This window comes from Magnolia sinica, chromosome 14 (genome assembly GCF_029962835.1).
Source record: "Magnolia sinica isolate HGM2019 chromosome 14, MsV1, whole genome shotgun sequence".
Classification (NCBI taxonomy): Eukaryota; Viridiplantae; Streptophyta; class Magnoliopsida; order Magnoliales; family Magnoliaceae; genus Magnolia; species Magnolia sinica.
The window spans coordinates 66,414,820-66,558,998 of record NC_080586.1 but is presented as its reverse complement, the minus strand read 5'-3'; the positions used below and the strand labels follow the sequence as shown (position 1 = coordinate 66,558,998).

At 40.3% G+C, this 144,179-nt stretch overlaps 1 protein-coding gene across 3 annotated transcripts; it reads right to left on the bottom strand.

Annotated features, from left to right (window-relative positions):
• Nucleotides 1-54,603: 54,603 nt before the first annotated feature.
• LOC131226044 (amino acid transporter AVT1C) lies at nt 54,604-123,333 on the bottom strand. 3 transcript variants are annotated; one of them, XM_058221701.1, is made up of 14 exons: nt 123,025-123,333; nt 122,845-122,886; nt 122,354-122,558; nt 96,323-96,660; nt 90,394-90,608; nt 79,303-79,326; nt 67,256-67,436; nt 64,658-64,877; nt 59,547-59,682; nt 58,303-58,322; nt 57,351-57,496; nt 56,258-56,301; nt 56,083-56,145; nt 54,604-54,900 (listed from the first exon to the last, which is right to left on the bottom strand). In XM_058221701.1, exons 3-14 carry the CDS (start codon nt 122,548-122,550, stop codon nt 54,805-54,807), a joined length of 1,680 nt encoding a protein of 559 aa, XP_058077684.1. In that variant the 5' UTR covers nt 122,551-122,558; nt 122,845-122,886; nt 123,025-123,333; the 3' UTR covers nt 54,604-54,804. The 3 variants fall into 3 exon arrangements, with proteins under 3 accessions (XP_058077684.1, XP_058077683.1, XP_058077685.1); XM_058221700.1 differs by having other exon boundaries at nt 122,354-122,561; nt 123,025-123,331; XM_058221702.1 differs by lacking the exon at nt 79,303-79,326 and having other exon boundaries at nt 122,354-122,561; nt 123,025-123,331.
• Between the last annotated feature and the right edge of the window lie 20,846 nt (nt 123,334-144,179).

Genomic DNA, 144,179 nt, shown 5'->3' with positions numbered 1-144,179 from the left:
CCAACTCAGCATAAGAAGATATGCTAGCACAACACATCTTCAATCTGATCTCAGGCCTCAACCCCTCAGAAAAATGTCGCATCCGCATCGGCTAATCACCCAGGAGCAATGGAGCATAGCGACCCAGCTCAGTAAACCGGTTCTCATACTTAGTCACCGACATCCCTCCCTGACGGAGGCGAAGGAACTCACTCTCCTTCTCGTGTCGGTACGTAACCGGAAAGTACTTCTCGTGGAAGCGTGCCTCAAATGCCTGCCACGTCCACTCAAAACCTTCTGCAACAGTGCGGAAAACACTGTCCCACCATAAACTGGCCTCCTTCTCAAACATGAAGGAGGCAAGCTCGACCTGCTCAGCCTCAGAACAGTGCAGCGGCCGCAGCATCTTAGAGATGCGATCAATCCAGTACTCGGCCTCCTCAGGTCTATGTGAACCTGCAAATGTGGGAGGTCATAAGCGCTGGAATCACTCAAATGTGCCACTAGCACTGGGGTTCCCAAATGGGTGCATAGGTGAAGCAGGCGAAGTCGCCCCCATCGACTGAGCAAAGATGCCAGCCATGAAAGATAAAAACTGCTGCTGCTGCTGCTGAATCTGCTGTTGTTGCATTAACAACATCATTTGCTCAAACCTATCAGGAGGCGGAGCGGATGAAGATGCATAAGGCGTCGACGCAGATGTACGGTTCGGCTCAAGAACCGAAGGCATGACTGGTGTAGCCATGGGTGGTATCACAGGAGTCGGCCCAGCAGCGGGGCCAGTAGCTGGCTGAGAGTCCAACCCAGCACCAAAAAGAGACGGGCTCGACTGTGGATCCGTCTGGCTATCGCCTAGGGGAGAAACCCCGGCAAGCGACTCGACCAAAGAGAGACGGGTCGAACTCTTCAAACCCTTAGGAGGCATACCCTACATTCAGCAGAGGATGCAACCTGTGAGATTCAATATCCACATAATCCACCTATACAGCATTTACATCACAACACAAGGAAAAACAACATGTATTTCATTAACAAAATCGTCGCAATACAAGAAGTGCAGCATTACATGGATCGCGACAGAGAAAGCATGTGAGCTAAAACATCTACAGCTTCAAACAACAAACAACTTCCAAACTACTATGCCTATAAAGGCTACACACAAAAATAAATAACAAACAGAGCAAGGGACGAGTACATCAACAACTACTCGTCAGAATCAGGAGATGGAGGAGGGTTTTTGTGGGGTTTTGAGAGAAAGTTCAAGAAAAGGAAAGCTTAAAGGGTGAGTTTGTGAAGAAAATAGGGTTTAGAAGGGGTTAAAATCGAGTAACCATGGAGGAGTGGGCCACACTAGACCCCACATGCATCGGCCCGAGCCAACCCGCCCGGCCTGGCCCGCTGGGCGGCGAGGGCTCGCCGAACCGACGAGGTCATCGCCGGTCTCTGGACATTCCGGCCATGATTCGCTGTTTGGGCGAGGTCCTCCTGGCCTCTAAGCTGAAAAATGGTGTGGGTCCCCCTGGAATTGCCCCGTTCGAGCCCTTAGTCTGATTTGACGCATAATGGGCCACTAGGAATAAAATCTGATACAGATTCGAGTTTACAGACATTTTAAGGGCTGGGATGGGATAATACACCATCTAAACTCATCAATGGATGGTCTAGAAGAAATTTTGGGTGGCTGTGTGTGATTAGGAGTGCGCACAGACTCGATCTCGACGATCGTTTTTAGTAAACTTTCGCTGATAGGAGCAACGAGAAAACTTGCACAAATTCTAAGATAAGCTCGGACCCTTCTACACTAAGGTGGCGACAACGTGCGGTGTGTGACCATAACCCAGGTCTGGTTTAATCCAAATCATGCTCTGATACCAACTTGTAACGCCCTGAAATTCGGGGGTCGAGTATAACTCAGCTCCCGAGTTTCAAAACATCACTTATGCAACATATTGAATGATGGATGTATGTTGTCTATATGAGTGCATAAAACATGGAATAGATTAAGCTAAACTGCAAATATAATTCAGGGATAAGTGAAAGACGCAAGCGGAAGACTTAAAGAAACATATGTGTATATGTGCAAGTCCCTGAAATACGTATACTCTGCCAGGTCATAATTACAGGTGTTGTTTTCAAAATATAAGTATCAAAATGACATCATCTATTACAATTACAAAGAAAACCCAGAATCTCCGCATATCAGGACATGGCTCACATGAACCCGCCTGAGAACTGCATAAAAGAAAACGCGTCCTCATGATCCTCATACTCCGGCTCTGCCTCAGGGTTCGCGTCATCATCTACAACTAAGACAGACTCTGGTTGGTGTTGAAACACCATCCTAGAATGTGAGAGTGAGTGATCAACTCAGTGGAATTATACAGTAAAAGTTAACATGTTATCAAAACAATGAAGCAGAAATGATAAGGCAATACAATCAAACATGTCCTAACTACTCTTGTTAATGCAAGGATGTATGTAGGAATGATGCATGCTCTCGCCTGCACTCCCTCAGCGTCTTCATCTTACGGTACGCATGATAACCTCCCATAGTGCCAACGACTCCTACGCACATGCAATGCGGTGCATGAACATGATTACCCAGTTGTTATTAGTCCTTTTCATATAGCAGGATTGGGAAGCTAAGGTACCTTCCTCATATCACTTTCCAAACAGTGATCCATTCTAGGGTCGTCAGTCCTAGACAATCTCATACGATCATATGGTTTTAGGTCGCTGCAAAGGGCTCGTCACCAATCAATGCATGCCTATCATACCTTAGTTACTACCCTAAGGCTCGTCGCCTTAATGCAGTAGCAAGGTATGCTCGAGGTCACTACAAAGGGCTCGTCACCAATCAATGTAGGCCGACAGCACGAATATAGTGTCCCATACCACCATAATCGGCTCATAAGTTTGGTGTGCTCACTGGTCACTATGGGGAGGCTCGTCACCCCAGCGTAGGCCAACAGCTCGACCACGGTGCCCCATACCACCATGTCCGGCTCATGAGTCTTAGCGGATCAAGGTACAATAGTTAACGGAATTGTATTAGTAAGTTTGGTACCCTAGATTCAAGCAATAGCGTCCATACATGGTGTACATCCACCGGGATAATCGGGTTACTTGACGAACTCGACTAGCACGAGCGCACGTTGAGTTGAACGACATAGAGTGCGCAAACACTCCGTTTGGCCAAACTACTGCCGACAACCCTAATACGACTCAGTTTCGTCAAACACATCTTACGTGGCGAAAACAACCTCGGCCACAAACTCAAGGATTGTTATCGATTTCCTAGACTATTTCATAGTCCCAAACATATTCAATTATAACAGATATTTATAATAACAATTTAGAACAGTAATGGAACAACCATGCTAATCATACAGTATGTGAGCACTTGAAAAATATCAACTTAACATGAATTACACATAAGTAGTGCTTGAAGTTAAACAACAAAGAATGTAAATAGTATGTAGAAAATCATACACATCAATAGGGTAGTTGAGAATCTCTTCTCAACATCCACAAATAGGTTAATAGAATACACACTTAACTATTCAGACATTTCTACAAACACTTAGACTACGTAGTCCAACATACATGATGTATGTTGGTGATAACACACATTTGGACAATTCCTTTCGCCAAGGAGTTGACACACATACAACTAGCATAAGTATATGACAATTAATCATGGCAAACACATGTTCATATTTTATACGTATACGATACTTCCTACATATACATAGAATACACTAATCTTAATATAACTCATATATATCAGGAACGGAAAATAAACATCACAGTTGGCATGTGAAATTGCATCCACAACAATAATAAACCATTGCCCAACATTAAAAACCTTGAAAACCATAACTTATATGAATATAGTCCGCACCTTAAACCAGAAAACCACAATAGATTTGATTCAGACGATAAATCTTCGTCAACGGCGACTAGAAAACCTAAGGCAAGAATAGAAATGAGCTACATCAACACTTAGACAAGTCTAAGCTTCAAAACAGACTAGGGTTTGATTGACTTACCCAAGAATGAACTTAGAATCGCCGGAATAACGATTCACAAGTGATGGTTTAGGGATACAGAGTAACAGAAAAGAATCTCAAGTTGATTCACCAGCTTCTCTCTCACTTTCTCTCTCTTTTCTTCTCTCTTTCTTAGCTAGGGTTAGAAAATTCGTATGGAATAGAGAGTGGGGGATTTAAGGTCTTTATATAGGCCTAAAATAGATGAAAACAGCCCCAGGGCTAAGGTATACTTAGGTTATAACCAAATCAGGCCTATTCCGATCCAACGGAACACTTCTGGTGGTCCTTTCTCCACGTGCGGTCGGACTTAAGCTCACTGACCATGGATCTAGGTCAGGCTGAGTTTTTGTACCGATCGGATTTACAGATCAGCCGTGGCGGACCACTCTCAATTCAACGGTCATCGAAACTCGATCAGGTCCATCGGCACTTGGACATGTCTGGGCCATCTTCCCTGATCCGAGGGTGAAATTGGGTCAGAATCTAATGGTCAGAAAGCTTAGAATCGGCGTGCAAGTGATACGACTTAGATTTCATAAATTACATTTAATTTCTCAGCTTTCTCACACTCTTTACTCCGAACTCAAGCAAATCGATCCAGGACATCATCTGGACTTGATTTTTGAGGTGATAGTCAAGCCCAACAAGATGACCAAAATTGTCTAAGATTGACGTTATCGGACTTTCGACGCGTGGTCCAGGTCCGATACAAAGTTTCCAAGTACTCCCGAGAGCAATTAGCTTTAGCGTTGAATCCTAGATTTCAAGGTAATATAGCGCTAACGATTCTACAGGTTTTGAGTCCTGCAGATCAAATTTAAAGTGATTGATACAAATTCCACAAGCAATTGAGTTTAACGCTAAATAACCCACACATAACTTCTAAGGAAAAAATAGAGGTAGTACTTGGGTCTTGGCACGAAATTTTTTGGGTCATTACATTGCTGCTACGAGCTACCAGAGGGGGACATCCTCTTCTTGTCTCCTCTCTGGTTGTGAATTCGGTGTGAATCAGTCCACTCTGCCTCATAGATCTGGTCCCGCTCCACAACCTCCTCAAACGTCGAAAGCTTGTGCCCAGTGACATGACTCCGGAGGCCAAGGGGTAAGCTATTCTAGAAACGATGGGCCTTTCGCCCCTCATTATCCATGAGATATGATGTGAATCTCGATAGCTCAACGAATTGAGCCTCGTACTGAGACAGTCATATTTCCCTGGACTAGAGTCTCGAAGTCTAACGCGCGTTGCTGTCAAACATGCTCGAGGAAGAACTTCTAGTCATACTGGTCCACAAAGTCCTTCTTGGTCCACTCAAAATTGGCTCATGTTACTTGGGTGACCGATACCCACCAATGCTCGGCCTCCCCCTGCAAAAAGAATACTGTTAAAGGGACCCACTATTGCATCGTGCATCTCATCGTGTCGAAGATCTTCTCTACCTCCGATCTCCATCGCTCTGCTGCTGTCGGATCAGGCTCTCCCTAGAAATGTAGGGGATCGGGCCACCTAAAGTCACGAAAAAGGGAGGTCACGCATTTCTGCTCGGTCTGGACTGGTGCATCAGTGGGTCACCTACCCTGCCTCTATAGTATACCGGTCATCGCCTGCAACATTTGCTAAAGGTGGTCTACACTCACTGATACAGTTGGGGCTACATCTATCTGGAATGTGTGAGCCCCTCTGCTCGCCCTTTTAGGTGCCAAGTCTTATAGGAAGGAACAAAGGACCTATTAGCCTTGAGTACTCTTGAATACACACATGTTAGGGAGCTACATCAGGAAGTTTCTAAGTTATTCAAATTTGGAGACCTAATCATTTTAAGTTCACAACAAACATATAGTGAAGGGTAGTTATTCTAAGTTGATGTTGTCCTCAGGTATTCCCAAGTTATGCTCTGATACCAACAACTTTCACGCCCCAAAATCAAAAATCAGGCTCACAAAAATCTCGACTAATGAATCCAGTGCTAACAGCCTTTGTGATACCCCATTCTCGGCTCCCAGCTCCCATGCGCCAGGTTTCGATTCTAGGATCCTACAAGAAGGATTTTCGGTATGATTTTTTTTTATAAAGGAGCATAATCATAAGTGTACCCAAATCACAAAAACATCATCACCACACATCCACTAATAAAATATTGAGTACAATGCTGAAAGGGAAAATATGTCATATAAAAAAATTCTAAAAGATTGGCCACCTGCTCCTGCCTCAATGCTGCAGCAGCCTAGCTTAGAGGGTGCGTGCGTGTGTGCATGTGTGCGCAATGCATGTGCGTGTGTATGTGCGCAATGCATGTGCCAAGCATACAAATGTCAGAGTAAGCAGAAATAATAGGAGGCTAAACTGACAACTCCATGAATGATGTTAGTCATACCAAGGCTATGCGATGCAAGGCCTATGTGGATGAATATCATATGCTAAAGATGCAATGCAAACATGTCAATCCTCCATATATCAGTACGGTTCATCTTTGGAATATCACCGAGGTCTAGTACACTCTAACACAGGCTGCCGCCCCATCACGCGCATGACCAAGTGAGTGAAAAATACCTCACTATCCGCTTGGCCAATAATATGCTAATGCCTACCTGGCTCATCGATAGCAAACTCATTTATGAGCTGGTCCAACTCAACAAGCATACTGCCGCCTACCCTTGGGCGGATAAGGTCACACCCCTTTTCAACCGACCACAACACATTGGCAGACATGGCCTATTGGTATTCGACACTCGGGCACTTATATATCCATTCGGTCTCTACGTTGAAGCATCCTACTAGTACCACAGGATTTAGGGACTTTCACCTAAGGACATCTATAGCGCCCTAATGCTAAAATAGACATCTTTGGTATCCAATCTGGCCATTCACGATAAGCCTGTGGAAGCCATAGCCCTGATGTCACTAAGGCGTGAAGTGAGCATAACATTTAAGATGTAAAATTTATGAGTCATACCATCCAGTCATGCATCAAACTTGCACGTACCGCACGATCATGTGGGGCAACTCTATCTCATAAGGAGTCCCCTAAATATCTCAGCCCAATGGCATATGTTATGATCAATCATTCCCCACAACATGCATACAAATGATGCGCATGGGCATATGTCCTGATGTCATTATACTAAGCATGTCCTCAGTGTGTTCTACTAGACTAAGTACACTAGCATGTTATCAGATATAGCAGACAATAATCAGCCTTAACCGGTATATCATATATAAAGAGTGGGGACTGAACGACATGCCCCACTAGAAATATAGAAGTCTATATGGTATGGCCCATGTTAGACTAACATTAGCTTCTCATGTAACTTGCAAGGCATGAATAGAACATATGTCACAAGGCGGGGTCCACTGGGAGTGACCCGAATAGTGATACATGAATGATAGGGTAGTCTCAAGGTAGATGGACAACATGATGGGGTCCACAGAAGGACGGCAGATCCAACCCATACATCAAGATAGGCTCCATAAAGTGAATGGCCTAGATGTCATACTAACGTCAAGGATGAACCTCACACTTGTCCCCAAAAGGTAAGTGGACAGTGTGGATGATATATACATGACACTGTGGTCCTAGCAACTGGGTACAAGGGTAGGACACACCTCAGAGGGTGAGCTAAGTGGGTATACAATAAGGTGAGTTCATAGGGTGAGTTAATAAGGTGAATCTATGTACAACAAGTGGGCTTCCTCAACCTCTTTTTCATGTAATAAACTGGGTTTTCCTATGAGAGCCCCGATACGTACACAAGATGGGCTCCAAGATTCTGGCTAAGCTGTATTAGGTGGAGTCCATACATCTAGGACTATGTGTTCTTTCAAATGGATTGGGTAGTTAGGTCAACATCTAAGTGGGCCGTTGGGTGTGGTCACTAAGCTTGGATCTAATTCACGTGGGGTGAACACATGTATCTAGGTGGGCCATGTTTTCCTATGGGAGGCTCAATATTTACACAAGGCGGGCCCCAAGATTCTGGATGATCCTACGAGGTATGGTGGAAGACACCATCATCAATGGGGGCCCAACGATTTGAGATAGCCCAATATTGGTATTTTCCCTCTAAACAGATGGGATGATAACCCAACGTCATGGTGTGGTCTGTACACTACACCTGTGGGACCCTACCCATGGCTGGGTGAACATAAAAAGGATAGGGAGATGGGCACTACAATGCTTTCCAATGGTGGGTGTTCAATAACTACTATTCCCATGGTGTGGTCCACTTGGGATTTGGATCTGCCTCATAATGGGGCCCACGACCATATGGTGGCTGGAAAAATGGATGAACGCTATGTGTACAACACACATATCATGGTGGGCCTCACAAGACAGCCCCATAGTGGGTGCCCCAGTCCCAACTATTTCCTGCTGGGAGTCCACCTGAAATTTGCTTCATTTAATTTAGGCCCCCACCCTAAAGTGGGCCCAGGAGAAACTGGTGGGGGTGTGGGGGCCCCACACATCACCAATGGGCCCCACAAAAGATGGCCAACATGAATATACAATACATACAACAAGGTGGGCCAACGGCTGGACGTCCAGCCCACTAGCGTTGCTGGATCTGCTGGGTGTCCCACAAATGGCAAACCTGGATGAAACACATAATCATGGTGTGTCCCTCCTGCAGACAGCCCACTAGGGGGTGTGGGACCTCTCCAGGCAACCCTGAGATGAATGGGCACGTGGATATAATATAAACATCATAGCAGGCCCATAGTTGCTGGATGCCAGTCCAGCAGATGGTGGGTCTACCTGAGATTTAAGCCAGCCCCATGGGCAGCGTGGGTGGAAGCTCTGCATCACAATGGGTCCCACTTGGACCTGGGTCACCCAGGAGGTGGGCCGACCCCCAAACACTCACCCAATCTGCTAGGCCGAGCGAGTAAAATAGATATATCATAGTGGGCCTGCAGTCGACAATTCCCCATTGTTGGATCTATCCTCTCTTGGACTCATGTCCAAAATGATCTCTCATAGATGGTGTGGATACAGTACACATACATTAATGTGGGATCCACGTATGTGGGCTACCCCACTCAAAATCAAGCTGATATTTGCACTTTCCCTTCGAACAAGCCTACATGACCGACTGGTCATGCAGGCCCCATAACGGGTAGCAAGGTGGGCCCATTTAGTGGATGGCATGGATAAAATACATACATATAGGTGGGGTCCACGTGGGTGGGCCACCCAGCTTGGAATCAAGCTGATCTTTGTGTTTTCCCCTTCAATCGGGCCTGTGTGACCGATCAGTCATGTAGGCCTGAAACGGGCAGCAAAGTGGACCCACTGGTGGACGGCATGGATAAAAATACATTCATCATGGTGGCCTGCAAATAGGGAAAAGAGAGAGAGAGAGAGAGAGAGAGAGAGAGAGAGAGATGGGAAGGCTCCACCACTATGAGCCCTGTTAGGGACAATATGCAACACATACAACAAGTTGGGTCCCATCTACATGTGGGCCCTCAAATAAAGAAAAATCAAGGTGTGAATACCATTCCCACCAAAAATCAAGATCTACATGACCTTCTACAAGTTAGATAAAATATTATGGCAGGGTCCATGGTGAATGGCCCCTCATGGATGACAAATACATCATGGTGGGCCATTGGCCACACCTTGGGTCCCAAATAGGATCCATACCATCAATCGGTAGGCCCCACTTGAGCCATAGCTCAAAACTAACATCTAATCCTATGTACACCCACCTTTACTTCTCTTCTTTGGCTCCTTAGACTCCTTGCCTCCTAAGCTACCTCTTTAAGGTAGGATGATGAGGTTTTGGGTGGTGGGAAGATAGCCCTTCATCTTAGCTTCTTTTCTCTACTTAGGCTCTCTCTGTTTTTTTCTTCTTCTTTTTTTTTTTTTGCTACAGAAATCGAGGGAGAATGAGATGGAATGAGAGAGGGATGGGAGTTGTAAGGATGGTAAGCATGGACTGTATGGGTGAGGGATGGTGCTTGTTAACTTTTAGGGCATGAGGTGGCATTGGGTATGGGTAGCCTTGCTTGTTGGCATGAAAGGTATGGGAAGGGTATGGGCTTGGTTAACTTGGTGGAAAGAGAGGGTATGGGTATAGATTCCTTTCTCTCAACCAGGAATCTTCCTGGAATCGGCGTACACGTTGTACACGGCGTTTTCTCGATTTATTCTCGGGCCTACAACTCCTATTATAGGTATCTCATTGGGGTGCATGACGCGGCGTTGGAACTGCGGCGACGGTGCGGTCGTGAAGGTATAGCTTTCGAGTTGAGTCGATTCGAGTTTTCAGGGTGTGCACTAGGGTCACGCGCATTCACTTTCTTCATATCATGGGTCATCGGAATTCAATGGTGAGGTTCGTTGGAATTCGATGAAAGGGTACTGTACAAGGATACGGGTTTTACACTTACCTTGTAAACCCACCACCTCAGAGATATCCAAGCTACACCTAGGAGTAGAAATGGGTCATGTTGGCCCACTGGTCAACTGGCCTCACTTGATTTTGAGGTAGGTTTAGGCTTAGGCTAGAAATATGACCCATTTAGGTAAATGAGCTAGACTTGGGTTGAACCTCGCCCTACCTGCATTGCTCCTTTAGGTTATTAATGGGTTGGGCCAGATGAGCAGACATGACATGACCTATATAGTCCAAGACAAAATAAAGAAGAAAAGTATAGATAAGATTTTTATGCATATGCTCACCCATTGTTTGAGTTAGGTTGTACATAGCTTTGTTGTTCTATTCCCTTCTTAGACTTGTGTTAGGTGACGGTGGGTTGGGTCAGGTTAGTCAAGCTCGAACTATTTAGTAAATGGGTTGTGATGAGCTTGATGAATTTTTAAGTGGGTTAGATTGAGTCATAGGGTAATGGGTCCTTGGTCAAGTTTGGATAAGAATTGTTGGCCTGTTTAGGGAATAGGTCAGGCATGCATGATCCAACCTGATCTAAACCTGACCCATTGTCAACCTCTAAACCTACTAAATAATAATGATGATGATGATGATGATGAGGTGGGCTGCATTGCATGTAATGATAGGTAGTAGGTATTATTTAGGGATTCTTTGGATTTGGTGTATTTGAATGCCCTAGATATTTCAATTACTAGGTATTACAATGCCTGAATATTTTATCAGCAGGCAATTATAATGTTTGTGTTTAGATTGAATTTTGCTCATGTATCCACAATATCTAGAGAAATGAATGGCCCATATGTTGATCATAATTGTGATCATTGATCCAGACCGTGCATCATGTGGTTTTCAACCTTGATCGACCATCCTATAAAAAAATCACTTCTATTGGAAAGTCCTAACTGCCCAATCAATGGTTAGTGAAATGGACACCCATATTTATCACACTACAAATGGCCTCACTATTGATTTAAACCATCCATCATATGGTCCACCTTTATTGCCAATCACTTTTGTCAATTGATCTTATCCATCCATGTAATGGTTATGGAAATTGCACATTGATCATATCGCAAATGGCTTGATCATTGGCTTAGATTACCCATCATGTGGGTCTCACCCTTGGTCGCCCATCCCTCTAAAAATATCTCTTGCTGGACAATTCTAATAGTCCATTCATGTATAAGGAAATGGTTGGTCTATGTTGATAATACTAGAAATGGTCCAATAATTTCTAGAATAACCATAATTTGGCTCAACTCTTGATTGTCAGCCTTTTTTACAAAATTACTTTGGTTAATCCCAATCTTCGAATCAATGGCTAGGAAAATTAGAAGTCCATATTGATCATGTTACAAATGTTCCAATCATTGATCTTATGACATCCTTCACATGAGTCTAACCCCACCCTTAAGTGTCCATCCCTCTACAAAACTACTTCGATTGGATAATCTAATCTTCCAATTAATGCCTAGGAAAATTGATGGTCCATATTAGTCATGCCACAATGATTAAGTTGTTGATTTATGACATTCATCATGTGGGCCCCACTTTTGATTGCCTCGTCCTTCTCTAAAACTGACTTTGGTTAGATGATCATAGTCTCCAATCAATGCCTAGGAAAATGAATGGCCCATATTAATCCTACTAAAAATGGTTCAATATTTGATCTAGAATGTCATTTGAGTCCCACCCTTGATCGCCCACCTCTCTCGAAAAGTCACTTTAGTTGAATGATCCTAATCTTCCATTAAATGTCTAAGAAAATTGATGGTCTGTATTAACCATGCTACTAATATTTTGATCATTGATCTATGACATCAACCATAAAGGCCCCACACTTGATTGTCAATCCCTCTCGAATATCACTTTGATCAACACTACAAGAAATTGGCCTTTTACCAACGAACTTATTTCCAACGAAATCAATTACGTCAGTAAACATAACTTTCCCTGACAAAATAAATATTTCATTGGTAAAAGATACATATCCTTCCCACCACGACCACATATGTTCCCGCCACCATTTACAATGATGGCCTAGAAACTTTTCCCAACGATATTATATGTCATCGGTGAAAACTATTTTTCCAATGATTATTTCGCTGGTAAATTTAATTTTTACCGACGAACCAAATAATTCATCAGCGAAAGGTCCCTTGATGTCCTTTGCAAAGACGGAGAGGCTATTTGTACCGATGTTATACAATATCGTTGGTAAAAAATCTTTTGCCAACTAAAAAAATCGTTGGTAAAGAAACTTTTTACCAACGAAATAGATACATCGTCAGACAAAATGAACAGTGGACATATTATTTCACTTTGTGTGGTTGATCATGGATGTTGATTTGTAATTTTTATTTTTGGTGTAGCTAATAAGTATATTTAAAAACATATGTATGGAGTGGATGGGGCTGATAGAGCACAGGTGGGCTCAAATATTTTTAAATCTTTTTACCAACGAGTTGTAAAAACTATCACCAATGAAAATTTTCGTCGGTAATAATGTTATGTTTTAAGTTGAAACGACTCTAGCGCCCATCCATCTCTCTCTCTCTCTCTCTCTCTCTCTCTCTCTCGCCATTACCGCCGTTCGGCCGTCACTGCCTTATGCTATCCGGCCGCCACCCAAGTTAAGTCCAGCCATCACTGCCTTACGGCGCATGCCGCACACCGCACGCCACACGTCCAGCCATCATCACCTCTAGTAACCCTCCTTTCTCTCTCTCTCTTCCTTCTCCCTCTATTCTCTCTCTCTCTCTCGTTATCCATTGCTTGTGGGGCCCACCACCGAAATCCATTACCTGTGTGTCCCACCATCACTGTCCATTGCTTGTAGGACCCATCGTCGATATCCAGTGCTTGTGGGGCCCACTGTTGATATACAGTGCTAGTGGGGTCATTGTCGATATACAGTGCTAGTGGGGCCTGCCATAGCTGTCCACGTTTGGTGGGGCCAGCCGTAGCTATCCACTATTTGGTGGGGCCTACTAATTTAGGAAATCGCTAATTAGGTATTTCAAACTTAAAATCATTAGGGATTTTAATTTTGAAATACCTAATATGGGATTTTCAATTTAAAGGGCTAAAATACCTAATTGTGGGGCCCACCGTCACTATCCACTGCTTGTGGGACTCACCGTTGATGTCCACTACTTGTGAGGCCCACCGTCGCTGTCCACATTTTCCATTAAAATCCCTAATTCTGGGGCCCACCGTCGATGTGCACTGCTTGTGAGGCCCCCCATCTCTATCCAATGTTTGGTAGGGCCCAATGTTTTGTAAATCCCTAATTAAGGGTTTCTAATTTTTTGAAATTAAATTCCCTAATTTCAGATTTTCAATTAAAATCACTAATTGTGAGGCCCACTGTCACTGTCCACTGTGTGTGGGGCCCACCAATGTTCACTGCTTGTGGGGTCCATGTCGATGTCCACTGTTTGGTGGGGCCCACTATTTTAGTTAATTTGTAGGTCGTACAATGATGTATGTATGTGTTGTACACCTTCCATTCACTTTACCATCTCGTTACAGGGCATGAGCCATGATGGGGTGCACAAAACAACCCGAATTCGTCCATCCATTTTTACAGATCATTTTAGGTCATGGTCCCAAAACTTAAAGAGATCCATATCTTAGGTAGTGTACCATACCACAAAAAATAGAGGTTATCTAACTTAAACACATCATGTACATGTTACCAGAGATGGCTTCCTTGACACCATGCAAGAATTGGATGAGGGCAGGAAGGTTAACTGTTGAATACATGGAAGGTGTTGTAACATTTCTAAAGTACGTGAAACAAAATTCAAATGGGGATGACTGGCAGAGCTGTCCTTGTGCTAAGTGTTGTAATATACGTGGGAAGATGACATTAGAAACCATTTTCGAACACTTGGTTTGTAATGGCAAAGATCAAACATACACGGCATGGTTTCTCCATAGGGAACAACGTCTCGAAACAGGTGCAAGTATATCTATCGATAATTATAACGAGGATGTGTTACCCAGAATGGTCGATTTGGTGAATGATGCTTTCGGTCGTTTTCAACCCGATGAGTTAGATGCATGTATGGATGAGGTTAATAATGAAGATAATATTGAACCACATGATGACTTAGGCAATGAGGCTCGGTATAGGAATTAATGTCATCCATTTACATGCACCCTTTTTTTTTTTCTCTTTTTTTTTTTCTTTTTTTTTTGTGTCCGATGTAACAATCTATAAATTTAAAATGGGTGTATGTAAATCAATGAGAGTGTGCATAAACATCAATTCCCTAGATAGAACGATCCATCTAAACTGCACTGTTTGATTTGAACTACTTGTATGTTATATATGCAATTTCATAGTAATTTCTCAGTATTAAACACTAATTCCCTAGATAGAATGATCCATCTGAACTAGATTGTTTGATTTGAATAACTTATATGTAGCCAATGCAATTTCTAAGTAACTGAAATGTGTGTTGGACTTACTTGAAAATCTAGACAAATAGACTGTTGAAGTGTACCACTGCAACTTAGAGCATTGAAACTTATAGTGATCTAAAAGCACTGAAGCATCTCCCAATAATCTGTTTGACAAATGCTTTAAGGATAAAATTACTGTCAATGTGCCGTGTTCGAGCCCGTCAAAAGAAAAATTTTGAATAGGACTGGCCCATCAGGTCCAGCTCAAACAATTCAAAATCCATGAAGAAGCCAACCCCAAGCCCATAAATTAGACATCCAAATCCCAACAACTGTATAATTAACTAATTGTATTACATTACTTTTTCGCTTTTCTCATTATTGTGCATTGTTTATAGTTAGCTTAATATGTATTACATTTTTTTTCTTAAATTATTATTGTGACTTGTTAGTTTATAGTTGTGACTTGTGAGGCAGTTTTTTCTCAAAAGTCGGGCAATTTTACTCCTCGGTGGGCCATAATATGCAAAGTGAACTGACAATCAAATGGATGCTTTCTATCCATCCACTTGATCTATATGCTTTAGCCCACCTAAGTTTTGAAAGAGCATGACCCACCTGATGGAGCATACCCGGATGTGCATTGAAACTATCCGGATGTTGAACGGGGGTCCCTGGAAGGTGAGAACCGCTGTTATGACCATGATGAAGCTGTCCATTTCCTATGGACAGCAACATGGGTGGCCTGGCCATTTGAACAGACCCATGTTTATGTATTAGCTCAGAATTGATGAAGCAGACCCGGATGTGTGTCGGAGCTATCCAGATGTTGAGCGGGGGTCCCTGGAAGGTGAGAACCACTGTTATGACCATGATTAAGCTGTCCATTTTCTATGGACAGAAATATGAGTGGCCTGGCCATTTGGACAGACCCGTGTTTATGTATTAGCTCAAAATTAATGGAGTAGACCCTACTATAACCTTAAACCTAAACCTATACCTAAACCTATTCTCAAATCCCTAAACCTAAACCTAAAACTATGACTCTAATCTAAACCTAAACCTAAACTCGAAAACCTAAGCCGAAACCTGATCCCAAACCTGTACCCGAATTTGAATCCCTAAACCCTAAACCTAAACCTAAACCTATTCTCAAATCCCTAAACCTAAACCTACACCTAAACCTATAACTTATAACCTTAACTTAAACCTAAACTTAAACTTAATTCACTTAACTTAAACCTACACGAACCCAAATCGATAACCCTAACCTAAACCTATATGTATTTGTGCGTGGATGAATGGCTAAAGGAAACAATTTCCTCCCTTAATTTGCCTCTCTTTCTGCAATGGCCTACTAAAGTTTTGAATCAAGTTGAAAGTTGGGTCTCAGGGGTTTCATGGGTGCCACATCACATGGACCAGATTTTGGGCCTATGACACACACACACACACACACACACACACACACACACACATATATATATATATATATATATATATATATATATATATATATATATATATATATATATATATATATAAGTAATGCTCACACACAACTAGTTGGACATTACATTTTCGTCTAACTAGTTGTGCATTTAATGAAAACTTTCATCCTAATTAATGTAAATACTTCCATTGCATGCTAATTAATGTAAACTTAAACCTATTCTTAAATCCCTAAACCTAAACCTAGACCTAAACCTAAACCCGATCCCGACCATGATGAAGCTATCCATTTCCTATGAAAAGCAATATGGGTGGCCTGGCCATTTGGACAGGCCCGTGTTTGTATGTAGCAGACCCGGATGTGCGTCGGAGCTGTCCATGAGTTAGTTGAGTCTCCAAGACTTAAATCCTAAACCCTAAACCTAAAACTAAACATCATGGTGGGGACATTGCCCCCCGACCGTTGATTCCTTCTTGGGACCCACCATGATGGTTATTTGAGATCCAACTTGTTGGTAAGTTCACACAGAACTAGACCGGAAGAAGGGATAACACAAATATCAGCTTGATCGAAAACTTTTGTAGCCCCAATTAGTTTCAAGGTCCACTTGAACTTTGGATCTACCTCATTCTTCTGCTCATGACCTAAAATGATCTCTCCAAATGGATGGATGGTTGGATGTAACATATACATCATGGTGGGATCCAAATCTTAGGTGGACCATAATACAGTAAACAATGGTCCATCATGATTTATGTATTTCATCCACTCTGTTCATCCATTTTAACAGATAATTTTATGTCTTGAGACAATAAATGAAGTATATATATAAAAATCTTAAATGGACCACACATACAGGAAAGAATGTGAATTGAACTTGTTTCGTTCAAAAATTCTTGGGGGACCGCGGAAGTTTTAGATCAGGCTGATATTTATTTTTTCCCTTCATTAATGTCTGCATGATCTTGTGAACAGGTTGGATGATAAATAAACATCACTACAGGCCTTAGAAAGGTTTCAATGATGGAAATCATTATACCCACTGTTTCTTGTGGTATGGTCCACCTAAGTTTTGGATATGATTCAATTTTGGTTTCAACTCCTTAAATGATCTGGAAAAGTAGATGGACGATGTAGATAAACTACATATATTTACAATAGGCCCAACTGAGCATACTGAGTAACTTAGGACGCAATCCGATTTTAGGCATAACTAGCTTAGTGGGTTAGGCCTTGACTATGAGACCCAACTCAATCTATGTGTTGTACATCTACGTCGTCCATCTGCATTTACAGCAGCTCATTTTAGAGGATGTCCCAAATTGAGGCACATCCAAAGATCAAGTGTGGATCACACCACAGGAAAATAAGGGTGATTGAATGCCCAGTGTTAAAAAACTTCGTAGGGCCCACTAGAATGTTTATTTGGCATCAAACATGTTGATAAGGTGAAACAGATCCTAAACCTAAGAAGGGAAAACACAAATATCTAATTAATCGAAAACTTTTGTGGCCCTAAGAAGTTTTTAATGGTAGGAGATCAATCCTCACTGTTTTATTTGGTGAAGTCCACTTCAGCTTTAGATCTGTCTCATTCTTTAGCTCATGCCTTAAAATGATCTCTCCAAATGGATGGATGGTGTGGATACAACACATACATCACGGTGGGGCCTGCATAAGTTGGTGACGTCACATCAATAGCTAATAGCCACTCAACTTGTCAATAGCTAATCCACGTTCGGATACAACCAGTTGCGACCCTGACCTACACCTTAACCTAAACCTAAACCTACACCTTAACCTAACCTAAACCTACACTTTAACCTAACCCTAAACCTACACATTAACCTAAACCTTTAACCTTATTCTCAAATCCCTAAACCTAAACCTACATCTTAATCTAAACCTGTAACCTAACCTAAACCTAAACCTAAACCCGATCCTGAACCCAAACCCGAACCTGAATTCCTAACCCTAAACCTAAACATATAACCCTAACCTAAATTTAAAAACCTAAACCTATACCCGATCCGGAACCCGAACCCGAATCCGAATCCCTAAAACCTAAGCCTAAACCTAAACCAAAACCTATTCTCAAATCCCTAAACCTAAACCTACACCTAAACCTAAACCTATAACCCTAACCTAAACCTAAACCTAAACTCAAAAACCTAAACTTAAACCCAATCCCAAACCCGAATTCCTAAACCTAAACTCAAAAACCTAAACCTAAACCCGATCCTGAACCTGAACCCGAACCCGAATTCCTAAACCTAAACCTAAACCGAAACTCAAATCCCTAAACCTAAACCTACACCTAATCTTAATCTCAACTCCCTAACCTAAACCTAAACCTAAACCCGATCCCGAACCCAAAACCGAACCCAAATTCCTAAACCTAAATTTAAACCTAAACCTAAACTCAAATCTCTAAACCTAAACCTACACCTAATCCTAAACCTATAACCCTAACCTAAACCTAAACCTAAACTTGAAAACCTAATCCTAAACCCGATCCCGAACCCGAACCCGAATTCCTAAACCTAAACCTAAACTGAAACTCAAATCCCTAAACTTAAACCTACACCTAATCCTAATCTCAACTCCCTAACCTAAACCTATAACCTAAACCCGAATCTGAATCTGAATCCCTAAACCTACACCTAAACCTAAACCTATAACCTAAACTCGAAAACCTAAACCTAAACCCGATCCCGAACCCAAACCCAAACCCGAATTCCTAAACCTAAACCTAAACCTAATCTCAAATCCCTAAACCTAAACCTACACCTAAACCTAAACCTATAACCCTAACCTAAACCTAAGCCTAAACCTAAACCTATAACCTAAACCTAAACCTAAACTCGAAAACCAAAACCTAAAACCGATCCCGAACCCGAACCCGAACCCAAATTCCTAAAACTAAACCTAAACCTACTCTCAAATCCCTAAACCTAAACGTATACCTAAACCTAAATCTATAATCTTAACCTAAACCTAAACCTATTCTCAAATCCCTAAACCTAAACATAAACCTAAACCTTAACCTTAACCTAAACCTAAACTTAATTCACTTAACTTAAACCTACACCTAAACCCAAACCTATAACCCTAACCTAAACCTAAACCTAAACTTGAAAACCTAAACCTAAACCCGATCCCGAACCTGAATTCCTAAACCTAAATTTAAACATAAACATAAACTCAAATCTCTAAACCTAAACCTACACCTAATCCTAAACCTATAACCCTAACCTAAACCTAAGCCTAAACATGAAAACCTAATCCTAAACTCGATCCCAAACCTGAAACCGAACCTAAATCCCTAAACCTAAACTTAAACCTAAACCTAAACCTACACCTAATCCTAAAACTATAACCCTAACCTAATCTTAAACCTATTTCCATAAACTGATTCTAATCTTTTCATTATAGAGATGGATAAGAGTTGGATACGAGCTAAGAACAGGTTTGGCCCATAGTATAAATAAGGGGTTCAAGAGTTCATGAAATTTGCGCGATATCGGGCAGATTCAGGTAATAGGATTAGGTGTCCATGTCGAAAATGCAAGAACATGGTTCATAAAACTTTAGACAAAGTAGAAGATGATTTGTTCATAGTTAGGATTGACTAGGGTTACACTTGGTGGATCCATCATGGTGAAGAGTTCTACTAAAGAGTTTAGGCTACTGAAGTCCTTGCTTACCCAATTGTGCCAGATGACGAGGATGAACACGTTGACGAAATGTAAGATATCATAAGGAATGTGTTTAGGCGAATAATTGCGAATACTAATTTTGCAATAACAGGTAGTAGCCAAGATATTCCTCCTAAAGGTGATGTCGAATCAGAAAAGTTTAGTAGATTATTGAGGGATGCGCAACGTCCACTTTACCTGCAGTGTGAGAACTTCTTTAAGTTGAATTTTCATACAAGGTTACTTCATTTAAAGACAATAAATCGTTGGAGTAACAAATTGTTCGACATGTTGCTTGACTTGTTGAAAGAAGCATTACAGGACGGTGAGACATTGCCTAAGTCTCATTACGAGGCAAAATCCTTGATGCGAGACTTGGGCCTTGGTTTCATTCCCATACATGCATGTATAAATGATTGTGTATTATATTAGAAAGAGCATGAAAATGTTGAAGAGTATCCAGAATGTGGAGAGTCTAGGTGTACCAAAATGTTCAAAATTGTTGAATGTAGAGGTTATTAAACGATTAGAGAGGGATATTGTCGTAATCCTTTGCAAACTTGAAAAAATATTCCCACCTACATTTTTTGATATCATGGTACACCTAGCGATTCACTTACCACACGAGGTGAAGCTTGTAGGCCCAATACATTATCGTTGGATGTATCCGATTGAAATGTGGTGGAACCTATTAAAATTTTTATTCATTCCATAAACTACATATATCCATGTTTTCATACATATAACATAGTGGTTTTGTGTACAGATACCTTCACACACTAAAACAATTTGTAAGGAATAAGGCACGTCCAGAAGGATCCATTGCTAAGATATATATTAATAATGAGTGCCTGACATTTTGCTCCATGTATCTTCATGGCATAGAGACTAGATTCAACTGAGAAGATCAGAATGCCGATGAAGGGCAGGAGCATGAATAAGGATTCATATCTGTATTCGCACATAACGTCCGTCCTTTAGGATCCTCGATGTTTCAGGATATGGACCTTGGGGATCAAGCAAAGGCGTAGTGGTATGTGTTGTATAATTGTGAAGAAATAAAGTCATACTTAGAGTAAGTCTTCCATCGATAATTGTATCTCTACATACGATGATCTTAATGTTTCTTGCCGATGACGTGCCAATTATGTGTAGCGAATACATCGAGGAGATGAAGTCTCAATACCCGACAAATTATAATCGAATGCATCAAGATCAGTTTCCAGAATGGTTCGCAAAACGTGTAAGATTTTTCCTTGTATCTCACCATACTTAGAATTTTGTTGTATTGCACAATTTTTAAACCCAAAAAATCCCTAAACAATTTACATTATGTACGTGATAATAGATGAAGACGTTGTGCGCTAGCAACTCTGCAGATGCGTCTGATGCACTCTACTCACTGGCGTGTGGCCCTTATAGATGTGTATATAGATGTACAGGTTGTATTGTAAATGGGATTCGGTTTCACACTGAAGAGCGTGAGAAGGATAGGACCACACAAAATAGTGGCGTGGTTGTGAAGGGAACGCATGAGGAGGTAGAAATTGACTTTTATGGTATTTTGATGGATATTATTGAGCTAAGTTATTATATAAGAAAGCAGGTGTACTTATTTAAATGTGATTGGTGGGACATTAGAAATAAGATATTAGGAATATAGACTGACGACTACTTTACGAGCATAAATTTATCTCGGAAGTGGTTTAAGGACGATAGATTTGTCATCGCCAGTCAATCCGAACAAGTATTTTACCTCGTTGACACCAAGTTAGGCGGCTCTTGGCACGTGATGCAAAAAATAAAGTCTAAGAATGTATTTGACGTTCCTGAACCAAACGTTGAAGATAACGAGGATGAAGAAATGAAATGTCTAGGGTTGAACAAGCATATTAAGAAGACATACCATCTAGGGATAAAGGGATTGATCCAAATGTTGATATTGATGTAGTGCAATTGGACAGAGATGATGTGCCACCTGATCATGTTAATGCCTCAATAATATATGACATAGTTATAGATGATAGCGGTTTCATTGATGACAACGTTGTAGACGATGAAGATGAAATACATATCAACAGTAGTGATGATGAAGAAGAAATAGTCTTAAGCGATAGTAATACAGACGACGATTATTAAATATACATATGATTTACATGTCAATTTTCAATTCGAATAATTTGATTATTACATATATACATGTTTTATAAGTCATGATTTATTCCTTTAATTGACTTGCTTTTAATCCACATTTACAGTTAAGTCAATTTCTGATCACGTCCTTCTCAAACCAGAGCGTAGCGGAAGCATGGAACATACTTTATTAGCTGTTGCGAATGGACTTTCCAGCCCTATCTTCTTCTAGTAGGGCCAAAAAGATACCCGGTCTGGTCGATGAGTATAGGGAGGAATATATCGACGATGACTCAGATGAAAGATTATACAATCTCAAAGAAATTTCGGACCTAATGGAGAGATATAACCATGGAAAACTTTGTATGAAAGATGTAGTTTTGTCACTTGCACATCTGAATGGAATCCCAAGAGACTAGATTTCTCCTATTGTAACTTGCATGTTGTGTACTTCACATAACTTGACATATACTTCTGCAGTGTACAATAACTTATGCAAGGAGTACTTTGGATAGTTGATCCGAAGTTGTTTCGTATTACAATAAAATACATGTATTTAATATAGAATGATAATATGTAATGGAATTTCTAATTTTTACTAGAATGTTTATAGTTTTATTATATTCTACTTGCATTATAGTGTAATGGTCTAATCATATTTTCATCATCTCTCTAAGTATAAGTACAAATTCATTCTACCATCAACACTACTTGTATAATGTTTTAGTATATTCCACTTGCACTGTAAAGTTTAATATGTTTATTATATTGATGTTCATACACTTGTACTGACATTGTTTAAATTTATAAGTTAGTAGTTCGCACATATTCAGTCATGGCACCAGGTGAGAGATCAGGTCGTTCGCACACTGGATCTACCCCTTTCACTCGTGATGTGATAAAGACAGCATCAACATTACATGCTGCATCATAGGTGTCTGATCCCTTGATTGCGCATACACCGAGCACTACATGTAAGTCTAGACATATTTTTTTAGTGACTTCTATTTATGTTTATACTTAAATATTTCTTTTGTGATAGCATCGTCTACCAACCGACGAGGACATGGACCCACGTGTGGGTTAGTTTTAGATCGACTTATGCATGAGGGTAGGGTGACGGTAAAGTTCCCAAAGAATTGCCTTAGACCTATTGGGGACAATGTCAGGTTGTTTACGTTGGAGGTCAGTGTCCTATGCCAATCTCTGATCCCCACCACTACCCCCCATTGGGCAGACGTAACAGATGATGTGCGGCAGCTTATCCATCAGCACCTTACGATAAATTTTAGTAAATTAAATTTTCTTTTGTGAAAGTTCATTTATGATTAAGTTATTTTCTTAATAAGTTTATTGCTTTAATCTATTATTTATGAAATTACAGGATAAATTTGTCTTAGATTTGAGTGTTAACAATTTGTCTTAGATTTGAGTGTTAACAACATTTTTCATGCTGTCGATGACATGGTCAGGGAGCAATTCAAGGAGTACCGCGGAGAGTTACACCAGTGGTACAAGCGGTGCAAGACCCACAATGAGGCCGTACTGTCCGCACCACCACACGTGACTATAAACGACTAGTGGATACTCTGCGAGAGATTTTCGTCTGAGGCTTTTCAAGTAATATTTACATATTTACGATATCTTTAAGTAATAATTAAATTCATAATTAATAACAATGTATTATGAATAATGTGTTTAGAAGAGGAGCAGAATAAATTCTATAAATAGGGAAAAGTTACAAGTGAACCACGTAGCTGGTTCAAAGTCATTTGTACGACATCGTTACGATATGGTAAGAAATTATTGGTGATTATTAAGGTGATATATTCTTTCTATGCATTTATATTAACTCTATTGTCCTTTTGATTGCGTAGCGAGATTCCGTCACCGGCCAGGAGCCTGGACCAGTAGACCTCTACAGAGGGACTCACATCGGCAGGTGATGGGATCTTAGGTTCATCCTAGAGCCAGCAAGAATTGTGTAAAAATTCTTACATTGTAAAATTCAATTGCATTGATTTATAATAATATCATTCGTTATAAAAATTCATATGTTTTCATTACAAGTGGCGATGGACACTATACGCAGTCAACCTACTCCCGATGGTAGTCAGTGAAGTGAGCCAAATATCCTGAGCGAGGTGCTTAACACCCATCTGGATATGTGCGTGGGCTTGGCCATGGTGCCAAGCTTATGGCACCCGCTTGAGCTGCCTCCAGAGAGAGAGGTTCAGCAACTACGGGTTGTTGTCGATGAGATCAAAGAGCAGTGGGAGAGGCAGAGGGAGGAAGAGGAGAGGTGACGGGAGGATCAGGAGAGGAGGATCGAGGAGATGAGGGTGGAGCATGAGCGACAGATGTAGGAGATATTTCAGGCTCTCGTTGCACGCTTTGCCACCAAGTATAGGGTTGTGATATAGTAATAAACTCGGTAAGACCGAGGTCGAATCCACAGGGACTGAAACTTGTACGTTTCCTGAAACCAAGTAGAACTAGAGCTAGACTAAGATGTGATCTAAACAAAATAGAATTTTAAGGAATAATTGGGGAATAATTATCTAAAACTTTAAGGAATTTAGAGGAAGGAAACTAGGGATTCAGAGGATCCACTTGTAGAGATTAGGGAGATCTTATGCCTGCATCAAGGATTATGGAATCCAAACTAAACTTACTTGATCTGGTTTTTAAGAGATGAAAGGTATATGAATTAGAATGGATTCCATCACCACACCATGCCCAGGAGACAAAGTTAACAAAAGAATTAAACTAATTACCAATTAATCAACATGCCATGAAGGTCAAGAAGGGTACCATCATCCAACCATGCCCAGGAGACGATGGTGGACAATAGGGCCTCCTGACGTCATAAACATCAAAGAGAAAAAGAAATATTCAAAGCCATTGAAAACTCATTGTAATTTCAGTCACAACAGACCATTAAAGACTGAAACGAATATTCTTTTAATAATCAACTTAAAACCAAGTTCAGTTCAGAAATTTTAACTTAAACGCATGAAACAGTATCTCCCATCTCGTTACAGGCTTCACCTCTTAGCCCTAGCTAAGAGGATTAGCTACACATGAATGGGCTGATTAAAACATAATAATAAAAAGAAAAAGAAAGAAAAGAACAAGAAGGAAAGAGAGAAAAAAAACCCGCTACACGCTTCTTCCTTTCTTCCTTCAATGCTAAGCCCCCACCCTGCTCGTTTTCCCTTTAAGCTCCATAAAACTCCCTAACGTGCAGCAGCAACCCACCTTCCACGTTCCTCTCCTCACGGCTGCACTCCTGACGTCCAGCCAAAAAAGCCTCCACGGCAGCTCTGAATCCCCATGTCCCTGCCAAGCTCTCCCTTTCACGTTTCAGCCACCGCTCCTGTCCCAAACTCTCCTTTTTCTCCTCCTTTCTCTGTGTTTCCTTTATATCCTGGTCCCCTGCGAATCAAAGACTTCATGCCCAAGTCTGAGTTGTAGCGTCGGGAGAGAAGGATAGTTATTTACGCAGCCGCGTTCGCGTTCGCAGTGAAAACGCAAAATATCTTGCGTTTGGGTTGTATTTATGGCGCGATATCAAATTATCCGTCATTTCTGAGATCTTGGCTAGAATATTGGCCTTCTTGTGGACACATTGGACGGTATGGATCACTCAAATTATTGATGACCGTGGCCCACTATCCCCCGCAAATCTCGGACCCAACCGGACGCGGAAACAGGGCCTGCGGACGCTGGCTCGCTGTCGAAGTTGGTGGGGCCCACATAGATTTTGTTTTGGGAAATCCACTCCGTCCACTGTATTCTGCTCGAAAAACCAGGCGGAAATCACTATTTTTGGATCCAAATCGGTGTGGTCCATGGAAGAAATCAGCTGCAATAGTTGTAGGGCAGTCCATTTGTGACCATTGAAACCAACACGTGTGCGTGCATGAGTGCATAAAGTCAACATGGGTTTGGCTAAATCGAGCCCCTCTGCATGATGGACGGCTCGGATTGAGCATTTGGACCATGATGATGGCCCACTGAGATCATCCGAAGTCTCTGTTTCATGAAAGAAACAGAGTTCTTCAAAATACGTCCCACGTCCCTGTGTTGCCATGCACTCTTAGTGCAAAAAGTGTACTATGTACACTGTATGATTATTATGAGAAATCCACACCAACCATCTTGTTCCTCATTTCATTTAAGCCGTGGGGGTCGAAGTTAAAGCGTATCTGGACAACGGGTGGGCCCCAAATCAGAATTTTATAGACTGATCTGTTAGTTCAGCCACTTTCACGAGGATCCAATGGCTGAAATTTGACGTGTACAGTTAGTTTTTGGTCTTCGAGCCATGTATAAAGTTTCGAGCCAAACAGATGATGGAAACCCAGTGATCTTGCATTCTGGCTGACTTTCAGGCCGCTTGAGCTTCAGTTTCTCAATTTTCGCGGATCCCTGGTGTGTAATTCCGTCGATCTTAGTCCCTTGGAGTCCGTCCCTTGCCTTGGTGCATTCTGAACGTTAAATCCGTGCTTTTAGCATCCTTTTTCAGTCCATGCTCGTAAATACACCTTGCATCACAAACACGATTAAACTGGTGCATTAAATAGTATCATGTCCATAAATTCAGGTAATAATTGGGTCTGATATGCAAATTTGACCCTCAACACAACCCTCAACCAGCATTTTGCTAGTCCCGAGCAAAATATGCGAAAAGTAAGTTGAGAATTACAGAACAATTTCCATAAACTCGAGTGATTTTTGCAGAATAATCCAGATATGAGAATTCTCAGATTCATGAATGTTGGCATTACTTTATCCTGAAATCAAGCTCAAATATCAATCCATTAATTAGAACAATTCTAAATATTGCGTTCCATGAGTGTATAGTGTAATCTTAGCTTAACACTATTAAAATTCACTTCTCTATTTCAGGATATCATTGGTAACCACAATAGAATTTATGATAACCAACATCTAAACCAAAACTTGATTCATTCTTCCAGCTTTTGATGATTTTCACACTATGTTAACTTTTTTTTTTTTTTTTAAGAAAATCCAAGGAGGAGAATCGAATCTACACCTATAGGGAGCAAACCTATGGTAAAGACTGGTCGCCAAAAAGTTTATGAATGTCAACCTTGGGGAATCAAACCTTCACCTGTAGGGAGCAAACCTATGGTGAAAACCATTCGCCCAATCTTTTCAATTTCTCAGGTTGGTTCCTTTCAAGCTTAGTGATCACCAAATTAATCCTTCAATATCGAATGAAACCTTAATGTGTAAGTGAGATGTGACATGTGAAATTATGATTCAATCAATGTTTAAAACTTCTAATCATGGATTAATAATTCAAACTTAGCTGTGAAATTTAATAGATAATTGAATCCAAGAGTCATAAAGTACCAACATCCCGCATCTTGAAATTCTAAGTGCCCTAGATGGCCGTCAAAATCACTTCGAATTCATCAGAAAGCCTGAAAAATTAAAAATTTTCACCACTTTGCTCAAGACCAAGAAACACTGATTAGGAAACCTAATCTCCCACCCCCAACCAAAAATCTACATTGTCCTCAATGTAAAAGAAATAAACATGTAATGCACATGGGACAAATAAGTAAATGAGAAGTGATAGGAAGATAATACCTGAAAGAATCAAGAGGCTTTCCATAGCTATTTACGTAAAAGGGGGTCAGTACAAGAGAGAAACCAACAAAAGTAAAGACAAAATCCTACCTATACTACTTTCGCAGGTGCTCTCGATTGCATTTAGCATATGCAACAAGCCTTTAAACCCCTAGGTTGCCCCTAGTGAACGAGTTGTAGTCTCGTGAGGGTTTGCAGTAATGTTACTCACAAACATTGAACTAACTAATGATAAAAACGAAATGAAATGAAGAGCTAGGTTGCCTCCCAGGAGCGCTAAGTTTACCGTCTTCAGCCAGACAAATAAAGCAACTACCCTAGTCCTAAGAAAGCAAGGAAAAACTACTAAATCAAGCCGCAAGGTTCCTCTTTCGGCCAGTATCTTGATAAGTTTCTCAGTAAGTTCCTCAACAGGATCATCCAAAAGCCCTTTTTGCAATAGGCTTGGACGCCTTGGAGCATGACCTTCCATAGAAACTTATGTACCTCATAAGAAATTTTCCGTTGAAGTGCTTGAGGTATCCATAGTATATACGATTCACCTGTGACAGAAGAAGTTTTAACGTTAGTATCCCATAGTGAATCAGAAACTACAGGTAGATAAAGTTTAGAAAACTTCGCAAGAAGTAATGTAGTCTCAACACATTCCGAAGTGTCAGACTTCGGTTCAATTTTCAGCTCCTCCTCCCTTAATGGTAAACATTCAGGATCTGTGGAAGAAGGGCCTTCAAAGTAAGGGTTCTCTCGGTCAGTGATGACTACCGAGATGTTGTCTTGCAAGGCATTTACTATGTCTCTTATCATGGGATCATTTGAATCTGCAAAGTGTGCCAAACAATCATCAAAAGAGTTGGGACATTCAGCTGAGGGTGACTCATTTTCCACATTAAAGCATGTGATGATCTGCCTAAGGAATCCATTGTCTTTAAAGGTAAACGGAGGTGTGCTCTCTTGCTCCAGCCCTACACAGATAGATTGAAAATCAATAGGGGAAGCATCGATGTGATCACTTTGTTCATTGAAACTACTCAATCGAGGTGTTGAATTGTCAAATGTGTATAGCTCAGATGGTGGCCTCAACTTAGTGGTTTCAATTTCCAAGGTCGTAGCGAGCAACTCATCCTTCTCCCGAATCACATCATCATTTAATTCAGAGGAGTGGTCCAAACATGTTTCACAAGAGTTAGAAGGGTCGATTGTAAGGGGCTCATCCTCTACCTTAAAATCAGATATGTCAGGTGAGGGGAGTGGCTCATTATGACCGACCACTTTATGTACATCTTGATTATTGACCTGGACCAAACTTGAGATTGATTCTAGGGGACTTTGGGCTGTATATTCATGATCGTCATCCCAATAAGCATCATCATCTAATTCCGTGCAGTACACACTTGGGATGGGGTCGCTCTCCTCACATTCTACACCTAAGTTCGGTTGAGGTTTGAAAAAACTAACCTCTACGTCATCATTGAGATCCTGTGTGTCATGTGAGGAAAGTGTGTCATCATCACTGTATTTGAAAGATACCCACGCATCTTGACCATTCCTTTGAACAGTCATTGAGATCAACTTATCGGGAAATTGAACCATATGCTCATTGATAGAATCCAACTCCTCATTTGTAATTCCAGAGTTCTTCCAAAGCGAGTTAGGATCACTTTTCTCGCATTGTATTTCTGGAATGAATTGTGGTTGAGATAACCGAGCCTCCTCTATCTTATCAAGGCGCGAATTAAGCGCTTCCAACGATTTTCTCATTTCCGTGAGATAGGTCAGGCTACGCTGAACTTCTTGGATTGTTTCTGGTTGGATATCAATGGTAGGGTATCCAAGAGGATAATCATTATAACATATAGTTGGTTCATCTTCCAAATTTTGATGTTTCCCCTGGTAATAGTCATACTGATCATACATGGGAGAATATGATGGTTGATAATAATCCTCGTTTCCATAATTACGATCATATACGGCCCTATTAACAGATGGAACATAACGTTTTAGTCGGTTCTCAATGTCTGTACTTGATGGAAAAGAATCTTGAGGTATACGTTGAATTCCACAACCCTCAGGCATTCCCCAATATCTCTTATCCATCTCGGCATATGCACGTACCCACGCTTCCATGGTAGAACCCTAACTCTGAGTATAATCCTAGAAAAAAAAAAAATCCTACAACAATACATAAAGTAAGAGGAGAAGTTAGAAAGATGTTACCAGACTAGAGATTCTTATATTAAGATCCTGCAAAAGAAAACAACAGAAATTAGTTTCTAAATTTAAAAATTCTAAAGTAATGTTAGTTTTTAAACAAAAAGTCTACAAATAGAAATTTCTAAAAATAAATTAGGAAACAAAGTTAGATTCTAAAAGAGTTAGAATTAGAAAGTTAATAAAAATAGAAAGTTAGTTTCTAAAAAGGAAAGATGAGTTAGTTTCTAAAATTAGAAAGAAACTCTAAAAAAAAAAAATTAAAAAAAAATAACTAACCAAGTTTCTAAAAACAAAAGAGGAAAGTTTCTAAAAATAAACTATTCAAATAATAATAATAATAATAATAATAATAATAATAATAATAATAAAAAATAAATAAATAAATAAATAAGGAAAATACTAAAATTAGAAAATTTCTAAAATTCAAACCCTAATCCTAAAAATAGAAAAAGTAGAGGAATTAGAAAAGGATTACCAATTTAGAAGTTTATGTCAGGGTCCTACAAAACAGGAAACAAGTTAGTTCTAAAAATCAAATAGAAATAAAAATCTAAAACTAAAGTTAGTAAAATCCTAATCTCAAACTAATTCTAAAACTAATTAATTTCAAAGAATCGTAACCGTCAGTCCCCGGCAAAAACTTGTTCACTCCCCAAGTATAGGGTTATGATATAGTAATAAACTCGGTAAGACCGAGGTCGAATCCACAGGGACTGAAACTTGTACGTTTCCTGAAACCAAGTAGAACTAGAGCTAGACTAAGATGTGATCTAAACAAAATAGAATTTTAAGGAATAATTGGGGAATAATTATCTAAAACTTTAAGGAATTCAGAGGAAGGAAACTAGGGATTCAGAGGATCCACTTGTAGAGATTAGGGAGATCTTATGCCTGCATCAAGGATTATGGAATCCAAACTGAACTTACTTGATCTGGTTTTTAAGAGATGAAAGGTATATGAATTAGAATGGATTCCATCACCACACCATGCCCAGGAGACAAAGTTAACAAAAGAATTAAACTAATTACCAACTAATCAACATGCCATGAAGGTCAAGAAGGGTACCATCATCCAACCATGCCCAGGAGACGATGGTGGACAATAGGGCCTCCTGACGTCATAAACATCAAAGAGAAAAAGAAATATTCAAAGCCATTGCAAACTCATTGTAATTTCAGTCACAACAGACCATTAAAGACTGAAACGAATATTCTTTTAATAATCAACTTAAAACCAAGTTCAGTTCAGAAATTTTAACTTAAACGCATGAAACAGTATCTCCCATCTCGTTACAGGCTTCACCTCTTAGCCCTAGCTAAGAGGATTAGCTACACATGAATGGGCTGATTAAAACAGCAAAATAAAAATAAAACAGGAAAAGAAAAGAACAAGAAGGAAAGAGAGAAAAAAAACCCGCTACACGCTTCTTCCTTTCTTCCTTCAATGCTAAGCCCCCACCCTGCTCGTTTTCCCTTTAAGCTCCATAAAACTCCCTAACGTGCAGCAGCAACCCACCTTCCACGTTCCTCTCCTCACGGCTGCACTCCTGACGTCCAGCCAAAAAGCCTCCACGGCAGCTCTGAATCCCCAGGTCCCTGCCAAGCTCTCCCTTTCACGTTTCAGCCACCGCTCCTGTCCCAAACTCTCCTTTTTCTCCTCCTTTCTCTGTGTTTACTTTATATCCTGGTCCCCTGCGAATCAAAGACTTCATGCCCAAGTCTGAGTTGTAGCGTCGGGAGAGAAGGATAATTATTTACGCAGCCGCGTTCGCGTTCGCAGTGAAAACGCAAAATATCTTGCGTTTGGGTTGTATTTATGGCGCGATATCAAATTATCCGTCATTTCTGAGATCTTGGCTAGAATATTGGCCTTCTTGTGGACACATTGGATGGTATGGATCACTCAAATTATTGATGACCGTGGCCCACTATCCCCCGCAAATCTCGGACCCAACCGGACGCGGAAACAGGGCCTGCGGACGCTGGCTCGCTGTCGAAGTTGGTGGGGCCCACATAGATTTTGTTTTGGGAAATCCACTCCGTCCACTGTATTCTGCTCGAAAAACCAGGAGGAAATCACTATTTTTGGATCCAAATCGGTGTGGTCCATGGAAGAAATCAGCTGCAATAGTTGTAGGGCAGTCCATTTGTGACCATTGAAACCAACACGTGTGCGTGTATGAGTGCATAAAGTCAACATGGGTTTGGCTAAATCGAGCCCCTCTGCATGATGGACGGCTCGGATTGAGCATTTGGACCATGATGATGGCCCACTGAGATCATCCGAAGTCTCTGTTTCATGAAAGAAACAGAGTTCTTCAAAATACGTCCCACGTCCCTATGTTGCCATGCACTCTTAGTGCAAAAAGTGTACTATGTACACTGTATGATTATTATGAGAAATCCACACCAACCATCTTGTTCCTCATTTCATTTAAGCCGTGGGGGCCGAAGTTAAAGCGTATCTGGACAACGGGTGGGCCCCAAATCAGAATTTTATGGACTGATCTGTTAGTTCAGCCACTTTCACGAGGATCCAATGGCTGAAATTTGACGTGTACAGTTAGTTTTTGGTCCTCGAGCCATGTATAAAGTTTTAAGCTGAACAGATGATGGAAACCCAGTGATCTTGCATTCTGGCTGACTTTCAGGCCGCTTGAGCTTCAGTTTCTCGATTTTCACGGATCCCTGGCGTGTAATTCCGTCGATCTTAGTCCCTTGGAGTCCGTCCCTTGCCTTGGTGCATTCTGAACGTTAAATCCGTGCTTTTAGCATCCTTTTTCAGTCCATGCTCGTAAATACACCTTGCATCACAAACACGATTAAACTGGTGCATTAAATAGTATCATGTCCATAAATTCAGGTAATAATTGGGTCTGATATGCAAATTTGACCCTCAACACAACCCTCAACCAGCATTTTGCTAGTCCCGAGCAAAATATGCGAAAAGTAAGTTGAGAATTACAGAACAATTTCCATAAACTCGAGTGATTTTTGCAGAATAATCCAGATATGAGAATTCTCAGATTCATGAATGTTGGCATTACTTTATCCTGAAATCAAGCTCAAATATCAATCCATTAATTAGAACAATTCTAAATATTGCGTTCCATGAGTGTATAGTGTAATCTTAGCTTAACACTATTAAAATTCACTTCTCTATTTCAGGATATCATTGGTAACCACAATAGAATTTATGATAACCAACATCTAAACCAAAACTTGATTCATTCTTCCAGCTTTTGATGATTTTCACACTATGTTAACTTCTTTTTTTTTTTTTTTAAAGAAAATCCAAGGAGGAGAATCGAATCTACACCTATAGGGAGCAAACCTATGGTAAAGACCGGTCGCCAAAAAGTTTATGAATGTCAACCTTGGGGAATCAAACCTTCAACCGTAGGGAGCAAACCTATGGTGAAAACCATTCGCCCAATCTTTTCAATTTCTCAGGTTGGTTCCTTTCAAGCTTAGTGATCACCAAATTAATCCTTCAATATCGAATGAAACCTTAATGTGTAAGTGAGATGTGACATGTGAAATTATGATTCAATCAATGTTTAAAACTTCTAATCATGGATTAATAATTCAAACTTAGCTGTGAAATTTAATAGATAATTGAATCCAAGAGTCATAAAGTACCAACATCCCGCATCTTGAAATTCTAAGTGCCCTAGATGGCCGTCAAAATCACTTCGAATTTATCAGAAATCCTGAAAAATTAAAAATTTTCACACCTTTTGCTCCAGACCACGAAAACACTGATTAGGAAACCTAATCTCCCACCCCCAACCAAAAATCTACATTGTCCTCAATGTAAAAGAAATAAACATGTAATGCACATGGGACAAATAAGTAAATGAGAAGTGATAGGAAGATAATACCTGAAAGAATCAAGAGGCTTTCCATAGCTATTTACGTAAAAGGGGGTCAGTACAAGAGAGAAACCAACAAAAGTAAAGACAAAATCCTACCTATACCACTTTCGCAGGTGCTCTCGATTGCATTTAGCATATGCAACAAGCCTTTAAACCCCTAGGTTACCCCTAGTGGACGAGTTGTAGTCTCGTGAGGGTTTGCAGTAATGTTACTCACAAACATTGAACTAACTAATGATAAAAACGAAATGAAATGAAGAGCTAGGTTGCCTCCCAGGAGCGCTAAGTTTACCGTCTTCAGCCAGACAAATAAAGCAACTATAGTCCTAAGAAAGCAAGGAAAAACTACTAAATCAAGCCGCAAGGTTCCTCTTTCGGCCAGTATCTTGATAAGTTTCTCAGTAAGTTCCTCAACAGGATCATCCAAAAGCCCTTTTTGCAATAGGCTTGGACGCCTTGGAGCATGACCTTCCATAGAAACTTATGTACCTCATAAGAAATTTTCCGTTGAAGTGCTTGAGGTATCCATAGTATATACGATTCACCTGTGACAGAAGAAGTTTTAACGTTAGTATCCCATAGTGAATCAGAAACTACAGGTAGATAAAGTTTAGAAAACTTCGCAAGAAGTAATGTAGTCTCAACACATTCCGAAGTGTCAGACTTCGGTTCAATTTTCAGCTCCTCCTCCCTTAATGGTAAACATTCAGGATCTGTGGAAGAAGGGCCTTCAAAGTAAGGGTTCTCTCGGTCAGTGATGACTACCGAGATGTTGTCTTGCAAGGCATTTACTATGTCTCTTATCATGGGATCATTTGAATCTGCAAAGTGTGCCAAACAATCATCAAAAGAGTTGGGACATGCGGCTGAGGGTAACTCATTTTCCACATTAAAACTTGTGATGATCTGCCTAAGGAATCCATTGTCTTTAAAGGTAAACGGAGGTGTGCTCTCTTGCTCCAGCCCTACACAGATAGATTGAAAATCAATAGGGGAAGCATCGATGTGATCACTTTGTTCATTGAAACTACTCAATCGAGGTGTTGAATTGTCAAATGTGTATAGCTCAGATGGTGGCCTCAACTTAGTGGTTTCAATTTCCAAGGTCGTAGCGAGCAACTCATCCTTCTCCCGAATCACATCATCATTTAATTCAGAGGAGTGGTCCAAACATGTTTCACAAGAGTTAGAAGGGTCGATTGTAAGGGGCTCATCCTCTACCTTAAAATCAGATATGTCAGGTGAGGGGAGTGGCTCATTATGACCGACCACTTTATGTACATCTTGATTATTGACCTGGACCAAACTTGAGATTGATTCTAGGGGACTTTGGGCTGTATATTCATGATCGTCATCCCAATAAGCATCATCATCTAATTCCGTGCAGTACACACTTGGGATGGGGTTGCTCTCCTCACATTCTACACCTAAGTTCGGTTGAGGTTTGAAAAAACTAACCTCTACGTCATCATTGAGATCCTGTGTGTCATGTGAGGAAAGTGTGTCATCATCACTGTATTTGAAAGATACCCACGCATCTTGACCATTCCTTTGAACAGTCATTGAGATCAACTTATCGGGAAATTGAACCATATGCTCATTGATAGAATCCAACTCCTCATTTGTAATTCCAGAGTTCTTCCAAAGCGAGTTAGGATCACTTTTCTCGCATTGTATTTCTGGAATGAATTGTGGTTGAGATAACCGAGCCTCCTCTATCTTATCAAGGCGCGAATTAAGCGCTTCCAACGATTTTCTCATTTCCGTGAGATAGGTCAGGCTACGCTGAACTGAATCCTCTTGGATTGTTTCTGGTTGGATATCAATGGTAGGGTATCCAAGAGGATAATCATTATAACATATAGTTGGTTCATCTTCCAAATTTTGATGTTTCCCCTGGTAATAGTTATACCGATCATACATGGGAGAATATGATGGTTGATAATAATCCTCGTTTCCATAATTACGATCATATACGGCCCTATTAACAGATGGAACATAACGTTTTAGTCGGTTCTCAATGTCTGTACTTGATGGAAAAGAATCTTGAGGTATACGTTGAATTCCACAACCCTCAGGCATTCCCCAATATCTCTTATCCATCTCGGCATATGCACGTACCCACGCTTCCATGGTAGAACCCTAACTCTGAGTCTAATCCTAGAAAAAAGAAGAATCCTACAGCAATACATAAAGTAAGAGGAGAAGTTAGAAAAATGTTACCAGACTAGAGATTCTTATATTAAGATCCTGCAAAAGAAAACAACAGAAATTAGTTTCTAAATTTAAAAATTCTAAAGTAATGTTAGTTTTTAAACAAAAAGTCTACAAATAGAAATTTCTAAAAATAAATTAGGAAACAAAGTTAGATTCTAAAAGAGTTAGAATTAGAAAGTTAATAAAAATAGAAAGTTAGTATCTAAAATGGAAAGTTCCAGAATTAGAAAGAAACTCTAAAAAAAAAAAATTAAAAAAAAATAACTAACCAAGTTTCTAAAAACAAAAGAGGAAAGTTTCTAAAAATAAACTATTCAAATAATAATAATAATAATAATAATAATAATAATAATAATAATAAAAAATAAATAAATAAATAAATAAATAAGGAAAATACTAAAATTAGAAAATTTCTAAAATTCAAACCCTAATCCTAAAAATAGAAAAAGTAGAGGAATTAGAAAAGGATTACCAATTTAGAAGTTTATGTCAGGGTCCTACAAAACAGGAAACAAGTTAGTTCTAAAAATCAAATAGAAATAAAAATCTAAAACTAAAGTTAGTAAAATCCTAATCTCAAACTAATTCTAAAACTAATTAATTTCAAAGAATCGTAACCGTCAGTCCCCGGCAACGGCGCCAAAAACTTGTTCACTCCCCAAGTATAGGGTTGTGATATAGTAATAAACTCGGTAAGACCGAGGTCGAATCCACAGGGACTGAAACTTGTACGTTTCCTGAAACCAAGTAGAACTAGAGCTAGACTAAGATGTGATCTAAACAAAATAGAATTTTAAGGAATAATTGGGGAATAATTATCTAAAACTTTAAGGAATTCAGAGGAAGGAAACTAGGGATTCAGAGGATCCACTTGTAGAGATTAGGGAGATCTTATGCCTGCATCAAGGATTATGGAATCCAAACTGAACTTACTTGATCTGGTTTTTAAGAGATGAAAGGTATATGAATTAGAATGGATTCCATCACCACACCATGCCCAGGAGACAAAGTTAACAAAAGAATTAAACTAATTACCAACCAATCAACATGCCATGAAGGTCAAGAAGGGTACCATCATCCAACCATGCCCAGGAGACGATGGTGGACAACAGGGCCTCCTGACGTCATAAACATCAAAGAGAAAAAGAAATATTCAAAGCCATTGCAAACCCATTGTAATTTCAGTCACAACAGACCATTAAAGACTGAAACGAATATTCTTTTAATAATCAACTTAAAACCAAGTTCAGTTCAGAAATTTTAACTTAAACGCATGAAACAGTATCTCCCATCTCGCTACAGGCTTCACCTCTTAGCCCTAGCTAAGAGGATTAGCTACACATGAATGGGCTGATTAAAACAGCAAAATAAAAATAAAACAGGAAAAGAAAAGAACAAGAAGGAAAGAGAGAAAAAAACCCGCTACACGCTTCTTCCTTTCTTCCTTCAATGCTAAGCCCCCACCCTGCTCGTTTTCCCTTTAAGCTCCATAAAACTCCCTGACGTGCAGCAGCAACCCACCTTCCACGTTCCTCTCCTCACGGCTGCACTCCTGACGTCCAGCCAAAAAGCCTCCACGGCAGCTCTGAATCCCCAAGTCCCTGCCAAGCTCTCCCTTTCACGTTTCAGCCACCGCTCCTGTCCCAAACTCTCCTTTTTCTCCTCCTTTCTCTGTGTTTCCTTTATATCCTGGTCCCCTGCGAATCAAAGACTTCATGCCCAAGTCTGAGTTGTAGCGTCGGGAGAGAAGGATAGTTATTTACGCAGTCGCGTTCGCGTTCGCAGTGAAAACGCAAAATATCTTGCGTTTGGGTTGTATTTATGGCGCGATATCAAATTATCCGTCATTTCTGAGATCTTGGCTAGAATATTGGCCTTCTTGTGGACACATTGGATGGTATGGATCACTCAAATTATTGATGACCGTGGCCCACTATCCCCCGCAAATCTCGGACCCAACCGGACGCGGAAACAGGGCCTGCGGACGCTGGCTCGCTGTCGAAGTTGGTGGGGCCCACATAGATTTTGTTTTGGGAAATCCACTCCGTCCACTGTATTCTGCTCGAAAAACCAGGCGGAAATCACTATTTTTGGATCCAAATCGGTGTGGTCCATGGAAGAAATCAGCTGCAATAGTTGTAGGGCAGTCCATTTGTGACCATTGAAACCAACACGTGTGCGTGTATGAGTGCATAAAGTCAACATGGGTTTGGCTAAATCGAGCCCCTCTGCATGATGGACGGCTCGGATTGAGCATTTGGACCATGATGATGGCCCACTGAGATCATCCGAAGTCTCTGTTTCATGAAAGAAACAGAGTTCTTCAAAATACGTCCCACGTCCCTATGTTGCCATGCACTCTTAGTGCAAAAAGTGTACTATGTACACTGTATGATTATTATGAGAAATCCACACCAACCATCTTGTTCCTCATTTCATTTAAGCCGTGGGGGCCGAAGTTAAAGCGTATCTGGACAACGGGTGGGCCCCAAATCAGAATTTTATGGACTGATCTGTTAGTTCAGCCACTTTCACGAGGATCCAATCGCTGAAATTTTACGTGTACGGTTAGTTTTTGGTTCTTGAGCCATGTATAAAGTTTCGAGCCAAACAGATGATGGAAACCCAGTGATCTTGCATTCTGGCTGACTTTCAGGCCGCTTGAGCTTCAGTTTCTCAATTTTCGCGGATCCCTGGTGTGTAATTCCGTCGATCTTAGTCCCTTGGAGTCCGTCCCTTGCCTTGGTGCATTCTGAACGTTAAATCCGTGCTTTTAGCATCCTTTTTCAGTCCATGCTCGTAAATACACCTTGCATCACAAACACGATTAAACTGGTGCATTAAATAGTATCATGTCCATAAATTCAGGTAATAATTGGGTCTGATATGCAATATTTGACCCTCAACAGCAACGGTCTTACTGTGACGATCTTTCTGACGACAGATTTCATCGGTAATAATAATTACTAATGAAAAAAGATAAAATAATGATGAAATATGTCGTCGGTAAAAGAGCAATTTTTCGGTAGTGCAAGTGATCCTTGCCTACAATCAACACCTAAGAAAATAAACACTTTATATTGACCATACTAAAAATGGTCCATTATTGATCTAAACACCTATCATGTGGGTGCCACCTTTAATTGTCCATTCCTAATAATAAAAAATAAATAAAATCACTTGGATGAATTATCATAACCTACAAATCAATTAAAAGAAAAATGAATGGCTTATATTGCCCATAGTACAAATAGTGTCATCAGTGATTTAAACCTTTCATCATGTGTGCTCCACACTTTTCATTGCCTACTTCTTAATATATAATAATAATAATAATAATAATAATAATAATAATAATAATAATAAATCTTGACAAGATTCGAGATTCGTGGGTATCCGAGTGAAATTCTATCATCTTTTTAAAAATCAAGAGTACTTATTTTTTAGTCATTGCAATACCCAATGTGCATTTAAATTAATAGTGTGATTTTCCATGAGTAATCAATATTACATTGGCATTTGAATTCCCACAATTCAAGTGACACTTAACATTGTTACTTATGTTGTGGCCCACTTAAGTTTTGAATCGGCCCAATTTGCTATATGGTTGGGTAGATTGAAGGAGTGGATGTCACACTTACATCATAGTGGGCTCCATAGAATGTGTTATGCAACAAAAGAAGGAAAAAAAAGAAGGAAAAATCTTTAAATATTATTCTTGGAGGGGAGAGAGTGGCATCCTGATGAGATTTCCTCCTCCAATTGGTCGAGGGTAGTGCTCGAACAGTCGAGTTGCGCTTGACTCAAAGTCCAGCGAGCTTTTAGTTTGGAAATTCTGAGGTCCTCGACCAGTTGAGAGCTTGGCTCGACCAGTTGAGGCCCTGGCTCGACTAGTTGAGGGTTACACAGATTTGCACAGATTTTGTGCGGACTGCATAAATTGGAAGCGGTTTTGTAGAGGTGCAAAAGGGAAGTTGCATAAACTATAAATAGGGGTCCCTAAGGCTTTTCTAAGGTATAGAGAAGGCCTTCTAAAGCTATTGTGTTAAGGGTTTTTACGACCAAGGTGAGAGCGAGAGAGAGAGAAAGGGAGAGAGGGGAAGCTTGTGGAAGGGAGAATTCGCAGTCGACGTCTCAGCGTTTCTACGTCCTCGTGATCAGTGAGATCTTTCTGTTTTTTCTTTAATTCTCTTATTGTTCATCCGCTTCTGTGTGAGTGAAGAAGGTTTGATGCAAGCGAGGTGTGCTTGTGATCGGTTGTAACGTTCTACTTCATAGTGGATTGTTCTCAGGATTAGGTCCAGTGGTTTTTACCTCTTTGAGGGTTTTCCATGTAAAAATCTCTTGTGTCGTATGGTTTGTGCTTTGATTTATTTCATTGCTTTATTATCCCATAATTCTGGTGTTTTTGGGAGGCTAGATCCTAAAGTTTTGTGCAAAGGCCTCCAACAAAGTGGTATCAAAGCATTCAGGTTGGTTGAACGGGGTGAGATCGGTTCTAAATTATGGAAGGTGGCTTATCAAGGATGATCAGTCTTAATGGTTCTAACTAGACCATATGGAAAGTTAAGATGGAGGACTTGCTTTATTGCAAGGACTTGTATTCTCCAATTCAAGGCATATCAATAAAGTCAAAGGATATGACAAATGATTATTGGAAGCAATTGGACAAGAAGGCGGTGGGGTTTATTAAACAATAGTTGGATGATTTCATATTCCACCATGTGTCTGTGGAGATCTCAGCCGCTAGCCTATGACTGAAATTGCAAGGGCTATATGAGAGGAAGACAGCCGGCAATAAGATTTTCCTTATACGATGACTTGTGAATCTCAAGTTCAAAGATGATAGTTTTGTGGCTGCACATATGAATCAAGTCAGCAATATATTGAACCAGCTCTCCACTATGAAGATGGTCCTGGATGATGAATTACAGGTTCTGTTATTGCTTAGCTCATTGCCTGATAGTTGGGAGACAATGGTGGTATCTCTAAGTAACTCCACGCTAGACAAAAAGGTATCCATGTAACAGGTAACTAGTTGTCTCTTCAATGAGGAGACAAGGAGGAAGTCTCAGGGGTCTACTCAGCAAGAGGCCCTTGTGACACAAGAGCGGAGGAGAGGAAAGATCAGAAAAAGTGGGAAGGCCCGAGATAAATCAAGAGGCAAGTCGGGTACCAGAAAGGATGTTGAATGCTGGAATTGTGGCAAAAAGGGCCACTATAAGTATGAATATCGTAAAAATAAGAACGACAAGAAAGGAAAAGGAGAGGAGAAGGAAGATGAATCAAATTTCACTACGGTCGCTTCAGATGGCGACGTTATAGTTATTCTTTTTGTAAATCATGATGTTTGTTTCACGACTACGAGTCAGGACACCGACTGGGTGATAGACTCAGGAGCCTCATTTCATGCGACTCCACGTAGGGATTTCTTCACAAGTTACAAGTCAAGTGACTATGGGACTGTAAAGATGGGAAATTCTGGCATATCGAATATCATAGGGGTCAGTGATATTTGTCTGAAGACCGATGTAGGCTGCACATTGATTCTTAGGGATGTGAGGCATATCCTAGACCTTCGCCTCAACTTGATGTTGACGGGAAGGTTGGATGATGATGGTTATGAAAGCCAATTTGTTGGTGGGCGTTGGAAGCTTATCAAGGGTTCATCGATCGCGGCCAGAGGAAAGAAGTGTTGCACCCTTTACAAGGCAAGTGTCAGTATATGCAAGGGTAGGTTGAACGCAGCGGAAGATTCAATTATTAACATGTGGCAAAAGCGTCTAGGCTACATGAGTGGAAAAGGGCTTCAAGTATTAGCAAGGAAGCGGCTCCTTCAAGACGTGACAGATATACCTCTCAAAACCTGTATTAATTGTTTATCAAGGAAACAACATAGAGTTTCATTTGTTAAATCTGCTTCTCATGTTAATAAAGTGCATGCATTAGATTTGGTTTATTCTGATGTTTGTGGTCCTATGAGGATAAAAACCTTAGGTGGGGGATTGTATTTTGTTACTTTTATAGATGATGCATCTAGGAGGGTTTGGGTTTATACTTTGAAATCCAAGGACGAGGTCTTTTGTGTGTTTAAATTGTTTCATACTATGGTCGAGAGAGAGACAAGTAGATCATTGAAGTGCATCCGCACTGACAATGATGGTAAATACATCGGTGACTTTCATGAGTATTGTAAGTCCCTGGGTATATGGCATGAACAGACGGTTCCCAAGACCCCCCAGCATAATGGTGTGGCTGAGCGAATGAATCGCACCGTTGTAAAGAGAATCAAATGCATGTTATCCCATGGAAGTTGCCCGAGACATTTTGGGGAGAGAATGGAGAAGTACCCGAGAAGGTGTGGACTGGACAGGATCCATCGTACAGTCATCTCAAGGTGTTTGGATGCAGGGCATCCGTTCACGTACTAAAGAACGAGTGGTCTAAGCTTGATATGAAGATTAGGCAGTGTGTGTTCTTGGGGTATGATGATGAAAAGTTCGGTTACAGATTGTGGGATCTGACCAGAAGAAACTCGTCAGGAGCAGAGATGTGGTTTTCTTTGAAGATCAATGTATAAAAGACATTGGTAAGCCAGAGAAGAACCAGCCTAGTTCAGGTAAGCTAGAGGACATGGATCCGGTTATCCTCCCGTGGTGCCTGATAATGGAGGAGTACAGTAAGGTGCAGAGGACGAGGGAGTTCCTACAGAAGATGAACCGAGGGAGCAACCTCCACTTGATCCACCTGTTGAGCCACAGGTGAGGAGGTCATTTAAGGATTGATAGTCGTCCAAGAGGTACTCGACGCATGAGTACATTATGCTTACTGATGGGGGAAAGTCAGAAGATTATTCTGAAGCCCTAGCTGATGAGCATAAGGGGGAGTGGTTGAAAGCTCTGCAAGAGGAGATGGAATCCTTGCATAAGAACCGCACCTATGATATGATAAAACTGCCTAAGGGCAAGAAAACTTTGAGCAACAAGTGGGTATTCAGAAAGAAGATTAAGCAGAAGAATTCACAGACGAGGTTCAAGGCTAGATTTGTAGTGAAAGGGTTCGGTCAAAGGAAATGTATAGACTTCGAGGAAATATTCTCACCAGTGGTGAAGATGACATCCATACGGGTGTTCCTTGGGTTGGCAGCTAGCATGGATCTGAAGATAGAGCAGTTAGATGTTAAAACTGCATTTCTCTATGGTGACTTGGACGAAGAGATCTACATGCATCAACCAAAGGGGTTCGAAGTCAAAGGCAAAGAGCATATGGTGTGTAGGTTGAGGAAGAGCTTGTATGGGTTGAAACAAGCTCCAAGGTAATGGTACAAGAAGTTCGACTCGTTCATGTTAAAGTATGGGTATGACAGAACGGAGTCGGACCACTATATGTTCACTCGCAAGTTCTTAGATGGTGATTTCTTAGTTCTGCTATTATACGTTGATGACATGCTCATCATGGGAAAAGACACCTAGAAGATTGATAGGCTGAAACAGGAGTTGGGCAAGTCGTTTACGATGAAAGACTTGGGTCCAACTAAGCAGATCCTAGGAATGGAGATAACCGGTGACAGAAGCGGCGGGAAGCTTTGGTTGTCACAAGAGTGGTATATTGAGAAAGTCTTAGAGTGGTTCAATATGAATGCAACGAAGCTGGTTAGTACTCCACTTGATGGTCACTTCAAATTAAGCGACAGACAGTATCCCAAGACGAAGGCAGAGGTGGATGAGATATAGAAGATACCCTACGCATCAACAATACGAAGTTTGATGTATGTTATAGTGTGTACACGCCTAGACATAGCATATGCGATTGATATTGTCAGCTAATATCTTGTCAATCCTGGCAAAGAGCATTGGGCAGCGGTGAAGTGGATACTATGGTATCTAAGAGGCTCATCCAGGTTGAGCATATGCTATGGTGACAGAAAACCTGTGTTAGAGGGCTACACAAATGCATATATGGTAGGTGACATAGACTCCAGGAAGTCTACATCGAGGTTCATATTCACGTTTGCAGAGGAAGCGATCACTTGGTAGAGTAAGCTACAGAAAGTCATAGCATTGTCGACGATAGAGGCCGAATAGTAGATTGCGGTCACAAAGACATGTAAAGAGATGCTTTGAATGAAAAGGTTCCTACAGGAACTTAGCCTGAAGTAGAAGCAGCACGTAGTCTATTACGATAGTCAAAGTGATATATACTTGAGCAAGAATCCAAGTAAATGCTTCAAGTCGAAGCACATAGAGATTCGGTATCATTGGATCAGGGATACTTTGGAACATAAGGTATTATAGCTTGAGAAAGTTCACACGGACGATAATGGGTTAGACATGATGACCAAGGCACTGCTTAAGGGCAAGTTTAAAGTTTGTAGAAACCTGGTTGGTTTGAAGATGGCGGATTTCTCCTGAGTTAGAAAGGGGGAGATTTGATAGGAGTTCCTCCTCATGGCAACCGGTCGAGTGCCTTGCTCGACTAGTTGAGGGTGGTGCTCAACCAGTCAAGTGGCGCTCGACTCGAAGTCCAGCGAGCTTTTGGTTTGAAAATTCCGAGGTCCTCGACCAGTCGAGTGAACAGTGCTCAACTAGTCGAGGCTCTGGCTTGACTAGTCGAGGGTTACGCAGATTTGTGCGGATTTTGTGCAGACTGCGTAAATTAGAAGTGATTTCGCAGAGGTGCGAAAGAGAAGTTGTCTAAACTATAAATAGGAGTCCCTAGGGCTTTTCTAGGGTATGGAGAAGGCTTTTTAAAGCTATTGTGTTAAGGGTTTTCACGATCAAGGTGAGAGAGAGAAAGAGAGAGAAAGGGAGAGAGGGGAAGCTTGTGAAAGGGAGAATTCACAGTCGACATCTCAGCGCTTCTACGTCCTCATGATCGGTGAGATCTTTCCATTTTTCTTTTATTCTCGTATTGTTCATCCTCTCCTACGTGAGTGAAGAAGGTTTGATCCAAGCGAGGTGTACTTGTGATCGGTTGTAACGTTCTACTTCATAGTGGATTGTTGCTTTGGATTAGGTCCCGTGGTTTTTACCTCTTTGAGGGTTTTCCATGTAAAAATCTCTTGTGTCGTGTGGTTTGTGTTTCGATTTATTTCATTGCTTTATTATCCCATAATTCTAATGGTTTTGGGAGGCTAGATCCTAAGATTTTGTACAAAAGCCCCCAACACATTCCATATCATAAAACTCAGTTCCCTTCTGGTATCAGATGGGATCTTTTTGGCTATCAATTTTGTAGGGTCGAAAATAGAAATAGTTACAATATTCATGATCATGATTTTTGGGTGGTCTTGTTTTTTAACGGATTTAATGCACACACCACAAACCCAAAGGTCTAAGTCCATCAATTTTCAGGAAAATTAATGGATTAAGGATATTGTCATTTCACTAAAAATAAATAAAATGAAAACATTCATTTGAACATTCACATGGTTCAACCCTCTACTCTTCAATAATGATCCCATCAGTGCTGAGCTCGGTACTGTAAAAGTTCTGTGGGTCCATCACAATGTACGTGCTTTATTCAAGCCGTTCATTCATGTTGTGAGCTCATTTTAGAATTTAAGCTAAAAATTGAGTAGATATAAAGCTTAAGTGAACCACACCACAGGAAGCAGTGGGGATTGAACACCCACCATTGAAACCTTCCTAGGGCCCACTGCGAGGTTTATATCATAAGGTCACACGTACCTGGATGAAGGGAAAAACATAAAAATCAGCTTGATCCAAAACTTCTGTGGCTCACAAGAATTTAATCCCCACTGTGCCCGTGGTGAAATCCACTTGAGATGTGGATCTGCCTCAATTTTTGGGATGATGCCTTAAAATGAGCTGGAAAATTAAATGGGCGGCGTTGATAAAACACGTACATCATCATGTGGCCCACAGAGCTTTGACCAGTACCAAGTCGGTACTGGAGGGGTCACTACCGAATCGACTCCGGCTACATGTAACATGTACCATTGATCATCTTTCAACCGTCCATTGCTTTTTTTACTGAAAAGAAATGCTATTATGTCGACCGTTAAATATTTTCAAATATTTTGCCTGATTATGGGAAAAAATATATATATTCCAAAATGCACTACGGAGAATTTTGATACATAGACTATTAATTCGGCATTGGATCACAAGTCCCTGGTGAGACGATGATGCATGTTAATTGATGTTTATGAAAACCAATGTCTAGAATATAGATTCTACCAACGATCTAGATTCTAGAGCTAAATACAAGTATCTACATTGATTATCAAGCATTTATTGTCCATGCATGTGGTGAGGCTCATATTGTTCCTGATTTGGGCCTTTAATGGATGGGCCATAATAATTTTAAAAAATAAAAATAAAAAATCACACTATTCAGATGATCCCATCCACCAATCGGAGGTCTTCTGCCGTGGATCATTGGTTGGGAGTTTTTTTTTTCTTTCTAACCACTCATTTGTAATCCTGAAAAAATTGTCCAATCAGTGGTTAGGATCATTGCACTGATCTAATTTTCAGGCTAGACCGCATGCACATCAGGACCCAATTGATGAACGGTCCAAATTTAGTATTTGTTTGCTACTTGTAAAGAAATTGACTGCTAGATCACATTTATCACCGGATCATTTCTTTGTAGATAATGATTCTTTTTAAGCAAGCCCAAGAAAAGTATGGTTAGGGCATTAAATGGGCTGTTCGTTCAAGCCCATCTGGCAAAACAAACCCATCTGGCCGTTCCTTATGCCTGGCCCACCACCTAATTTGTGCAAGATCTTGGCTTGGGCTGGGCTTATGGAGATGTAGCGGAATTTCCTATAATACACACAGTGCACAAAACCCTAAGCTCTTTGGGGCCCACCATGTTGTATGTATGACATTCGACTGCATCCGTTAGGTTAGAATACTTATTTTCACCACGAATGCAAAATAATAACCCCAAAAAAAGCTCAGATTGGTCGCACCAATAGGAACAATTGAAATTTAAGATTAAAACATCTAAGTTCAAATGTTGTTTCTTATTTTTGTTATCTTCCCTTCATCCTGAAGAGTCACACTTTTGGAATTGTAGGCCATGTATGGCATAATTTCACCTGGCGGCGACTATTAGAGTGGGATTAAGGGTGTGCACAAGTTTATGGGCATGAAGTACCATACAACTCTGGATAGAATTGTCTCGGAGGATGGCTTCTCTCATGGGAAGGAGATTGAGGAGTCGAGGGCATGGAAGAGTCCAATGATGGGTGGGATTCTTCACATAACCACTATATTGTATAGTGCATTCGGTCTCGAACTCAGTACACTAACACACACAAGTTCTTCTCCCGTTAGAGACTGTAAAGCCGTGGGTTTACAACAGAAGGAAGACCGATGTGCAACCACCTTCTTTAGGGTTTTCAACAGTAAGAACAATGGCTGATCAAGATATGCAGTCCGGATGCTTGAATATCCTAGATTGATGTTAGTGCAGATCTGGGAATCCATTGCGGTTTATCGAATATATGGTATCAGAGCAATACTATGCATCGATCTTGGGCATTGTTATGAATTTTAAGAGATTAATTCCAGACTTGATCAGATGTTTTCGGATCCCAACGACAAATAGACAATTCCGTCTTTTACATTGATTCACAGTTAAAAAAATTCGGTCTAAAATGTCATGATGTTGCCGGAATCCTATCAGGAAGCCCTTGAGCTAAAGCTGTACAAGAGCCAAACCGAGTTGAGCTTGGCCTAGCTCGGTTTGGCTCGGCTCGGCTCGGCCAGTAGGCAACCTCAGCTCAAACTCGTCTCGGCTCGGTCAGCAGCTCAGGCCAGCTCGAGCGAGTTTAAGTCGAGTTCGAGTTTAAATTTTAGGATTTTTAATGTATATAATATATAATATATTATTTATTTAAATATAAATATTTATATTAAGCTAACCTGATTCGAGTCGAATCGATTTGAACTGAGTCAAGTTCCAAGTCAAGGCGAGTTAAGTTCAGTCTAGCTCAGACTTGGCTCTAAAAATTTTCGAGCTAAAAAAATCAGCTCAACTCGGTTTGAACCTAGTTTCGAGTCGAGTCAAATCGAGCTTTTCTGAGTTGAGTCGAGCGAGTTAACTGAGCTAACTTGGTTCGTGTACAGCTCTACCTAGTGCTGGTATAGGATAAAAAACTCAACAACAGGAGCGGTTCAAAATCAGATGGCCAAGCCCCAATCATTTGAGATTCATTGATCTCAAGCCCTATTTTGTAAACCCTAGCTTATAAAAAAATATATAACCAACCTGCTGCGCCAGAATTAGGGAAGATCCACCTCTGTCAGTGGCTGTTCTTGGAAGTCAGATTGGGGGTGATGGACAATAACATTGATGGTAAGCCCCACATGATGGGTGACTAACATCAAAGGTGGGCCCTACCTAATGAATTGTGTACATTAAAGGTCAGCCCCTAATGATGAATGGCCCAAAACCAAGGTAGCCTTGCATGATGGACAACCCACATCAAAGGTGAGGCCCACACAATGAGCAATCGATATCAAAGGTTGGCCCCACACGATGGATGGTGGTGGATGTGAGGGGGGACTAAACAAGACTTGTAATAATTAATTATTATGTTAAAAATCAAATATGAATTTCTACTTTTTGGATGATAAGTATATTGTTTTTCAAATATACCTATCAATTGATTAAGTAGAAACTAAAATAAGCTACTTATGCCATAAGTAACTTATCTAAAGTAACTTATAATCCTAACGCCCCCTCACGGACAGCTCGAGCCTAGCTTGACTAATAAACTGGCAAAAATTTTAGGCCAGGCCAGCCCTTGAGCCTAATATTCCAGCCAAGATGGGCCTGAATTAAGTCAGACCCAAGTGTTATGCCATGCATGGCATGGTCTGTGACTGACCATAGTGGGTGAGCTTTGGTCCTGTCTTTTGGGGCGTGGATATAATGTTACTCGAGAAGTTTCTACTAACGAGTAGTAGCCCATTGATTTCCCACATGGACTAAGGTCATTTGATGGAAGAAGTGATTGGCTGAGCAAGTGGTACAAATGCAAGAGACCACTGCCCGAATGGGGTCCAAGGACATTCTCATCTCCAAAATTGGGATGGTCCACAAATCAGGTAGGCTACACATCTATAAGAAATATGCATAATTAGGAAATTAAGGGTAAAAAACATGATGACGTTTATAATCAATCTATTGGTGTTTGGATGGATGTGAACTAATCAGAAAAGAAAGCCTTTTTAAGAAGTTGAGTATCTAAAATGATATTCTCTTTATCATGTTTGGGATGTAATTCTAATTTTGAATGGTGAAGTTATATTTGCCGGGAATTAAGGAAAAATGGTTGGTTAGCTAAGAGTACTTTTTAAAATTTTCTTAAAGAAAAAGAAAAGAAAGAAAACAGAAAAGTAGTGATGATGAAGGAAAGAAAATCATGCAAATAGCCAACTAACCTTTTGAAGAAATACATTCCAGGCAAAAACAGTTTCTTGGCCAGTAAACGCATTCAAACATGGAAAATGAGCTGATATCAAGAAAAGATTTTTGGCCCAAAAGGAGCATCATTTACTATGGTGGAGATTGTAAGCATACTAGTATCACATATCTTCCATTTTCATTACTAAGGCTAGAGCCGGGCATCAAGTCGAGTCGGATTGAGTTAGGGCTGACTCGACTCGGTTTGAGTTCGGATTGGGCGCTGCCTACTCGGTTTGGACCGACTCACCCATTCAGTTCGGATCGAGTCGGACTAGTCGAGTTAGCCGGATCGAGTCATATGGTGCCCACCTAAAGCTAAGGCCCTTACTTTGATCATTTCAGATTGTCAGTTTTCATCACAAACACATTTCAAGTATAAATTTCAGGGGTTAATAATCTATTAGGAGCTTATTTAATTAACTATAAATCCATGTAAAGTAGTGGTAATAAGTAATAATGTTTTATTTTTATATTTACTGTTGTTGAAGGAGAGAGAGTTGATTGTGCAACTTTTGTGGGGCCCACCATGGTGTATGTGTTTCATCCACATCATCCGTTTATTTTGTCAGATCATTTTTGGGCATGAGCCAAAAACTGAGGCAGATCTAACACTTCTATAGCCCTTAGAATAGCTTTCAATGGTAGGAGTTCAATCCCCAATTTTCTCTATAATGTGGCCCACTTGGGCTTTGGATTTACCTCTTCTTTGGATTTTGCCCTAAAATAATTTGATAAAATGAATGGATGGTATGGATGAAACACATACACCATGGTGGGCCCACAGAGGTTGCTTTTCAAGAATCGTACTGTCGACATCAGTAAATAAAACATCATTGTTTATTTACCATTGCTTTACATGCTTTTATAAGTTAACCAAAGAAGCCTTACGAAAACATTACCGTTTTGGTAGCTTAGAAAATAAAATGAGAGGAAGTAACGTTTTCTTTAAAAGTTATTTCCCAATAAAGGGAACTCCAATTTCACAAAATAATACATTCTTGACTTAAATTGCCAAGCAGTACTTTCTGAAGGAGAGAAGTATCAAAATGACCCTGATTAAATTTTTTTCTTTAAAAATCAATAAAGTGACATCCAACCTGTCTAACGTCTACACCCGAACATGATTTCACCAAAACAAAAAAAATTAGTCTACTAAATCATTGTATGCTTTACAAGTGAATTTGAATGTTTTTGGGTGGTGTAAATGGTTTTTTATGGTGTGGATCAACTAATGATTGGATCAACCACATTTTTCTGCTCACCTGATCATCATGGTGAGGTGCACCTTTTAGATGCCTTGGATGTTGATGTCGCAACTCCAAAAGCACAGTTAGTAGTTTCTCAATCATGAAGACATTATTTAATAAAATCCAAATTAGCAAGGAATTATGCAGTTAAAATTCTATAGTTTTATAAGCCTTTATTTGGAAAATAAATTAACTCATGGTCTGGAAAATGGCATTTTCTTGGAAAGCTTTTACATACAAATTTTACTCTCCAAGCTCCAAAACAGTCCGAATGGAAACTTCATCAAATCTCATACCCTCAAAATAACTACGGTTGCTAGCGATTGAGCTTAGTTTGATCATGAATTGGATGGGCCTGATCATTTTAAAAATCTTTAGTTAGTTTGGTCTACGGCTGGCCCATTAACAACCCTACCCACAGTCTGGTTAAAATGCTACCTACAATTTGGATTTCTATCTATTTATCTCTTGCACATCTTAGTCTAACAAAAATAATCAAACCATGGAGAAGACCCATCATATTTTCAAACTTAGGGTCCACTAGAAAATGGGAGGTCCACCAACTTCTCCAACATTACATTGAAGGTGAATCCATTGAACCTTGCAAGCCACACAAGGATACCTTACAATTATCTCCACTTGTGAGACCATACTACTTACTATGTTCCAAGCCACTCTTCATGGGCAACCATGGAAATATCAAAGCAAAGATATGATTATAACCGTCCAATCAATAGTATGGAAAATGGGTGATTGATGTCATTTACCACCAAAAGAAAGTCATGATCACTACTATGGATAGTATAGTTTTGCTAAGCCCTTACAGGTGGACAAGTTAGGTAATGCACAGGCCACCGCATGTGCCATGGAGACATGTGAAATATGTAAGTTGTCTATCAAGTTTACCATATCCTAGTTGATGATAATACATGAGTTGATGGTCATGATGATGATATGTATATGATAATCATACTTTACTTGATATTGGTAACATAGATGATGATAATGCACACAAGGGAAAATGGAATGCATGATGATGGACATACACCCAATGCCTAGGACATGTATGATAATAGTGTTGAATGATAGCTATGACAATGATGATGTATGTGAATCCTTGTATGCTATGCACCCCATGCACATGCTCGTTGAAAAAACAAACAGACTCCTGTTGATTCAGTTAATAGTGATGAACTAAATGTTAGTTGATGGCTATGATAATGATGATGCATGTTATTATTGAATGGTGCTACCTTGGCAAAAGTCCTCATTGTTATTATTGAATCTATAAAAAACTATACATAAAATCCTTATAACAATGGCATAAACCACACAAGAGGCCTTCATTTTTCTTCCTCGGATTCGCGGTTGCTATATCTGTGAGCCAGTCACAACATTAGTTGATATGGCTCAGGTTAATTTATGCTATAACAGTAAAGGCCCCTAACATAGCCATGACCCACTCAATAGCCAAGGCCACCCCCAAGGTCTGCGCTACCACAACGGCGTGACCTGCCGCTGAGGCAACACCTAATGCCAAGACTGCCACAATCGTTAACGCCTCCCATAGGGCTAACATTGCCACAACACCAAGGACCCTACTCCAGTCAAAGCTCGCTCGATGGCTAAGGCTGTCCTAAGACTAGTGATGCCAAAATGCCACAACTTGTTGCCAAGGTAGCACCATCGACCAAGACTGCCATAACCATCAAGGTCCCTATGCGGGTCACTGCAACAAGACCTACAAGGGCTCTCATATGGGCCCCGATCGCATAAAAAACCTCCATTGCCTTCATCGAACCCATGCCTACTTCTTTAGACTTGCAATCCGCTGGCCTCAGGAGGCACACATTCATTACATCCAGCAATGCCTCAAGTAGATCCACTTCTACTCTTACTTGGCGACCTGCACACCCTCAGTCACTCCTTTCATGCATCAAGGGCTCGTCACAGGAGAATTGATTCACGCTTTGCTAAGAAGGCACCTCTATCAATCTCCTAATAATTGGCTGTTCAACCAAAGCCATGATTTATGTTGATAGTGTAGGAATTCCCTCCTTGCCCAAGAACTCCTCATCTATGCCACAGTTCCTCAGGAACTCAATTGTTCAAGTCAAGCCGTGTGGCATCACCTGCTAAACAACATTGACCTGGTCGGCTCGCATTGCTAGCCCGCCGACCGACTCTTTCACTCCCTTATATGCCACATCCATTATGATGGCTGAGGCAAAAGGATCTAATCCTCCTCAAGATCAGATAAATCCGCTTTCTCTAACAGAACACAAACATACAGGCAAAGCTGGACTCAATAATGGCACTATGGGACACACCTCTGCAAGCTCTGACTTACATAGCTATGCCAGCCTTGGGACTGTGATAGCTAGCATTATCCACTTCATAACTTACTGATAATGGCACTCACATGGAAACTTACTCAAGCTCCGATAGCGAAGAAGCACAATAGAAGAAAACAAGTATAATTTAAATCATAAATCAGGATTTGAATCATAAATCATAGGATTCAAATCATAAAATCATAAGACTCATTTAAAAAGAGATTTAAGCGTGAGACTCAAATTGTTTTGCATAAGATTCAATTAAAATAGTAAATCGCAAATCATAAATCATTGAATTTTGATAAAACTGCCATGTGAGAATATATTCTCGTAGGTTAACGGGGTATCGCAGATCCTGTTCAAGGATATTGTCGGGATTGATAGCGTTCTTATTCTATTTCACAGCCTTTCGACACTGTGTAGCAGTGTGGTCAGGTAAAAACTGTGGTAGTACGCATGAAGGTGCCTCAGATAAGAAGCATGATCTACGAGGCATTACCAATTGCGAGCATGCTTAATGCTAGCTGTTAGGGCTCAACCTTGTCCTTACCTTTCATCCTCCACCTCTGGTTCCATAACTTCTGGAGGGAGGACTGGGAGTGACTAAAAGGTAGACGCTGGCAAAGAGGAAATCGAGTTAGCCATTGCCGGGTTTTTCTTAAATTGCTCCTTATCAAAAGTATTGTTGTTGTTGCCTTCTTTTTTTTTCTAAATTAACTTCTTGAGGATGTAGCAAGCATGTCTCATTAACTTCTTGAGGATGTAGCAAGCATGTCTCTGTGGTAAAGACAACTTGGGATGTTTTGTCTTGTTAATTTCAGACGATTGCTGCAATTTTGATAAGGTAATGGTTCAACAGGTTGCTTAAAAATAGGAATAAGATCCTCGATTGGGAATTTCTACTCCCATTGTGGTATCTCGCACTTTTATCTTTTATCATAGGTGGATGCCTTAGCATCCTCTCTCATAGAGCAGCACATTAACAGATTTATTGAGGAACTGAAAACCAGTGCATTTCCTCCAAGGCTAGAGAATTTTGGCATACATCAACTGAAACTTGCATCAAGGTTCGTTTTACAGTACTGACGTCACAAAGCTAAGTTGGTTTCACAAAATGATTATTAATGCGGAGGGCGTTGGAAGAGGAGAAGCAAATCTCTACATAGATTTTCCATTAACTGCGCTCTCAAGGTCATCTAAAGATAGCTCATGCGGTAGACTGGGTGAAGATAACCTTGTTTCAACACTAAGGCCTTAGCATATCGATTCCCAAGTGGGGTGTGGCTAACAGTGGGGTGTGTGTACTAACATACTAACCAATAAAAAAAAGGTCATATAAAGATAGAATTATTGTTCCCCTCTCAATTTGTGAGGCAAAGTACATAATAGCCACGGCTTGTGCCTGTAAAACCTACCAGCTTCGAAATAAATAAATAAACAATCAAGTTTCTGCACCAACCATCGAGTTCTCAAAAGGACATCTAGTCAAAATCATTTCATCAAAGAGAAATAAGGGACAATACCAATTTCATTATATTTCCCAATACTTGTACCGATAATCTTTGATTGGGAGTGATTGTGATTAGGGTGTAAGCACTATCATTCCCAATGTAGTCAAAAAGGAAAAATAAAAATAAAAAAGAATGAAAATTTGAAGATATTTAAGGTTTTTACATTTCTTCTAGAGAGAGAGAGAGAGAGAGAGAGAGTATTAACGCAAGCTCTCTATAATTCTAGAGATGGCAGAGATCGTGCCAATCGTGGAGGAAATAACCCCTAGTACAATAATCAAAATACATAATGATCCCTGCAGGAGCAAGCAATTTAAAATCACTAAAAGGCAACATTAAAAGATGAAGATGGTTAATAAGGCAACAAGTAATAACCCGGTGCACTCATTTGAGCCAAATCTTCCATGTAAATGTACTTAATAATTGTTTGATCTTTGATCATGCTAGGTTGGTGGACCAATGCCTGATTCATTTCTTGTCAAGATCCAATGTTTTAATAAGCATTTACAACTAACTCAGCTCAACTAATTACACCAGATTACGTCATTAACCTAAGAGGGCTGCTCGAATACATCCCAACCATGTTACTTGGATCGTGAGTCACTTTGGTACGTGGTACAGGAACAAGTATGTCATACACTACCTCCTCCATTACATGGTACCCTTGGGGTAGAGTTATGTGCATTGCTCCAATATATACACTGTGTATGCAGTATAGTTTTATATATAAACTTATATTGCAATTTATATATGAAATGATGAATGTTATTGTTATAAACCCCGCATAGTCAGTGTTATGTTATAACTAAATAAATAAAGGTATAAATCTCTAAACTGTAAATATAAATTTGCATTAATTTAATCAGTTGTAGGAACAAAGAGCAATAATTCAGGTTGTTAAAAAAATAGCGATCTAGATTGCAAATGATCCATTATCCAGAATGCTCTATCTGGAACAGAAAATGCGGGGGGTTCGCATTTTAGGTAACATTGATCCTAATGTATTGCAATGTGATACATCGGGACTTTAGCCTTTGAATATGAATTATCTTTCAATAAATGAACCATTTATATATTGGGGCTGTTTATATGACGGGTCTTAATGTGTATGGTAGATACACAATAAATAAAATCTCTTAAATTGGATTATTTCAACCATTTGAAATTTGGCTTTTGAAAATGGACGATCACCAGAACCTATGTAATCTGATGCATCTTTCGTGGGGAGACCTATCACATAAATGGCTATTGTCATGGAAGAAAGGCCAATTTCCAATGATTTAAGTCCCAATATATCATATTGCAATATGGTATGTATTCAAGTGAACCTCTAATTTTCATGATCCTTACTTTTAAGGGAAGTAATTCACATATGCTAGTGAAGAAAATCCAAAATATGGGAATTGACCAGCATATTCATGGTGAAGAAATGACAACTAGCTTAAATCATAGGCCCATCTAGTTCATATCCAAATTACCTGAATCCGAGTCACTTTGCCCTTAAGGATGCTCAAAAAGCAAGCACAAGGAAGAATCATTGTCTGTGACCCAACATAGAATACAAAAGCTTACATTTTAGTTAAGGTCTTCTAATTCCAATCTTAACTGCCAAACAGAACAAATGAAAAAGGAAATGCTGAAGGGGCTACTTACTACAAGCATGGTGAGCAAAGAACCAATCAACGCCATCACCAAACCTGAGAGATGACAACATTCAAAGGAAGGTTTGACTAAGTATGCTTTTGTTTTAGGCATTGCCTCTAAGAGTGATGATGATTAAGAATGGGTTTTTGCATTAAAAGAAAAAGAAAATTGCCAAGGCTGGTGCTTTATGGGGTTTCCTATTAATCCTTCAAGTAATTGATGAAGCATATAAACTGTACAAATCGAATATTCACAGTATAAATCACCATTAATGTCCATTTAGTGCTCAGGCCCATTGAACTATCAAAAAGATCAAATGACTCGTAGATGGGCCCAACAACCACACTATTGAATGATCTAAACGTCATCTCATTTCAATTTTTATGGACAGTAAACAAAAAGTTGTATGTAACCATCCACGAAAAGTGTATTGACCTGATGATCATTTGATTAATGCAACTTTTGGTCGATGGCCCATTGATCGGATCGTCCTGATTGATAGGAAAATAGAGACGGTTTACACAATGAGCTCTTTTGACAGATTATACAGCAGATCACTTTCCCCAGCCTGTCAGTCTCATTAACTACCAAAGTGCCCTGCTAAGGGCATTTGAGTTAGCTAAACTCCTGTGATTAGTCCACCTAATGTGGTGAGCGATCATGTGCCAGGTTTAATGGTTTTTTTTCCATGACTTCTTAAATTGGGCACATGATGAGCGCACACTGTTTAAGCAGACAATCATAGAGAAAGAACCTTGTCAATGGGGCCCATGGTTCGGGAATCCAGACTATTAATCTAATGAACAGTCTTATGGGTGGAGGATGCCCAAAAACCTCATGCTCTGAAAGACCCTAGCCTTTCAACCAATGGCTACATGTAGATGGTCAACAAAAAAAGGCTAAAGATTGCATGGTCATAAACTTGTAATCTGGAATAATTTTGGGGCATACCCCATCCACTGTCTGGACATGAGATCAATGGTCCGCATGACCAAAATACATGCACCGTTTGTTATCAGGATAAAATTTTGGTCCAGATACATCTAGACCCTGAGATTTTTCCTCATTGCCATTGGGTGTGGTTGAGATAAAAGAGACATACCAAAGAATGGGACGGAGAGACCTACAACCAAGGTAGAAATTACCAAGGCTGTTCTGATGAGGATAGCATAAATGTGGGATCTGAGATGGTTTGATGGTATCAACTCCTCCAGACTCAGTGCAACAGGAGTCATGGTCAAAGCATATGTGAATTCCAGTTAAGAAAATATCATACTTACATAAAAACAAATACACCAAAAGATTTCTAAAGCATAGAAAACTTGAAAATGTGCATCAAATATCGAATTCATTCTATTACTTAAGGAAAAATATCTAAATTCATTCTAAGGATTGCTTCCATTGAAATTAGAAAGGAAATTAATGCATATGAGAGGAATGGTAAGTATAGTCATGCACTTGGGTGTTCCACCAAAGAAATGTGCCTCTTGCAGTATTTTGTTCAATAAAAATCAGAGACAACATTGCTTCCCTGGACCATTCAGTGTGAGAGCTGGTTAGGCCCATTAGGAAAAGCTTGGCCATAACTCATACAACTTGCTCAATGAGAATGGCGAAGAATTAGGTATCCCTTCTCCCGCCCCCATCAATTCATTCTATTAGGTGAAAGCGAAAGCTCTCTCTTCACTTTAGTACTTAGGGCGAGTGGTGGTCCCCACCCCCAATATGAACCGGATGAGAGAATGTGAGATATTAGCTGGGATTGAATTCCGGTAAGGATAGTTTCATCTGGCAGATCCTACCATGAAAGAACCACAGTCAGAACGATCTCATCCCTCAAAGAGTCCTGACATCTAGAGTTCAGTGGACTTTTTACTGAAATTTGGACTGCTGACCATATTCTTATCTCACGATTGGGATTTTTTCCCACTCCTTCAATCTTTGGGCCATCAGAAATGCAAAGTGCGGCCCAACAGAGAAAATTGTTGTTTACTGGACCATTGTGCCTCAATTCATTCTATTTATTTCATATCAGAAAAATATGAAAAGGATATTTTGTAAATGGGTTTACTATCTGCAAAAGAACAAACCAAAGTCAGCAATAAATCAGTTGCTCAATATGGTATAATAAATTTTTTATCTTTAAATTTGGATTATTGAACATTTTCGTAAACCTTCCATTTTCTAGACACAAATTGGAGGGTCGGGACGATGAGCTATAATTAGTCTTGACCCATAATCAGGTGGTGGTGACAAGAGCATACACAGATTACTCAGTATATCTACTGTACACCAGTTGGTTTCACAGCACTAGTATCATTCAGTCTTTCAAGCTGATGTCTAAATTATGTGAATTATAGAATGACTACCACAGCTTGTCATCAACCAATCAACATTCCAACATGATTCAATGGTGTTATTGAGAGCATAATCCGACCAATCATGTATACCCTCCCATTCCTAATGTGACACAAAACAGCCCAACAGATGTTTTAGGGTCAGTTTTGAGGGAGAGGATTAGGTGAGACCCAGGATTCACCCAAGACGGTGAGATCCTTACCGTGGGACCCTCCTTGATGTATGTATTTTGTATCCACGTCATCCATCTGTTTTTCCATATCATTTTAGGGCATTATTCCAAAAATTAAACAAATCCAATTATCAGGTGGACCATACCGTAGGAAATAGTGGTGATTGAATCCCTACCATTAAAAATGACTTAGGCATGCTTTAATGTTTCCGTAGTGTTTATTTTCCATCCAATATGTTGATAAGGTCACGTAAGCCTTGATGAACTGAAAAAACAAATATCAGCTTGATCCAAAACTTTTGTGGCCCATTAATGGTCAATCACCACTGTTTTCTATTTATGGTCCACCTGATAATAGGATCTACTTTATTTTTGGCATAATGCCCTAAAAATGATATGGAAAAAGGGATGGATGGCGTGGATACAGAATACATACATCAAGGTGGACCACACGGTAAGCGCAGCACCGTCTTGGGCGAGTATGGAATCTCACCTAATCCACTCCCCGGTCTTGAACTTCTTGTAAATTGAGATAACAAAAGCAGACCAGCCGACCTTGTATTCAGGATTACTTGGTAAACAGAACAACCTTTACATATACCTTTTCTTCTCTCTTTTTTTTCCCCCTTCTTGGTCCAAACTGCATGCTAGATACCGACTTGGGAGAGCCATTCTTATCTCTCTTTTTGGTATGCAGATACGCATCCCTTTCTACTACCAATTGGTAAATTTATAGACAAGCCCATGTCATAGTTATAAATGACATACCGTAGTCCAAACTGCAATCTTCGAAGCAACCATATTTTGAGGCATGTTGAGAGTGAATTGTGACTTTGTGGACTCCCCAAACATTTTGTACCCCATCACTGCGACTCCAGCATACATCGCTGTACAAATTATAAAGCTGAAAGAAATTCAAAAAGAAAGTTTTGAATCAGAAAGTTAACTTCAAGAGTATGAAGTCCTAAGGAAACTAATAAGAATCTCTGCCATTTGTTATATTTAACAGAAATTAACTAACAACTCTTCTAGTAGAATCATCCATGAGTGGAGGACTACAACCCACATTGTTGAAGTCAAAGAATCTTCCAACAAATCAAGAGGCTTACCTAGGCAAATGCTAAAATCATCAATAGAAAATAGCAAAAGGTCTCTTTCTTTAAAAAAAAGAAGAAAATCACAATTTCAAAAGGAAGCAGAAAAGTACAAAAAGAGCTAATTGCATAAGAAAATAAGTCAACAACAATTACCATAAAATAGATAATGGCCTGTGCCGTGCTCTAATTAAGAAAGCCAAGTCACTTTGCAGTTTGCGCAAAATTATAGAGTGAAAGTTTCCCAAGGAAATGTTGAGTTTCCATAAGACAGATCACAAATAATGATGTGATATAGGTGTCAAAAGCCCGATCACTTTGTATGAAATTCTGGAATGAAAGTTTCCCAAGGAAATAAGAAGTAATATGTGTTACAGGTGGAAAGTTAGGTAAGTTTACATGTGATTGCAAAAGGAGGTTTCCAATGAAACTTTGCAGAGGTCAGCTCTCATGCTAAGAAAGAAAAGAAGACAATAACAAGACTAGAATGCAGATACTTTGTTTATAGGTATCTCGTCTACTAAGGACACGAAGCATGTCGCCTTGCCAATTGTGGCAAGGCATTCCCATAGTACAAGAGAAAGTCGGTGATTGTAGCATCTAGCAAAAAGAAATAGAAGTTCATTATAATGAAGATTGGATAGTCAGTTTAAGGTGCTCACATCACCTTATTATACAAGTTCATGAAACTGTAAATGTAAGAGGTGATGCAGTTGCTACGACAAACAACTCTACATCCATGAAGAAAGTAAATGACCTCACAATGTGTCCAATGAAAGGGAGTTCAAAAACATTGAAGAATGTATATCACGGCACAGGAGTGAAAAAGAAGCTAATGTTAGTGCCATAGATTAGGACTGCTAGGCACTTCATTCTATTTGGGCCTTCAGATATTGAAGTCCTTGCAAATGAAGATGACTATGGTTGCATACTTCATGGAAAGATAGAAGTTTTAAGATTTTCCTTCAGAGATGCAAATGGAGATGCAGTGTGGAAGAAGGTGATGTAAGAGAGATATCTATCCATATGAAGAACAAGGCAAAAGTAGGATGTCCAATTACCACAAAAGGTGAAGTTGATTTCCTCCAAGTGGTGTATAGGAATGATGTATTAGTTGATAAGTTTAAGGGATGGCTATTTTCTCGTGATCCTCCTAACAGTATGAGATTGGTATGATGAAACATTCAGTCTTATGTCCAAGATTACTACAATTTGGGTGCTTCCAAGTTCCATCTCATTGTGCATTTCTTCAAGGTTATCTATAGATAATAATAAAAAATATTGTATGTAATAGTTAAACAGATCAATAACCAGAACACATACATGCAAATATCTAGAAAAGCTTTATATGACCTAAAGAAGGCTGCAAGAGCGTGGTACAGGTGTCAAATTTCTATTCTTCTTTAGTTAAAATGGGTGTATAATCAATTCTATTATGTCCGGAGAGAAATTATGCATAATCCGAATTTGTGTGGATGATGTCAGCATCATTAGATAATAATTTGGAGAGGTGTAGTTCATGAACATTTTTCTATTTGATTCAAGAAGAAGAAAAAAAGTAAATCAAAACCACATCCTGGGTTTGTAAGTGAAAAAAGAAGAAAAGAATCTTCCTATGTCAGTAAAGATATGCTAAAGACATGTTATGCAAATTTGGCCCAACGTATTACAAACCTGTTGCTTCACTGATGGGACCAAGTTTGAGGATGCACATATGTATCAGCTAAGCATGAGATATAGTACCATTAACAAATAAAAACATCATACTGAATTTGATGTCATCCACTAGTAGACACAAAATCCAAGAAAGCTCCATTTAGAGGTGTTTTATTGAATTTTGAGATATGAGTTGACTATAATACACTATGGAGCCTATACAATGCTGGAGTTGCTCCTACATTATTTGGATATTTTATGTGAATTGGAAAGAGCTCCTTTTACTTGTAGATCAATTACTAGATTACATGTTCAATTTGGAATCATGCAATTTCTTGATCTAGTAAGAAACAACTCTCATCTTGTCATAAACAAGGGCAGAGTATCAAGCAATAGAGATGGCAGCACAAGAGCATCCATATCTAATGAACCTAATCAAGGAAGTCGGCAGGGATGGAAAGCCACCAAGATAACTATTCATCTCGCAGCAAGTATCATATTCATGAAAGAACAAATCACATTGAAGAACATTTACATAACATAAAAGAGAAGCTACTGAGTAAAAATATTGACCTTTTGCCCATCTAAACCTGAATGGATTGTAACGCAACATCCGCCTTGTGTACAGATGTCAAATGTTCTGGGTCGATAGCAAACCTGTGCCAACTAAAAGTTGGTGCCACCATAAAAGTTGCATGCCACAAGGATTAGGCCAATGCACTCCTTGGTGGGCCATCCATCTATGCTGAATTAGAACAGTAGATGTCCATTACTTTGTACAATAATATAATGTATCCCAAATGATGAGTTGCTCAGCTTGACTCTTGTACTTGATAACCTTAATGGTGTGACCAACCTTTTAACAACTTGAATATATGAACACTAAACATGTTGACATAAGACCACACCTAGTTGCATTCTAGAACAAGGTATTCCGTAATGGTAACTGCGGCCATAACGGGCACCACCATTATCTTTACGATACGGGTTGTAACGACTATTACAACTCCCGTAACGTCTGTTACGGTCTCTTTTTTTCTTTTTCTTTTTTTTGAAAGGAAAAAAAAAAAAAAAAAACATGTATTTGCCCCGTAACGTTGTAGAAAAATTCAAAAAACCTGTATTTGCCCCATAACAGACCATTATGGGGCTGTTGCGGCCTTTATAGGGGGCGTAACGGGCCGTTAATAGTGGTTACAGGTCATTCTTCCCATAACAGCTTTTACGACCGTTACGACCCCATAACGTGTAACGGTTGCCATTGTTACCTTTATGCAACGGCCTTTACGGTCCTGTAATTGCCTTTACAGCACACCATGTTCTAGAAACATAGGCAATACTTTAAATTGTTATGAACTATCCATTCAGCCCTACCCACTATTTTATAGGTCGCCGTGGAGAAAAATGCTAATCAGATGATTGACATTTACCACAGCGAAAGTTTTATAAATGTCCTTGTAGTTTATTTTTTCATCTTATTCATCGGATGGTTAGGATCATCAAATTTGTGTGATATTTTTAAGTTGCTCTAGGAGAGTCTCTCCTACCCAATGAGTGAATCAGCTCGTGGGGCCAATCTTTTAGATTGGTTGGATGTCATATAAACATGAATCGTTGACACTTATGCTCTTGTTTGTCGATAACTAACCCTGCAACTAGTTGCATTTGACTATTCCTTGTCTATGTGCATATCAAAAATGTAGTGATCATGTATGGGAATTTCACATACAAAGCCATCTCTCAAGCCGTGTCATTTATTTTGCATATCCAAGCGGGGCAACAGTGGGTCGTGAAGAACACATGGCATGAAAATTACATTGATCTACTCATTACAATGACCACACCAATACAGAAAAATACTGTGATACTCTGCTAGAGTGTGATGGATGAAACACAACCATTTAGAAATTATTCAGAAATGCTTATGTGGCATACAAATAATTCAAATAACTAGGGGTGTACATCGAGTTGAACCGAGTCAAGCTGGCCTCAGCTCGACTCGGCTCGGCCACTAGCTGACCTCAGCTCGAACTCGGCTCGGCTCGATCCTCGAGCCTGACTAGCCAGCTCGGCTCGGTTCGGTCAGCAGCTCGGGCCAGCTCGGGCCGAGTTCGCCATTGCGGCATTTTCACAAACACCTAGACTGCACCTTCAAAATCTCACTGTATTTGAGATAGCAGAAATGGTTTTACAGGTATTTTATCAAACACCTTCTAAGCAACATAAAAAGCAAGAAAAAAAAAGGGTGTTGGTTTCATATGCATACCTTCCTTGCCACCAGCCACACTTCTTTGAGTCATTTCATCAAACACTTGGTGAGCAACATCAATATCAAAGCAACCGAGTCACTGAACTGGTTCGATCCGAGTTTGATTCAAGCTGGGTTCGATCCGAGTCGAGTCGAGCAGGGGCCAGCTCGAACTCATTTTCGAGCTAAAAAAATCAGCTCGACTCGGCTCGAACTCAGCTTCAAACCGAGTCGAATCGAGCTTTTTCAAGTCAAGTTGAGCGAGCTAACCGAGCTAGCTCAGTTCATGTACACCCCTACAAATAACTCTCCCAAATTGTGAGCCCCAGTTTAGATGTATCACGAACCAAAAATCACTCTTATTTGGTTAGAAATATTAGATTCAAGGACATTTATTTAACAGTTAGGAATTTTTTTAAAAAAAATCCAATGGTCTTATTTCAAAAAACAGGTGTCTATGAATCACGAGAATAGGATTGTTCAACTAACTTGATTTTTATAGTTTAACGACAATCAGTTACAGAATTTAATCAGTTTAATTTGGGTTAATATATACCACGCATACCATTTCCATGTTCCCGGTGTATCAAGTCTCCCCTTTAAATCATGAATTGTCAATTTGATGATGTAAACCAGACAGTAAGTGAACCAACCTGATTTTCGCACCAAGAGATCTCCATCGCGTGGCCACCTTGAATTTTAAAATGGTAATAAACTACTGCCTACTATATTTAAATGGGGCATTAAGGGGGACACAACTCTCCATGATCCATTGGCACATTGAAGTTGTGCTCCTAATATAAAAATCCACAATAAAAGCAAATGCACAATAGAAAACTTGGAAGATGGATGGTTAGTAGGGAGCCCATTTTCTCACTTACCTTGTGAAAAGAACTGATGGGAATTGGCTAGGTTTCTTCATTGAAGTGTAGATGTTTGGGAAGACAGCATGGCCTGAATAACAGTATCCATAGAGTCCAATGGCAACTGGAAGACCTGTTAGGTCCAGTGCAGTTCCTTTGTTTTGAAAACCCACTTTGTCAACCAGCCCAACCCAAAACAAGCAGAAAACAACCAATATAGATGCGATAACTCCCCCGGCTGAAAGCACAAAGTCAATATCAGAGAGAAGATAGATTAAGTTAGAAAATTGGTATAATATTTTCCATTGGTAGCCAAAGAAATAAGCTAACACAATCTGTCTAAGACACATAATTTTGAAATTTTACCAAAAGAGAATATTTTTGGAAAATATCCTCAAAAGAATCATGAAAATGAAACACCATTAACCTACAGGGATTACTTTCTAACATTATTTTCTTTTCAACCATTGCTCTACACTAAGGGCATGTTTGGATTTGGGCATAGTTGTTGTGTCACAACTAACAATCCATGATATTCTATCAAGGCTAGCTAGTTGTTGCTGATTAATTATTTTGTCCCTTGTTTGTCAAACATTTTGGATCATGGCATGGATAGATTGTGGAACATGTGTGAAAATTAATATTTTGTTGGTGGGACATACATGTGTGTATGCACACTTGACACCTGTGGACTTTTACACACATGCAACATTTTTCAGTTCTTGAAGATTGATGGTGGCACATATGTATATGTGGGATTCTTGACTTTGACGGTCCCACACATGACACATTGAAACATGTAATGCAAATGCATGGATACATATGATCCTCATGTGCACAAAAGTTATAAAGTGTCATGGACAAGTAGTTCCACCTCTGCAGCAAAGGCACCCAATCCATGGTCTAATGGTCACATATCCATGACTGGTTGTCCAAATGTGCATTAGTTCCCATGCACAAGGGTGTTGACTAACTATGGACATGTACAATTGTCCATGACTAGTAGTCAAGATACAGCTTTGCCCAATTCCAAACAGCCCCTATATCCAACCCAAGGCTTATGTTTGACAAAAGTGCCATTTAGTTAGCTCGTAAAAATTGTATTGGCTGAGTATATTCATTTTATATGTTATTTTAAGTATAATTAGGCTATACCATACCATTATGTGTTAGGGTCAAGTGAAGATAAATAAACTCTTAAGAGAGGGATGATTAACTCTCTCATTTCTTCTCTAACCCCTTTCTTTTCTTCTCTCCGTCACTCTTCTCTCTCTCCTACAATGGATTTATTCATGGTATCAAAGCACTAGTTCATTTGAGTTCCCATCTTCTTCTATCTCTTCCCTTTTCTTTTCCTTTCTTTTCTATTTTTCTTCCTCTTCACCATCGGCAACCATCAGGGCCACCAGTTGCACTAAACATAGCCACTGGTGGAATTCCCAGCAGCTCCCTACTGTAACATTAAGAGTTTTTTTGCTTTACTTCCCTGATGACCATATTTCTTCGATGCAAAGGTTTCAATCGAATCTAACCATCATGTGGGCCCACATGAATTGGCATTTTTGGGTGGTTGTCCATTGTTTTCTATGGTGTGGCCCACCTGATGGGTGAATCATTCATATTTTTAAGGCCTCGTCTTCATGATGGGGCCCCTAATCAGCTGGTTGGATGCTAGAAACACAGTGGGGGCCAGTACGACTATGGAAAGCAGCAGTATGGGCCAATATGACTAGCAGTATGGTCCATCTGGAGGACCTACCATGCAACAGGAGTGTGGAGCATGTTCTCATTCTCAGTCTCAATCACAAGGTCAAGATAGGAGCAGTAGCAGACCTTCAGATATGGAGAAAGGATGACGGTATCATTCTTCATATCATAGAGAATCTAGAGATAGGGATGTCTTTCAACAACCACACAACTCCTTTTAGTATTGATTAACATAGAAATACACAATGCAAGTATGCAACTAAGCTTAGTGAAGTTGTCTATATATTGGAATTTAAATTTTTGTACATAATGTTAGATTGCTTTTGATTATCTAAACTTTGCAACTTTTATGCTTATAAGTTCCAGTTTGGACATATGTTGCTATATTTTTTCTCCATATCATTTTGTTACACATGATTTTCGGCGGTGTTGGGGGTTGTTGATGTTTGTGGTTTTGCTTGAATCGGCAACTAGTTTTGGGAAACAGTGCTCGTAGCAAAACCAATCATCCCAACTTTGGTTTCCAATATAGGTTCCTCTAGATATGAGGGATTTAAAAGCCCCAACAAGAAAGATATTTTTGGGAATGAGAATCTGTGAAACATACAAAATATGCTTGGGTGGTACAACCAAAGACTAGTCAACAAGTATATCACATTCCCAGGAGAGGGATTTCAAGAATGTGAGAGTTGGGCTTGGAATTTGCAAACACTCCTCCCATCGAATTTCAAAACGTTTCTTTTGGTACAAATCGATTTTGGGGCCCAAAATGTAAGAAATTTTAAATGGATTCCATTTCCATATAGGCTATTATTTTATTAGGCATCCAAACAACAGTGAAGTTTAATATAAACCAACAATGAGTAGGATGGGAAGAAGAGAAATGGGGAAATTAGAGCAGAAACAGACCTGAGATGTAGCTGAGAATAGTGAGGTCTCGAAGCCAAACAGTAGGAAGAACAGCAAGGGTTGTCATCAATGCGAAAAGATAATGAGAGTTCAAATGAAGACCGCCTAAACTCAAATGCGCATTTGGGAACAGAGATGATAAGTTATCACTCTCCAGAATTATATATTCCACGCAACATGCCTGATACCCAACACAAAAAAATAAATAAATATGTTGAATATTTTTTTCATTCCACACACGTGTGAGAGATCTGGGCTGTTCATTGGTTAGTCGGTCTACTTATCAAAGTAAATTAATGAGAGTAATATGATACATGGGCATTTAAAAATTGTACAAGTGGCATTAATTAACTCAAATTACACTGACAAAATTGTGAAACATGTTTTTGCTAAGTCATTAGATTGATCGACCAATCTCAACCTCTGATTTGTGGACACTTGTTTGTTGATATCGGACCATTGGATAGTTTTCATTTTGACCATCCAAGCATGTAACCACGTGCATGATTTTGGAGGTAGGGTATGTTCTCTCTGATAAACAATTGGGATTTTTTTTTCAAGGGCATGCTTGGATGCACTAAATATTCTCATCATGCAATTTTATAAACGCCTTGAATTGAAGCAAAGCATCCGACTGGATGGTCTCTTCCAGCTTTTTTTTTTAATCATCTATCTAGGAAAAAAACACTTGAGCCATCAGACGGGAAGCCTTTTCAAGGATCTAAACCGTTAATTTGATGGGACTTGCCATGGATTGGTAATACCCGAAGAAAACTTTTAGGCCAAAATTCTTTAATAGCTTAATTATGCAAAGAAAAGAGTCAAGTGATCCAACAAGGGTTGAAATATCATAATTTGAGAGACTTTATTCTCTAGATATCCTCCATCAATGGTGAGGCCCATCATATAAATAGTTTGGATGATTAAAAGATGATCCCAAATCCAAAAGACAAAAGTCCCAACGTATGTTGACCTTCTCTCCATTGTACATGGTCACAGGTACCCTAATAAATTGCAATTGTTGGCTCTCATAGGTCACACAGCAAGGATAGCAAATGAGTTGAGACTAGTGCAAATGGATGACCCAATGGGAGCAAGTGATGGGCAGTCCCAATTGGGTGTAGAGGTGGGTGAGACCTCTGACTGTGGGGCTCACAGTGATGTATGTGCCTTAAATCGACACTGTCCAACCATTTTGACAGCTCGTTTTAGGGCATGATCCCAAAAATAAAGCTGACCCAAATCTTAGGTGGACCACACCACAAAACACAGTCATGATTGAATCCCCACCATTAAAAACTTCATGGATTCCAAAGGAATGTTTATTTTCCATCCAACCTGTTGATAAGCTCTTGATAAGGTCACAAAGACCTATGAAGAGACCACACAAATATCATCTTGATCCAAAGCTTTTGTGGTGCATAAGAAGTTTTTAATGGTCCATCTGAGATTTGGATTTGCTTCATTTTTTTTTATCATACACTAAAATGAGCTTTCAATACGGATGGATGGCATGGATGTAATCACATATGTTATCGCTCGAATCTAGATGAGTAGGGACTGTACCTATAGACATACGAGTGCCTACACCAGAGGAATACAAAGGGCAATGGGGGCGCTAGCGTTGGCCAGGGACCCTCCGATGCCTAAGTTAGTTAGGTCAGATTATAGTAAAAACGAGGCTTGAGTTAGGGATTTTTCGCTTACCCTCTTTAGTAGGCATGAGAGTTATTTATAGGATGCTTAGGCGGCTTCTAAGCTTGCATATCTTAATAGGATCTATCGGATACGCTAAAGGGTCTGAATTCAAATGGGGATCTGCCTTCGAGAATATTGACAAGCCCGCCTCGGTCAATGTAATCTTCGGCTAGGATCTCATCAAATTTATCCTTTCTTGGCACGATGTAGGATTCTCTTCGGATATCCCTCTTCCTAGGTCCATGTCATTCTAATCAGCTCGGCACCGAGCTCTATCTTTGAACAGCTAAGCTCAGCAAATGGGCCACTCCTCAAAGCTTGATTCTCGGGCCTACGCTTGGTATTGAACCATTGGGTCGGCTGATCTTGCATGATTGATACGTTGATACTTGAGGAGCTTGTTCGGACGATTCTTAGTCAATGTCATTTTGAGATTCCCCCCTTTGTGGCCCATTATTCCTTGTAATAAGCCAGTTCGGTATTGCCCCTATGGCTCTTGCTGGCGTGTGCCTGAGGTCTCTCCTGATGTTGGTTCTACTAAGCCCTCGATAGAGAGGCCGGCAGCTGAGGTCACACCCGAGGTCCTCCCTCCTACCATGCAGGTGAGGGTGGGGAGAGATGTCACATAGAGGCAGATGCTGCAGCAGTCCCCATGGAATGCCAAGAGCACCTCCAGTTGTAGGCACATAGGGCTCACCTCCATCAAGCATGCCCCCAAGGGAGGTTGTTGAGTTAAAGTCTTCCCCTATAGCCCTACCCACGTTGAGGAGGACCGGGCTGAGGTTGCCCATGCTTTGGAGGGTGAGTCTAAGCACTAAACTTCGGCCACCGAGGGGGCTGCTGCTACATGGGTATTGTCGTATGCATCCCTCCCAAGACATATGGCCGTGCTGGCCAACTAAGGACGAGGTCATATCCTCAAGGAGGAATTTATGTTCTCGTTGCATCCTAACCTCCTCCTCAATACCCTTACGTCCATGCATATCAAGGTAAGGACGTCGTCACTTTATCTCTCTCCCTTTCATTTATATACTTATATATGCACTGACCTCCGTCCCTCTATTTTTTTATAAGGCTCTCTTGGGGCTCTCGCCCTCTGCTACCTTTCGGTTGATCTTAAGGCCCGCTTGGAGGAAGCCAACCGGAGGCTTAGGTTTGCTGGGACCAAGCTGTGGGCTAAGGCTGCGGAGGCCTAGGCAGCGGCTTGTGCCAAGGTTGAGGTCCTTTGGGAGGCCCTAAGGATATCCATGGAGGATCGCATAACTAGCGTGTCCATACTAGCCACCGAGTAATGGGAGAAAGCCGACCTGGTGGCCTAGGTTGCTGATGTGGAGGCAACAGCCTCGGAAGTAGAGTCCCACCTGGTTGAGGCAGGAGTTCAAGCGGCTGAGGCGGTGGCGCGCTCCACGAATGCTGAAGCCAAGCTGGTGAACCTCAAGGTTGCGATACGTGAGAGGGAGGCAGGCGTGGTAGAAGCCTTCAAGGCATCTAAAGGGCATGTGGTTGAACTAGAGGAGACATTCAGTGTTGGCTTTCAGCGTTGCTAAGAAAACGTTCAACACAGATATCCCGAGCTTGACTTGGGGTGTCTCAATGAGGATGCTGCTGAAGCCCCCGAGGTCGTTGGTGCTAATGCAGAGGAACCCGCATAGTTGGCGATTATTTTTGTATCTGTTTAAGAAGCTTTTTGTAACAGTTCCCTTTTTTTTAATTATTAAAAGGAGCATTTACTCAACTTTCTGTTTTGGTGTGTGGTTATATATTTTTATTGATTGGCAGTCGAGCACGTCGACTTAATGAACTTAGTAGATAAACTTGATAAATTAATGGTCGAGCACGTAAACTTGGTGGGTCGATTGTCGAGCACGTAGACTTAGTTTAGTAGAAAAAAAAAATTCCTTTTATTCATAAAGGGAATCTTTTACATGTAGCAATCAATTGTCGGTCAATAGCTTGCACCTGAGGTGGATAGTTAGTTCAGCAAACTAAGATGTAGGTTTCCTCGGGTCCATTCTTACTGATAGCAGATCTTTAGGTGCTCGGCATTCCATAGATGGCGTAAGGGTTGCCCTTACATGTCTTTCAATCAGTACGTCCCTAGGCGGACCACACCAGTGACCTTGTATGGTCATTCCCAGCTCGGAACTAAGGCTCCCGAGTCGAGCTCCTTGGTGCTTTAAAAGATTTCTCGGAATACCAAGTCTCCTGCTCGGAATCTCCATACTTTAACACTCGTGTTGTAATGTCAAGCAACCCTATGTTGGTAGGCCACGATCCTCAGTTGTGCCTTTTCCCTTAGCTCTTCAAGAAAATCGAGATTTAACATCAACTATGCATTGTTTTCCTCCATATCAAACAACTCGATTCATCCTGAGGGCATTCCTATCTCGACTGGAACCACAGCTTCTACGCCAAAGGCTAGGAAGAATGGAGTTTCCCCAGTTGTCGAACAAGCAGTGGTTCGGTATGCCCATAGGACATGCGACAGCTCATCCACCCAGGCTCCCTTGAACTTCTCGAGCTTGGTCTTTAGGTGGGTTTTTATGATCTTGTTGACGACCTCTACTTGTCTGTTGGCCTAGGGGTGTGGAGGTGAGGCAAAAGCATTACGAATGTCGAGCTTCTCGCACAATCCTCGAAAACGAGCGTTGTCGAACTGTCTACCGTTGTCGGTAACAATGGTGTGAGGGATGCCAAATCTGCATACGATATTTTTCTAAATGAAGTCAGTTGTCTTCTGTTCAGTGTTCCTTGTTAAGGGCTCAGCCTGTGCCCATTTAGTGAAGTAATCGATGGCAACAATAGCAAATTTGGTTTGTCGCCTACCCATTGGCAGAGGCCTATGATATCGACTCCCCACTGTGCAAGGGGGCAGGTGCCACTCATTGGGGTCATTTTCTCAGGTGGCTACCATGGCACTATCGCGAAGTGTTGACACTTGTTGCATTTCCTCATGAATTGCTTCACATCTTCATGGATTGTGGGCCAATAGTATCCTTGTCGGATTACTTTACGGGCTAGGGCCCTTCCACCTGAATGATTTCCTCAGACACCTTCGTAGACCTCCCTTAGTACATATTTGGCTTCATCCAGTCATAAGCATCTCCGATATGGTAGTGAGAATCCTTTATATATATATATATATATATATATATATATATATATATATAGGACATCCCCTAGTATCATGTATCGAGAGGCTCGGTAATTGATCTTCCGAGCTTCCATCTTGTGCTCAGGTAGCTCGCCCTATTGTAAATAGCTCGGTGCTCTATCTATCAGGAGAGTTTCTTTCTGGTCGGGCCAGTTGATGCTTGGCTCGGGTAAGAACTCAATTGGTACGGTCCTGGTGATGTCATCATCAATGACCGAGGCCGATTTTGCTAGAGCGTCAGCTTTGGAATTCTCCAACCTAGGGACTAGCGCGACTTCGTACTTATCGAATTCGACAAGCAAGTTCCGAGCTTTCTGCAAGTAGGTGATTATTTTGTCTCCTTTGGCCTGATATTCTGTAGTGATTTGATTTACTACCAACTGGGAATCACTGTAGATTCTCAATGTCCTAGCCCTCATTACTTTGGCTAGTCTTAATCTAGTAAGGAGCGCTCATATTTAGCTTCATTGTTGGAAGCCAGGAACCCAAATCTTAGAGCATATTCCAATTTGGCCTGGTTGGGTGAGACGAGGATCAGCCCTACTCCGCTTCCTCTGGAATTTGATGACCCATCTACATGGAGGGTCCATACCTATGATCCAACATTCTGTTCAACTTCGATTTGCTGCTGAGGGGCAAGGTAAGTGAATTCGGTGATAAAATCAATGGTAGCATGTCCTTTAATCGTCGCTCTTGGTCGGTATGTGATGTCAAACTCACCTAGCTCAGTCGCCCATTTGGTCAGTCGCCCTGACAACTCCGGTTCCTAAAGTACTTGCTGAAGTGGCTGATATGTTGGGACTACAATCGTATGGGCCTGGAAGTAAGGTCGGAGACGTCAAGATGATACGATTAGTGCCAGCGCTAGCTTCTCTATTTCTAGGTATCGCGTCTTTGACCATGGCTTTGCTTACGTAATAGACCAATTGCTGCTTGCTTTTCTCTTCTTGTATTAAGGTCAAGCAGACCGATGTAGTTGATACCGCTAAATACAGTAGCAGCTACTCCCCGGGCTTTGACTTGGAGAGCAATGGTGGAGACCCTAGGTACGTTTTGAGTTGTTGAAATGCTTGCTCACATTCTTCTATCCATGTCGGCTTCTTATTTCTTTTCATCCGCTTAAAAAATGGAAAGCATTTGTCTGTGGCCCGAGAGATGAACCTGTTTAAAGTTGTCACTCTACCCGTTCGGCATTGGATTTCTTTCGTCGTATAGGGGAGCTCATTTCCAGGACAGCTCAGATCTTGTCATGATTCGCTTTTATTCTCCTTTGATTGACACAGAAGCCTAGGAACTTTCCCGAGCTGACGCCTAAGGTGCATTTGTTTGGGTTCAACTTCATTCGATACTTTCTCAAAATTACAGACATCTCCTTCATGTCTATCACATGGTCGCTTGCCTTAGAACTCTTGACGAGCATGTCGTCAACATATACTTTCATTGTATTCCCGATCTGTTTGGCAAACATTTTGTTCACCAGGCGCTGGTATGTTGCTCCAACATTCTTCAGCCTGAAAGGCATTACCCGGTAGTAGTACAACCCTTTGTCGGTTACGAAGGATGTTTTATGCTTGTCGTGTCTGTGCATTGCTATTTAATTGTACCTCGAATATGCGTCCATGAAGCTAAGGAGTCCATGCCTAGCAGTAGCATCTACCAACTGGTTAATCCTTGGGAGGGAAAAATTGTCCTTCGGAAAAGCTTTATTTAGGTCAATATAATCTTTTTTTTTCTTTTTTCTTTTTTTACACACGCACACACACACCCACACACTCATGTCGTAGTGGGATTTCACCACCTATGGATACTCAAACCCTTAACCGGGTGTTGAAACTCCTGAGAATCTACCACCGGAGCAAGAGTAAGGAGGATCTTAGGTCGGTATAATCTATGCAGACCCACCATTTCCCAATGGCTTTCTTTACCAGCACGACATTGGCCAACCAGTCGAGGTAGTGTATTTCCACAATGAACCTGGCCTCGAGGAGCTTGCTAACCTCCTTGTCGATGGCAACATATCTTTCGGGGTCTAACGCTTGCCTTTTTTGCCTTACAGGTTTATCGTCGGGGTTTGCGTTTAGTCGATGGACCATGACGATCAAATAGATACCAGGCATATCCTGGTGAGACCAGGCAAATACATCAACATGTTATCTTAGTAGGTCGGCTATCTCCTCCTGAAGTTGTAGCTCGAGTGGCAACCCGACCTAAATAGTGTGGTATGGGTCGGCTTCGGAGAGTGTATCACAATGTGCTCTTCCACCGTTGACCCTCTTTCGACAATTCAAGAGAGGTAATTTGCATCGCTTGTTGTTCTTGTGTTTGTGCTCGGAGCGCTGTCAAATAGCATTGTTGAGCTTCATGCTGGTGGCCCCTGACCTGGCCGGCTCCATGCTCGGTTAGGAACTTCATAACGAGGTAATAAGTAGATATCACAGCTCACATGGTGTTTAAAGACGGTCTCCCCAAGATCACGTTATACACCGATGGGCAGTTTACCACAAGAAAGTCGACAATAATGGTAACTTGGTTAGCACCTTCGTCGCCAGTTATGAGCAGGAGAACACTTCCTTCTGAGTCACCTTTTTCCCTGTAAAGCCAAGTAAGGGGGTTTGGACGGTTCATAATCTTGACCTCCCAACTCCCATTTTATCGAACGATGTTGTGAACAGGATGTCGACCGAGCTCCTGGTGTAGACCAATATTCGATGCACCTTGTGGTTAACAACGATCATGGTGACTAATAGGGTGTCATAATGCAGATGTTAAAGCCCTCGTGCGTCGTCCTCGGTGAAGGTGAGATTGCATAAATTCATCCTAGGTTCCTTGATGGGTTGCCCAGTAAGGTAAACCTGATGTCCTCTTTCACTACTGGTCATACTTTGAGCATGAGCTCGGCGCACCCGATTTGAGTCTCCACCTTCGGCGGGACCTCAGAAGATAGTGTGTATTTCACATGTGGCTTCATTGTCGACCTACTCGTCTTGTCACTCTTGCTGCATGTGGGTCGATCTTCCCTTCCTTTATCGACAAACTCACGCAAGTGCCCCTTCCCAATTAGGGATTCAATTTTCTCCTTGAGATGAAAACATTCAGTCGTGTTATGGCCGTGATCCCTGTGAAAGTGACAATATTTCTTCTTGTCTCTCTTCTTAGGGTCAGCTCTCATCTTGTTCAGCCACCTCAAGATTCTTTTGTCTCTGACCTCCATGAGTACCTGTTCTGGTGCGGTATTCAAGGGGGTGTATCTGCGGAACCGGCTTTCCAGAGGCTGACTAGATTGGGAGCCACTACTCTGATCATCACCCTTTTCCTCTTGAAATCCGTGTCGAACGTCTCTTTCCCTTCCTCTCATTTCCTATCTCTTGCTGTGCTACTTTCATTTTGAGTGGCACTACATGCGCTAAACAACTCTTCCGCGTTTAAATACTTTTGAGCTCGGTTAAAGAGATTAGCTAGAGTTGTCGGAGGGTTCTTCCCAGTCAAGAAAAAGGAACTTCCCTTGCTTAAGTTCGGCCATCATCGTTGTGAGGGCAAGCTGATCAGAATAATTGTCAACCTGGACAGCCTCAGCACTGAACCTTATAATATAGTCTTTCAGAATTTCATCCTCTCTATGTTATTGTGAGCAGGTGAGTTGTGGGTTTCCTAATGTCCTTTCTCCCAATGAATTGGGTGGCAAACGCCCTATTGAGCTGAGCAAATGAGCCAATGGACTTTGGCTTCAGGTGCCTATACCATTTCCGAGCAGCCCCAGCCAGTGTTAGGGAGAATGCCTATTACAAGTCTGGAAGCACCATGGAGCTCCATCCATGCTCTAAAAGATTCCAAATGCTCCATTGGATCCCCCAAACCCGGATAGGGAGTTACTTGGGGCATTCAGAATCCATATGGTAATTGGGCCTACATAATGTCGTCGGTGAACGGAGGTTCAATCTACTCAAGTAGGGCTCGGGGCCTTGGATCGACATACTTGTTGGATGTCCCCAAGCTGATCTCGGATTTCTTTCATCTCTGCTCCCAAGGGAATCTTATTCTTAGTCATGACCTCCGGGGCCTTTCCCCGAGCTCTCCTCATTTTCTGTAGCGTATGCCGCAGGTCCGACTCGCTGAGGTTGGTGGTTCCTAGAGTTTGTGTTAGGGCATGCATATTGTCTCCTAGTCAAGCCTTTGGGGCATACAGCTTGGGGGGTACAGGTACTAGGCAAGATTGCTCAGACACTGCCCCCAACTCCGCGTTTTAATCGGCGAGGAGTGTATGATGCCTTTCCAGCAACCTCATGATGCAATCGATGTTACCGGTCAAAGCTCCTACTTGGTTTTCTAGAGAGACAAGTTGGTTGCCCCTGTTTTGGGATCTCTATGCGATTACTGACGAGGGTGGCTGAGATAGAAGGCCTAATTGTGAGGCCTAAGCATTCTCATGGTGCTCCTCTTGCATAGGCTCACAGCAGCCAGTGCTCTGCCCTTCTTCTTGACCATTGAGGTAAGAGAGGGGAAAGATGGTAGGCCGCGTCGATGTTAAGAACTTTACTGACTTTCCTATTGTTCCCACAGGTGGCGACAAAATGTTATCACTTGAATCTGAATGAGCAGGGACTGTATGTATAGACATATGAGTGCCTGCACCAGAGGAATGCAAAGGGCAATGTGGGCGGCGGTGTTGGACAGGGACCCTCCGAAGCCCAAGTTAGGTAGGTCAAATTATAGTAGAAATGAGGCTTGAGTTAGAGATTTTTCGCTTACCCTCTTTAGTAGGCGTGGGAGTTATTTATAGGATGCCTAGGAGGCTTCTGAGCTTACGTATCTAAATTGGATCTGTTAGATAAGCTGAAGGGTCCGAATTTGAACGGGGATCTGCCTTCGAGAATATTGTCTAGCTTGCCTTAGTCAACTTGATCTTCAGTTAGAATCTTGTCACATTTATCCTTTCTTGGTACAATGTGAGATTCTCTCTGGATATCCCTCTTCCTAGGTCGAAGTTGGTCTGATCAGCTCAGGAGGTAAGTCCTATCACCGAGCTCTGTCTTTAAACAGTTCAGCTTGGCAGATAGGCCACTCCTTATAACTCGATTCTCGGGCCTGAGCTCGGTATTAACCCCTTGGGTTGACTGATATTGCATGATTGATACGATGATAACTTGAGGAGCCCGTTCGAGCGATTCCCCCCCCCTTCTTTGTGGCCCATTGTTCCTTGTAACAGGTCAGTTCAATTTTTCCCATAACATACATCACGGTTGGAACCAAAGTTAGCGGTCCCACCCACCTTGGTGGATCCATGCTCGTCCAAATTGGAGTCCTACCCCGACACATGTAGAATGGAGAGATGGAGTGTGATGTTTCCACTCGACTATACCATATCCCTCATATGAAAGTCAAAATAAAGATATAGTTGAGGCTCTGGGACAGTACGTGGAATGCACCCAAAATCTAAAATGCCTTACTAGGATCTTATCATGCTCAGCTGCCATTTTTAGGTTATGACACCATCCAATTTGGATGGTTCGGGTTTCATGAAATAGACGTCGTATACACGATGGAACCTCAGATTTATCCAAGTTACAACAAATTTGAGGTGTTGTATTAAAAAATAACTTCAAGTGAACTTGCCCACTGTCTTGGAAGTGTACTTGCACCACCCACACCTTGAAATAAGGCAAGCATGCAAATTCTTAGACCCTTGATGTTTTTTCGTTAAGGCACTCACACAGTGTAAACGGTCTGTTTATATGCTCCAATCATGCACCATCATGCCTTGCTTCTAAGGGAGCAGATTAGGTATGGCCCTTACCATGGGCCCACCTTGATGTATGTATTCTATATCTACGCCGTCCATCCATTTTTCCAGATCATTTTGGCATATGAACCCAAAATTGAAGCATATCCAAATCTCAGGTGGACCATACTGAAGGAAATAGTGGTGATTGACCCACCGTTAAAAACTTCTTAAGGCCCAACATAATGTTTCCATAATGTTTATTTTCCATCCACAAGAAGTTTTTAATGGTCAATCACCACTGTTTCCTATGATATGGTTCACCTGAGATTTGGATCTATTTCATTTTTAGACTCATGCTCTAAAATGATCTGACAAAAGAGATGGACATGGTGGATGTAGAATACATACATCAAGGTGGCCCCCAAGGTAAAGGCCGCATCATCTTGGGTGAGGCCGGGGAGCCTCAGCTAATCTGCTCCCATGTGAGGCGCATTTACCAAGTTCACTAGATTTAGGGCCTGTTTGATTTTCCAAATTCAGGGTAAATACCCTGTAAATACCCCCTTATTACAATTTCACCTGTTTGAAAATACTAGGGTATTCCTTCCTTGAAAAACAGTCCAAAATGACTGGCATAAATTTGTGGACCCCACCGTCATTTAAATGACATATCCGCATCGTCCATCTGTTTTACCGTAACATTTTGAGGCATGTGCCGAAAAATGAGAAAAATCCAACATTCAAGTGGCCCACACTAAAGTAAACAGTGGCCCCAAGAAGTTTTTAATGGTAAGTGTTCGATTACATTTTTACTGTGGTGTGGTCCACTTGAACTTTGAATCTGCCTCATTTTTTGGCTCATGCCCTAAAATCAGTTGCCATGATGGATGGACGGTGTGGATAATCCACATACATCATGGTGGGCCCCATATATTTGGCAGCCTCCTCGATTTTTGCGTTGGAAAAAGTAAGAGTCAAATCAACATAGGTAACGATGAAGGTATTTACCCAAGAAAATAATTATTGCCCATTTCCACTGCATTTACATTTCCCTGAGAAAATCAAACATGCCCTAAGCATCTCAACCCTTCTGTAAGAGTTTTAAGTAGCATATGTGGACCAGATCTTTGCATGGGAAAGCCAAACCCTTGGTTCAGTGATCCAATACATTGGTCTGTTGAGACTCACTACCGATGGAGCACTTGAGAAGACCTATTAAATTAGAAGATCCCCACAACCAATATTGATGCTGTTTTTTAATTGAGTATGGATAGTTGTTGCATTTCTATTCCTGAACCCTGTAGAGCACAAGGTTGAAAGGCTGATTGAGGACATTTTCAAGGTGTGGTGCATCCATAGTTGGACAGCATCATCACACCGTGGCCCCCACTTATCCACGTTAAAAACCACAAAGATGAAGGCAAGGTATTATATAAAAATTGCTCCAAATTAAAGGATACAGGCAGGAGTACTTACATACAATTCCACATACAATATGATCTGCATACAAACAAGGAAAGAGCAGAGTTAGTTATGGCCACCTTGTTGGATGTTCTTAGGCTCATTAACAAGGTTTTTTAGTCCCCATGTAACATGTCACAACCTACGTGAATAAATCATTGTTTGTAAATGGGTTCTTGACAAGGTGTCGAGTCATCATATCATCCGTGTTGGACTGTTTTGGTCTGATAAAACCATATCGTAGAAGATATATTTGTTTGTATCTGGAGCACATGTAACGATATAATATGATACATCAGTCCTTGGGATAAATCCATTGTGTCTCATTTTATTATTTAAACATATACTTGAAAGAATATTAGTATTACAAACTGAGAAATGTCACCATGTATCAACCATGTGCCTCTATCAATTGATATTTTAGAACCATATTAGATATGTATGCATGTGTACACATAGATGCACATCATGATATTGCTCATCCCTCTCCCTCCCCTCATTTTACCAGTTTCTATCCATGCACACACATAACCACACCAAAAAAAAAAAAAACCTCATTTGCATCAAAGCTTTTCCTTATTTGATTATCATCATTTTATCTTTTATGCCCTTAGTTTTTCAAGGCTATGTGCTAAAGTGCTTCATTAGGTGAGTCTATAACCTCAGCTGATGGGCCTTGAATTTTATTTTTTTTTCAAAAATTTCGTATCACAGTAAATAGAAATATCTGACTTTTGAGTACATTAATTGGAATGTGCACAATCCAAATCGCCTATGCATGCTTAGGGGGCTCGTCTAAGCCATGCATGCCCTACACATGCACATGGGCAGCATTTAAGGCACATTCCAACTAGGAAAAGTTCCAATAAGGGGCTCATCTAATGCACTCATTAGGAGCTACATGGGGTCACCACTTTGCCCAGTTCGATGTATTACATCGATCATATTGTTAAGATGCACCACTTGCTAAAGGGCTGAGAAAACATGCAGGTCAAATTGAAAACTATATGTACCATCAAATCGAACTGAATTGAGGTGGGTGCATGTAGGGGTTGTACCCCATAAAACTAATGCGAATCTTACCCACTGATGACATTGATAGTATCCAGTGAAATTGATGATCTCTTACCATATATCATGATGACTATGATCCTAGATGCATGTGTGATTACACCATACTTAATATGTGGTGTACACCAAATCCATATGAACATGGATTAAAAGAAAGGGATTCCTTTAGCTGTCATTAGAAACTTAAGAGTGGACACAACGGTCACTGAGTGCCCTGTTATATCATGTCCACCTAGTAGGTTACATGACAGAACTATGGCTATTACCTTGTATGTGGTCATCTTGTGTGAGGTGACTACTGACAAGTCAGGATGGAACGTCTCTAACATCAAGCATGACGACAACTAGGTTTGGCTTTTCCCATCCCACATTGGAGTGTAAGTGAGCTATGAATATATGTTCCTGATTTGGACCTATTGGGCACTTGCATTGGTGGAATGAGGTTAAGTCTCTAAACTGGGAGACCCATCATGCCTAGACTCTGATTGATTAGAGAATGTTTTCGCTTTGATTAATCTTTAAACTTGATGATGTGTGAGGAATTAAGCTCTTGATTACATGTGCTTTAGCTTACTTTACGAGGTCATCAATTGGCCAACAAAAAGTGGGTGTTTTGGATGCATCCATCAAGGTTTGTGGTGACTCACAGGGGCAACAAGAGATCCACTCTTTTGCTAAAAATTCATTTATGGCTTAAATCTTGAAGATTGGATGTTTATAAGTAGTTTTTCTACTAGGCCCAATACTTAAATAGTTTTCAAAAGTTTTACAAATATTTTTAATCGTTAAACTTAGTTTAACCATTAAAATAGTTTTGATCGTACTTGATGATGATCTAATGGTTTAGATCTAGTATGATCCACTACATGATCTGTACATGTGGTATCAGGTCAGTGGTGGATGGCCATGACAATGGAAGGATTTGATTAATTTGAGTGCATGGGATAAGAAAGGATTACAAACTTCCAATGTAGTGAGGCATGTAAAAGACTATAGGTGTAGAGTACCATAAACAATCTCCCTAAAATCTTAATTCCTCCTTATATATGATCTTATCCTAGCGGGAGAAGAGCTCAAAACTAAAGAAAGAAAGATCCTTGGATGCCACCTTAGAGATTGAGCATTGCTCGGAGAGAGACGGGGGGAGAGAGAGAGAGAGAGAGAGAGAGAGAGAGAGAGAGATTCCCATCTCTCTTCCTTCCATCCACAACACGTTTTATATGAGTGGGGTCTACTTGTTTAAACAACTCTAATGTTTCTTTTGGTCTTACTTTAGGGGCTAGCCTCTTTCTCTCATCCTCTCCTTCATCTGAAATAGATTGGGGAGAGACCTTCTAGTTGAAGGCATTGACAAAAAGATGGTTTCTTGGTGACATCGATCAAGCAATCATAATCATAAGTTACATGTTTTTCTCTTTTTTAGAAATTTTTGAATATCTAAACATGGATCCACGGGGTTATAAAAAATGAGATTGAATCTTGATTTATTTTATTTTATTTTTCACTGCGTTTTAAATTTCTCAATAGAAGTGGTATCAAAGCAGTTTCATTTTTAGATATTCTTTGATTTTTATTTTTTATTGTGCTAATGGGTGTCTGATTTATGCTTTGATATACTAAATGGTAGAAACCTTCAAAAAGATTTTTTTTTTTCTTCTGAAATTCGAACGCAAATAAATGCATGGACTAATAGATCTAAATGATTCAAGTTGTTGTACGGTGGACAATCGACATTAAATCCTTGGTTAATTATGGCACATGGTGGCTGTTTTACATGTTCATTTTCTTGTGGATGACATTATATAGTGATGAATTCATGGGTTTAGATGTTTTTAATACTCTGGATTTGATGTTTAATCAGAAAATAACATGTATGTATAATTGTGAATAAATCAATGTATATGATGGTCGTGGACAATATGTTGGTTGTAATTTTTCTATTTTCTTTTAGATCTCATAATGTATAGTATCTTAACTAGTTCGAATTAATAAAGATCTCAATGTATATTAATAGACCTAAGGTCATCAAATCTTATTGTCGATGAAGATACAAGGACACACGACATACCAATCGCAAAAAGGAGTATATAGATAGACCACACTCGTGAAGAGAAGTTAGACGGAAGGAGTAGATCTTAAAGGTAAGGTGGAATCTCATATTAGACCTTTCCCACCATCAATTTACCACCAAATTTTGTCCAATTATTTTCCTATCATGACTATGCGTTTCATTCAATTCTCAACCTCGATCATCAGTCATGGACCCTTAATCAAGATCAAGTCCGTTTTGGCCCACTTGGGTGTCCTATGATCAAACCGAGATATATGCCTTGAAGATCTCTTAAATCTCGTTGTTTCTGTAGTTTTATATCCTTAATCGACAGCTCCAAGAAGGCCCAAAAGTAGAAATACATATATTAGCCCCATCAACCATTAATTAAGAACTTGACCCATAGGCCAATGGGAATGTCCAATTGAAAAACTAATCTATACACGCGTGAGGGAAAAATCAACCACTATCAATCAATTACTCTCTATATAATGAATGTTGATCTCAAAGATCATGGGCCAAATGAGAGATCTTATTATCCAAGTTAAAATAAGCGTAAGAGAGGTAACTAGTTTCCAACCTAAAGAGAGATAAACCTAATATTAAGCTTACTTTCAATGGAGTGGACCCCAAGTTAACTATGTTCCCTCCATCCATCAAGGATGAAACTTTAAGTGATGAATTAACTAGTGAGACTGCAAGTTTTGGTAGCAAGAGTGGACCCAATCAATGGACCACCTAGAAAATTAAATATTTTGACTATATTTTTTACAAAATCAGGTGAGTGGAGTGGATTTCCTTATATAAAAACTCCTTTACATGAAAGGCGGACCACCCCTCTTACTTTTCCAACTATGTACGCCCAAACCCATATACAAAGTGTGCACCCCATTTTTCCTCTCTTTTCCTTATACCTTCATAATCTCTCATGTCCCGACACTACTCCAACCTACTCCAGCCCTAGACGTTTAAGAGAGAGAGAGAGAGAGAGAGAGAGAGAGAGAGAGAGAGAGGGAGAAGGAGAAGAAGAAGAAGAAGAGAGAGAGAAGAGAAGAGAGAGTGGACGCCCCACCATTAACTTCTAAACTCCCTTGAGTGTCTCTATTTTCTTCCCAATAGACGGGTGTTCTCCTCAAGCCCTAGGATGTGCACACGCATCTTCTCCCCTTCTAATTCATCTAGGTTTCATCTTAGGCAAATGTGAGGAATTTATTTATGCTTATTTTCAATAATAACATGATTCCTCTTGAAACTATGCAATGTTTTCATTGTTTGTTAATATGTATGTTTAGATCTATAAAATCTATGACTAATTGTTGCTTTATTGTGATTATACGTTGTGAATATTGTGTTGAATAATCAATTACATGGTAGTTATGGTTTGAGATTGAATTGGAAATTTGGAACAAGGTTAGGTTTAAACCTAGACTACATGCAGTAAGGTTCATGAATTTTGTTAATATGATGATGGAAACCACACCACTAGTGGGCGTGTGGATCTATGGTGGTTAGAATGATGTCCTACAATGGTGGATTATGTGGGAACATATAGATTAGCGAGCTAATCCGTTGTGACAAGTTGACCCACCGAGTTTACAAGGTGCACCCGCTAAACTAGCCTATATGAACCCTATGTGTTGTAATTTGGGTTGGCCTAATTGATGGAGTGTTTATAGCTTGTTTGAAAATGTTTAATGTGATGTTTATCCAAGGTTTCATTGCTGTACTTTTTGAATATTATGAGATTCATGTGCATAAACATGTGGACATTGATTTTAGAATAGATTCATGATTAAGATGAACTCATGTTGAGACTATGGATGTTTCATTATGAATGACCTATGTTTATGGACATGATGCACACATGTGACGGTGTGATCATGTAAGTTATGTATTTTGAATGCCACATCTCAAGAAATCCACCCATTCCATGGTTTATGGAAATATAATGAGGATTATGTAAAACCCATGTGGTTTAGATGGTTGATTGGTTATGAAAAATCCATTTGGATGGATTGATGTGAATTATGAAAGATCCACATGGTTGGATTATTATGGATTGTGGACCCATGTGTGGGTGATGAATGGTTAGATTCGTGTGTAGCGTCATGGCTAAGGTATGATCGCTCCTCCATGAATGGCGTCATGAGAAGGATAACGACTATCTTAGGGTTTGGTGGGCCATGAGAGTGGGATGTGGTGGTAACTTGGAGAATGTGGGCATTACTAAATGGTTGGATGTTAATCGGATTAATTGAAGGATGGAATTATTCTCATGCATTCACTAGGATTCAAGAGTTGGATCAACCCATCTGGGCATTACAATATAGAAAGTGGTGGGTTCATCGTTTCTATAGTTGTACACTATCTAGTAAAAGTAGTGGGTTCACCGTTTCATCGTTTCTGTAGTTTTTAAACCATGTGACAGTGGTAGGCTCTTCGTCTCACAAGGATTTGGGCTCGGTAAACTCTCATGACTAGTGGCTAATGAGAGTGGCGAGCTCACTGTCTCATTTAGTCAGGGTGCCTTCATCAGAGCATGCATATCATACATCACATTAATCAAGATTTTTTATGAATGTTTTGTATGGATATGGACATGAATTGATTATGTTATATTGAGATAATCTTGGAGGGATGCCCTCATGGAGTTGAACCTAGGCAATTGATTCCTCTTGTTGGAAAAACAACGGTAGACTATTTAAGTGACAATCCAGTAAGTGGTTTAGAACTTCAAGGCGAGGAGTACGAAGGTTCGTGGCAACAAAAGGCGGATGGTGAAGCCAATGCGGCCTAAATAAGAAATTATTTACTCCATTTACGATATTTTCTTAGGATTAATTTATTTGAATTAGAAGTAGTAACAAGTCCTCAATGGGAGGGTAAAAACTTGGATTATATTATTTGGTTTGATTGAACTTTTGGTGAATGGAACTTAGACTAGTGAACTTATTGGAATAAGATTTATTTTTTCATCATTTATGCTATGAACGATACAAAATTGTGAAAAGTTTGAGAATGTAAGAAATATGTGGGTTTATACACTTGACATATTCAAACTAACAACCGGGAACTCAGCCTTTCGTGTAGTCCACGATAGTCGAAAGTTCAAGGCATTACAGTTCCATTGACCTAATAGTAAGGATGATTGCGATGAGATATTCGAGAGGGGTCCCTTGACCTATATGGCAATGATGATTACGATGGGATATTTTGAGGGGTTCCCTTGACCAATATTGCAAGGATGATTGTAATGGGATATTCAAGAGGGGGCTCCCTTGACTTATATGGCAAAGATGATTACGGTGGGATATTTGAGAGGGGGTTCGCTCAACCTATATGGCAAAGATGATTTGTTTCGGTGGGATATTCCAGAGGGGGTTCCTTGAAGGATTATCTCCAGGGTGACTTGTTTTGCATGCATTGGATGATTTATGCACCATAACATCATGCTTATGCTGTGAACGTTATATCATGATATTGCATCTTGTTATCTATCTTACTTACCTCTATTGTGCTTGTTTTTTAATACATGACATTCTTGTATCTTATCTCGATTCAAGTTAAGTTGTGTTTTGCTTGCCTCCATTGAGTCTATAACAAACTCGTGGTGAATATGATCTCATTAGGCTTTTAGCTCACCCAATTTAACATCTTACAGGTTTACAGGATCAGAGAGAAGCTAAAGATGTTGAATGCCTAGATAGCTACTTAAATTAGGACTAGAGTTTAGCTTATCCTTTTATTTGAAAGCTTGTAATGAAATTAAAGTAGAAAGTTATGTGAGAAACTTAGAAACGATACTAGGTTAACAGTAGTGGATTTGAATTTTGGATTTATAAAGTTTAATTTAAAAGCTCAAGTTAATTTTATTATGGTTTGGTTTGGATGATTGATGATTTGAACGGTAATATGATGAGTTGAATAAAAATATGGTTAATGAATGCATGAATATAGTTCACACCTTAAAACTAGGGATCATGGTCACCATACTTGGGTTCTGAATTTTCAAGGCATGATATTAATGCTCTCTTTCTTTGAAAAAAAAAATGTATGCATCATTAAATGGGTGTTTATGAAATATAAATCCACAATGGTGAATGGTCATATTTCAACGACTGAATGTCATTAGCACAACACTCGAAGCCTTGGTGAAGCGTCAAGTGGATGATTCCATAATGATGCATCTAAGGCAGCCGAGAAGTAATTGGTAACCATGTTGATGACCTAGCAAGTGAATTCGATCACTAACTTGCCAATCTCAAGTATGATAGTGATCGCAAAATGAAGGAAGCCAACGAGATGGTTGTAGATAATCAAGAAGCATTTATCCTTGTTAAATCAAATATTATTTTAACAATACTAATGCATGGTGTGTTCATTTTGATACCTATCCGATTCCATGCAGAGGTTCAGGGAGATATGAAATGATGATGATATTATTAGGCCACATGATGGAACTACTGCGAAGGTGAGAGTTCTTGGAATTGGGTCATACTATTGGTCTTAGAGAATGGAAATAATATATAACAAGAGGATTGTATCCATGCTCCTGATATGAGACGATGCCTTAGTCTTGTTTATAAGATGGTGAAATATGGTTATAGTTTTGTATTCATAGTGATATGACTATTAGTTTTAAGGGTGTGCATATTCGAACTACCAGACTAGTAGATAATCTCTATATTTTGAAATGTTCTACTTTTAGTATGATGCATGGTGATTTGACGTGTACTAAGCATGATGAATCTTTTCCACGAAAGAGGAAGAATTCGGTATAGTACCTACTATTTATGGCACATGTGACAATGACACATTAACATAGAAAGAATCCCTATTTTTATTAAGAATGGGCAACTAAGTGATTTCTCACCACATATATTTAGATGCATGTTACTCTTGCTTGAAGGATAAAATGACCAAGTTTCCCTTTCCCAAGGATTACGCACATAGGCTTTAGAATGTCTAGAATTGATCACTTTGACATCTATGAGTGCTTAAACATGAAAACTGGGAAAGAATATTTATACCTTGTCACATTTATAAATGACTTCTTCAAATATGAGATTATTTATAGGTTTCATTGTAAAGAAAAATTTATTGATACTGAGGTTATGAAGAACCAATCGGGCAAACGTATAAAGGCTTTTAGGTCAAAGGAGAAGAATAGGATGTTTTTCTTATAACCATCTGAAGGTAAATCCAATTGTATATCTATTGATGACTCTTGGCACTCTACAACATAACAAAGTATTTGAAAGGAGGAATACAATGTTAAAGATATGGTCATATCCATGATGGCTATTTACTGCCTTTTTAAGGGTATGCCTTAAACATAATATTGTATACCTTGAATAAAGTACCTACTAAATCCACACCTAAAACTTCCCACAAAGTATGCTATGGTCGTAAGCCATATTATGGCCATATGCGCATGTGGGGATATAGAGCTCATGTGAAGCAGATTGATATTGAAAATTTGAGGTTTCCATTATTTCATAGGATTTAGATAAGGGACTATTATTATGACCTTGTGGATTAAAGGGTCATAATAAATAGACATGATGTGTTTCTATAAGAAGAATTCACGGATAATGAGATGATGAAGGATAACATTATCTTAGAAGAAAATAAGGAACCTGTGGCATCTTCACTAATTAATTTTGTATTGATAAAAACAACAGAAGAGATGATGAGTTCCTGAGGCATTAAGAGTGAAAGAACATGGGTAGCACCTCGTTTCTTCATATATCAAGATGAAGTGTCCATGATGGAATATAATATAAGGAGACATATTCTGTGTCACATCAGGAGACTGTTATCTTCTAATGCGAACGAATAGATGAAGGCCAAGCAATTGAAGATCAATTTAATGTTTTCTTACTAATTCTAATAGTTGATAAACCCTCCCTCCCATGTAAAACCTATTGGATATAAATGGGTCTATAAGTACAAAAGAGACTTGAATGAAAAGCTACAATGTTCAAGGCTCGGCTAGTGACAAGGGGTTATACTCAGAGAGAGGGAATCAACTATGATGAAATCTTATCATTCATGGGAATGTTGAAGTCCATTTAGATTCTATAGGGTGTAGTTGTGCACTACAATGATGAAATATTGCATATGAATGTGACAACTACCTTATTAAATGATCTCTTGAAGAAAATATCTATATAGAACAATCCACAAAGTTCATCCCTTTAGGGTGAGATTCAAAAATGTGTAGTATAAAATGATAATTATATGGTCTTAAATAGGCATGTTGAAATTGGAATGTAAGTTTTGATTGTGCCACCAGTTTATTAAAATTTGTTCAAATCCATGAAGAACTATATATATATATATATATATATATATATATATATATATATATATATATATATATATGCAAAGTTGAGTAGAAGCCAAATTGTATTCATTGTAGTCTATGTTGATGATATCCTCCTTATAGACAATCAGGTGGGAATATTATTGTTGACTAAGGCTCGACTTTCTAAAAACTTCGATATGAAGGATCATGGTAATGCACCATGCATATTGGGCTTAAGTTTCATATGAATGGGTAACACAAGACTCTTAGCCTAGGTTAGTATAGGTACATTAAAAATGTGTTGATTAATTTACCATGCAAGAATTAGAGAGGTCGCATGCCTTTTAGGCATGAGATTATTTTCATAAAAGAGTGTCCTACAATGATGAAAATAGTAATACAAAGAGGATTACCCTACCTTAAGCCTCTTGAAGATTTAAAGAAACAAATGAATCCCCATTTATGACAATTGACAACCAACAATCACTTGAAAACTTTCCAATTAAATAAACCCATGCAATGTAAAAAACCAAATTGAGCCAATTCCTAGTAAGAGGTACATTTTGAACTTATAGTCCCTATTTGAAATAATGTCTATTTTAAGCGTTTATGCTTGTAGATGCAGCCCTTTATGATGATCATCTATATCGTATATTCTTCCGGTGGATTGTTATATGTCTTGTTGGCTTCCTGAGTTGTACATGTTTTAACTAACTCGGCAGGTAATAAAACAAAATATCTAGTGTTGGGTATTTGGTTTGAGATAATAAGATCGGAAATAAGTAATTGGCTTTAGTGGTTAAAGAAAAATGCTTTATGGGTGGAAGTTCTAATAATATTATTTACAAGGAGCAAGTAGAAGGGAAAATGTATTAGTATTTCATTTACAAATCTCACATGCGTCACCCCCTTTATCCTTCTTATAAGTTTGATTTCAATATCTTTTGAACTGGAGTTTTTCATGCGTCACCCATTCTATTTACTTTCTCTTAATTTTTTAAGTAAAAACAAAATTTTAAAAGGGTATAAACATCAGTTCTCTAGTGAAGAAGAATTATAACTAGATTATATTAGATAAATCGCCATAAATTGATCCATACACTAGATTAGATGTTTTAGTAGCCACTGCAAGGAACATCTATGGAGTTAAAGACCCATGAAAAATGTGTACGACTTTAGTAGGTTGTAGGACCCACATTAGTTATGCAATGCATAGGTTTATTCATTGCATATACTAAATTGAACTAGCAACACACGCTTGAGTGCACTTTCAAAGAGCATTTTCCAGGCAAGTGCACAAATGGCACACTTATTTGAGATTAGAGCCTCTCATTAGACAATTCCAATAATCTAAATGTCATGTTTGAAAAACAAGATTTATTTCATTATCAAGTTGACGACAAACTATATAAAATGAATGAGCTATTAAAATAATTTGTGACTGGTTCAAATTATGTAAATATTTGTCCCACTTGATTTTCATATTTTCCAGATTTTACAGATAGAATCTAGAAAATTGAGGATTTCTTAATGAATCATCTAATCCCACACGTGTCATTCATTTTCATGTCTAAGGTGAGTGAACATTCAAAGTGAACTTGAGTGCATGCAAGTAGCATTTCTTAATACGAACAAAAGCATGCAGCATAGAGTGGGAACAAACGAAAAGACTTACAGATATGGCAAAGCGGCCAAAACGGCCAAAAGCAGCTTGACCAATGTCTGGGTAGGTCTCAAGTCCTGGTTCACTGTCAAGACAATGGCGTAAGAGAACTCCCGTGTACCACGAGAGCACTGCAAACACAAGCAATATAGAGAGGCCCCACCAACCTCCTTCCTTGGCCGCATAAGGAGTGGAGAGTATCCCAACTCCACAAAGCACATTAATGCCTATACGAGTAGTATTAATAGTGTAGTCAGTATGGTAAAAATGGAGTAAAAATCACATTCTTCTTCTAATAAGATAATTTGAATCCACAAGGAACCTTAAATCTATAAGGTAAACATTAGCTAAAAAAGGAATATAATTATTTATAAATGAATTCTTCCTTTATGATGCAATTAATGTGGCTCATAAGCCTAGAATCCTAAACTAACATAGAATACACAAGTCATTTAAAATAGTAATTATGTATAGTAAAAATGTCTAAAATGACTCAAAACTCTATTAGATGGCTTAAATAAGGACTTTAAGCAACCACATGACTTTCTTAACTCTTAAGTACAAAAAATAGTAGCATTGTAACTTACCAAAAACTAATAAAATTTAACTTCAAAGTAAAATTTGACCTCTAGAACGTCCCTAGTTTGAAAAATTATATGGCTGCCAATAAACATTACTCATTGGCTAAGACTTGGGGCTTAATCAATAACTTTTCATCCCTTTATTATATACTCAATTTCCATAATCGGTCATAAAACTATGGCCATTTAAAGTTATAGTGCATTTTAGGCACCTTTTTATTAGTCATAAATTGAATTTCTATATGATTTCTCTTGATCTGGGCGCTCCATGCAGTCATCCATGATCTGTCCTACGTTAGTTAATATAGTGATATGGGCTCTCGATGAAGTCACCCATGATCTCTCTTTTATTAGTTAATATGGTGATATGCTTTACAAAAATAAATGTTGTTGTAAAAGTAATATAAGGAAAAAATTATTTAAATTAGAACAAGCATCACCTACCAATCATTGCATATAAGTTTCCCACGCAATCACACTTATTTGTCGATGTGTTATGTTAAAGTGATAAAGTCCCTTGATATACATTGATACACCACACTCTAACAGCTTAAGCTTTTGGAGTAAATGGTTGTTTGACATGGTATCAGAGCAGAAGGTCCTATGTTCGAATCTCGAGAGCAGCAAATATGCCTCGCTAGTATTTTATTCTCCCACAGGGGGTCAAGAAAAATCAGGTCCGGCCCAAAAACCGGGAAATCAAGCCCGGCCTATTTATGGTGTGAGTGTCCCTCCACCCTTCTCAGTATGTTCCCGTGCGGAGTTCCCACCCCACACGTGTGGGGGGGTGTTAAAGTGATAAAGTCCCTTGATATACATTGATACACCACACTCTGACAGCTTAAGCTTTTGGAGTAAATGGTTGTTTGACATGTTATGCATGTAGGGTATTTGAGCCACACATAATGTGGACCCACCATGGAGATCATCAAGCTTTAATATCAGGTCCTCATCAAGTAGGGATTCTTCTACCAAAAATAATACCGTTGGTAAATTTAATTGAAATTGTATATTGTTTTTGTACAATGTGACCAACTTAATGAGTGGCATGACTTGATTTTTGTACGTAGTGATATTTCTGGTGGGGCAGACATTATGCATTGTCACATATCCCATAACTCCTTGAAGTGAGTGAGATTTATCTAGAATACATAATGGGATGAAAGTGGCCATTCCCCTTTAAGATACGTAGAAGAAATCAACAAACACAAATGTATAGGTATCATTATACTCAGAGGCTCATTTGGCATTGCAAGGTGTAAAAGATAACAATTAGAAATTTTTTATTTTTGAGTAGTGCGCAGTGGTTACATTATGTTTCATCTTAGGGTATGATCATATTGGTTTGTGAGAGGTGTCAGAAATTATATATTGTGCTATTTTATGCAACAAATTACTCAGTATGGCCCTTCAACTATTAAGGTGATTTCTGCTTAGCAATTTCCCTAACAATTGCCCCTCCATGACTCTGTTGGCTTAGTTGCTGGAGGTTGTATGTAGTAGTTGGTCTGTGTATCAATATAAGGTGGGATCGCAACGGTATATTATCAATGTCAGTGTAAGCAACTACCCATGGTTGTTTGAAGAGATTGAGTAAAAGAGGAAGCTCAATGTCTAATAAGTAGTTGATCACAAAGTTATGTCAATCTACCATTCCAAAGTCAACACAAAACCATTGGGAGTAAGGCTAAAATGATCAACATTTGAAGAAGCTAGAAGGAATCTAGTAAGCATTCTAATTTTTGACTTTTCACAAGCCCCTTTTGATGTAACAACAGCATGCACGCACATAGTAAACACACACATTTAAGAATGATTTCATAGAGTAGACTTCATGTATGTAACTCGTGAGATCCACCATTCATTGGTTTTTACATCAAATCTATGAATCAAAATGCTCGAAAACAATATAACAACCTTATATATGATCCTTAAGAAATTTCCGACGAACTTATAGGTTCTTATTTTCCACCAAGATCAATTTAGGATAAGTTCTAGAACATCACACGCACTAAAAATTAAAATTTTATAGTAGTCGTGCGTGTATTCCACGCCATAAATCTCCACACCTTTCAAACACAATCCAACTATTATTTTGGAAGACTACTCATACCTAAGCACCCAAATACCCATAAAACCCCGTAAGATGAGTAATTTCAATTTTTAAGAAGACCAGACTATCAGATTGTAGGATCAACTGTTGAAACTTTAAAGAACTATCGCATTTCATGATTTAAATCAAAATGTAGTAATCGGAACTGATTGTTGGTGGGTCACAACACATCTCAGTGTTAGATCAATCAAACTAACCTAGTTGGTTATGTACATGTGATCAAACGCTACAAGACAAATCACATGTGTAGGCATGTACATTATAGCAACATAAAACCGAACCCAATTTTAGGAGCGCATGATCAGGTCCCGTTAAATAAATAAATAAATAACAGAAGTTCCATTTTTCTCTACCACTATCAAAACGGGATTGCTTCTAAATCAAAGAGAGGTGTTCTCTGGTGAATCCTAATTGTCCTTATGGAATGATTGTAGCTGTTCAGGGTGTATCACACGGATCGGACTGTAACGACGTGCAAACCTGATTAAAGAGTAAATCTCGTTCGGTTGCACTGCTGGGGTGGAATCCTCCCTGAATATGCGTAAGAACCTTTCCAAATGATCCAAACCATTCCAAATCCTAGCATCAAATACTTTTGACATCCAGGAATGTACAAGCAAACACATTGTTGAGGGCACGATTGCGTTCGTCGCTAGTTCCATGATTTCTTCTCTGTCAATTTCGACACCAACCATTTTAACAGTGATTCCATGAACTAACGAATCTCAATCATCCATTTATATTTGATCATGTGCTACGAATAGAAAGAAATCATTTCTTTCGCATTCAGCGCTGAAAAATCAAGCCACACGCGCAAAAGCTGACAATTCAAGTGAAGATATCAGAGATGTTCGATCCATCGATAGATGATTTCGATCAATTGAGAGATATTCAATTGATATCAATCGATTGGAAGAAGAATCGAGAAAATCAAATTTTCAAAAGAAACTCTCTAAACATTGTTGACACTTTCGATTGATCGAAGGTGGAGTTCGATTGATCGAGAAAATGCCTGATTTTTTAATTTACTCACTAGATAGTTTTGGACACGGTTGATTCAATCAACCAAGAGGTTTCAATCAATCAAAGACTTTCGATCATAGTGGATCGACAGTTTTGGATATTAGGATAGGTAAAGAGGGATAGATCACCTTAGAAAGTTTATGTGGGTTTAATAGTTAAATCTAAGAATCTCGGCCTCATTTTTAAGGGTATAGGAAAATTTAAAATTTCTAGCCCCATTATATGAGCTTATAGGTAAATCAAAGGATTTTAGCCTCATTATCTTCTTAATAATTTAAACTTTAAAGATGTTTAATTTTGGTATCACATTTTATTGCTAGACTATTATTGATCACTGTTTGCTTGATAGGTTTATCTTTTGGATGACCATAATATGCATGCTCCATGTTTTTAATGTTTATATGCACCATTACATTCCCTAGTCAATATATGCTTATAGAAAAATGTGTGACTTATAGAACTTTTCATATTCTGTGCTTGTTGGTATATATTTGTTGGAGCACAAAAAATATAACCATCCACATAAGATTGCTCTATTGTGCAACCGCACAACAGAGATGTGTTGCGCAGCTATGCAATACAAAGAATGTAGCTAGGATGTTGGCTTGGGGGTAGATTGCCCAGTTCAGGCAAAAACCCCGTTGCGCGACCACACAACAGGGGTATGATGCGCGACCATGCAATGATGCTTTGTTGTTTGAATTTGGCAATTTACACATGTCGAGGCCTAAAAATACCCATCTCCTCTCTCATTCGATTCATTCACAAGTGAAGAGCTACAGAAATATCAGAGGAATCTTCGAGAGTTCAGAGTTACGATATTTAGGTATCCTACGGTGCAAGAGAAGAGAAGAGGAGAGGAGGAAGAAGATGCAACGAGAAGAGCAAAAGCCCAATTTTCAGCCTGATACAAAACTCTAGTGGGCCATGGCAAAAGGAAATAGTTTCCTCCCTTGATTTGCATATCTTTGCTATGGCCCACTAGAGTTCTGGATCAGGCTGAAAATTAGGCCCATATAGTTTCAAGGGGTGCCGAATCACGTGGACTATTCAGATTCTATGCACATGACATGTGCAAAGGTGCACACAGGTGCTTAGGTAAGAAAGTGCACAGGTGAGCATTCCTCTCTCTCACTCTCTCTCTCTCTCTCTCTCTCTCTCTATATATATATATATATATATATATATATATATATATAGAGAGAGAGAGAGAGAGAGAGAGAGAGAGAGGAATGCTCACCTGCACACCTTCTTACCTAAGCACCTGTGTGCACCTTTACACACGTGTCATGCGCATAGAATCTGAACGGTCCACGTGATGCGGCACCCCTTGGAACCTCACAAGTCCAACTTTCAGCCAGATACAAAAATCTAGTGGGCCATAGCATAAGGAAACAATTTCCTCCCTTGATTTGCATTTCTCTTTGCTATGGCCCACTAGAGTTTTGGATTAGGCTGAAAATTGGGCCCGCAGAGTTTCAAGGAGTGCTGCATCAAGTGGACCATTCAGATTTTATGCCCACGACACATGTACAAAGGTGTGCACGTAAGAAGGTGCGTAGGTGAGCATTCTTTCATATATATGAACCATTAAGTCGAGCCATGTGGGCCCCATCGTGATGTGTATCAAACATCAACACCGTGCATTTGATGGGTCCCCTCTATGTTATAGGATATCCCAAAAATCAGTCGTATATGGAACTCAAGTGGGCCATACCATCTAAAACTATGTGAAGATATGCCTAAAACATATAAAAGCACTTGGTGGGGCCCATCTAAGTTTTGGATGCAGCTGAAACTTGGTTTGACCCCTCATCCAAGTGGGACAAACACAACGAATGGGCTGGATTTGTGAACCACATCTCGGTGGGCCTAATAAATGATTATGAATGTTTTAATGGGAGGGTAACCCCTCTCAACTATTGTATGTGGTATGGCCCACCCAAGTCATGGATTGACTTGATTTTTAAGCTTGTGTTCCACCATGGAATGGTGCATCTAACAGATGGGGTAGATGTTCGACACACATCACGGTGGGGCCCACACAGCTTGACCTCATGGGAAGTTCCCATGAGGTCGACCTCATAGTACCATTTCCATATGTGTGTGTGTGTGTGTGTGTGTGTGTGTGTGTGTGTGGTAGTTTGTGAAGTTAGTTGCATGATATTGCAGGTGATCAGTTCTCTAATTTGAATAAAATAAGCATATCTCAAACTAATCTTACCATTTAAAACAGCCTGACCATATGAGCTTTGGCGAGAGAGAGGGATTTCATGTGATGGTTGGGAGGGCTTTTTATCATGGACTAACTTCTTTAAGGAAGGCTTCCTTGAAGGGATAGGAGGGAGAAGAGAATGAGAGCTTTTCCGATGTTGTGGCTGTTGTTCTTGTTGATCTGCTACTGTGGGTAACAAAGGCTTAATCAATGAGGAAAGTATTTCAGGAGTGTGTCTCCTTTGTAGAGAAGAGGAAAGAAAGGAACTGCTCAATCTGGACAATGTTGGAGTGCCCAAAAACCCAATGTTCGGCGATTGTACGCTACTGTACATGTCAATGGATTGCCTGCAAGATATTCAAAAGAAAAGAGAGAGAGAGAGAGAGAGAGAGAGAGAGAGAGAGAGTCAAGAATTAGAAAAGCTAATCATCCAACTTTAATAAGGCAGTCATGAATATAGATGTCATAAAGTTAAACTGATGTTGTTGATACTGATTCTAGGAGAGGCCCATCTATGAGGCCCACATGTATTCTTTCCCAACTTCAACATTTGAATTGTGGGGTGGTGGACCACAACACAGTGGACCTAGACATTCTTATTTCACATCAAGTGAGCTACGTGGGGTGGTGGACCTTTGGCATGATAAGGACCAAGCTACATTCATGTGGACTTACAAATGCATGGCATTAAATGGACCATCTCTACTATATATTACGTAAGTAGGCAAGGGAGTTTTTACCTGCAATTAATTTTTAGAGCATCATGTATCATGGATTTTGGATATTTAGCACATGAGAATGGACTTGAACAGAGAGAGCTAACTCACGGATCTTTTCATCTTTAGAGACTAAAAGTTTGTATAAATTTTACCGGCTAAGCTAAAGATTGAAGAAGTTTTGTCATTTTAAAATTTTGATGTTAGTAGCTTGCATCCTCTCTCTGTACCTGGCACCATTATTGGCGCGCACACTCTCTTCCTGTCTTTCAAACTGTTATGGAAAAAAACTGAACTGACCTGTTACATGAGATGTACAACCAGCCATAGAGGGGGAATCTCGAAATGACGCTGACGAAGGGTTACCCGGATGGACTCCTTAAGCATCAATTGTGAGATGGGTCGACCTTGAAGGGCCAACACCGCGCTGAGGCCCAAGGGCAGAGCTTAGACGCCTGACTCACCAGCCGAGCTGACCTGACCAAGGTCAGCCTTTGAAGTGGGATCTCCGGAGAGAATCTCACCCCGTGCCGAGAAAGGAAAGGCCTCAGAACATTATGCCTGAAGATCATGCTAGCCGAGGTTAACTCGGCTATATATCTGAAGTCAGATCCCCATTCAAATACAGGCTCCTTAGAATATATAGCATATCCTACCAGAATATGAATATCTGGCATATTTCAGCAAGATACGCCATCTAAGAAGCCACCCATGCATCTTATAAATACGCCCACTGCTATTGAAGAAGGTAAGCACAAAAAGCCTAACTAAAGTCCCGTTTCTACTATAATTGGACTCACCTGATTTAGGCATCAGAGGGTCCCTGGCCATAACTGGCGCCCTCATTGTCCTTTACACACTACTCATGCAGGTACTCGTATGCCTACCGGTGTAGCCCTCGCTCATCCAGATTTGAGCAACAACACAAACCACTTCCTCGCATGTGCCATACACATAAGTTTGTACATATACAACAAGAATTTAAGATTGCTAGAAGAGAACATTTATATTCAATGCACTTATCACAAGAAGAGTGGACTGGACCAACTTCTCAGCCATGACATACCTAAGGTGTGTTGAAGAATATCTTTAGGACTCTATCTACGTTTCACTACTTCTTTAAGACTCTCTTTCTCATTGCTTGTAATAGTTGTACCGTATACAACTACTTCTAACTCTTCTCAAAATTCTGTACATTCTTCTTTATGTATTTAGAAAAAAAAAAATAAAAATTATTCTTTATGTATTTGAGCCACATCACATCCTGTGTTTGAGTCACAAAAGGGGCAACCTATGGAAAGGCAAACATGGACCAAAGTGAAAGTTATCATGGTGTGGAAAGGGATACCAAAGCAACAAAGTGCAACTGCCAAGTGGAAAGGCTATATGAATAACCAGAGTGCCAGCTACCACACCCTGGAAAGGGCTACCTAGAATAGAGGCTAAAGTAAGTGCCACCATAAAGTGAGACACCGTGGACATTAGCTGCGAAGCATGGTAAAATGTTACGATTCCAAGGGTTTAATAGCCTAATTTTACACGTTCTACAAGTCTTGTGGCTTTTGGCACATTGGTTAGGTTCTTAGCAATTCGTATCAGACTCTTTATTTGGCTTCAAGTACTTTGTAAGCTTTATTGATGAGATCAACCCTAATTGCTTTTGGATATAAATAAAGTGGAGTTGATTACACAATATTTGTCAACCAGAAAGCTTTTAAAAGAGTGATTATTTTAGTGTACGTTGATGATATTATAATAATAGGTGACGATAATCAAGCCATTCGGCAGTTGAAGCATGATCTTAAGACATGATTCGACATAAAAGATCTTGGTAAATTGAAGTACCTTTTTCAAAAAAGAGAATTTTCTCATCACAAAGGAAATACGTATTACACCTACTCAAGGAGACAAGAAAGTTGGTTGTAAAGCCTGTCGATATGCTAGTTGATTATAATGTTTGACTTTCTGAAGAAATGTGAAAGCCTATATAAGACATTGGGCAATATCAACGACTAGTTGGATGACTCATATACCTCATTATTACCCATTCGGACATTGCTCAAGCCGCTTCTTTGGAATCAATTCATTCACAAGCCATCATCCATCCACATGGAAGCTATAAGTTAAATTCTTTGGTATGTAAAGAGCTCTATTAGAAAGGACTCCTAATAAACTGTAATAAGAATCTAAAGATTACGGGCTACTCAGATGTTGATTGGGTGGGTTGTCCTCTTCATAGTATGTGTACCTTTTGTTGGTGGTAATTTAGTTACATGGGAAAGAAAAAATAAAATGTTGCTACTCGATCCAGCGCAGAAGCAGAGTATAAAGCAATGGCCTTAACCACATTTGAACTTATCTGGATTAGAGCTCTTCTTAAAGACATAGGCTTATTGATTTGATTTGTGACAATTAGGTGACCATTTATATTGCCATTAATCTTTTGTTTTATGAGCATACAAAACACCTTGAAATAGATTGTCACTTTGTCAGGGAGAAGGTTTCGGGTAAGGTGACATCTACTCTGTTTGTATGAACTAAGGACCAACTAGTCAATTATTTCACAAAAGTTGTTGGAAAATTAAGGTTTCAAAGTTCGTTGCGCACATTGGGCATTATTGATATCTCAACCCCAACTTGAGGGGGAGTGTTGAAGAATATTTTTAAGACACTACGACCCCAAGCACCAAGATAGGCAGATATGTCGGAAATCGACCGTATGTGACCGAGATCAAATAAGATCGGTAACTTATTCAACCACCTGCAAAGCATTGCTTAAGATGATCAAGCGATTACCAGAGGGTGAGGTTTGTCCTCTGAAAATGGGTTACACCTCTACCTTGCATATGAAAGGACTTTTTTTTCAATATAGATAAGATAAAAAGGAAATTCTTATAGTCGGTCACAGAGAACAACTTCAGAGTGCCTTTCTGGATGGAGAATTTGCTTAATACTCAAACTGAATCCAGCGTATGGGCATAGACTCGAATTATAGCTAAAGTTAACAACTACTTGGTTACTACTACGAATTACACTAAGGAATGTAAATGGTAGATAATGCTAAGGAGGATAAAGTAATTGAAATATAGATTTGATTTGGTTCTGTTGTTATGAGATGCCTCCTTATGCTAAATTCCATTGCTATTTATATCCTTAAACTGACTATCCGGATGATTCCCACGTTATGACGGCTGCTATAACCGTTTCAATCATTACTGACCTTTTGGAATGCTCCTTCTAAGCCTGTCATCTGTCCTATAACCGCTCCAAGCTTCCTTATCGACTCGACCATGTTCCACTCGGCCACCCATGCTTTATGGATGATGTGGCATTGCTCGATAGATGCCAACTGTATCACTGCAAAATCCCTTTCGAATATCTCTGTAGATTTCAAATACATCACGCAACTATCATAAAATATTACATGTCCCTCTCTTATTGGCTCTCTAGGAATGGACAAAAATAGGGTACAACATTGCTCCCCATGCCGCTTCGCCTTTGGTAAAAGGTGAAAGCGACGTCTGACCCCTCATAAATGTGGTTGTTCTTTAGGCTACATGGCGATGCTTCATTTACTACGCATGACCTAGATAATTCTGAATGATTGTCGTGTTTTCCTTCAATAAAATTGCCTTTTGTCATATTCTATGCATCACACATATTACTACTCACTTGGCCATATTATTCCCCACATAGAACAATATCATTATTATAGTGATATCGGCATTCGTAATTTCAGAACAAAAAAAATACCAAACAATGGTATTACCATTGTGATCGACTGCATTCAATCTATGATATTTCGCCAATGAGAATCGTCCGGCTGTATGCACCATCAAATGAATGTGAAAAAGGACTAAGGTCACTATGCTCATCAAAATTTACCTTATTGGTTGGTTCTATGTAGATGAATGTTATCATTGATTGGGTTGTTGATGATTTTCCACTTAATTAAATTGACCGATGTAGCGCCACGTTCCGAGCTTGATCACCGTCAACACTTAGTAATTTCCTTTTTCTTTTTGTCATAACTGTCTGGCAGACGGGGTACAGGAAAATGGGGAGATGTGCGTGCCATTTTTTAAGGAGTCGGCATTTATCGCGGCTACATGTTCCAACTTCCTAGAAATACGATTCGGTGCTGCAAGCCTTAATTCAGTTATTCTAACTACCACGTCTATCGAATGTGGTCATTAAATGGCTCCAATGTCGCTTATAAAAGCTTCATTCCTTTATATTTTGTATCCTACACCTCTCTATTGCTTCCTTTACCTCTGAACTGTTTATAGACTCAACCTCATGTCTTCCTCCATCTTCTACACACAATCCCTAGCCTTTCTGAAGGAGATTCTTGCTGCGAGGATTGAATATCTCTCAATCTGCTCTCTTCCACAATGTTTATCCTTTCGTCAGGGATGCTACAGAGGCTTCTCAAACTAACCCACATCTTAAGGAAATTTTAGAGGTTTTGACCAAACTGCAGCATCTTGGGGATGTTTACTTCAAAGCAGGCTTGGAGGTACAAAAGTACATTAACTTGATGAGGGAGCGCTCTGTTGTTCATGCGGAGTCCAAACCCTTTCTGTGTCGTTATGACATGGTATAAAACCATCGCCTACACTGGAGCTCTGTTGTTCATGTGGAGTCCAAACCCTTTGTGTCGTTGTGACATGGTATAAAACCATCGCCTACACTGGAACTGTCAACATCACTTCAACAAGATAATACTATGAACGTTCTAAGTCCAACGCCAACAACTAGCAGATGATCTTAATGAGACCGAACGTCTCTATCCTAGGAGGGTTCACCCTAACTCTCGAGATCTCATGGCCTTTGTGGAATCTCAAATCAACCTTTACCAGGTTCAATCGCAAGAGAGCACTGCCTGGAAGAAGGAAGCTAAAAGCGAGGTCACTGTAATCGGTCGTCGAACCGATGAAGTCTTGGCTTTCCTCGACCATATTACGGTTGGGCAGCAAGCTTGGAGGAGTCAAAAGAAGCAGGTTGAGGAGGCTAGAGAAACTACATTGAAGGAGTTCGAGGAGATTAAGATAGCATATACATGAGTTGCTTGAAGCCCTTACTTTTCCTTATCACATTTATGTTTTTTTATGGCCGATGGCCTAAATTCCTTCCTGCAGCAACAAAATCCTTTTTCTTTTCATGATTACCAGTAGGACGTTTATTGGTTACCCTTTTTTTATTACTCAACCTGACCCTGCACTACCTCGCATAAAGAGGGGTAGTAAGTTTTTAAGAATTGACCGTTAATTAGAATTCTTGCAACTTTTCCATTCTTAGATAGTAGAATGCTCGCTCTTTCCGATCATTGTATTCTTGGGCTAGTAGTGCTCCAACCAACTCTGCCGATGCCGCGACATACAGCTTCAGCGAACGACCTTTGACTAGTGTCACTAGCATTGGCGGCTTCATCAAATACTCTTTAATCTTTCTAAAAGCCAGCTAATGTTCTGCCTCCCATTTGAACTCAACTCCATGCTTCAATTTTATCAATGGAGAAAACATGTTAGTTTTTCATGCACACTTAGAGATAAATCTTCACACATAAAATTGACCCGGCCGAGGAAACGTTGCAATTTCAATATGTTCCTTGGCGGGTGAGCATTTATAATTGCTCGAGCCTTATTTTGCTCCACATCGATCCCTCGCTAATGTACAAGGAATCTCAAAAAATTACCGACCAACACCTCAAAGGCGTACTAAAGGGGGTTCATTTTTAACTTGTGAAGCCTCACTCGCTCAAACGACTTGCGTAAATAAGAGAAATGGTCCCCTACATTGGTTAACTCAACTACTATGTTATCGATGTAAACTTTCATGAATTGGTCAATCATATCATGGACTATAGCATTCATTGCCCTTCAATAAGTAGCCCCCGCATTCTTGAGACCAAACAACATAATAACCCAGCAATAGGTTCCCAAAGGCCTAGGGCACCTAAATGCCATTTTTAACACATAGTCGAGCATAATGTATATTTTCTTATACCCAGAATGGCCATCCATGAAGGAAACGATCTGGTGTCCAGCTGCTCGGTCGATCAATTGATCGGCTACGAGCATCAAATATTCATCATTGGATGTGGCCAAATTTAAATTTCTAAAATCAATGCATGCCCATAACTTACTGTTCTTTTTTATCACTGTGACTACGTTAGAGATCCATTCAACATACTTAATAGGCCTGATGAAACTGGTCTTTAGTAACCATTCGATCTCTTCTTTTATTTTCTAAGTGACCTCTGTTGTCATCTCCTAGGTGGCTGCTTGTATGGTTGATACCCTTCTTTTATTGGCAACCCGTGCTCAACTAGGCTTCATTCTAGTCCTGGCATCTCATGATAGTACCACGCAAAGCAATTAACAAACTCTCTTAGCAAACCAATGAGTTCGGCTTTATTTTGTGGCTTTAACAATCCACTGATAAAGGTTAGCTTATGGTCTTGCTTGGTCCCTAGGTTCACCTCGACCAAGGGATCCTAAACCTGAGCCTAAGAATCTTTCAACTTATCAGGGGCTTCTTTTAAGTCCAGGTCTATTTCATCTCCATTTACTTCATCAAGCAAAACAATTGTATCGGCCAAATTTACAAAGCAATCGTTGTTAACATATTTTAGACTTTCTTTGAGCCTCTTTATTCTACTCGTGAAGTCGGCCATTCGTTTCTCGTCTATCGGTGTACTAGTCATGTGATTTCTTCAATGGTGCAACGTAAAACCAGCCGAGAAGGTACAATGTCCATCGGCAGGTTATTAACTAGACGAATTACAACAATAATATCTCACACAATATTGTCTGGATTCCTCTTAACAGATATCCCAATCAAACGCCCATGCTTGTTTCTTCCAGTGAAGCGAATCGATCCTACTTCATCTCCATAGTAGTAAGCCTCATTTGCATTTGATATAGCTAAAAATGACATATTATCAACCAATACCAATTCGACTTTATCCTGATTCCAAATATATTATAAATTGATGCAAAGACGATGGGATACACACAAAAGAGTGGATCCAATCTCTTCCTAGTAGCGCATTGTAACTGGACGAAGTATCGACCATGAAGAAGGGAGCAAATACTCTTTTAGTTCCTATGGTCAAGTCAACTGGTAACACACCGTGTGTATTCGTGACATGCCCAACAAAGTTACTAACTGTAACCTCGGATGGGATCAAATCATCCAGAGTCCCAATTTTGGTATCATTCTGGCTAGGAGAAGATTAACGGCGTCCCCATTGTTGACCAAGATTTTGGTGACTGGGCAGCCCTCGAGGTAGGCGGATATGTATAACGGTTTAAGATGGTGAGTCATATCATGAGTGGGCCTTTTTATGACTACTCTTTCAAGCGATGCCCTTGACTCCACGGTAACAGTATTTAACTATGGTGTTTCACTCGCTCTCAATGCTCCTTCAATTGCATCTTTGATGCAGAGAGGGTCACGGTTAGTTTCATGGCCAAGATGGATCAGAAAAGGCCTAGTCGACAACAAAAGTCATCAAGACCGTCAAAACCTTAAAACAGGCATATCTCGCAAACTGGAATGAGTTACTCGACATACCATATATGATTTTGGGGTAGGACGAGCTACTTTATCCAACCAACCTAGCATATCGGGGTTGCCCATGGCGAATTTGCGAGATTCCATCAGATCGACGGTCAAATTCCATGTTTATTTCCGTTTTTACTATTTTTAGTAAGTTTTAGTTTGATTATAACTCTTCATCCGTTGGGCTTTAGGAGTAGTGTCCAACATGAAAAGTGTTTAGAAAAATCAGGAGAATAACGTGGTTAAGCCACATAGGACACTTACTATAAATAGAAATTTACTATTTATAGTAAGTTACAAATTTTAGGGAGTTTTAGTTGTAGTTTAATTCCTAAACTTATTCCAAGTCTTTGGTTTCCCTATTTAAAGGGTTGTAGATTCATTTATTTCATCTATCAATCAATTTACAAATTTTCATGAATACTATTTCTATTTTCTTACTTTTTCCTCGTGGATTTGAGAAGTCTCTGTGAGGAGTGCAGAGAAGCTTCGTGGATTCGAAGTAATTATCCTTGAGGAAGACGGTGATCAACCTCATCACGTTCATCCCAGCGTCAATTGGTATCAGAGCGAGGATTCCCCTCGGGCCGATGGCAAACAACGAAGGTATGATCTAAAATCCTGTGTACAGTGATCCAGGGATTCATTATCTTGCGGGAAGAATAGAAGCTTTCCACTGGGAGAGTCAGTTGACCATGCAAGAGCTGTAAGAAACCCTCGACCGTCTTGCGGATGCACTACTTCCGCCCTAAGCCATAGGCGATGCTCCACCATCTATGGTTGCTCCACCACCCATGGTTTCTGTACGGCACAACCCCGATTTCCGTAAAGCACTACCAGTGGCAAACCGTAGGGCTACACCAAATGATTCAAGTTTTGGCAACGAGAACCTTAATAAAGGCTTTTCCTGACGACCAATCCATGGAAGCGATCATCTAGATCGTGCTGAAAGAGACTATCGAGATAAAGCTGAACTTCCTAGTTTTAATGGTTTATTATGCATAGAAGATTTCCTCGATTGGCTAGCCGAGGTAGAGAGATATTTTGATTACATGGATGTGTCAAATCATAAAAAAGTAAAATTGGTAGCATTTAAATTAAAATCTGGTACTTCTACATGGTGGGAGCAATTACAACTCTCATATACCCGCTAGAACAAGGCGCCCATCTCATCATGGCCACGGATGAGACGTCTTCTTCGATCACGATTCCTCCCCAGTGATTTCGAGTAGATATTATTCCAACAATATCAGAATTGCCGACAAGGAAATCGAACCGTCACAGATTACATTGAAGAATTCCAGCGGTTGGCAACACGAAACGATCTGTCAAAATCTAAGTCACAAAAGGTGGCACGATTTATAAGAGGGTTACGATCGACAATTCAGGATCGAGTATAGATGCACCCAGTCGGGACCGTGGATGAAGTGATTCAGTTGGTAGGTAGGGTAGAAATGCAACTTGCAAAAGTCTCAAATCGACCTTATCCTTCAACTCGACCCCCCATAACAGGTCCTGCGTAGGATCCAGTGCTAGCACGAGGAAAAAAGCTAGTAGGAGAAATGTCCTCAACCTCCTGTGACCGCAAACCATGATACGGGAAGCGGCTCATCTATGCTTCAACGCCCAGCAACCCACTTGACCATTAACAAAGGGAGCACTGAAGGTGAGGCCATAGAAGAAGACCCTAGCTTTAATGAAGATGAACAAGCTACTGAGGAAGGAGCACATGATGAAGAATGAATGGGCGAGGATCGTGGCGAATCTCTAGTCGTGAGGCGATTAATGTACACCCCACAGAAAGAATTACATCCACAACGACATAATATATTCCGTACGCAGTGCACTGTCAACGGCAAGGTCTGTAATATGATCATAGATAGTGGTAGCAGCGAGAACATCATGTCGAAAGTGATGGTGGATAAGTTGCAACTACCTATGACAAAACATCCTTCCCCTTACTCAATTGGCTGGATTAAAAGGGTGAATGAGACCAAGGTAACTGAACAATGCACTGTCTCATTTTCAATTAGAAAAAATTATAAGGATCAAATACTTTGTGACGTGGTCGACATGGAAGCATGCCATATATTACTCGGTCGACCATGACAATTAGACCATGAAGCAACCCACAAGAGACGAGACAATGTTTACGTCTTTGTCAAGAATAATCGAAAAATAATCCTTGCCCCTGTGGCACCAAAGAACCACCCTGAAGCCTCTAAAGTGGAGGGGAGTTCCCTCCTGACCATTCGGGATTTCATAGAGGAATTCAAGGAAACAGGCGAGGTATACGCCGTAGTGATAATGGACAAGGAATCGAAACTCTTAGGCATTCCTCCAAGTTTAAGGCCTTTCCTGAACGAATTTAAAGAAATCTAGCCTGAAGATTCACTCAATGGATTGCCCCCCATGAGAGATATCCAACATCACATAGCCTTGTCCCTGGGGCTAGCTTGTCCAACTGCCCTCACTGTCAGGTGAGTTAGAAAGAATGTCAGATCTTGAAGGCAGGAGTGAAGAAACTAATCGATACTAGTCAAGTCAAGGAAAGCATGAGTACATGTATTGTGTCAGCCCAAGAGCCTAGTGTCAAGTACAAGAAGATGGCTAATAAACATCAGCATCAAAAGTTATCTCAGAATCATGAACCAAGTCCCTTGAGTAACTCGAGGACAAGTTTTTTCCAAGCAGAGGGGTCTGATGTAGAACGTGTCACAGATACATTCCTAGCATGGTTGGACCAAAAGAAGGTGAACCGTAAATTGATCATAACTTTTGATCCGGGTATCGTTACGACGCACCAGATCAAGTATCATGAACCGAAGCAGCACGAGAACTTGAGGACGAGTCCTTTTGAAGTGGAGGGGACTGATGTAGAGCAGCTTGCGGACAGTCTCATGGCCAATATGGATCAGAAAAGGCCTGGTCGACGACAAAAGACATCAAGACCATCAAAACCTTAAAACAGGCATATCTCGCAAATCGAAATGAGTTACTCGACGTACCATAACTGATTTTGGGGTAGGGCGAGCTACTTTATCAAACCAACCTGACATATCCGGGTTACTCGTGCTGAATTTGCGAGATTCGATCAGATCGACGATCAAATTCCATGTTTATTTCCGTTTTTACTATTTTTAGTAAGTTTTAGTTTGATTATATCTCTTCATCCGTTGGGCTCTAAGAGTTGTGTCCAACATGAAAAGTGTTTAGAAAAATCTTTAAGAGTTGTGTCCAACATGAAAAGTGTTTAAAAAAATTAGGAGAATAACATGGTTAAGCCATATAGGACACTTACTATAAATAGAAATTTACTATTTACAGTAAGTTACGAATTTTAGAGAGTTGTAGTTGTAGTTTAATTCATAAACTTATTCCAAGTCTTTGGTATCACTATCTAAAGGGTTGTGGATTCATTTATTTCATCTATCAATCAATTTACAAATTTTCATGAATACTATTTCTATTTTCTTATTTTTTCCTCGTGGATTCGAGAAGTCTCTGTGAGGAGTCCAAAGAAGCTTCGTGGATTCGAAGTAGTTATCCTTGAGGAAGACGGTGATAGACCTCATCATGTTTATCCCTACGTCTATTTTCTGGGGGAAAAGAAGCGTGTTGTATCACTGTAGGAGGATTGAGCTCCTCTACGTCACCTACTATCTTACTGGGCTGAAATGGCTTGGCCTAAAAACTGGATGGGAGAGTAAGTATCATGTTGCAACTAAACACCATGGGTGACAATGATCCAAAAACAATCTTTAAACTCAAATATTTCCCCCAAGTGTTTCTAAACCGTGTTGCTCATCAGAACCTATACCAGAATATCTGGCATTCTTATCAGTCATCGAAGTTGCCCTTATCTGCTTGAAAGTAGGTGAAGACACTTCTAATGCTTCGGCTGTCGCCATTAGTTCTTCAATCAGCATATCATCACCTGAGAACCACTCGTCGCTTAGATAATCGGACAAGTCATCGCAATTGTCAATGTTGCCCAATTATGTTATATTGTTAGGCAGGGTACCATCTTTCATGACCTAATCATGCATGATGGGTTTCAGAATTGCCTTAAACGTGTTTACGATCAATTGTTCCTCTGGTTGAGGAATTCTCCAAAATGGACGTGGTTGCATGGCTCCCGACCGAGATGCATTCTTGGTCTCTATCAATTCTCTTATTCTACTTTCTTGACGCTATTGCGAATGGCATTTATGGGTTCGAATCATTACTTCAGGGGCTGCAAGAAATTTGGGATGCCTTGCCCTTTCTAGACTTCCTCCTGAGTTGGTGGTGACTTAACCATTCTTTGACTCAGAGTCCTCCACCGAGGGTGCGGTCATGAGGTGAGAACACTTTTCGTGGTCGATAGGACTCTCTTTTGTCGGTTCCTCTTGGAGTTGCATGTCCAACCCATATCGTTGGTTGAAGCGGAGCTTCTAAGTCTTGAACCATTCTGGCAAATTGACTGCATAGTTGCGAGTCTCGACTGTTATGCTCTCTCAATTGTTCTGCGAAATCTGCAGTCATTGCATAGGATTGATATCGCTCTAACCTCTGTTGTCGTGATGCGCCATGGTAATTACCAGGACCAAGATCAACCCTTTGCCTTGGTCGATCCAATTTTCGTAGATTCACCGTGGCCTTATTAACGTCCAGATTAAGAGGGAATGGATCAATATCAATCAACATTACTTCTTCGCCCTTATCAGGGAATTTCAACAATCCGCGATCAATGTTATCCTGGATGATGTTCCTGAACATAATGCACTTGTTAGTGGAATGAGAACGCGTGTCATGCCATTTGCAATACTCAACCTTTTTTAATTCATCGGTTGTGGGTATTTTGTGATTACTGGAAACTTTAATAAACTTCTCTGCTAGTAGTATCTCGAATATCTCATTGGCCCGGGTGATATCAAAAGTATATATCTCCTGAGCTTTTTGCGTGATTGGCACAGTTGTTTCCGCCTTGACCAGCGCTAAGCATATGGGTGGCTTTTTTGTCACTGCCTCGGCAATCGCAATTTCATAGTTAGGGCCATGATAATGTCCCGATTGTCAAGTTCTTTTACTTGGCTCCTTTCTGAAAAAGCTCCTCATATCTGGAAACTTTCCTAGTTAGTTCATACAAATCCACAAACTTTGTTCCAATGAATTTCTTTCGGAGTTTGTATTCTAGGTCGTCATGTGCAAGTTGCACAAATTCGGCCTCGGTTGTGACAACCTTGTACTGGCTTTTTGCTCTTTTGAACCGCGTAATGTAATTCTCGCAATATTCCCCTGGCAATTGTCAGAAGCATACAAGATCGACCATGATCATCTCCATGTCCTTAGAAAAGAACTGAGCATGGAATTTTTCCTCCATCCCCTGGCAGGTATGGATTGAATTTGGCAATAATTGGAGTACCACGTGAAGGACGCTGCTGTCAGTGAATGACCGAATAATTGCAACTTGTGATAGTCATTGTTAGCCAGTTCACCACACTCCATAGTGAATGACCTACGTGTTCAATGGTCGATTGACCCGGATCGCCTGAGAATAGGGCAAAATCCGGTCGATAGTTCCTTGGCAATGGGTGTTGTCGGTCAATCCATTTGGGATATGGCTTATGGAAGGCCGGGATAATATTGTGGCCAAGGACTTGGCCAACTACCTCTTGGAGCATTTGCATGATCTAGTCACGATCCACCCGTTGAGGTTTAACCATCGGTGGTGAATCAGGACCTATCAGGTTCTGTCCCTCACGGAACAATAGAGTTTTGAAAAAATGTTGGAAATGTTGTCCTCCCGGCATACCCTGATTCTGAACTTCGGGGATAAAAACTTCGGGGATAAAATTCCTGATCTCCGGCTCTGGTCGCATGAACTCGGCGGGCAGTAGAGCACTTCACCTATCCTAGATCCGAATGGGAGGGGTGTTCCGTTGTAGGGGAGGTATCGATGGCGGCCAAAACATGTTACCGACGGAACTTCCTTCGACATTAAACTGCATTACCATAGGTGCTCTTTTGGTGACGATGGCCATTAATCGATGCATGGCTTCGGTCAAGTTAGCTATCTATCTATTAACAATCTCAGTAGAAACACAGAATTGCTCGACTTAGACATGTACCACCCATGCCTGAGCTCTCCTATATTCCTTAAATTGACTATATGGATGTTTCATATGTTCTAACGGTTACTATAACTATTTCAAGCATTATTGACCCTATGGAGCCTTCCTTCTAAGCCTGCCATTTGTCTTGTAACCACTTCTAGCTTCCTTATTGACTCAACCACATTCCACTCAACTAGGGGTGTACACGAACCGAGCTAGCTCGGTTAGCTCGCTCGACTCGACTGGAAAAAGCTCAATTCGACTCGGCTCGAACTTAGCTTCGAACCGAGTCGAGCTAATTTTTTTAGCTCGAAAATGAGTTCGAGCCAAGTTCGAGCAGGCCCCAACTCAACTCAACTCAATTCGGATCGAATCCAGCTCGAATTGAACTCGGATCAAACCAGTTCGGTGACTTGGTTACTTTGCCATTGATGTTGCTCACCAAGTGTTTGATAAAATGACTCAACGAAGTGTGGCCGGTGGCAAGGAAGGTATGTACATGAAACAAATACCCTTTTTTTCTGGGGTTTTCTTGGTTTTTATGTTGTTTAGAAGGTGTTTGATAAAATACCTGTAAAACCATTGCTTTTGTTTCACATACAGAGGTATTTTGAAGGTGCAGTCCAGGTGTTTGTGGAAATGCCTCAATGGCGAACTCAGCTTGATCTTGGCTCGAACTCGGCCCGAGCTACTGACCGAACCGAGCCAAGCTGGCCAGGCAGGCTCGAGGACCGAGATGAGGTCAGCCAGTGGCCGAGACGTAGCATCGCTCTATAGACACCAACCTTATCACCGCAAAATCCCGAAACAAATATCTCTGCATATATCAATACATCACGCAACTCTCGTAATATTACACGTCCCTCTCTGATTGGCTCTTGTAGAACCGACAGGAACAGGGTAATAATAAGAAATTTGAAAGTCATCTCTCACTTGTTTTTCATAATGTGGGCCCAACATAGTGAGTGACCCAGATCTTGAACATATGTGCCTCTAGTTTTGATACACACAAATCTTGTTAGCATCTATTCTCACCAACGTTGTAAAAAATGATTTTTGAGTTTGATCATAACTAAATCCATGTGGCTATATGAGCCCAATATGTAGCGACCCTAGGATGAGCATTCACGTGCCCAAGTTTAACAGAACAGTTGAGATGATGAGTGGCATTCAAATGGACGGTTGAAACCAGAAATCAACAAGTACAAGTTTAACGGAAACATTGATGGCCAAGATCCTGTTCAGCAGAAATTTCAGACCAAGGCTCATCCCATCCATGATTGACGGCGGCACACGGACGCGTCAGATCATCTGACTGGAAGGCGTGCGGTCATCACCCAGCCACACGCGCATGCTGGATAGTATAGGCGATGGAAGTCGAGAAGGCAATCATTAACGACAAGACTGAGAAAAATAAAGAATTCCTACTTGCATTTGAGTGCGCCGTAGACGTGGGCTGCGTGGTGTGTGGTGCCGCTATCGACAACGGGTCTCTGCGGTGACCCCACATGGGACGCGGACTAGCGACGCGGATTGGATACTGACAGGTTGAGTAGCGAGTCGGCTACTGAAATGACGACACAAAGTTTTGTGGGCCCACTATAATATATGTGTTGTATTCCGGACGCGGATTTCCTGCGAAAGTCTTTCGCAAGTTCCTGCGCTGGCACCCAGGTGGGGCGACTGTGATGTTTGTGAGAAATCCTCACCTTCCATCCGTTTTGTGAGTTAATTTCAGGACATGATGTGAAAAATGAACAGTATCCAAAGCTCAAGTGGGCCGTACAAAGGAAAATGTGGTTAGGGAAATTCCTACCGTTGAAACCTACCTGGGTTAGACGGTGATGTTTACATGACATACATACCATCCATGCCGTTAATAACTTCATTCCTACTGGGATGAATTGAAGTCACAAATATTAGCATGATTCAAAACAGTTGTGGCCCATGAATATTTCAACTGTGGACGTTCAATTATTACGTTTTCGGCTCATTTGAGCTTTGGAAACGGTTCATTTTTGGCATCATGTCCTAAAATGAACTTACAAAATGGATAGATGGGGAGGATTTCTCACAAACATCACAGTGGGCCCCACCTGAGTTCCCAGCGCAGGAACTTCCTGCCACCTGCTAATGGCTGGTAGTCAGTGCTCCGTGGGCCCCACCATGATGTATGTGTTTTCATCCATGCTGTCCTTTTTAGATCATTTTATTATATGGGACCAAAACTGAGGTATATCCTAGTCTCAAGTGGACCACGTTACACGAAACAGTGTTGAATGAGCTGCAACCATTAAAAACTTTTTGAGGGAAATAAAAGTTTTGGATGAAGCTTATCTTTGTTTTTACCCTTCACGTGGGTCTGTATGACCTAGTCAACAGATTAGATGTCAAATAAACAGTACAGCAATCCTTAGGAGAATTTTAATTGTGGACATCCAATCACTATTATTTTCCTGTGGTGTGGTGCACCTAAGATTTAGGTTCCTATCATTTTTGGTATAAAGCCCTAAAATAATCTATAAAAATGGATGACAGGCATGGATGAATCACATACATCATGGAGGGGCCCACAGAGCACAGGCGGAGTAGCCGATCCCCTCCCCTGGTGATGTAATTAAGAAACGGATTGGCTACTCCCCTCCCACCAGCGGGATGGCTGATGGTCGGTGCTATGTGGGCCCACCATGATATATATCTTTCATCCATTCCAATCATCCATTTTTACAAATCATTTTAGGGCTTGATCCGAAAATGATAGGGATATAAATCTCAGATGGACCACGCCACAGGAAAACAATAGTGATTAGATATCCACCATTAAAATCCTCTTAAGGCCAATGTACTGTTTATCTGACATCCAATCTATTGATTATGTCATAAAGACCCCAATGAAAGGGGAAAAAAAAGAAAAAAAAAAAACAAAGATCGACTCGATCCAAAACTTTTATGGTCCTCAAAGAGTTTTTAATGGTCCACATTCATTCAATACTGTTTCCTATAATATGGTCCACTTGAGATTAGGATATAGCTCATTTTTGGTCTCATATCATATAATGAGATAGAAAATTAGATGGAAGGCATGGATGAAACACATACATCATGGTGGGGCACACGTAGCACCAACCACCACTGGGATCCTTACTCTTGCTCGGGTGGTAGACTCTCAGGAGTTTCAACATCCGGTCAAGGGTTTGAGTATCAATAGGGGGTGAAATTCCACTAGTGTGAGTGTGTGGGGGTGTGTGTGTGCCTGTTATAAAACAAAAAAAAAAAAAAAAAAAAAGGCACCAACCACTGGGGAGTAGCCAATTCGTTTCCAATTAATTAGGCCACATGGTGATTGGAAGCGGATTTGCTGGTGTACCACACACTACGAACTTAGCAGGAGCCTCAAAGTTGTGCCAATAGTTCAAAGGAGATCAAAGCTACAGGGCCCCACAATGATGTATTTATCATATCCAACATGGTTAATCCGTTTGGCAATATCATTTTCGATCTTAGCGAGTCATATGCAAGGCTCAAGTGTACCACACCACATATAGCAATGCTGACAATGATTCACAATGTTAAAACATTCTTAGGCCCACCATAACGTCTATTTTTCACCCAATCTATTCATAATGTCAAGCAACCCTAGATGAAGAGAAAAAACAAATATCATATTCATCTAAAATTTCTATCTCCAAGAGAGTTTCAATGGTAGATGTTAAATCCGTCACTGCTTTTTCCAGTGTGGTCTAGCTGATCTTTGGATCTATGTTTTTTGGGCTCAACCATTACAACAAGCTCACCATGTGAACGGACAGTTGGGTTATAACTCATACCTCAAGATGGGACCCACAAAACATGGTGACATCAACACACCAGCTAGGTTGGTGGTGTGGCTCGCTTCCATGTCATGCCACACACCACCGAATTAGATGGTATGTTAACATCACCAAGTTTTATGGGTCCCATTAGAAGGTATGTGTTATGGACGCAGATTGCGTCCTACCCGCCTGTCTCTAGCAACGAACCGGCCGTTCTACGGGCAGGACATCTATAATGTATCTATTTATCCATGCCGTACATTTCTTTTATCAGTTCATTTTAAGGTATATACATAAAATGAGGCAAATCCAGCGCTAAAGTGGACCACACCTAATAATAAGCTTGGGTTGCGTTAAATGCACAGAGCATTAAATGCATTTGCATTAAATGCGAGAGTCACTCGTGGTGTGGTCCACTTGATCGTTGGATCTTACTCATTTTTGTGCTCATACCTTAAAATGACTTAAGAGAAGGGATGGACGGTGTGGATAAATAAATACATCACAGTGGGCCTGCTAACATAACTCTCTGTTCGTGGCTAGAGACAGGCAAGGGTATGACACAATCGGCGTCCATGTGTTATATTGAGGAAACGGATTGGCTACTCCCCTGCCACAAGCCCCGCGGCGGGTGGTCGGTGCTCTGTGGGCCCCACTATGATGCATCTGTTTCATCCATTCCGTTCATCCATTTTTACATATCATTTCAGGGCTTGATCCCAAAAATGAGAGGGAGATAAATCTCAGGTGAACCACACCACGGGAAAATTATATTGATTGGATATCCACCATTAAAATCCTCCAAAGGCCCGTTGTACTGCCTATTTGACATTGAATTTGTTGATTAGGCCATATAGACCCAGATAAAAGAGGAAAAACAAAAAAAGATCATCTTGATCCAAAACTCTTAAGGCTCCCAAAAAATTTTAATGGCCGACGTTTATTCAACATTGTTTCCTGCAATGTGGTCCACTTCAGATTGGGATATACCTCATTTTTGGTCTCATATCATAAAATGATCTAGAAAAATAGATGGATGACATGGATGAAAAACATACATCATGGTGGGGCCCATAGAGCACCAAACACTAGCCGTTAGCCGGTGGTGAGGGAGTAGCCAATCCATTTCCAATTAATTAGGCCACATGTTGATTGGAAGCGGATTGGCTGGTGTACCACACACTAGCAACCTAGCTGGTGTAGGTATGTGTCGTGCGAAGACTAGCAATGATGCTCCTCGAGCTTTTGAGTTGTACAAACGGCTCAAAGGATATCCACATCGTTAATCCGTTTGGCAACATCATTTTAAATATTATATCCAAAAATGAGTCATATACAAAGCTCAAGTGGATCACACCACAAATAGCAGTGCGGACAATGATTCACACCATTAAAACATTCTTAGGGCCCACCATAATGTTTATTTTCCACCAAATCTAAACATAATGCCTCACAACTTTGAATGAAGAGAAAAAATAAATATCATATTAATCTAAAATTTCCATAACTCTAAAAGAGTTTCAATGGTATATGTTCAATCCCCATGGTCGATTTGATCTTTGGATCTATCTTATTTTTTGGCTCAACCATTACGACCAGCTGAGCATGTGGACAGGCAGTTTGGATATAACTTGTACCTTAAGATGGGACCCCCACATAACTTGGTGACGTCAACACACCAGCTAATTTGGTGGTGTGTGGCTCAATCTGCTTCCATGATGTACCACACGCCACCGAATTGGCTAGTATGTTAACATCACCAAGTTCTATGAGTCCCATTAGAAGGTATGTGTTATATTAAGGAAATGGATTGGCTACTCCCCTGCCACAAGCCCGGTCGGTAGTGGTCGGTGCTTTGTGGGCCCCACCATGATGTATGTGTTTCATCCATTTTTACAGATCATTTTAGGGCTTGATCCCAAAAATGAAACGGATATAATTCTCAAGTAGACCACACCATAGGAAAACAATAGTAATTGGATATCCACCATTAAAATCCTCCTAAGGCCCATTGTACTGTTTATTTGACATCCAATCTGTTGATTAGGTCATACAGACCCGGACGAAGGGAAAAAAACAAAGATCATCTTGACCCGAAACTTCTATGGCCCCCAAAACATTTATAATGGTCGACGTTCATTCAACGTTTTTTCCTATAATGTGGTCCTTGAGATTGGGATATACCTCATTTTTGGTCTCATACCATAAAATGATCTAAAAAAATAGATGGACAACATGGATGAAACACATACATCATAGTGGGGCCCATATAGCATCGACCACCAGCCATTGGTTGGTGGCGGTGAGAGTAGCCAATCCGTTTCCATTATATCCAACAGTTTGTCCATTTGGCGAGCTTGTCTTAAGGCTTAAGCTGAAAAATAAAACAGATCCAAAGATTAAGTGGACCACACTGTAAAAAGCAGTAATATATTGAACATCTATCATCGAAACCCTTTTGAGTCATAGAAGTTTTGGATTAATACGATATTTGTTTTTCTTCTTCGTACATGTTTATAGAGCTAGGCATCGGACCGAGTCGGATCGGATTGGGTCCAATTCGATTCGGTCCAAAATCTACACAGGCTGACCCGAACTCAATTCGATCCGAGATCAAGTCCGAGACATTTGACTCGAACCGATCCGATGCACGGTTGGCCTGACCTGAACCAAGTCCGACTCAGTCAGGGAAACCGAGTCGGATCGGGTTGGGTGCGATTCGAATCGAACCTAGAAGAGAGAAAGCCCATTAGAGAAGAAGCCCAACAGAGCTCTCTCTCTCTCTCTCTCTCTCTCTCCCTCTCTCTCTCTCTCTCTCTCTCTCCCTCTCTCTCTCTCTCTCTCTGTGTAGCCATAGAAAGGAGTTGGGTTTGTTTCTTATTCAGCCATGGCGGCTTCTGCTAGTTCGACAGAGTTCTACATAAACGAAAAATGGAAGCTTTCAAAGAAGGGAAGCAATAGAGGAGGTGGGGGGCCTTTCCTTCTTCTTATCTGTTGATCGAAATCACGACAGAGATTCCTTCCATGGTGTTTACAGCAGAGAGTCTGTGGAGTCCGACGTGCTCATGATTGACACCGTATTATTCGGATTAGGTCAGGGAAACCGAATACATCATTGTGGGGCCCATGTAACTTTGATCTCATTTGAGCCGTTCGTACAACTCGAAGCTTGAGGCACGTCTGCGCTCGTCTTGCACGACACGTATCTACACCAGTTGTACATATGTTGTGTTGTACACGAAACGGGATGCACGCCTCGGCGTTTGTGCACGCGTTATCTATACAAAGGATTTGGTCTTACCCACTTACCCTTACCATGGGGCCTACCTTGATGATGTGTTGTATATCCACACCGTCCATTGGTTTCTCTGGCCCATTTTAAGGACGTGGAACCAAAAAAAAAAAGTAGATCTAAGTATCAGGTGGACCACACCACATGAAACAGTTTTGTTTGAGTGCCTTACCATTAAAAATTCCAAATGCTCCACCGTAAGGTTTTCTTGATGTTTATTTTCCATCCAATTCGTTGATGGTGTCAATATGACCTGGAGGGAGGGGAAATCCAAAGATCTAATTGGTCCAAATCTTTGGTAGCCCACAAAAACTTTTTAATGGTCAATTATTACTGTTTCCAGTATTGTGGTCCACCTGAGATTTGGATCTTCTTAAAATTTGGTAACATGTCCTAAAATGAGATGAAAAACAAATGGACTATGTGGATATAGAAAAAATATATCAAGGTAGGCCCCACAAGGTAAGGGTAACACCACTAAAGTGTTATCTAGTGAACAACAAATCTGCTCCCATAAAGAGGCAAACCCAATCTTTTTCTATCCAAAATCTATCCAAATATAGAGAAATGAAAACCCAATTTAGAAAATGAATAAACCAACAAAAACCCACTCACAAAAAAGAAGGAAATGAAGCGAATCAGATGAAGATTTACCTCGAATATAAATCTATCAAGGAAGAAGCATACTAAAGGGAAGAAGATTACGAAGATGTGAATATAGACGAAATCTTCGCAGAGAGGGTTATTTTTCATGGGAAATAGTTTAATCCCCATCACTTTATTTTTTTTCAACGGTTAAAGATGCAAACATCCTACGGTTATATTTACACTTCATATAACCTGACCCGATTAGATCAGATGGTTCCGGATCGGATCGGTCAGGATTGGCCACTAATCCGAACTCGATTCGAAAAACTGTCGGATTTGAATGGTCCTACTCAATCCGCATCAATTCAGGCTGTTAGTTCAGTTCAAAATGGGTCAGATCGGGTTGGATCTACTGGATTGGGTCAGACATACCGGGCTTTATATGTTTACGTGACATGACATGGGGAAGAGATGGAATGAAAAATAACTGCGAAGTTGATTGAAGTTGACTGAGTACCTCTTGACAACTTACAGAGCTTGTAAAGCACGGCCAAACAAACCTCTCCGTGTCCTGTCATCACTAAAGTAGAGGTGGACATGCCCAGCACTACATGTTTGTGTGGCATTACGGAGAGATGGAATGAAAAATAACTGCCCAGCTGATTGACGTTGACTGAGTACCACTTGATAACTTACAGACATTTTATGTTTGCTTACAAAGCACGCCCAGACAAATCTCACTATGTCCTGTCATCACTAAAGTAGAGGTGGATTGGCTGGTATACCACACACTACCGACCCAACGGGCGTGCATGTGTCGTGCAAAGACAAGCCCTAATGCTCCGTGCTATGTGAACTGAAAGCAGATTGCGCACTGAGTAAACTCTGTGGGGTCCACTGTTACTTATTTTATCTGCTCTGTTAATCCATGTTAACAGATAATTTTAGGGCTTGAGACAAAAACAGAAGCGTATCCAAATCTTAAGTGGACCGCACTGATTGAACCCGTACAATTGAAAACTTTCTAGAGGCCACAGAAGTTTGGACGCGGATTGCGTCCTACCCCCGCCCGGACTGTAATCCGTCCAGGTGGGGCTCTGTGGGGCCCACCGTGATGTAAGTGTTTTATCCATGCCGTTTATCACTTTTCTAAGATCATTTTAAAGTGTCAGGAAAAAATGAAGCATATATACAGCTCCAGTGGACCACCTCAAATGAAGCTGCAGTGATAATGACAGCCACCCTTGAAACCTTTCCAAGGGCCACCGTGATGTGCTTTTACCATCTAACCTATCAATAAGGTAATGTAGACGTGGATGAAGTGAAAAAACAAATATCAGCTTGAACCGAAACTTCTCCAGCTCGCAAGAAGTTTTTGATGGTGTACGTTCAATCCACACTTTGTGGTTCACTTAATCCCTGGAACTGCCTTATTTTTTGTCTCATATGTTAAAATGACATGATAAAAACGATTAACAGCGTGGATAAAACACTTACATCACGGTAGGCCCCAAAGAGCCCTGCCTGGACGGATTATTGCCAGGCACGGGTAGGATGCAATCCGCGTCCATAGAAGTTTTGGATCAAGCTGATGTTTGTGATTTCTCTTCATCCATATCTTTGTGATATTATGAACGGGTTGGATGACAAATAAACATTAATATGGGTCCTAGGAAGGTTTCAACGGTGGGAATCATTATTCCACACTGTTTCCCGTGGCATGGTCCACCTGAGCTTTTGGATTTATTTCAATATCGGGATCAACCCTTAAATAAGCGGAAAAAATGGATGGATGGTGTGAACAAACCACATACATTCATACTGGGTTCAGTACGATAAAAGCGTACTGAGTTGCACAGTACGCAATCCGATTTCATGTGAACTGTTGAAAAGATATCAAAGTTACATAAGCCTCATGTATTTATTATATCCACACCGTTCATCCACCTGGCGAACTTATTTTAAAGTAGGAGCCCAAAAATTAATCATATCCACTGTTCAGCTTGATCTAAAACATTTGCAGCCCTTAGGAAGATTTCAACTGTCGGCGTCACTCTCCCCACTGTTTTCTGCGGTGGGGTCCATTCCAGCTTTAGATCTGTCTCATTCTTTAGATCATGCCTTAAAATGATATCTCCAAATGCATGAACGGTTTGGATACAAAACATACATCATGGTGGGGCCTACAGAACTTGGTGACGTCACTAGCTAATCAACCTGTCAGCTAATCCGCGTCCTTAACGAAGGTGGCTACACCTGTAACGAGGTCAGCAGAATTTTCGTGGACGCGGCTTTTCGCAAGAAGTTACTGCAATAGAAACTTTAGTGGGCCCACGGCGATATTTGTGAGAAATCTACTCCGTCCATCCGTTTTGTGAGATCATTTTAGTACTTGAGATCTAAAAGAGAAGGATCCATGACTCGAATGGGCCGCACTAGGAAAAGCTGGGTAGGGAATTTCCTACCGTTGAAACCTCCCTGGGTCTACAGGATGTTTACATGACATCCATGCCGTTCGTAACATCATAGCTACTTAGTTGAACTTAAAATACAAATATAACCATCATTCAAAACTTCATTCAACCCACGAATATTTTAACTGTGGACGTTCAATCCTAACGTTTTCAGCCCACTTGAGTATTGGATCCGGCTCATTTTTGGCCCCATCTCCTAAATTGATCTGGATGGACGGGGTGGATTTCTCACAGACATCACGGTGGCCTCACCTAGGTTTCCAGCCTGCGAAAGGCCCTAGAGGAGATCTGCCGCCTATTTTCATTGTCGACCTCACTTAATGACTTTCCCGGATTTGAACGCAGATTTCCTGCGAAAACCTTTCGCCGGAAGTTCCTACGCAAGGATGCTGGTGAGACTCACTGGGATGTTTTGTGTAAAATTCAGCCCATTCATACGTTATGAGAGCTCATTTTAGGACGTGAGACAAAACAATAAGTGTATATAACACTCAGGTAGGCCACACAAGAGGAAACATTGGGTATTCAGCCAGAACCGTTGAATTATTCTTTTCGCCCTAAAAGTTTTATATCAAGTTATATTTTTGGTGTTTTCACTTCATCTCATTCGGAATGACAGTATAAACATTAAGATGGAGTCCGGGAAGGTTTCAACGGTGGGAATTTCTTTCCCCAGTGTTATACCCACTTGAGTTTTGTATCCACTTAATTTTTTGTCCCACGTCTTAAAATGAGCTCTAAAAAACCGATGGATGGAATGAATTTCTATCATACATTGCAGTGAGCCCCACCCAGCATCCGTGCGCAGGGAATCCGCGTCCCCCGGATTTCACACGCTTCTGGCCACGTTGTCACGTGTGCTGCGATTCACCTTTGAAATCTCCCGCACGCCGCTCTCCACGTCATTCATCTAGAGGAAATCATTAAGGCACCCAACATTTATTCCATCTAAACCTAGAAAGATCCATAAATGCCGAGAACTTACAGGGTCTGGATGCATCGTATCCTGACCGCAAATTCATAATACTAAGACCCATGGATCAATGATATGACCATTGATCGGGTGGGCCCCATTGCAGACAAGGACTGACCGAAAAATCTCCTGTCCTGGAACTTACTGACACCTTTAATCGGTGGCCTAAAGTTAGACAGTAGAGAGAAATTGAAGCAGCGATCCAGAGAAAAAAGTATAAAGATCGATGTCTAACATTTTCAATTGATTCCCCATCCTTCGGTGGATCCCATCAGATAAACGGTCTGGATTAATAAAACATGGGCCCCATTTGTAGATAAGGATCGAGTCAGCCCGCGATTCCCGTAATTCTATTGCCAGACGAGGATTCATGAATCAGAACAAACCCGGAGAACTGGCAACCAACTAATTCGCAATTACTTTTCAGTTCTACGTTTGTTACTAAGTACCAAAAGCAGAGAAAGGGGGTGTATCTATCAAAAGTGGGGGGCTCTTAGAAGAAAAGAGAAGAAGAATACCTGTAGCTCTGCGGCCATGAGGTGTTGTAAGAGCTAGGTCTGTTTGGCTGAGGACTGCCAGTGGAAGAAGATTCCGAAGAATCTGAATCGTGGCCATTCTCATCCTCTCCTCCTTTTCCATAGACCTCCTCTTCGTCGTTCATATCCTCTTCCTCACTCTCGATGTATATGCTCCTTTCTGACACCGAATTCTTCATTCTTCCCTCTTCTAAATCCCCGGCAGAAAAAGAAAGAAAACACAGAATTTCTTAGCACAGATATACGAGATCCGAAACATTCACTTCATGTACGATTCTAACCATCGGATCGGACGGCTATTTTTCTATTGAAGAAGGTTAGGATCGTCCCATGATAATAATAATCTAGTTCAAATTCCTAATTTCATTCTCTCCAATCACAAAAGAAATAGAAAGGAAACAGATCCAGAATCGGAAACCAGGGAAATGAAAAACGAAAGAACAAAAATCAATGTGATGTCGTCACGAACGTACCTTCCCGACTACTATGATTCTTCACAAACTCTCTTCTTTCGCCTGCATAAATAATCTCAGAATATCAGATATTGGATATTTCTGGTGATGAATAACAGAAATTTTTGATAGAAAAGGAATGACAACACAACAACAATAATAGTAATACTAATAATCTGAGCAAAGGTTGAAACTACATACTCGATACAGGACTTCTATAGCTATTTGTAGAAGTTTGAAGAAGCTGGTATTTCAGAGATTTCGGGAGTGTGGGAAGATTACAGAGATTTGAACTAGGGAAGGTAGGGCAGGGGTGTTTACAGAGCTTTTAAAAGCGTTTGATGATGATGATGGAAATCCAAGATTCAAGAGACAAAGATCTGAAGTGGTAGTGGAAGTAGAAGATTGGAGTCGGAAAGCTGGTTTGCTGCTGATTTTACTGCTCTGCTTAAGAGAGTTCGATGGGAATATGGGTGGAAAGAGAATGTGAGAAAAAAAATAGAGATGATAATGAGCGGCTGACACGTACATGTGCGGGAATTGTCGAACTTGGCTGGTGGGGCACATGCCTTGTCGTGATGATACGGTGCTAATTTTAATTGATAACTGGTCAAAAACTGTGTTTGTGGCATGTTGGGGGTGTTTGGATACTATGATACTTTTGTAAACCATCAGAGGAATAGCAAAAGTACAGAATATAGAGATGGTACCACATGAATTAGACAACGTAACTTATTAAGACGCCATTATTTGAGCATGTTATTATTGTCCTCCTCTTCTTACACCCTTCTAGAAGCCCAATGGATATCCAAATCTATTTTAAAGTAAATCCAAATTGATTTTAATCTACTATCATCATTCAACACATTACGATGGTTTCAATGGTAGTCGTTCAATGATTAATGTTTCATGTGGTATGGGCCACCTCATAGTTGGATCTACTTCATTTTTTGGCCTGTGCCATAAAATGAGTTGGAAAATGGATGGGCGGCATGGATATGCATCACATACATTGAGGCGGGCTCCATCACAGGAAAACAATACTGATTAGAAACTTTTATCCCCCAACAAATTTGGATCCTGTGTTATGGTCTAACAGAGGTTTGGATCTTCCTTAATTTTGGTCTCATACCGTAAAATGAGTTGGAATTTTTTTATGGATGACCAAATAAAACACATATATCATGGTGGGGCCCGCAAAGCTTTGCACCAGCTACATGGTGGGTGTTGAGGTCATCAGCCAATTCGAATCCTCACTTTAGTGTACTGAGTAAACTTTATGGGCCCACCATCATATATATTTATTATCCATGTTGTCCATCCATTTTTACATATCATTTTAGGACATGATCCAAAATTGAATCATATCCAAAGCTCAAGTGGACCAAACCATAGGAAATAGTGTGCATTCATTATCCACGCCATCATGATATGTATTATGCATGCTATCCATCCGTTTTTACATATTATTTTAAGACATGATCCTAAAATTGAATCATATCCAAAGCTCAAGTGGACCAAACCACAGGAAACAGTGTGCATTCATTATCCATGTCATCATGATATGTATTATGCATACCATCGATCCATTTTTACATATTATTTTTGTTGATGCAAAAATTTGTACCACCCTTTGCCGAGCCTTTAGTGCTCGGAGTGAACCCTGGACCTGCACAAAGAGGAGACAAAGGAGACCTTGGCTTAAGCAGAGGACCCTCCGACGATAAAGTCAGGCTAAGGAAACTGGGTCCATGCGAAGACATCTCTCGGGGGATGCCCGGCATATCCTGGGGCGTCCATGCGAAGACATCTTTATACTGTCGTAAAAAGGCCAGCATCTGGGCTCGCTACTCGAAATTCAGTGACGATCCGAGCTGAATTGCCCGACTCAGATTGGCTTCCTCGAGTGGAATAGTGATAAGTTCTTCAGCGGGGTCCCCCACAGGGTCGTCTTCCCTCCAGCGCATTTATTGTGAGGGCCTACTTTGCTGAGCCCCTTCCCACTGCTACCGAGTAGCACCTGCGTGCCTCGCGTTAGTCCCCTCGGACATATTCGACCCCTCCTTCGGCCAGAAAGTTCATCATCAGATGGTAGGTGGATACGATCACCCTCATCGTATTAAGGGACGATCGACCCATTATGACATTGTGTGCTGACGACACATTCATCACCAGGAAATCCACTAGCAGAGTTACCTGATTCCGCCCTTCTCTCGCTATGACTGGGAGGGAAATAGCACTTTTGGAGATTACTTTATCTCTTACAAATCCATGCAACGAGGTCTTCACGGGTCAGAGGCGCGACCTGTCTATCCCCATCTTATCGAATACCTCGGAGTAGATTATATCATCCGAGCTCCTCGTGTCAACAAGAATGCGGTAAACCTTGTGGTTGGCTATTGTCATTGTGACCACCAAGGCATCATCGTGTGGGTGCTGAAAACCCCGCGCATTGTTCTCTTTAAACATGAGACTGAAGGGGCTCACTCGGAGCTCTTTCGTCGGCCTTTCAGCCAAGTGGATGTAATGCTCGGGATTAGTGCTCCTAGAGTGAGCCTTGCGAGCTTGGTTCAAATCTCCACCCCCAGATGGGCCACCATAGATCGTCCGAATCTCTATGGCTTCTTCCTCGGCGAGGCAAGGCTGATCATCTTTTCGAACCTGTCTTTCTTCTTTCATATACTGTCGCAGATAACCCTTGCGGATGAGGGTCTCAATTTCGTCCTTCAGGTCGACGCAATCACTGGTATTGTGACCGTGGTCGCGATGAAAGCGGTAGTACTTACGTTTGTCGCACTGAGCAACATCGGTTTTCATACAGCTTAGACAATGTAGTAATATTTGATCTTGGATGTCTAGCAGAATCTGCTTTGGAGACGTGTTGAGAGGAGTATAAGAGTGAAACTTCCTCCGGGCTTCCTACTCGGTCTTCTATCCCGAGTAATGTTGTCATCCGACCTTTTCTTGTCGGCATGCTGCGGCGCATCATCTCTTTGCCTCTTCCCTTTGGATGAGAACTTGGTAGTCTGGTTGCTTTAGCGCAAGCTGGAGAACTCATCGGCATTAGTGTACTTCTGTGCATGACTAATGAGCTCGCCTAGAGTTAAAGGTGGGTTCTTCTCGATCGAGAACAGGAACCTCCCCTCCTTGAGTCCGCTGATCATTGCAAACAATGCCATCTTGTTGTCATAGAAATCCACCTACAAGGCCTCCTCATTAAAGCAAGAAATGTAATCTTTCAAGGATTCCCCGCTCTTCTTATGTTTGAGGGTAAGGAGGTGGGCCGACGGTTTCCTGCTCTTCTTACTAACGATGAATTGGGTAAAAAATGACCTGTTGAGCTCGGCAAAGCTGTTGATTGACTTTGGTTTGAACTGTCGATACTAATTTCCAGTCAGAGTTATTGAGAAGACTCTGCATATCATCGCCTCTGATGCTGATTGGATCTGCATCCAGGACTGGTAAGACTCCATATGCTCTGTCGGGTCTCCTAACCCTGAGTATTGGATGAAATGAGGCATCTTGAACCTCGAGGGCATCACTTCACTCATAATGTCGACAGTAAAGGGAGGTTCGGTCTCTTCCATCATCGCTTCTACAGTGGTTGGGATGGAGGTCGGTTGATTTTGCTGCAACATTTTGATTTGGTCGAGGAGCTCTTTAAGCTGAGTTTCCCACGAATTTTGATTTTCTCCCACGGTTTCCTGAGGGACCTCTGCCTCAGGCGTTTTGCCTCTTCTTCTTCTCTCCAGCCGATGGCGAAGATCAGTCGGGGCCAGAGCCGAAGTCATAGATACGTAGGACGGCTCTGCATTCCGTGTGGGATCTAAAGCTCGGGCAGACAAATTCTGGGATGTCCTGACCCGTGAACTTATGAGCAGCGACTCTTCTTAAGGTATGGGTGCCACTTCTTCTGGGTTCTGGGGCACTTGCTATTCCTTCATTCAGTTGATCTCATTCCTCAGCATCTACACTTTGTTCTCCAGGGCCCGGTATTTACTTCCTTCTCTTCGGGTCCATTGGGATGGCCTGATCGGAGCCAACTCCGTATGCAGTAGTGAGAATGAGTGATTCTGCCTGCTCGGCTCAGGTTCCATGGCTGTTATCAGGAGCACTTTCTTTTTTCCCCTCACCATTGCTGTAAAGCTATCTAGTCTTTATGTTTATTTTCCCACATATAGCGCCAAAAAATGTTGATGCAAAAATCCATATTACCCTCTGCCGAGCCTTTGGTGCTCGGAGTGAACCCTGGACCTGCACAAAGAGGAGACAAAGGAGACCCTGGCTCAAGCAGGGGACCCTCCGATGCCAAAGTCAGGCTAAGGAAACTGGGTCTAAGTAGTATAGGGTAGAGTGAGGGTGCTAGAAGTTGCGTACCTTCTACTGTAGAAATGACCTATATTTATACCTATGGACCACATTGAACGTGTTCGATAATCTCAGCACGGTCATAGCCACTACATGAGGGCTACGTGCGCAATTGTCGACAGTTACCCAGAGATCGTGCACTGGGCATAACTCTAGTCGTGCGTTACTAAAGTGACTCATTACATGATGTTGTTGATGAGGCTCCCATCCGAACCGACCTTCCGACTCGGCTCTTACCCAGTGACCCGAGCCGAGCTCACGGGTGAGGCAATGCGATTAAGGGTCAAGTCGGCCAAAGGTGGAGTATGATCTACTTAGGTGTGAAGGACGGGTCGGCTTGCTACTACTCCGAAGTCGTACTCATGAGAGGACGAGATGGTTGGGTCGGCATATAACTCTACCGGAACGCTTTGAGTCGGATGTTTTCCTCGGCTCGGACGTTAGTCATCTGAGGCTTTCTTCGGAGACATCGAAGTTAACCTGATGCAACTTGGTTCGAATTTACCCATAACAATTTTAATACATGATCCTAAAATTGAATCATATACAAAACTCAAGTAGATCACATCATAGAAAATAGTATGCATATAATCTACTAGCCAAATCAAGCTGAACCAAACCGAGCTAAATCAAGCCAAACTTCGAACGGAGCTAAGCCAATAGTGCCCTGGCTTGAGCTAGGTTGATTTTTTTAAAGTCAGCTTTTAATTACGAGGCTTGGTTTGGTTTAAACTTTTATTAGAACCCATCCAAGCCAAGCCTTTCAAAGCAATCCAAGCCCAGCTTTCGAGCTGACTTGGTCTGTGTTTAGCTCTATATACAGTAAATTTTAAGGAGGTCACGTCCTGAGCCCACCGTAGCCACACCCTGATGTTTACGAACGATCCACACCATTCATCCATCATACCAGCCCATGTAATGGTATGGTACCAAAACTCAGGCGGATTCAATGATCAGGTGGGCCGTATCACCTGAAACAATGTGGCGTGAACTTGTACGGCTGAAATTTTCATGTGGCCCACCTTGATGATGTATAGCATATCCATGCCATCTATCCCGTTTCCTACGGGGCTAGGATCTGAGCCAGATTTACATGTCGGGTGGACCCCACCAGAGGAACAGAGATCTGGACAACCACTGTTGAACATGTGGAGGGCCTACGTTAGTAGTCATATGCCAGGCACGTGTGAGGGGATCTTTTAGACCTGTTAAGTAAAACAAAAGGAGATGATAACATTAAAAAGAAAAACAAGAGAGGGAACGCTGGTCCAGCATGTGGGATTCACGCTGTCTTGGGACAACATGATCCCACGTTGCTGGGGCCCACCCTGGTACATTTATTTTGCAGCCGTCCGTCCATCTGATCTTCCGGATCAGGTAGGCCGCACTACAGTCAGAAGTAGATCTAAATCTTAAGTGAATGGCACCACAGGAACAATGATGTTTGAACTGTCACCAGTAAAAACTTCCCAAGGCCCACTTCGATGTTATTAGGTGGGTCCCACCTTGGGGCCCCACCATGATGTATGTGTTTCATCCATGCCGTACATCTATTTTTCTATATCATTTTAGGGCATGAGACCAAAAATGAGTTATATCTCAATTTCAAGTGGACCACATTACAAGAAACATTGTTGAATGAACATCAATCATTAAAAACATTTTGGGCCCATAAAAGGATCATGCTGATCTTTGTTTTTTTCCTTCATCTAGGTCTTTATGACCTATTCAACAGATTGGATGTCAAATAAACAGTACAGTGGACCTTAGGAGGATTTTATTGGTGGATATCCAATCACTATTGTTTTCCAGTAGTGTGGTCGAACTTGATATTTATATCCCTTTCATTTTTGGGATCATGCCCTAAAATGATTTGTAAAAATGGATGAACAGCATGCATGAAACACATACATCATGGTGGGGCCACGGAGCACCGACCATCAGCAACGGGGCTGGTGGCAGGCGAGTAGCCAATCCGTTTCCGTGAGAACCACGTTAACGATGGATGGAGATTTTCCGCCAAAGCCTTTCCCAGTAAGCTCGTGTGCGAGGATTATGGGTGGGGCCACTGCGATGATTATGAGAAAGCCACTCCGTCCATCCGTTTTTTGAACTCATTTTAGGACATGTGACCAAAAATAAGATATATCCAAAACTTAAATGAACCACACGAGAGGAAATAGTAGGGGTTTAGTGACCACCGTTGAAACATTTATATGGCCACTAAAGTTTGTATCAGTTTAAGTTTTTGGTGTTTTTACTTCATCCAGTGAAAATGACCTTATAAACGGTTTAGATGGAATATAAACATCAAGTGGATCCCAAGAAGGTTTCAACGGTAGGTATTCCTTTACTACTGTTTCATCTTGTATGGCCCACCTGAATTTTGGGTCTTCCTCACTTTTGGTCGCATGTCCTAAAATGATCTCAAAAAACGAATGTACGGATTAGATTTCTCACAGACATCACAGTCGGCCCCACCCTGAATCCTTGTGCAGGAACTTCATGCAAAGGGCTTTCGCAGGAAATCGGCGTCCGTCAGTGATTTTGTTGCAAACCGACGCCGCTCATTCGCGAATCCAGCAATGATACCCATGTTTTTTATCATCTCCACAGCGGACGCGGATTAGCTACTGACGGGTGGAGTAGCGACATTGGCTACTGAATTGACGTCGGTATGTTCTGTGGGCCCCACCATGATGTATTTTTTGTATCCATACCGTCCATTCATTTGGAGAGACCATTTTCGGGTATAATACAAAGAATAAGTCAGATCAATATCTCGAGTGGACCCCACCACAGAAAACAGTGGAGAGAGTAACGCGCACCATTAAAAACTTCAAAGGGCCTACCTTAAGAAGGTTTCAACTGTGGACGTACTCGCTTCACTGTTTTCTGTCGTGGGGTCTACTATAGATTTGGATTTACCTAAAATGATCTCAACAAATGGATAGATGGTGTAGATAAAACACATACGTCATGGCGTGGGACTATAGAACTTGGTGACGTCACTTCACTGGTTATCCTCCCTACTCAGCCTTGTCAGTAGCGGGAGCGGATTGGATACTGAAATTGACGTGGCAAGATACGCCTTGTCAGTAGCGGGAGCGGATTGGATACTGAAATTGACGTGGCAAGATGCCTTTGGTTGGTACCAGTCTGTTTCCTTCCGATAAATGCGCTCTTCCGGCATGGATCCGTTAGCCGATGCTTATCCGTTTAGGCGCCACGAAATCGGAGCGTCATGCCGAGTAAATTCAGTTGTAAATTTATGTGATTAATCTACACCTTTCATCCGTTTTTCCATGTAATTTTAGGCTTGAACCCAAAATTGAAGCTTATGAAAATCTCAAGTGGACTATACCACAGGAAACAGTAGAAATAATGATTTCCACAGTTGAAATTCAATTCACACTGTTTCTTTTGGTGTGGTCAATGTTAGCCTTTTATCTGCTTAGGTTTTGAGCTAAGGCCATAAAATTATCTTGTAAAATGGATGAACAGACTGGATAAAATACATAAATCATGGTTGACCCCACAAAGTTTACTCGGTACGCAATCCACTTGCCCCGGCCACGTACAGGTAAACTCCATTTTGAGGGTTTTTTTTCTCTCTCTCAATTTTCTTACCACCTACCTTGCGTCCTAAGATCCATCCACTGATCACTGTATTATCTCTCCTTTCTTATATTTCTTTCGATCTAGGCTCTCAATGATGCCCGCGTACCGTTTGTCCAAACCAAGCTCGTGCATGTGATACATGAGAGGGGACCCCAGTTATATTGATGATTCAACCATTGCCAACTAATGATGGGACGCATTTGATAACAATATCTTGCGTATGCAATGCCTGCACCTAAACTAGAAAACATTGTTCCTCTTGAGTGGGATCCATTCATTTACAATTTTTTTTTTTTTTTTTTTGCCCTTTTCCCAATGTAGATACAGGTTGAAGGTAAGCCAATGAAAGCTTTGAAACTAGCGAAATGCCTGTGATGCAACCTGCACAATAGAAAAGAGAGCAATTTCAGCCCTTTCAAATACGTCAATGGCGCGAAAACACATTGCAAAATCCAAGCATGACCTACACAATAGGGAAGGGAACAATTTCAGCCCTTGTCAATGGCACAAGAACACATCACAAAAGTGCAAATAAAAGCAGTTGTTCTTTCTTATGTTAGACTTAATTTTCTTTTAGCTTACATTAGTTATAAGCTATTGTTTATATTTAGGAAATATTGCCCCTAAATTATTTCAACTTTCATCGACAAAGTCACGAAAAAAATGTTCCTTATAGTCTCTCTCTCTCTCTCTCTCTCTCTCTCTCTCCCCTTCGTGTTTAGGTCTGTTGCAAGTAAAATTGTCCCATTCAATCTATTCTCACCAAGTAAATGAGACTAGGATAACTTTGTTTTTACTGGCTCGAATAATCAAGACTGTTTATATTTTTTTCAGGGACTATGATGCCCAACATATAACAAGGCATAGACAAGGCCTATATAAGAAAAAACTTAATTGTGTGCTCAATTTTTATTGCTACCAATGAAAAATGAGAAATCAAAGATCACTGTAATCTGAGAGCTCTAGTAGTGTATTTTTCATGATGGCTCGTGCAAAAGTGATTTTAATACTATCTGGATGGCTGATTTGATTGTCCACATTTTTCAAAGCACCAAAGTGGACAATCTCTCCATCTACCTAATGGCTAGAGAGAAATCCATGTGCAAGTAACTGCCACACGGGCTTATGGATACTTGTTTGTTCATGCCAGTTTAGCATGTGGACCCACCAAATAATATACCTGGACTGTCCATCAGGTTTGCCCTATTTATAATGAACCTAAAAACGAAAAAAAGAAGAAGAAAGAGGCAAGGCAAAGGATGGAAGGATTGACTATTAAAACAAGAAATGATCCATCTTGAATCGAATAGCTTACTAGTGGCATTTTCATAAATATGCCGCTTTCGAGAATCAAGATATCACCTACAAGGGTCATTTGGTAACTTATATTATAGTACCTTATTATATATATATATATATATATATATATATATATATATATATATATATATATATATATATATATATATATATATATATATATATATATATATATATATATATAAAGTCTTTTTTTGACTCACTCAGATACGTAAACAATTTACATTCTTCAACATTTAATATACATGTACAAAAAATTCACTTCAGTTCCACAATTGATACAGAGAAAAAAATTTTGAATAATAATAATAATAATAATAACTCATGTTCTTTCCACACTAGTCTATCTATATATAATACCAACTACTCGAGGTGGGCATCAAAAAAAAAAAAAAACCGAGGCCACGCCTATTATATGTATCTAGCAAAATAAAATGCAGAAAAAAAGAGCAATCCATGCAATCATTTAGACAGGCATAAAAAAGAAAAGAAAAAAAAAAGAAAAAAAAGAGGAGGAGGCACCATGCCTATCATTTATATCCGATTGAAGAAATTACCCAAAAAGAAACATCTATCCAATTATTCGAGTAGGCAAAAAAAAAAAAAAAAAACTGGAGCCACACCTATCATATATATTTATCGAAAAAAACTGCACAAAAAGAGCTATCCATCCAACGATTTCGATGCGCGCCAATAAAAAAACTGTAGCCACGGAAGTTCCATATACGTTACTCATGAATGAATGTCATTGTCCTACATAACAAAATTCACACTTAAATGAATAAGATATCTTGCAATATCTAAATTGATAAGGTTTATTCAATATCATGGGAGTTAGAAATTTTTAATTTTACCTGGCTAACCACGATGTTTCCTTGAGCTGAGTCTTGACATAAATGTAATAATTGCGGGTTGCTTGAGTGAATTTGTTGGTATAAGTTGATGTTTGGTTGGTAGCCAGAAGTAACCAAAGGAACATTCATGAATCCACTAGGGCCACTCTCGTGTATGCTGAGTTCGGTAACATTCAAACTCTAGTAAAGTAAAAACATAACAATGAAAATTTCAATAAGCATAAGTGATATGAATGTTAAATGTAATATAATAAGTCAACTACATTAAAACTCATCTTTACCTGATTCCCAATTGTTAAAGGGTTATGTTGAAATATGCTAACATGAGGTGGTTGGTACCCACATTGAGTGTAACCCACCACCGTATTATGACCATGTCCTACATGAGATCCACTTGGTAATTGAAAAGGATTTACTACTGTAACATGTGATCCCTAATAAAGAAAAAAGAAAGAATAAGAAATTTAAACAACAATAACATATGATATAACAAGTTTTAGTAAACATGTTTTTTATAATACCTGATTGAAATGATGTAATTGGAGGATTGTAAATGTATAATTGAAAGTTGAAACGAAAAATGGTGCATAATTTTTGGTGCTTGGGCCATTTCCCGTATCTCTTGATTTTCTTATAGTTGCATAGATTCATGTCGGGATCTTTTTTTCTTTAATTTATCTAGCGAATTTTTATACGCACGAGAGTTGCCCCCAACTCTAGGCTTTACTTTAATTCTACTTACAGTTTGTGAACTCAAACTATCAATAAAAGTAATCTCTTTTTCCATCGGCTCATGGCATGCATGCTTATTATGTAGAGATTTAGTCGGCTGAAGGCATGCACATTTAGTATCTACACTTTCATCAATAAATTGAGATAACCTTAGTGGAGGTTCCTTGATTCCTTTCATACATTCTATCACTCCATCATGAAATTTATCTGCATATCTATCAGCCACTTAGAAAACCTCGTCATGTTCCCCAACCATTGTCGCAATTTTAAGAAGCTTGCGAGATAAATATTGGTATCGCTTCCCTAAAGTAACATTGGGTTCGACTTGTATTCTTGAACCATTATGATATCTAGCAACACCTACCTTTGCATCTTTTTATCATCTCTTCAAAATATAACTAGGATGAAACACCTTTATATTATAATAATCTAAAACTTTCAATGCATGAATACATAAGATTCGCACAAATTCAAACTTCTTACAACTACATGTCACTAAACTGTCTAATGAATCAAATCTAACAGTCCGTCCTTCATCTCTATTGTTATAAATAACTTGAAACTCTGTAACTATGCCAAACTCACTACATTTATAAATTGCAGCATTAAGAATTTTCTTATACTCATTTTGAAGTATCTCAAATACTTCTGGAGTACTTACTTTTGTTGCTTCCTTTAACATATTTGCATCAATAAACATTACAGGGGTACCTTACCTCATTCTGAAATCAGTCATGGATTCCTGGTATCGTCAATCAGCCATCACCCATTCATATTGAGTAAAGAAGCGCAAGAGATTGTGTTTAGATTTTAAATAATTTTTTAATAAACTAATCATGCTCTCACTTTGTTGAATGCTCTTTATATCAGCACAAAATGTATTCCGTTCACAAACCAAAGCCCATTTTTCTCTTACTTTAAACAAATCATGTAGCCACTGATTTTGCACTAAATCATATTTCTCAAGCATAGCATTCCATACAGTCATAAAATCTTCCTCCCTTACACAATTATATAGACACTTACCGAAATCAATTTCAAAACCTTTTGAACCTTTAAATAAATGGTTAAGGTGCTTGGCAGCATTTTGGTAAATGTGTCATATACAAAAACGATGATATGATTCTGGCATCACTGAAGCTATCGCATTAGCCATTGCAACATCTTGATCTGTTAGAATTGTTATTGGTTGTTTTCCAGACATCGCACTTAAAAATGTTTGAAATAACCATTTGAAAGATTCAATCGTTTTATCGTATAGTAAGGCCGCGCCAAATATTATAATTTGCTTATAATGATCTACCCCGATAAATGGGGCAAATGGCCGCCCATAACTATTTACTCTATATGTGATATCAAAGCAAACCACATTTCCAAAAATGTTATAGTCCATTATTGACTTCGCATCTGCCCAGAACATATTCATAATCTGATCATCTTCATTTACTTATATTGCGTAAAAGAAAGATGGATCCTCTACTTCCATTTTCTGAAAGTATTCTAAAACAGCTCTTGCATCTCTCTTTTCTATTGTTTTCATCCGCTTATTCCTTAAGTAATTTTTATAATCAATAGGTAGGAAACTTAGATTTTCCCGACCATCATATTGTTTACTTAGATAATCTACAATTGCTTTAGGTGTTATTCTTGAATCATCCGGTATATCAGCTTCAGCTTTTTGAACATCAGTCAAGCCTCTTTGTGATCTTAACATATATACCTTTGATGGTGAAACAACCCCATGGTTGTGCTCCGCCACAAAGCCGGTCACACAATATTTTCTATTTGCTTGAAGCTTTAAACTCATGCTTGCTTGACATTCAGTTTTTGTAATTGGACGATCAAACTTCGGTTAATTGATTTGTTTCTTTTCATATTTTTGATCTTTAGAACAACAAAATCTTCTTCAAAGTATGACCCCATCATCTGATTTTCTTACCCAATCCTTTCGAACACTGAATCCTAATGAACTTCATTCCTACTTTTGGTTTTTCATCAAACTTTTCATATGCATTGACTGGTACATCTTGTCCTGCTTCTTGATCCTCTATTTGTTGGCCTGCTTCTTAATTATATATTTCAACATCAAATTCTAACCTCCGACATGGTTGAAAAAATGATTAACTTTTAAAAGCGTTATCATCCATTTCACTACCTACAAAAGTAAAAATTACAAAATAGAGTAAAATTAGAATCAATCAAATGCTAATCCAAAGAAATGGAAATCATATTTTTTTAGATTTATGGAACCTTAAGTTGGTTAAATTTCAAGAGATGAATATTGACATACTAATTAAGCAATTGTAATTGACATGTTATATTTATGAACCTTTCATGTTTCATAAAGATAACAAGGCAACATCTTGAATGGCCTGAAGTATCCTAATGTTGCAAAATTTCGGGCATAATTCATTCACAACAGAGTTTAAATATGTTGCAAATAAACTAAAATATCAAGAAATATATGCACATGAAAGGATTATCAACATAAATGGGGTCCTCTCTCAGACCGAGCACACGCACTATAATGAGGGCAATATAGTAAATCTACTATTGTATTTGAATTTCTCATAATTTTCTTTAGATTTGTTAAGCTCATGTATAGTATTACAGTCCAAGAATCAAATTGTTACATTGAATCTCTAAGTGATTTTTTATACTATATTGCCCTCATTCAATTCCCTAATTTCTCTAAGAATTAATCATATTAGTAGATTTACTTCAGCCGTGATCGATTGCACGAGTGAATTGAATTGCAAAAATATGGTTAGTCAAAAGGGAAAAGATTTCAAAGATAGCTCCTATAGTCATAACAAGTAGCCTTCAAATTGCAATGGCATTTCTTTCAGGTTAAGTGCATTTTGTAGCCATCTTAAGGAAATTACAATCCTTTTTTCTTTAGACTAACAATTGCAATTCAATTCGATGGTGCATTGAAGGAATCCATTGCAAATTGGGGTTCATACAATCCCACCAACCTCCATTTCATTATTGTTCCTGGAAGAATATCTTCTGAATATTGATAGCTGTGATGGCAATGGGTCAGGTATACGAGCAGTCCATTTCCGTCGTCTGCCAAATTGACTGGCCAAAAGAACGTTTGTTGATTCAAGTATTCAATGACTCTGATGATGAGAGCATCCAATGGCTAATCAAAGCTGAGGTCTTGTGAGTCCAGTCATCCAATAGCTAATTCAAGTACTCGATGACTCTGACTGAACATGGTGAGTCCAGTCATCCAGTTATCTTTATGAACCTTTCATGTTTCATAAAGATAACAGGGCTGTACATGTATCGCCTACCTGATGACCCAGGTGGCCCACTGCAAGACTCAGATATTTTGACTCACTTATCAAGTTGCTGTGTTATGCATTAAGCTCAACGTACAAAGCTCTGTATTGGATCTGGGCTCAAATGTAGATAGCTCCCATGAGCCCACTGCCGAGCAGTCCCGTGATCAGAACCGTCCATTCTTTAACTGACTTATGTTGAACGGATAGTTGTGACCATACCTATCTATGGATGAATTTAGAGCATTTAAAAGAAATCTTTCAATGGTTCTTATTCAACTATAAAAAGAAAAAGAGGTTAAGATCATCACTAGAGCCTGATTACAGGACATTAGCTTATTTGTGGTAGTGACAAGATCATGTACGGTTTGAATCATCAGACCAAATTAGCATTTGGGCCAAGTGGGCAGCAACACACGCCGGATCCTGACCTGCAGCAGTTCCAAATCTCAGCAGTAAAGCATACATGTGAGATATCTGGACCGTTCATTTCTTAGACATTAATTGGATGGAAGATCCTAGCCACCAATTTAAGAACCATTTCCAATCCAAAAATGGTCTCATCAGGGCCAAGGATCACCTGACCAACCTATGGTGGGGCTGAAGAAATGAACCATTCGTATCTCATACGTGTGGGACAAGTAGAGAGATTGGAAGAGCTATGGTCTATCATCAAGTATTCTCCATTTTCCATCCACGATGGAATCTGATAGGAAGATCCTAGCCACTAATCTGAGGCCCCTTTTCATTTGAATGTAGACTATTGTTATCCTCTTCTTAACCATCCTTTTCCACCCAGTTTTTTTTTTTTTTTTTTTAAAATTTAATTTTTAAACCCACGCACACACACCCCACACACACACACCCCACACACACACGCCTAGTCGGTTTTCACCACCTATGGATACTCGAACCCTTGACTGGGTGTTGAAACTCCCGAGAGTCTACCACCCGAGCAAGAGTAAGGATCTTTTTTTTTTTCCCACCTAGGTTGAACGGCTGGGATCGTCTGATCAAGGATTTTCAAGGCATGGTCCATCTAAGGGCATCATGTGTCAGATCGCGTATATTTGTTGTGCATGTGTCGAGGTGTACACCACATTGCGTGCCCCAAGTGGCCCATGGCTAGGGGTGTCAATGGGCCGGGCTCGAGCCTGAGAATTCAGAATTTTGATAGGCCCGGCCTCAAAACAGTTCAAAATCTGGGCTGAAACCTACCCAAGCCCGGCCCATTGATAGCCCTACTCATAGCTAAAGGGATAAACAAATGCATTTTATGGTGATTTTAGCCTGTCTCTCTCTCTCTCTCTCTCTCAGGTGTGAAACTAAAGCATCTTAACTTTTAAAATAATCAACCCATTTATAATAAAATTTAAAAATATTTTTTATAAAAAATAATAATCTCTTTTATATAAAATGCAAGACAAGCCCATACAAGAGTTTTCTAGGGGGATGGCCTTTGAATTATAGGGGACATTAAGGGGCGTTTGGATCTTAAGATACTCAAGCTACTTATGCCACAAGTAACTTATCTTAGTTTCTATTTATTAAAAAGATAAGTATGTTTGGTAAATAACATACTTATCAACTGCTCGTCTCTTTTGTCTCTCCTTTTGCTTCTTTTGAGCAATTTATGAAAAGTAGAAAAGCTAAAAAAAAAAAAAAAGTTAACTGAAGTGATTCAATACTTTTAAGTAAAAAACAGTCATAACTAATCTTAAACCAAACTTACTTATATGAAATAAGTCACTTATCTCCTTATATAAGTAGAAAAAGTAACTTATTTGGTGGTATCCAGATGGACCCTAAATGAAAATTTTAATATAAATTAGTGGTATTTATGGAATTTTAAAAATATATATGCTTATAAACAGAAGGCTTTGATTTTATCTGCTCCCCACTCTTCGTGATCACTGTCCATACATTTATTGCACCGTCTCATGTTAGGATGTCTGTTCAAATAAGATAGAGATCTAAAACTTGAGTGGTTCCCTTCCTCTCTCCGGGTGTGCTACCTCTGCCAATTCTCTGTTATTTTGAAAACTATATATCTTTTCAAAATCTAACAAAGATCATACAACAGCTTTGCCAAGTCTAACTGCATGTACAATTCAACTAATGCACATGCCACCATATACACCATCATGGTAAGATAGATGCAATATCCAAGCCATTTCCATCAAAGGAATACCAATATATAGAAAGTTCCCTGTCTCAAGAATCAGGTTGGTCCACTAGTCAGATGGGCCACAATTAACTGAACAAAAATCAACCAAAGTTTTCTAACCCGTCAACTTATTTTTAATATCATGCCTCACCTTCTGAATGGCCTGATTTTACCATTGCACATCTACACGGTGTGGTCCACTTGATAGACGACTTAGATATTTCCTGTCTTCATGGCATATGCGGTGGCGTTGCGCATTACATAACTTGTCCACGCTTAATGGCTTAGCAAAGCTACAACCTCCATAGTAGTGATTAGGACTTTCTTTTGGTGGTAAATGACATCAATCATCCATTTTCCATAACATTGATTGGACGGTATAATCATATATTTGTTTTGATATTTCTAAGGTTGCCTATGAAGAGTGGCTTGGAACATACTAAGTAGTGTGGTCTCACATGTGGAGATAGCTTGTGAGGTATCCTTGTGTGGCTTTCAAGGTTCAATGAATTCACCTTCAAGGTAATGTTGGAGGAGTTGGTGAACCTCCCATTATCTAGTGGACCCAAGTTTGAAAATATGATGGGTCTTTTCCATGGTTTGATTATTTTTGTTAGACTAAGATGTGTAAGAGAGGAATAAAGAGAAATCTAAAATATAAGTAGCATTTTAGACAGACTATAGGTAGGGTTGTTAATGGGGCAGCCTTAGACCAGACTAACTAAAGATTTTTAAAAAGATCAGGCCCATCTAATTCATGATCAGGTTAGAACCAACTAGGCTCAATCTACTGGAAACTTTAGTTATTTTGAGGGTATATATGAGGTTTGATGGAGTTTCTACTTGAACTGTTTGGGAGATTGGAGAGTGTGTGTAAAAGCTTTCCAAGAAAATGTCATTTTTTCAGACCATGAGTTAATGCATTTTCCAAAGAAAGGCTTATAAAACTATAGAATTTTTACGGCATAATTCTAATTTGTCATGATTGAGAATTACTAAAAGATTTTCTTTCATTTTCTTTCTTTTCTCCTCTTTTTTTTTCTTTCAAATTTATGGTGTTTGTAGGGCCTACAAGTAGGTCACGCTGTTGGAGAGCATGCCTCCCACGTGAACCATCTTGTATGGCCCAGAGTAACGTTTATTTTCAATCCTCCATATTGATAGCTTTATGCAGATTTGAATTGTCGAAAGGGCACTAAAATTATGTTGATGCAAAGCTCCTTATCCCACCATGAGTTGGCCTTTCTAATGAAAGGGGGTGGACTTCCTATGTAGCAACCCCCATGAAAACATCGTAAAGAGAGAGGGGCAGCGGCACCTGTCCCTGGACGCAACAACGTCCAAAGACCCTACTGGGCAGCGTGCCATTCCCAAGGCCTTGTGGCCCCACTATGGTGTATGTGTTTCATCCATGCTGTCCATCCGAATCTTCACCTCATTTTGGTCGTTGATCCCCGAAAATGAAGCTGATCAACTCTTGAGTGGGCCACACCTTAAAGTGCAAGTGGTTGCTAAGCCCAGGCATTTGCTTCCTGATCACAAGCTCTTTGCCTAGGGAAGGTTGGGGTGGGTTTCCACTCGTGGGACCCAACCTGATGTAGTTTTCTAATCCATACCATCCATTTGCTTCCTGGTTCATGTTAGCCGTATAGCCAAAAAATCATGCCAATCCAACCATTGGGTGGACCACACCATAGGCTACGGTGGGTGGGGAGCACCCCTCACGGCAGCCATGCAACGGGAAGGGGGAGCCCTCCGCTCGTGGACCCTACCTTGACTTATTTGGGAAATCCATGCCATCCACCTGTTTCTCCAAATTATCCTAGGTCATGGACCGAAAAATGAGACATATATGATTTGTGAGTGGGCTGCATGGAGGGAAACAATCCTCTGCTGTTGAAATCTTCCAAGGCCAACTGTGGGGTCCCTGTTTGTCCAAACCAGCCCATGTTGGGGCCCATTAGACCCTGCTTGAGTTGACCTATGTAGTGAACGAAGCAGATCATCCAAATGGGGCCCACTTTAATGATGCAACAAAAAATTATATAAAAAAATGGACGCCGTTGCCGGCACCCCGAACGGGCAGACACCCAATGTTGGCATGGAGTGGGTCCACTCATGGGGCCCCATGATGTATGTATCTTATCCACTATGTTCATTAGTTTTACTGTATCATGTTAGGCGATGGGGCCAAATTTCAGGTCGATCCAAATCTCAGGCGGTTCGCACCAAGGTGAACAATGGGTTGGTTAGTGCTATCCATTTTGGCAGCAAATGGGGCCCACTCGTGAGACCCACCTTGATGTTTTTGTGCCATCCACGCCCCTTTTTTTCAGGCCGTGTTAGGTCAAGGGTCCAAGGTTCAGGCTGATCCAGATATTAGGTGGGTCGCACCACAGGGAACTGTGGGGTGGAAACGCCTTGGACTTGGAATTTCTGAACTTTGGAATCCCATGGACTTGGGAATTCCTGGATTTAAAACCCTATGGACTTAGGAATCACTGTATTTGGGATCCCTTGAATTTGGTGTTCTCTTGGACTTGTGATTCCTGAATTTCTGGAATCCCTGGCTATGTTAGGCACCCTAGATTTAAAATCTCTATAACTCTATTATTCTAAGTTAAATGCAAGATATATTTGCAGGGCTTAAAATTAATGATTAAATCAATTACAAAAAAAATAATCCATAATTAGTGTATGTATGTAATATTGACACTATAGTCATATTAAATCCGTTAATTAAGGCATGTACTTTTCCTAAAATGATTAAATCCTAATACTTAGATGGGCCACAAACATAGGATCACATCCTAGTGACTAACCAACGATTTATAACTGTTGTTTACATTGGCAATGTTTAAATGGCGCAGATCATCATATTAATGTCAATGATAATCTGATCATTTTGGGATATCATCAATGGGCCATGTGCCCAATAGATTGATAGCTTAGTGGCACAAATGTTGCACGTGTAGATGTCCACCCGGGTCATTCCCAGTGGAGCCCGCCTTGGCATATGTATCTTATCCATGCCTTATATCCAGTTACTAAACTTTTATATACAGGCTGCATGAGGAGCCAATGTTAGTCTAATGTGGACCACATCACATAGACCTCTGTATTTCTAGTGGGGTCTGTCATTCGATTTCCTCTCTCTGTGAATGAGGTTCCATTTAGGGCCGATGATATCATAATATGCCTGATAACATGCTAATGTGCTTAGCCTGATAGGACACATTAATAACATGTTTAGTGTAATGGATATAATGCCCAATTATATGCCCATACACATCATTTGTATGCCTGTTGTGGATGACGATTGTTCATAGCATATGCCCTTCAGCTTGAGATAGGGTCGCCCTGCATGATTCGTGTAGTATGTGCAGGTTTGATGCATGTCTTGGATAGTGTGATTCATGCATTGTGCATTATGTTACTTCTACTCCCTAGCGACACCAGAGAAGTGGTTTAATAGGCTTGTTATGGCTGGAGGATGATTTTATGGACACCAGAAACTAACAGGCGTCCCTAAGTGAAAGTTCCTAAGCTTTTGGTACCATTATGATACTTCAACTTCTAGACCGAGTGGATTCATGAGCACACGATGACTGGAAACTAGTAGGCCGCGTCTCCCATTATGTCGAGATCGGTTGAAAGGGGGTTTGACCTTACCCGCTCGGGTGTAGAGGACTATATGTTAGATTTAGTTTGACTAGCTCATGAAATAGGTTCAATATCAATGGGCCAAGTGGTTTTCTGTGCACTACTGACGAGGCGGATAGTGAAGGCTTTTGCACTGGCTTGGTCTTACATGTGATGGGTGACAGCAAATGTCGGAAGTGTACTAAACCCCGATGATGATCCAATTGAAAACTATTCTAATATGTGGACTAGTGGAGAATTGTCATATTGCATTACATCATTAGCATCGCATATCCTGGGTATGACTGATAGCATTTATAGACTTGCCAGTTTAGCCATCAATCATTTTCTCTTACTTTGATATTTGTATGCTTGGCACACGCATTGCGCACACATACACATACTCTCTAAGTTTCGTAGTAAGCTTACGCACGTTGTTTACGTAGAAATTATGCTAGACCGTAACAACATTAGGGCAGGAGCATGTGCTCGATCTTTTGGAGTTTTGTTATATCATGTATTTTCCTTTCAACATTGTACTCGAATTGATATTATAGTGGAAGTGTGATGATGTTTTAGTTTTGGTACACTTGTTGTTATACTCATGTATAAAAAAATTTCACCCTGAAAATCCTCCTTGTGTGATACTAGGATTAGAACTTGGTGCATGGGAGCTAGGAGTCGAGAATGTGGTACTACGGAGGTTATTACTTTCGGATTCGGAGCTCGGGAATTCTATTAGCCCGTTCACTGAGTTTGGGGGTGTGATAGAATCTCTAGTTGGAAATCCATGTTTAATACTAATGATGGATTAGTGAGTTCCCTATAAGGCCGCAAAAAGTACATGACAGGTGGAGCTAGTGCCGGATTGTATTTCACAATGTTGCGTGTAATCGGTCATCTAACTATCTGCAATGGAATTGGGCCTCTCACTGGAGGGAATCGAGTCTTCAGTCTCCTGGACGTCACCATTGTATATTCCTCGTTCTCCTTTTGCGTTGTCGGTAAGGTTAAGATCACCCCGATCATTACCTCTTGTCGTCTGTTACCAGTCACAGCCAACTCAGCTTTCCTTGATACCTTTTCTGACAACGATTGAACATTGCCAACATAATCCATAGCGAATCCATTAAGCATGAAATAGATGACTATGTTGATCTGTAACATCCCAGATTTTCGCTATTTTGGATTTTTTAAAAAAACCCTTAAAAATTTTCAATATAATTAACTTATTTTATCACTTACTGACCATAAATACTCAATATTAGCATATATGCTAGTGGTACCAGTAAAGAACCACACAAACCCAATTAATCAACTGTAGGAAGCCAACAAATCCACCCGATCACGTAAACCTCAAAT

Excerpts from the sequence above, each read along its gene's own strand:
- LOC131226044 (XM_058221701.1), bottom strand. The coding sequence starts at position 122,550 with ATGAAGAATTCGGTGTCAGAAAGGAGCATATACATCGAGAGTGAGGAA. Across the intron at positions 79,327-90,393 it reads TTGGCCGCTTTGCCATATCT|ATCATATTGTATGTGGAATT; the intron begins GTAAGTCTTTTC and ends GTTTGTATGCAG. Across the intron at positions 64,878-67,255 it reads TATTCTCAGCTACATCTCAG|CCGGGGGAGTTATCGCATCT; the intron begins GTCTGTTTCTGC and ends TTGTGCTTTCAG.